The sequence below is a fragment of the Delphinus delphis genome, chromosome 3 (genome assembly GCF_949987515.2).
Source record: "Delphinus delphis chromosome 3, mDelDel1.2, whole genome shotgun sequence".
Taxonomy (NCBI): Eukaryota; Metazoa; Chordata; class Mammalia; order Artiodactyla; family Delphinidae; genus Delphinus; species Delphinus delphis.
Genome location: NC_082685.1, coordinates 68,766,231 through 68,898,372, shown reverse-complemented (window position 1 = coordinate 68,898,372; position 132,142 = coordinate 68,766,231). Strand labels below are relative to the sequence as shown.

Genomic DNA, 132,142 nt, shown 5'->3' with positions numbered 1-132,142 from the left:
TTTTAAATTATTCCTCAAATTTGGTCACAGTGCCATCTGAATATTCTATCCTCTAGTGACTAAATTGTAAAGTTAGCCTCAAACAAAACTTGAGTAGAATATTAAAGGGAAGGAGGGACTTCCCTGGTGGCACAGTGGTTAAGAATCCGCCTGCCAATGCAGGGGACACGGGTTCGAGCCCTGGTCTGGGAAGGTCCCACATTCCGCAGAGCAACTAAGCCCGAGTACCACCACTACTGAGCCTGCGGTCTAGAGTCCACAAGCCATAACTAATGAGCACGCGTGCCACAACTACTGAAGCCTGTGCGCCTAGAGACCGTGCTCCACAACAAGAGAAGCCACCGCAGTGAGAAGCCCGCGCACCTCAATAAAGAGTAGCCCCTTGGGCTTCCCTGGTGGCGCAGTGGTTGAGAGTCCGCCTGTCAATGCAGGGGACATGGGTTCGTGCCCCGGTCCGGGAAGATCCCACATGCCGCGGAGCGGCTGGGCCTGTGAGCCATGGCCGCTGAGCCTGCGCGTCCAGAGCCTGTGCTCTGCAACGGGAGAGGCCACAACAGTGAGGGGCCCGCGTACCACAAAAAAAAAAGAGTAGCCCCCGCTCGCCACAACTAGAGAAAGCCCACACGCAGCCATGAAGACCCAACGTAGCCATAAATAAATAAATAAATAAATAAATTTTTTAAAAATAATAAAAAGGAAAAGAGAAAATTGTTACTATAAACAAATCTATAATACATATCATACAAATGCATACACATATATACACAAAGGAAGAAAATATGCATAGCTGCTCTAGTCTTCATTCCTGTAACTAATCACAAAGATATAATCTTCTTCCATCTTCCACTACCCATTTCATCTTTCCTTTGCCCTCAGAAAGAACCTCAGCTGGTCACAATTCTTTACCTGGTGAGGTGACCCAAATCTTTATTCCTGAAGGGTCTGAATTCCCAGAGCCTTTCTCTCTCTCTCTTCTTCCTCCCCACTCCCCTTTGTTGTTATTTGTGGTGGTGGTAGTGGTGGTGGTTGCATGTTGGTTCAATGGCTTTAATAAACCAAAAGAAATAGTTGGCAGTCTTAGCTTCCAATTCAATTAAAACATTTGTCCATTAGGAACCAACACCTCCAAACCAGCAGAGCTCAAAATGGCAGGGATGGGAAGCAAGACTCCCATAAGTAGATTATTAGCCATAATAGTGTAAGGAGCTACTCTTAACTCCAACCTCGACTCTTGGACCCATGCCTATAGGAGAGGCACACATGTGTTGGTTTCTTCATCCTGTAAAATAAAACCCCATGCTTTCAGGGTGTCTCTCCTAACTGGTAGCCTAACAGGGCCTTCATGAGGCCATGTCACTGTCTTATTAAGCCAGCAGCTGCTAAGCAATGGAGTATGTGGTAAAAACCAGTGGATTCTGTGGGCACTAGCCCTCTACTGAAATTCTTGTGCTGTGAAATGAGCTTCTTGATCAGAAGCAATGCGGTGCATAGTGAAGTCACCATGATGGTAAAAAGGCAGAAACATTATGGACAAGGAAGGCAGATCAATATCTAGGACACAAATCTATTCCAAAGAGAAATCTTTCCCCTCCATGCTACAAGAGGTCCCAAGCAATAGTCTTGCCACCAAGTGGATGGCCACAGAGGAATGACACTCTATGGAAGGCTGTTGCCAGGTTATGCACTCAGCTGGGGCATCCTTGGTGAGCGGAAGTTTGTGAGGTTGAACCCAGAACAAAACTTCATGATAATATTTATTCTCTACTTAAAGATTAAAATCTGAATGGGCTCTTTTAGATTGAACAAGGACTCTAGTTCTTAGAGTTGCCCTTTGAAAAAATAGAGATATTCACAGTTTCTGGTCTGCCTCCCCATCAGCACTGGACTTGCTGTTTATTAAGTGGATGCCCAGTTAGGAAGTCAGTCCAAGCCAGTCAGCTGTCAGGGGGGTGTGACGAAATTTCCTAGATTGCTTGGCATTGAATGGTTCTGCTGACCACTTTAGGGGACAACAGTGGTGAGTGAGCAATGTGCATCCTTCCACTGCACATTCCCTCCTTTTTAAGGCTGTGGCAATTTCCATTCAAGGGTTAAAGCCGCCCATGGGGAAATTAAGCCATTTCTTGGTAAACAAAGAAATAAGAACAGCAGTCACATGATGATGCTGGGGCTCTGACACGGTTGATCTCTGTAACGTTGCGTGAAGGATGTGATATGCTGTCAGCTTTACAGATAAGCATTTGTGACCCAGGTTTTTTGCTCCAGAGGTAGTTTACTGACAGAAGAAAAATGAAGGCAGAGTACTGATTGCACAATCAAATCCGAGTGGCTGCTGAACAGAATAAAATGCTGTGTAAATCCAGAAGCCACCCTGGAGTAAAGAAAACTAAATAACAAGGAGGAAGAGGGATTCACTAGAAATGAAATACTGGGTGATTTCTACTTACATCTCCCCATAAATTTTTTTAAACTTTGGTAACTAAAATAGGTATGGGCTCTATCTTGTTAGTACTACTTAAGGTATATATTTAATTATCTTAAATGCTCTTTAATTTTATGGTTTTGATTTTAGGTTGCAAACATTTAAAACCTGCAGCAGTAAGTTCTGAGTTTTGCCAGTTCTTTCACTGTCATGTAATCATATAATCATGCCAATTGTATGACTGGTAGTCATATGAAGCAACTCTAAACCTTTCTGAGCAATTGATTCATTTCTACATTTGAGAGGCAGAGTATTAAATTGGGTGGTAATCCAACTATGTCAAGTTGTAGTCCCCAGAAGAAGAATCTCTATATCAAATTGTACACTCCAGAAGAAGGATTTATCCAGGGAAGGAAAGAACATGACTGGCTCCAATCAGAACTAGATCTTCCATTTCTGCATGGAGCCTAAATGAAGGTTAAAAGTTTGCTAGCTTCAGATGAAATGGCAGAGTAGGAAGACCCTGAGCTCACTTCCTCCCATGGGTGCACCAAAATTACAACTATTTACAGAGCAACTATTGATGAAAACAACCTGAAGACTAGCAGAAAATATTTTCCACAACCAAAGATATAAAGAAGGAACCACAATGATATTGGTAGGAGGGGTGGAGATGCAGTATAGTCAAGGTCCACATCCCTAGATAGGCAATCCACAAACAGAAGGACAATCACAATTGCAGAGGTTTTCCCAAAGGAGTAAGGGTCTTGAGCTCCCGCATTGGGCTCCCCAACCCAGCGTCCTGCGCCAGGAAGACAAGTCCCCAGAACCACTGGCTCTGAAGGCCAGATGGGCTTACTTTTGGGAGAGCCAGAGGGCTATAGGAAACAAACTCCACTTTTAAAGGGCTCATGCAAAATCTCACATGCTCAGAGGCCCAACACAGAGGCAGTAATCTGAAAGGAGCCTGATCAGACCCACTTGCTCATCTTGGAGAGCTTCCTAGAGCAGCGGGAGGCAAATGGGACTCCCCTTAGGGACATAAATACTGACAGCAGCCATTTTGACAAGCCTGTTCTATGACAAGGACACTGGTCCTGGAAAGTGCCTTTTGGAGTCCTCTCCAGCCTATTAGCATCAGGGCTTATCTGCCCACCAGCTGGTCAGCACCTGTCCTGGAAACCCACTTGCCCCTGGACCCAGCCCTGTCCACCAATAGGCCAGCACCAACCCCAGGGCTCCCTGAGATGTGCAGCCAGCAATGCCATGACCCTGCCCCACCAGCAGGCCAGCAGCTTTTGTATGAGGCAGGGCCTGGCAGCCAACCAGACCAGGCGCCAGCCCTGCCTACCAGGGCACTAACAGTAGTCAGCCACACCATAACAGATGGGCCCATGCAGCCAACATAGGGGGCAACCCTAGAGCACATTAATCTGGTGACCTGAAGGGAGTGTGCTGCTGGGCCCCATAGGATGTCTCCTACATAAGGACATTGGTCTAGGGTCAGGAAATGTAACTGATCCACCGAACACATAGAAATAAAAACAGAGAAATAGGCAAAATGTGGTGACAGGGGCTTCCCTGGTGGCGTGGTGGTTAAGAATCCGCCTGCCAATGCAGGGGACGTGGGTTAGAGCCCTGGTCCGGGAACTAGATCCCACATGCCGCGGAGCAACTAAGCCCGTGCGCCACAACTACTGAGCCTGCGCTCTAGAGCCCACAAGCCACAACTACTGAAGCCCACACTCCTTAAAACCTGTGCTCCGCAACAAGAGAAGCCACCGCAATGAGAAACCCACACACCGCAACAAAGAGTAGCCCCCGCTCGCCACAACTAGAGAAAGCCCATGCACAGCAACAACGACCCAAGGCAGCCATAAATAAATAAATGAATGAATGAATGAATGAATGGTGATAGAGGAGTGTGTTCCAAAAAAAAAGGAACAAGAAAAAGCCCCAGAAAAAGAACTAAGCAAAGTAATCTACCCAATAAAGAGATCAAGGTAATGATCATAAAGATGTTCAACAAACTCAGGAAAAGAAAGAATGAATACAGTGAGAAGTTTAACTAAGAGTTTGAAACTAAAAAGAAAAACTAAACAGAGCTTAAGAACACAGTAACTAAAATTAAAAATATACCAGAAAGAAAAACAGATTCAGTAGATTGGATGATTCAGAGGAACAGATCAGTGAACTGGAAGACAGAGTAGTGGAATCACTCAAGGTGAACAGAAAAAAGAAAAAATAATTTTTAAAAATGAGGATAGGGCTTCCCTGGTGGCACAGTAGTTAAGAATCCACCTGCCAATGCATGGGACATGGGTTCAAGCCCTGGTCTGGGAAGATCCCACATGCTGCAGAGCAACTAAGTCCATGCGCCACAACTACAGAGCCTGTGCTCTACAGCCCGCGAGCCACAGCTACTGAAGCCTGGGTGCTTAGACCCCATGCTCTGCAACTAGAGAAGCCACCACAATGAGAAGCCCGCACACAGCAACAAAGAATAGCCCCCTCTCACTGCAACTAGAGAAAAGCCTGCGCACAGCAACGAAGACCCAATGCAACCAGAAATAAATTAATTTATTTTAAAAAAATGAGGATAGTTGAAGAGACCGCTGGGACAACATCAAGTGTACTAACATATGCATTATAGGGATCCCAGAAGGAAAAAAGAGAGAGAGAGGGGCAGAAAAGTTATTTAAACAAATAACAGGTGAAAACTTCCCTAACCTGGGAAAGGAAACAGAAGTCCAGATCCAGGAAGCACAGACAGTCCCAAATAAGCTGAACTCAAAGATATCCACACCAAGATACATTGCAATTAAAATGGCAAAAATTAAAGGTAAAGAACCTTAAAAGCAGCAAGGGAAAAGCAACTAGTTACATATAAAGGAACTCCCATAAGACTACCAGGTGACTTTTCAGCAGAAACTTAGCAGGCGTGAAGGGAGTGGCACAATACATTTAAAGTGATGAGAAGAAAAAACGTAAAACCAAGAATGCTCTACCTGGCAATCTACTCAGATTGTAAGGAGTGATAGAGTTTTATAGACAAGCAAAAGCTAAAAGAGTTCAGCACCACTAAATCAGCTTTACCAAAAAAGTTAAAGGGAGTTCTCTAACTGGAAAAGAAAAGACCACAACTAGAAATATGAAAATTATGAAAAGAAAAATCTCATTGATAAAGGCTAACATGCAGTAAAGGTAGTAGGTCAACCACTTATAAAGCTGGTAGGAAGGTTAAAAGACAAAAGTAGTAAAATCACCTCTATCCACAATAAGTAGTTAAGAGATATGCAGAACAAAAGGATGTAAAGAATGATGTCAAAAATATTAAGCATGGGAGACAGATACAATTGCAATGTTGTTAGAATGTGTTTGAACTTAAGAGATCATCAACTCAGTTTCCATTTCATTACTTGTGATTGGTCTGTTCATATTTTCTATTTCTTCCTGGTTCAGTCTTGGAAGGTTATACCTTTCTAAGAATTTGTCCATTTCTTCCAGGTTGTCCATTTAATTGGCATAGAGTTGCTTGTAGTAGTCTCTTAGGATGCTTTGTATTTCTGCAGTGTCTGTTGTAACTTCTCCTTTTTCATATCTAATTTTATTGATTTGAGTCCTCTCCCTCTTTTTCATGATGAATCTGGCTAAAGGTTTATTAATTTTGTTTATCTTCTCAAAGAACCAGCTTTTAGTTTTATTGATCTTTGCTATTGCTTTCTTTGTTTCTATTTCATTTATTTCTGCTCTGATCTTTATGATTTCTTTCCTTCTTCTAACTTTGGGTTTTGTTTTTTCTTCTTTCTCTAGTTCCTTTAGGTGTAAGTTTAGATTGCTTATTTGAGATTTCTTGTCTCTTGAGGTAGGATTGTACTGCTATAAACTTCCCACTTAGAACAGCTCTTGCTGCATCCCGTAGGTTTTGGATGATCATGTTTTCATTGTCATTTGTCTCTAGGTTTTTTATTTTATAAATTTATTTATTTATTTATTTACGGTTGCACTGGGTCTTCATTGCTATGCACTGGCTATCTCTAGTTGTGGCGAGCAGGAGCTGCTCTTCATTGCGGTGCATGGACATCTCACTGCAGTGGCTTCTGCTGTTGCGGAGCAAGGGCTCTAGGCATGTGGGCTTCAGTAGTTGTGGCTTGCAGGCTCTAGAGCACAGGCACAGTAACTGTGGTGCACGGGCTTAGTTGCTCCATGGCATGTGGGATCTTCCCAGACCAGGGCTTGAACCCATGTCCCCTGCATTGGAAGGCAGATTCTTAACCACTGAGCCACCAGGGAAGTCCCTCTAGGTATTTTTTGATTTCCTCTTTGATTTCTTCAGTGATCTCTTGGTTATTTAGTAATGTATCGTTTAGTCTCCATGTATCTGTGTTTTTTATGTTTTTTTCCCTGTAATTTATTTCTAATCTCATAGCACTGTGGTCAGAAAAGATTAAAAAAATTCCAACAACAGAAGTCCAGGACCAGATGGCTTCACAGGTGAATTCTATCAAACATTTAGAGAATAGCTAACACTAATCCTTCTCAAACTCTTCCAAAAAATTGCAGAGGAAGGAACACTCCCAAACTCATTCTACGAGGCCACCATCACCCTGATACCAAAACCAGACAAGGATACTACAAAAAAAGAAAATTACAGACCAATATCACTGATGAATATAGATGCAAAAATCCTCAACAAAATACTGGCAAACAGAATCCAACAATACATTAAAAGGATCATACACCATGATCAAGTGGGATTTATCCCAGGGATGCAAGGATCCTTCAATATATGCAAATCAATCAATGTGATACAAAATACTAACAAACTGAAGAATAAAAACCATATGATCATCTCAATAGATACAGAAAAAGCTTTTGACAAAATTCAACACCCATTTAGGACAAAAATTCTCTAGAAAGTAGGCATGGAGGGAACCTACCTCAACATAATAAAGGCCATATGCAACAAACCCACAGCAAACATCATTCTCAATGGCAAAAAACTGAAAGCATTTCCTCTAAGATCAGGAACAAGACAAGGATGTCCACTCTCACCACTATTATTCAACATAGTTTTGGAAGTCCGAGCCACGGCAATCAGAGAAGAACAAGAAATAAAAGGAATACAAATTGGAAAAGAAGAAGTAAAACTGTCACTGTTTGCAGATGACATGATACCATACATAGAAAATCCTAAAGACGCCACCAGAAAATTACTAGAGCTAATCAGTGAATTTGGTATAAAGTTGCAGGATACAAAATTAATGCACAGAAATCTCTCGCATTCCTATACACTAACAACGAATGATCAGAAAGAGAAATTAGGGAAACAATCCCATTCACCACTGCAAAATAAAAACCTAGGAATAAACCTACCTAAGGAGGTAAAAGACCTGTACTCAGAAAACGATAAGACACTGATGGAAGAAATCAAAGGTGACACAAACAGATGGAGAGATATACCATGTTCTTGGATTGGAAGAATCAATATTGTCAAAATGACTATACCACCCAAAGCAATCCACAGATTCAGTGCAATCCCTATCAAATTACCAATGGCATTTTTTTACAGAAGTAGAACAAAAAATCTTAAAATTTGTATGGAGACCCAAAAGACCCCAAATAGCCAAAGCAATCTTGAGGGAAAAAAGTGGAGCCAGAAGAATCAGACTTCCAGACTTAAGACTGCAATACAAAGCTACAGTAATCAAGACAATGTGGTACTGGCACAACAAAAGAAATAGATCAATGAAACAGGATAGAAAGCCCAGAGATAAACCCACGCACCTATGATCAACTAATCTATGACAAAGGAGGCAACAGTATACAATGGAGAAAAGACAGCCTCTTCAATAAGTGGTGCTGGGAAAACTGGACAGCTACATATAAGAGAATGAAATTAGAACACTCCCTAACACCATACACAAAAATAAACTCAAACTGGATTAGAGACCTAAATGTAAAACTGGACACTATAAAACTCTTAGAGGAAAACACAGGAAGAACACTCTTTGACATAAATCACAACAAGATCTTTTTTAACCCACCTCCTAGAGTAATGGAAATAAAAACAAAAATAAACAAATGGGACCTAACGAAACTTAATAGCTTTTGCACAGCAAAGGAAACTATAAACAAGATGAAAAGACAACCCTCAGAATGGGAGAAAATATTTGCAAATGTATCAACAGACAAAAGATTAATCTCCAAAATACATAAACAGCTCATACAGCTCAATATTAAAAAAAACAAACAATCCAATCAAAAAATGGGCAGAAGACCTAAATAGACATTTCTCCAAAGAAGACATACAGATGGCCAAGAGGCACACGAATGTCACTAATCATATCACTAATTATCAGAGAAATGTAAATCAAAACTACAGTGAGGTATCACCTCACACCAGTCAGAATGGCCATCATCAGAAAATCTACAAACAACAAATGCTGGAGAGGGTGTGGAGAAAAGGGTACCCTCTTGCACTGTTGGTGGGAATGTAAATTGATACAGCCATTATGGAGAACAGTATGGAGGTTCCTTAAAAAACTAAAAATAGACTTACCATATGACCCAGCAATCCCACTACTGGGAATATACCCAGAGAAAACCATAATTCAAAAAGACACATGCACCCCAGTGTTTATTGCAGCACTATTTACAATAGCCAGGTCATGGAAGCAACCTAAATGCCCATTAATAGATGAATGGATAAAGAAGATGTGGCACATATATACAGTGGAATATTAGCCATGAAAAGGCATGAAATTGGGTCATTTGTAGAGACATGGGTGGACCTAGAGACTGTCATACAGAGTGAAGTAAGTCAGAAAAATAAATATCATATATTAACGCATATATGTGAAATCTAGAAAAATAGTACAGATGAACCAGTTTGCAAGGCAGAAATAGAGACAGAGATGTAGAGAACAAACGTATGGACACCAAGGGGGGACAGTCAGGGGGTGGGTGGGAAGAATTGGGAGATTGGGATTGACATATATACACTAATATGTATAAAATAGATAATAAGAACCTGCTATATAAAAAATAAATTAAATTTAAAAAAAGAAAAAAAATGCTTCACAATTCACCTTTTTTTTCTTTTTACAATTGATAAGCCAGTATTGATACATTATTTTTAACTAAAGTTCATAGTTTACATTAGAGTTCATTCTTTGTGTTGTACAGTCTATTAGCTTTGAAAAATGCATCATGTTGTATATTCACCATTATAATACCATAAAAAATAATTTCACTGCCCTGAAAAATCCCCGTGCTTCATCTATTTGTCCTTTCCTCCCTCCCTCCCTCCCTCCCCAGCCCTTGGCTACCAATGATCTTTTTACTGTCTCCAGTTTTGCCTTTTCCAGAATGTCATATGGTTGGAATCATATAGTATTGTAGCTTTTTCAGACTGGTTTCTTTCACATAACAATATGTATTTAAGATTCCCTCAAGTCTTTTCATGGCTTGAAGACTCATTAGATTTTATTGCTGAATAGTATTTCATTGTATATATGTACCACAATGTGTTTATCCATTCACTTATTGAAGGATGTCTTAGTTGTTTCCAATTTTTTTGTAATGATGAATAAAGCTGCTATAAACAACAAAAAAGAGATCATCGGGCTTCCCTGGTGGCGCAGTGGTTGAGAGTCCGCCTGCCGATGCAGGGGACACGGGTTCGTGCCCCGGTCCGGGAAGATCCCACATGCCGCGGAGCGGCTGGGCCCATGAGCCATGGCCGCTGAGCCTGCACGTCCAGAGCCTGTGCTCTGCAACGGGAGAGGCCACAACAGTGAGAGGCCCGTGTACCGCAAAAAAAAAAAAAAAAAAGAGATCATCAACTTAAAATAATCACGTATATATGTGTATATTCCTATACATAAGCCTCATGGTAACCAAAACCAAACATCTGTAATAGAAACACACACAAAAAAGAGAAAGGAATCCAAACATAACACTAAAGATAGTCATCAAATTACTAGGGAAGAGAACAAAAGAAGAAGAAAGGAAAAATAACTACAAAAACAATCAGAAAACAATTAACGAAATGGCAATAAATACATACCTACCAATAATTACTTTAAATGTAAATGGACTAAATTCTCCAATCAAAAGACACAGAGTGGCTGAATGGCTACAAAAACAAGACCCATATATATGCTGCCTACAGGAGGCTCACTTCAGATCTAAAGACACACACAGACTGAAAGTGAGGGGAGGAAAAAGGGATTCCATGCAAATGAAAACAAAAAGAAAGCTGGGTAGCAATACTTATATCAGACAAAATAGACTTTAAAACAAAGACTGTAACAAGAGACAAAGAAGGACATTATATAATGACAAAAGGATCAATCCAACAAGAAGATATAATAATTGTACATATATAGGCAACAACATAAGAGCACCTAAATATATAAAGCAAATATTATCCAACATAAAGGGAGAAAGTGACAGTAACACAATAACCTTAGGGGACTTTAATATCCCAACTACATCAGTGGACAAATCATCCAGAAAGAAAATCAATAAGGAAACACTGGTCTTAAATGATACATTAGACCAAAAGACTTAATAGCTATATATAGAATATTCCATCCAAAAGTAGCAGAATACATTCTTTCCAAGTGCACACGTAACATTCTCCAGGATAGGTTGCATGCTAAGCAACAAAACAAGTCTCAATAAATTTAAAAATACTAAAATCATATCAAATGTAGTTTCCACCAACAACAGTATGAGACTAGAAATGAACTACAAGGAAAAAACTGCAAAAAACACAAACACGTGGAAGCTAAACAATATGCTACTAAACAACCAATGTGTCACTGAAGAAAACAAAGAGGAAATCAAAAAAATATCTGGAAACAAATGAAAACAGAAACACACAATCCAAAAATATATGGGATGCAGCAAAAGCAATTCTAAGAGGGAGGTTTATTGTGATACAAGCCTACCTCAGGAAACAAGAAAAATCTCAAGTAAAAAAATCTAACCTTGGGCTTCCCTGGTGGCGCAGTGGTTGAGAGTCCGCCTGCTGATGCAGGGGACATGGGTTTGTGCCTCAGTCCGGGAGGATCCCACATGCCACGGAGTGGCTGGGCCCGTGAGCCATGGCCACTGAGCCTGCGCGTCCGGAGCCTGTGCTCCGCAACGGGAGAGGCCACAACAGTGAGAGGCCCACGTACTGCAAAAAAAAAAAAAAAAAAAAACTAACCTGAAACCTAAAAGAACTAGAAAAAGGAGGATAAACAAAACCCAAAGTTAGTAGAAGAAATCATAAAGATCAGAGCAGAAATAAATGAAATAGAGACTAAAGAACAATAGAAAAGATTAATGAAATGCAGAGCTGATTCTTTGAAAAGATAAACAAAATTGATAAACCTTTATCCAGACTCATTAAAAAAAAGAGAGAGAGAGAGAGGGCCCAGGTAATAAAATCAGAAATGAAAGAGAAGTAACAACCAACACCACAGAAATACAAAGGATTATAAGACATTACTATGAACAATTACACACCATTAAAATGGACAATCTACAAGAAATGGATAAATTCCTAGAAATCTACAATGTCCCATGACTAAATCAGGAAGAAATAGAAAATATGAACAAACTGATTATCAGTAACAAAATTAAATCAGTACTAAAACTCCCAAGGAACAAAGTCCAGAATCAGACAGCCTCACAGTTGAATTCTACCAAATGTTTTAAGAAGAGTTAACACCTATCCTTCTCAAACTATCCCAAACAAATGAAGAATAAATGCTTCTGAACTCATTGTACGAGGCCAGCATCACCCTGATACCAAAACCAGACAAAGACACCACAAAAAAAGAAAATCACAGGCCAATATCACTGATGAACATAAATGCAAAAATCTTAAGCAAAATATTAAAAACTAAATTCAACAGTACATTAAAAGAATCATACACCATGATCAAGTGGGATTCATCCCAGGGATGCAAGGATGGATCAATACCCACAAATCAATCAATGGGATACACCACATTTACAAACTGAAGAATAATGTTCATATGACTATCCCAATAGATGCAGGAAAAGCTTTTTTTTAATTTTTTAACATTTTATTTATTTATTTTTGGCTGTGTTGGGTCTTTGTTTCTACACTCAGGTTTTCTCTAGCTGTGGTGAGCGGGATCTACTCTTCATTGTGGTGTGTGGGTTTCTCACTGCAATGGCTTCTCTTGCTGCGGAGCACGAGCTCTAGGCATGCGGGCTTCAGCAGTTGCAGCAAACGGGCTCAATAGTTGTGGCTCGCAAGCTCTAGGGCACAGGCTCAGTAGTTGTGGCACATGGACTTAGTTGCTCCATGGCATGTGGGATCTTCCCGAACCAGGGCTCAAACCCATGTCCCCTGCATTGGCAGGCGGATTCTAAATCACTGCACCACCAGGGAAGTCCAGGAAAAGCTTCTGACAAAACTCAACATACATTTTTAAAAAATTTTTATTCGAGTATAGTTGATTTACAATGTTGTGTTAGTTTCATGTGTACAGCAAAGTGAATAGGTTATACATATACATATATCCACTTTTTTTTTAAGATTCTTTTCCCATACAGGCCATTACAGAGTCAACATCCATTTAAAATAAAAATTCTCCACAAAGTGGTCATAGAGGGAACATACCTCAACATAGTAAAGGCCATATGGGATAAGCTCACAGCTAACATCATATTCAATAGTGAAAAGCTGAAAGCATTTCCTCTAAGATCAGGAACAAGACAAGAATGCCCACTCTTGCCACTTTTACTCAACATAATATTGAAAGTCCTAGCCACAGAAATCAGACAAGAAAAATAAATAAAAGGAATCCAAATGGGAAAGGAAGATGTAAAACTGTCACTGTTTGCAGATGACATGATACTATGTATAGAAAATCCTAAAGACACCACAAAAAAATTTGCGGAATTTTCTAACAGCAGGCCGATTCTAGTGTCCAGACACCTATGACAGTTCTGGCCTTCCTGCACCTCAGAAGTTTAGGTCAACCTGACTTCAGCCATGAGGGTTCCTATCTGTAACTGCCTCACCTCTCATGTCACTCAGTTCCAAATATTTCTTAATTTGGGCTTCTTTTTAAATTTATGAGTTTTTTTAAAGCTAAGATTTCTTTAATAATATTTGGTTTCCAACATATGAGATGTTTAAGCTATTCTTCTGTTACTGGTTTCTGAGTTATTGACAATTATGGTCAGATAACATAGTCTGGATGATACTGTTCCTTTTGTAATCTATTAAGGTATATTATATGGCCTACTGCATTTTATTAGTCAGAGTTTTCCAGAGAAACAGAACCAATAGGATATATGCAGATATAAGAGATTTACTTTGTGGTCCTAGAGGTTAAGAAATCCCATCATATGCTGTCTGCAAACAGGAGAACCAGAAAAGCCAGTGATATAATTCAGTCTAAGTCCAAAGGCCTGAGAACCAAGAGCTCCAATGTCCAAGGGCAGGAGAGGAAGGATGTCACAGCTCAAAAACAGAGAGCAAATTTGCCTTTCCTCTGCCTTGTTATTCTATTGGGCCCCAAGGATTGGCTGCCCACCCACCCACACTGGTGAGGGTGATCTACTTCACTCAGTCTACTGATTCAAATGCTCATCTCTTCCCAAGACTACCTCACAGACACACCCAGAAATAACGTTTTAGCAAGTAGCAGGGTATCCCTTAGTCCAGTCAAGCTGACACACAAAATGAACCAACACATGAGTGGTTTATTATTTTTTTTTAATATTTAGTTTTTGCTCAAAAGGATGTATTTTTCTGTTTGACATGTTTACTGCCCCCATTTTTTACTTCCTCTTGGTACCTGTATTGCCAATTCTCTGATTGTGGGTGCTGGTAACCTGGATACCACTGTCTTCATTGGTTTCCTCAAAAGATCCAGTACAAGTTTCTGGGCATATAAATGTACTGATATAAACGTGGTAATTTGAGGGGTCCCAGGGAAAGCATTCATCATGCACTGTCCAGACTTGTGGTATTGCACAGGTTTTCCTCCTCTCCCCTGATCTCTCAGAGTCTGCCCTTTGCAGAGGTCCTTGCTCACACCATCTGACCTTCCCAAGCACACACCACAGGCAGCAGGGCCTCCAGCCAGCCAGCCTCTCCAGCCTGGAGGCCAATCTTCTGTCCCCAAGGGTGCTTCATGCATTGCCTCCACAAAGATGAAGTCCCCCCACAAGGAATTTGCTTAGCAGCTACAAAGTGAATAAGATCGTCTTCATAGATTGCACCAAATGATAATAACTCTAAATATCACTTTATTAGGTAACTTAAGAACTTCATTCTCAGTCAAACATACTAAAAGGGATCACAATATACCATCCCATTTGGGCATAAAAATTATTTTGCACTGAAGGCTTTTGAGTCCCTGAAATCCCTTATCTACCAAAAAGCAGAGCCTCCCAAAAGAACTCAATTGTCATAAATCCCCTCTCTGAGAAGAACTCTAATCTAATCACACCCAAACAGACATTGTTGCAAGACTAGCATACCTCCATCTAGTCTCCTAAGGGTCCCTTTATCTTTCCAAAACTTCATTTGTTTTCCCCTGAATGCCTTTTCTCTCCCTCCCTTTCTCCTACTAAGCTAGGTATATAAGACTCCAAGTCTAACTGCTTCTTTGGGGTTTTCACTTTTTTTCTGTGAAGTTCCTCATACATGTAAAATTATTTACATCAGTAAAATCTGTATAGCTTTTCTCCTGTGAAGCTGCTGTTTATCAATTTAATTCGCAGGTCTCATAGACTAAACCTAAGAGGGTAGAGGAAAAGTTTTTCCCTCCTCTACAATGTCGAGTAAAGTCCACAGAAATTCATGCCATTCACCCAGTAGAACAACAGCAAGAAGAATTTTGCATTTTTAGAGCAGAACTGGCCCAGCCAAAGGGCACTGAGCTTCTTGATATTCCCAGGAGTTCTTGGAAAAGAGAGATACCCATGATGACAATATTCCTAAACCCAGTGACTTGTGATCTCAAAGGCAGTTATAAGTGTTAAGAGCATAGATTCTGGAACTCAAATCTCTACATTCAAATTTTTCTTCTGTGACTTACTAATAATGAGGTTTGGCAAAGTTCCCTATCTTTTTGGCATTAGTTACATTGCCTGCAATCGAGATAATGACTCACAATTCTGCAGGTTTGTTGGCAGCAGTCAGTGAGATAATGAGCACAATGTTTCAGTAACAGGGTCACCGAGTGCTTGGCATTGCTGCTGTTGATGGCATCATGGGAAGAGAGGCTGAGCCTCACCTACCAGGAATATAATATGCATAAGTCCCCCTTTATGATTTTTTTTTCCTTGATTAAGGATCACTTGTAAGAGCAGAATGACTGATGTGCCCTACCCTCCCCAAAAAAGATCAACTTCTGTTGGAATTGAGCACCTCATAATTGAATGTAATTAAAAACAAACCCGAGGTTTCTCCTTATGAGTGACAAATTATATGAACATTGTCTTCCTCACGCAAATAGTAACAGGAACTTGTTACAAAGCTCTTTTTTATATAATATGCCTTCAAGCCACAGAAAAATCTGGCCAAAAAAATTCATTCCCATATAGTATTAAAATTTTACAGATGAGGAATCTAAATTCTGAGAAGCTAGATGACTTTCCCAAGGGACTAAATGGCAGGGAAACACACTTGAATCCAGGTGTTCTGATTCAAAATCCCAGCCTCTGCCTCTACCATATGCCATGCCTCATGAGTTTATCCTAAATCCAGACTGTAAAGCCTTTTTTTAAAAAATAAATGTATTTGTATTTTTGGCTGCATTGGGTCTTCGTTGCTGAGCGTCGGCTTTCCTCTAGTTGCGGCGAGCGGGGGCTACTCTTCCTTGCGGTGCACGGGCTTGTTATTGCAGCGGCTTCTCGTTGCAGAGCACGGGCTCTAGCACATGGGCTTCAGTAGTTGTGGCTCGCGGGCTCTAGAGCGCATGCTCAGTAGTTGTAGTGCACGGGCTTAGTTGCTCCGTGGCATGTGGGATCTTCCCGGTCTGGGGATCGAACCCGTGTCCCCTGCATTGGCAGGCGGATTCTTAACCACTGTGCCACCAGGGAACCCCCAGACTGCAAAGCTTTGAAAAATCTCATAACCACTAGGGAAAATAAAACTAATTCCAAAAGACTCTCAAAATTAAAATTACTGTAGACTTCATGTTATATCATATCTCATTAAGCATCAAATATGTCACAAACCAACCATTACATGGACAAGATTAATATGACCACTCTTTAAATAACTCAGTTTGCATTTTTTGTTAAATAAGAATTTACATTTGCGTCAAGTTATGCAAACATCTTCCAGAAATTTTGAAATAAGTTTGATTTTGATCTTATTGGGACAACTTGCCTTTGCAAAGTGTTGGGTCCAATAATCTTTCAAAATTCATTTAGTGCAATGATCCTATGATTTTACTGAGACCTGAAGTTTAAGCTCAATTGTATAAGCAGTATTTGTGATTATAGTGTTGCCACTGGTAACTTGCATCAGTATTATGAAGTTTAATGCACATAGAAGGCTGCTATTTTAAGGGGGGAGCAAATTCATTACAAAGTTATCTTTCATAAGAACTAACTGATGTCCACATAGTAATTTGAAATTATTATTTTCTGGATTTTAGGGAAATGTAAATCAATTCATGTATTACTGGTATCAAAAATCTCATATGAATCTGGTCCTAACACATAAGATTTAAATATCCAGATTCTATTCCAAGCATCCAGGACATTTTGTTTTGAGCTTAAAAGATTCTCTGCATCTCCCAGATAACAATGAAATTGTTCATTTGCTCCATTAGTTTCTACTCTTACATAATTCACTCATATCACCTCAGTCAGTTATCCGGATTTCAACCCTCCAGAATTCAAGCAACAAGACTATCGCAGACCCTGATAATTCAAAGAAAGCAAGCAGTAGTGATAAAGAGGCGAAAATAAACCAAACAATTAAAAAAGAGAAACAGCCCAGGGTGGGGGGAGGGGAAAGGGAGGAGGGATAAATTAGGATTTGGGGATTAAAATACACACACTACTATATATAAAATAGATAGCCAACAAGGATCTACTGTATAGCAGAGGGAATTATGTGCAATAGCCAGTAATACCTGATAATGCAAGAGAATGTAAAAAAAAGAATATATATAGGGCTTCCCTGGTGGCGCAGTGGTTGAGAGTCCACCTGCCGATGCAGGGGACACGGGTTCATGCCCCGGTCCAGGAAGATCCCACATGCCGCGGAGTGGCTGGGCCCGTGAGCCATGGCCGCTGAGCCTGCGCATCCGGAACGTGTGCTCCGCAACGGGAGAGGCCACAACAGTGAGAGGCCCGCGTACCACACACACAAATATATATATATATATGTATAACTGAATCACCTTGCTGTACACCTGAAACACAACATTGTAAATCAACTATATTTCAATAAAAATTTTTAAAAATATATATAGATCAAAATCCAAAAAAAAAAAAGAGAGAGAGAGAAACAGCCTGAAGAATAACTAGAAATACAACTTTTGGAGGTTTATCAGAAGAGAAAGAGCATTCTGGTTTTCTGATGACCAGGCCTGGCTCTCTGTATAAAGGCCATAAAGCAGTGGGGAAACAGAAGATGATTAGACAAAAAGAGCAAAGGAAGTGAGAAACGGTGTTGCTGGAGAGGAAACAGTGAGGGCTGGGGAGCCAGGCAGTGTCCACTCAGCAGAAAAGAGAGCAGAGGCACCCCACTGAGAAGGTCCCCCTTTCTGGATCACCCAGGCTTCTACCAGCCCTGTGGGTGCCAACACCAGAGCAGGGAGGTGCCCTGAACTTGGCACATAGCTTGGAGGCCAACCAGTCCCCACCTCACTTTGGGAGGAAGGCTGGGAGCCAGGCCAGGCCGGGAGAGACCTCAGACCACAATGTAAGTCTGAGCCCAGAGAGGAAACGCAGAGAACATTGGCTGGAACCATCACAAAGGGTGGGTTAGGCAAAGCCATCAAAGAGACCTTAGTTCAAAGTGGCAAACAAAGGAGCTCCATGTGGCCCAGGATTGGGTCTGCCCCATATCCCTGCCACGCTCAGTAGGCTAGGAGCAGCCGTGGGCCCCTGGCCTCAGGGAACCTCGGTGACGGATGTCAGAGCACAGTGGCTGGGGCCCGTGGTCCGTTATGCTTTCTGCAGCTGGAGGTTTGCAAAGCACTTCCTAGTGGCCACCACGTCCCCCACCCCATTTGATAGGTAGTGAAACTGAGTCACAGAGAAATTAAGTAACTTCTCAAAGGTCAGGGCTAGTTAGTTAGAGGAGCCAGGGATTTGACGCTCTGGTTCCAGAAGCCATGCTGCTGACCACTATGCTAGGCTGTCTCCTGTCTAAACTCACATTTTCTGCACCTTCAGAAACTCTCCAAAGTTCACAACATTGTCTTTAACAGACAACTACACATGCTTCACTGGGAAAACAGCATTCAAGGAAAAGAAGTTATAATAGTTTAAACAGATGTCCAGCAAAGCACAGTTAATAAGTTTACAAACGAACAAATTAGGAGATTATTTCCCAAGCCTAGATAGAGCAATCTAAAAAATTACACATCCAGAATGACTCCTGGGCCCATAATATGGGATAATTGAAATTACCACTCTCTTTTTTTTTTTCCATCCCACCCTCTCTCCCCTGGCAACCACAAGTCTGTTCTCTGTCTGGTCACTATTCCTTTTTAAGAGCACAAAAACATTAGTAAACTCTACTATTTCATTAGGTTCCTCAAATCTTAGAATATCTGAAATACATTTTCATTATCTAAGACCAAATGAGACCAAACTCTGAATGACAAACCAGGTAAATAGTCCTGTATCACTGGACGAGGCTTTTCTTTGTAGGCTTGGAAACATGTCTCACCACCCTAAGTTTACTTCCTAAAAGTAAACATTTCTAGAAAAGGTTTCTTTTTCAGAGAAGGGACTACAGAATTGAAAGCCCTGGCAACAAATGCTGTACAAGGGCTGCCCGGGGCCTTCCATCTCATCTCGGGTTGAACTGTGTCCGCCTGCCACTTGCTGTCCGGCCCCAGCTCTGGAGGTCAGTGCGGGCACCCTTGGCTCCTGCAGCAGCACAGGGACCCTCATCTAATTCCCTCTGAGGCCGGGATTGCACAGCCAGCACCCAGTGCCCTGGAACCAAAGACGTAAGGAACCAAAGCTGCTCCTCATTTCAGCCTCACACACGAGTTCCAGGGGCCCAAACTTCCCATTCCTTTAGAGTCTCCTGGGAGTATAAATCCATTAAATTGTTCAAGAATCCATTAGAGTGTTCAAGTGAAAACTCCCTGGATTTTTCTAGTGGTGAGTTTCCTGTTAGTGGGCGTTGCTTCTAAGTTATCCCAGCTAAGCAGAGTCTCCTGCATTTTTGGAAGCCGTTCAGTGGAGAAAATCCACACTCTGCCTTCCATCCATCCATTCAGATTCTGCACCCAAGAGCGCCCACTTGGGAATTACCGCTTCCCGAGATTCTGAATCTTACAAATGGCAGGTTTCTTGTCTTCTTTCTGGGCCTCAGATTGCTTTAATAAAATATATTTCAAATGTCTTACTCCTTCCACATGGGACAGACAACCAGGAAGCTTAGGTTTTATATAAAGAAAATGCACTAAAAGCAAAAACCTCTTTGTATTGATTTGATGGGTTTTTTTCCTTATGATAACTCAGGAAAATACCTGCCAAGAATACTGCTCCCAAATCCTCTAAATCGCAACCTGGGCTGAATCTGCAGTGCATGTGGCCACGCCCCGCCTGCCCCAACAAGTCCACACCAATCACAGAACGTACTGGGCTCCTGAGACTACAGCTGGAAACAGCTGTCCCATCTCAGATCTCAGGTTTCACCAAAAAGTGGATCAAGTGGGGAATTCCAGCTGGGTGGGGATTGTGAGTGGTTTTTCCCCTCAGACTGTGTGTGTGAGAATGTGGAGGTGTCTTTTTCTCACTATCAACCAAGCAAAGCTTTCCAACGCACAAACACACCTGAAAAGAATTTCTCTTCTCTGACACCTGTGAAAACCCTGGGAAATCACCCACCTATTAAAAAGCATCCCTGGCTTATTTTGTTTGTTTGCTTTGTCTTGGGTAAACCTGCCATCAAATACCACCCAAAATACGCCAGTCATTTTTGCTGTACTTGCCTCTCAAAACATTGTCTTTTTCACTTGAGGCTATGAAGTTTGACTAGTCAGGACTGGATATTGAGATTCTCAGTGCTGAAACTCTGAAAGCAACTCATGTCCCAGGCTGGCACATGCCATAATCCCTGTGTCCCTTTTGGTGATTATCAACTGACAATAGTGACAATGACAAAAAAAAGAGCCTAGTGATGCAAGGCAAACAGACTATCTCCCCAAATGCCCCACTGATATACCAGCTGAAGGGCAGAGGGGCATATTAATTTCTCAGAGAAATCAGAGTATCACTCTGACTAAATACCGAGTTACGTGTGATTCTGAAGAAAATAAGAGCAGATAGATAATGTTATTTTAAGGTGTTACAATTTAACTAACGGTATTAATACTGTGTACAGGACTTCCCTGGTGGTGCAGTGGTTAAGAATCCGCCTGCCAATTCAGGGAACATGGGTTCGAGCCCTGGTCCGGGAAGATCCCACATGCACAGAGCAACTAAGCCCGTGCGCCACAACTACTGAGCCTGCTCTCTAGAGCCCGCAAGCCACAACTACTGAGCCTGCAAGCCACAACTACTGAAGAGTAGCCCCCGCTCGCCACAACTAGAGAAAGCCAGCACGCAGCAACAAAGACCCAACGTAGTCAAAAGTAAAAATTAAAAACAATATACTGTGTACAAATTCAATTTTATCCTCTGTCTGGGCTTCAAAGAAGGCAGGAGACAGGCCAGTAACAAAAAAAGAATCTTTTCCTATCAGGAAAATGCCCATTTGTGGGTTTTTACTCAGTTCCAGGGGAACTACTTTCACAGATGCATACACAGGAAAGTGGCAGCTTTTCTTTTTCCTAATTTGTTTTATATTGGTAGGAAAAGCTAGACTAGTTCTCTCTCTTACAAAGGCAGTAAGGGAGCAGGAAACAGGCTAGGGCTACCTAGGTAAGGACACTCGTGCATCAGAAAGACTATGGACCCAAAACACAGGTATAGATAATTTCAAAGAATAAGTCACAAATGATTATGGGTACAGAATTATTCCATTTTTGCTTTTAAAACTACATATATAATTAAAGTGCCATGGGACAGAATTCCAGCTCTCTTCCAAGTCCATGAAAGTGTGCACCACGGGTCTCAGTCCACACCCCCTGCCTCACTCCAGACCAACCACACTGGCCTCGCCTCCCTCCTCCTGGAAAGTCTGTCACATGTGCCAACCTCCTTCCTGCTGGAAGGGAGGAGGGCCTGGCTCCTCCACCGTCTCAGCTTCTGTAGCTGGGTGTATGAACTGAACAGACAAAAGAGAGATTAACCATAACAATTCCCAAAACGGCCAACCTGATGACCCAATCTGCTTTTGGGGCAGGGGCATGCAGAGGTAAAAGTTCTTATTTTAATGTTTCATGACTCCAATTAGATTGAGAAAGTTCCTAACTTCATGATTGTCTGAGCTTAATGGGGGGAAAAAACATATTACTCACTTAAAACTGAAGGGAAAGCATTTTCTCGTAGAGCCATGGCTCACAAACCTGTTCATCTAGAGGTATAGCTCACAGACTGCCCCCTCCACACTGTCTGCACGTCACCATAGCCACCACTCCTTGAAAAACAACAGAATTTCCTTGTTCCTTTATGGTTAAGGTAAGTGAAACATAGTTTAGACAACCAGTCTATATAGGAAACAACTAGTTCACAACATAAGGAAACCTAGCATTGTCAAGAAATTCTTATTCATATGAGCTAAATTAGACTAGGCAGTAAAGAAATTCAAATCCTGTTAAGGACACCAGGAAACAGAAAATGCTTCCGATGACATAAATATAAAAGGGGAAAACCTTAAAAAAAAAAAAAGGAATTGCTTGCTCTTTTCTTATGCCTAAGAGTGAAAAATACTAAGATGGGTATATCAGACTTCTTTGCTGCCAGTTGTCAGTGCACAGCTATTTTCAGCCTAATAGGACACATCAATATGTCAACACTTAATATACTAATTTGTTATTAATATTTCTAATCCAAAGGCTAAGAAGGAAAGAGGGGACATGATCCACATTGGTAAGTGGATAAATATGAAATAAATTACCAAAGAAAATAACCTCAGCTGAGGCTGTCATAAGATTCAGAACACCTCTAACTGGCATGGTTTTCTGTGATCATCCCAGCTAGATTTAGGTTTCTACTCTCAATCTTTCCCTCGGAAATGCAAATGTTAAACCAACATACCTGTTACAATTAGTTGTGGCTGCAAGTAATAAAATGCCAAAAATACAACAGCATAAACAAGATAGAAGATTATCTCTCTGTTTCAGAAGAGCCTAGGGGTTGGCAGTCCAGAGCTGCACCTAAAAGTCCTCAGGAACCCAAGCTATTTTCACACACGGCCACACCTTTTTGCAAGAGACTAGAAGATGCTGTCTGTCTTTATTCTAGGCAATCGTGCCACCACAAGAGGGAGAGGAGAGGACGGATGTTGGATTAGGAAATGAGCCATCTCTACTACATCCAAATTCTACCAAAAACATGAAAGGGATCACAATATGCCACCCCAAAATATGCCACTTTGGCAGAAGGATTCTTTTGAGCTGAAGGCAGTTGAGAAAAAGCAGACACAGGAAAAGCTCTCTGTCCATCCCCCATCTGCCTAAAAGCTTAACTTGACTTGTGAAGGTGTCCTCCTCTCTCATACCCAGAAGGAAAGAACAACCTTTATCACCAGAGGTAGAGACAGCACCCAGATGAGTCTGCATAAACTAAACCTTACTAGATAACCCTTGTCTTCCATGTTTCCCTCGTATACTTAGCATCCCACAATTTACGCCTAGAAGCCCAAACCCTTTTCCTTCATCTTGTCACTTCTCCACAATGTATTGCCCTTGGTTAAAATGGAATGTAGGGACTTCCCTACTTCCCTGGTGGCACAGTGGTTGAGAATCCGCCCGCCACTGCAGGGGACACGAGTTCGAGCCCTGGTCCGGGAAGATCCCACATGCCGCGGAGCAACTAAGCCCTCGAGCCACAACCACTGAGCCCACGTGCCACAGCTACTGAAGCCCGTATGCCTAGAGACCATGCTCCACAATGAAGAGTAGCCCCCACTCGCCACAACCAGAGAAAGACCACGTGCAGCAACGAAGACCCAATGCAGCCAAAAGAATAAACAAACAAATAAATAAAAATTACAGGTACATCATAACCATGGGGGTGCAAAAAGAGGGAGCAGTCAATTTCACATTGGGATGAGGATGATCATATAAAGTTTTCTGTAACCTTCCTTATGGTTGTTAAGGAACACAGAAGGAAAAGAAATAACAAACCAGAAGTAGACCTTATAAGTCCAATAATAACCCGGAAGCGAATTTCCTGTAGTGATTCTTTGACTATGAGCCACAGAGCGGCGGCCCTATGTTGCTTAATAGTAAACAAAGGCCAGCCAGTGAGATTTCGCTGGAGGAAATGGTCTGTCCAGTTAAAAAGCCCTTTTTGTTTCTGGAAGCTACTAAAAATCCAAGCCCTTCAAGTCATTTAGGCAGCTTAGAGGGAACAATTGGGCTTTTCCCTTCTTCAGAGGATGTACTTTACAGAGATGAATGCTGCTGGGGGAGAAAGAGGACAACACACTGACTAGGTTCTTTATAAAGACCCAGGACTGAGGGGCTGTCGTGACTCCAGTCACTCAGCCTGAGCAGCACATAGGCTGTGACATCTTGATGGGGGTGGGGACCCTCTGTGGTGGGGAAGCCCTGGGAGGCCAGGCGGAGAGTGCTGCCGGGAAGGCCATAGCAGCCGCAGCCAGCGTGGCTCTGAGCTTTTGTGAGAAAGAATAAAACGAAATCCCTCAAGGAGGAAGGTAGGCAGTGTGGTCACGAGAAAGTCCTTGGTAAACGTGTAGAGGTCAAACAATACAAATGGGGAATGCGGGCTCAGCTTACCGGTATTCACAGGAGATACTGGAATGAGTTGCCACTTACTTGGCAACTAAGGCCGACGGCAGAGGTAGGCAGAGGTGAGAAGACGTCTTCTCTTTGACTCCTTGCTCAGCGCAAACTGCGGGAATAAAAATTCACTGGGTCGTTCCCACAGGGTCTACGGCCCAGAAGCTGTAGAAAGCCTGGTACTTTTTCCTTAGAGGTTCTTTTCCATTTCAAGAGGTTAAAATCATTTGATCACTCTGTTTTGCGTAGACAGAGTCTGGATTTAAAACACCACGAAATATTGCAATGATTATGCATGATTTTTTTTTAAGTTGGGGCAGATCATTACTTCAAGGCAAGAAAGAAAAACCTTCAATGAATTGTCTTGGTTATTCTTAACACAGTTTGTTATATTTTTTTAATGAAAGCTGTTAATTCTGAGGGAAGTAGTATAAAACTAACATCTGATTCTCCAAGTTGCAATTTGAAATAAGACAAGATGTATCCCTAAGACACTGGCCCCTCATGTTATCCCCAGAAAAGATAAGGCAATGTGTCATCTCCTCCCCAAAAAAGGACACGGGCAAAGCCTCTCACAGAACATGAGGCTCACAGCCTCTGTTTGAGATCAGGAGTGAAGCGCATTTCCTGGCTCACAGCTGAATGCCCTCATGTTAATTGCATACTTAAATGATCCCTAAACTGGAGAAAATGTCTCCTCTTTCCACTCAGAAGATTTTCGCAGCTGAAAGCGGAACAATTTGAATATGAGTTCACCAGCTCAAATCAGGTCAAAAGGAGAGAAATTCAGTGGTATGGTATTTGGCTCACTGCAATCCAAGATCAAACCAGTTCCAGTCATGGTTCTTGGGTTTCTCTCAAAAGTCCTGGGCTAAGACTTCCTTAAAGAGACTCTGAGCTCATCAGAGAAAGCACTGGAGATCACACCACAGCTACAGGAGCCCAGCCTAACATGCTTCTCTCTGACCATACACCTGGGACATGCCCATCTCCCCCTCCTCCTTTCCAGATAGGTGTCTACTCTAATAGCCCAGGTCCTGGACCTGCCAAATAGGGGCTAATCCCCCAGACTATGTCATCTCCCCCAGACCCTATTTGCCAAAGGAATGACCTCTGAATCAGGGCTGCCCCCATCAGGCCCCCATCGGTCCAGACCACTAAGCCTCTCTTAATTAAATCAGAGCCCTGGGGCTGGCCCAGGCCTAGAAGAGCTCCACACAGAACACAGGGAGCTCCATCATTTCAACCAATAATACCAGGTGTCTATTACACTTTACCCAGAAAGTTCTTGTATCCGATATTGCATTTGTATTTTACAATAGTTCTGGGAAAAGAAGTATGGTAGGAAGAGTATGCCCATTTTACAGAGGAAGATGGGGGCCTTAGAAGAGATGTGGTTTTCCCAGTGTTACACGGTCCAGAGTTGGGAATCGAATCCAGCTCTTCTGACAGCCCCAATGTGGTAGATTAAGAATCCACTGAGTCAGAGTAGAAAAATGGAGCAAAGAGGTAATGCAGAGGAAGCTCACATCTGGTTCCCACCCAGCCCCTCTCCCATTTCCCACTTCTCTTTTACCAGCACTGACTTTTCTAGGTCCCACTCTTTCCATTTGGCCTCTTGGCTCCCTACAGGATTGCCAATCTTTGCCAACCCTTCCTCCAACTGTCTCATTTGTCCAAACGTATCTCTTCCACCTCCCACTCTGTCCTAATTTTGAAATTTCCCTGACTGGTTGCTTCTGGAAGCTGATTACTTCTATTTTTTTTACCAAAGGGATGAATAACGGATAGCCCTGGGAAATGATAGCAGAATCTAAATGAATTTTTAACTGGCTGATCATCAGATAGCATAAGGAAGTAAAAGGACATGTGACAGAGGATATTCCAGACAGTGGGAGGAGGAGAATATTTTTAACAAATACTGTGGTGGAAGCTGCTAATTTTCCCCCAGTATCCATTCTGTCCTCTCTCCCTCTCTCAACATAATAGAACACCCCAGTTTTGTCTGAGTACACGGCTCCCCAAAACAAAGGTTTGCTTCTCAACCTCCCATTTGGCTATATAGTATGTGCTATGTGACTAAGTTCTGCCAATGTGATGTGAGTGGAAATGAGGTATGCAACTTCTGGGTCACACCTGTAAGTGGAAGAGGGCCCTCCCCTAATTATGTAGGTGGTAGCAGTGAGCCATCTTCACCAAGCAGAACAGCAACCAGAAGAAGCTTAAGGCCCAGACACCATGGGGTCACCAGTCCACCCTGGACTACTTACACCTGGACTGTTAAATAGGAGAGACAAACTACCTTGTTGAGCCTTCATTCTCTGTAGTCTGTTAGAGGAGATAAAATCATATCCTAAATAATAGCAGGGCCCTTATTGGAAGTCTATAGGCTGTTTCGCTCTTCGTGGTAGAAACACTGTCATTAGCCAAGAAGGGTTAGAGTTGGGCAAGCCTGATTCATCAGAGCCTAAAGAATAAAGCCATAGAATCCTGGGGCTGGAAGGAGATGTGTGAAACTGGAAAAGATCATCCAAGCTGTGGCCCACCTGTAGCTAACTGGCGTGCACAGCCGCCATCTGAAGAAATTTCAATTTGATTTTTTCTGAAAGCTAACTCCCAAGGATGACTCAACCACTTAACCGATTGTGGCCCATGGACACCAATTTTTGTACTTCAGATTTGGTCCAGACTATTCATTTTGCAGACAAGAGAGCTAGGGCACGGAGAGGTCAGATTACTCCTCTAAGAGCATCCAGCCCCTTAGAAGCAGAGCTGTGCCTAGAACTCAGGTGTTCCACCTCCCAGACCCGTGCCACCCATTTATCCGGCTGAACCCCTGGGCAGCTCAGCTCCCGGACAAACAAGCAAGGTGGGGGAGAGTCAAGTAACATTTTAATTCTGACTAAAAAAATCTACATTTAAGGAAAGGCCAGTTCCTCTTTCTCTACCTCATTTCTTCCAGAACAGTTCAGGCCTAAAGCCATTAGGTGGGTGAGGAGGACATCCATGCAGGAGATGAGACCAGCACCCTCAGAACCAGGAGGTGAGGGAGGCGTCCTCAGAAGGGGGGGAAACAGGTTATTCCAATGAGAAAGTACATCAAGGGTAATGAGAGGCAGTTTCTTACTATCAGAGATAAGAGCTGCAAATATTGAAAGGGATAAAACCAAAATGAACCCTGTAATGTTGGGCTGGATGTGGAAGTTTTGATGTGAACTCCTGGCTCTCAGTATAAGCAGACAGATTCAGAAGTAAATATAGACATACTTGTGTGTACAGTTGACCCTTGAACAACACGGGCATTAGGGGTGCTGACCTTCTGCAGAGTGGAAAATCCACGCATAAACTTATAGTTGGCCCTCTGTAAACGAGGTTCCAATTCTGCAAGTTCAACCAACCATGGATTTTGCAGTACTGTCGTAATGACATTGAAAACAATCCCAGTGTAAGTGGCCCAGTGCAGTTCAAACCTCTGTTGTTCAAGATTCAACTGTAGGGGGGCTTCCCTGGTAGCAAAGGGGTTAAGAATCTGCCTGCCAATGCAGGGAACACGGGTTAGAGCCCTGGTCCAGGAAGATCCCACATGCCGTGGAGCAACTAAGCCCATGTGCCACAACTACTGAGCCTGCGTTCTAGAGCCCGCAAGCCACAACTACTGAGCCCATGCGCCACAACCACTGAAGCCCGAGTGCCTAGAGCCCGTGCTCCACAACAAGAGAAGCCACCGCAACGAGAAGCCCGCGCACAACAAAGAGTAGCCCCCAGTCGCCGCAACTAGAGAAAGCCCACAGGCAGCAACAAAGACCCAACACAGCCAAAAATAAATAAAATAAAAAATAAATTTATTTAAAAAAAAAAGTCAACTGTACATGTATTTCCCAGCTCTGTCCTCTGTGAGGACCTGGGAGCAGTGACATCTTCACGTCAATAGGCATACGTACACCAGATCTTGGCTCCTAAATACGGTTCTTGACTAAATGGAATCAGGGCTCCTGGGAGAAATGGCTGATTCCAGGGCTGGAGAAGGAAAAGTACAAGAACCACCTGAGACATCTTGTTTCAAATAGCAAAGAAGCGCCCAAAGAATGGGGACACATCCAAAGAACACAGAAGCCAGCTTGAAGGGAGTCCTGCTGGCCAAATCAGGGACATCGAAGTGCATTCTGAGCATCCAAATAAGGAATGAAATAAATGGATTACGACTTACTGGATAAAATAGGAAAACAGAGACAAATAAGTGGATAAATGGAAAGTTTGAGGGAGAACTGAACATATAGTTTCAAAGTGCCTCCTTACAAGACATATTAACTTACAAAGGAGAAACACTTTACAATGAAAAAAGCTGGTGGACACCACTCTAGTCAAGATAGCAATGGTAACATGAATAATAGACAAAACGGAATCATGCACCACCTGATGGGACTCAGGGGAATACGGCACCATTTCTGCAATCGTACCGCTAAAGGTGCGCAACCTGAACCTAATCATGAGGAAACACCAAGTTGAGGGTCATCCTACCAAGTCAGTGGTCTGTAACTTCCAAAGTATCAAGGCCATAAAACTTTAGGAGAGACTAAAGGAAACTAAGGAGATATGACAGCATGGCTCCTTTTGCTATAAAGGACTCTACTGGCTCAAACGGCAGGTGAATGGATCTAAGAATTAGAATGTTAGTAACATCAATTTCCTGCTTTTGATGCTTGCACATGGCTATGTAGGAAAATGTAGTTTGTGGGGAATATACACTAAAGTATTTGGAGTTGTTGCGGAATCAGGTCAACAACATATTCTCAGTTTAGGGGGGAAAAGTTCCATTTTTAAGTTCGTGATTATGTCAAAAATAAAGAACAATACAAAAGGAAAAAGGAAATATCAGCGATTGAGAAACAGGCAGGCAGGGAAGGAGGGCACTGTAAGAGCTCCACAGTTTCAGGGACTGCAGTTCCTATCACCAGAGCGCTAACCTGGAGCCAGACTGCTTGGGTGCCAATTTCAGTGCCCATCGTTTATCAGCGGTAAGACCTGGGGAACGTTGCTTACCCTCTCTGTACCTGTCTCATTAGTAAGATGAGGATCATAATACCTACTTTGTAGAATTGTTATGAGAATTAAATGGGTTTATATTTAAGTGTGTTGAAAAGTGCCTGGACCATGGTTAAGTAAAACACAATCTCCCCTGGAGTTGTTAAAAAACGGAGTAACCTCACATACATGCTTACTGTGGGGAGGGGCGGAGTGGATAGAAAAGAAAGCTTATTTAATATTTTAAATTTAAAAGACACTACTCTGATTACAGCCATCGTTTTTCCTCTGATATCTCGGGGCTCATGGTTTACTTGAGCATAGTAATCAACTGCAGCAGAAATGATCCACGTAATCAGACGGGAGAAGGGAAGGCAGGTAACCAGTGGTGCTGGAATGGAAAGCAGCTCAGAAGAGTGGGACACTAGGGCTTCCCTGATGGTGCAGTGGTTAAGAATCCGCCTGCCAATGCAGGGGACACGGATTCGAGCCCTGGTCTGGGAAGATCCCACATGCCGCAGAGCAGCTAGGTCTGTGAACGACTACTGAGCCTGAGCTCTAGAGCCCTCGAGCCACAACTACTGAGCCTGCACGCCACAACTACTGAAGCCCGCACACCTAGAGCCCGAGGTCCGCAACAAGAGAAGCTACCGCAATGAGAAACCTGCGCACCACAAGGAAGAGTAGTCCCAGCTCGCCACAACTAGAGAAAGCCCGCACACAGCAACGAAGACCCAACACAGCCAAAAATAAATAAATTTTTTTTTTTTAAAAAAAGGAGACTCAGTTTAAAAAAAAAAAAAGAATGGGGCACTGAGTTTAGCACATCTGCCTGCTGAACGCAAAACCTTTTCCACGATGACTTCCTGGAGAGCAGAGTCCACACAACTCTCGGCCCTGCCCAACTGAGGCGCTTGCTCTGACCAACAGCACCACCTACAGGTCAACACCATGAAGACAATTTGATAGTATCTGATTCCTGGCCAGATTTCTAGAACCCTGGAATTGCCAGTGAAAAAGCCTTCAACCAGCAAACAGCAAACACTGAGGAATTATTGGATCTGTGTTCCTATTTTCATAGCTAATCTACCTTGGAAAATAAATGGCCTCTGCGATAATTTACACATGAGAGAAATCCAATTGACAATGACTAAAATTATAAACCATATAGGAATAAACTTAAAATAATTTTGCTAAGCATCTTAAGTATTTGAATTCAACGTACATACCATATACCTAGATTTTAAAAAACATGAGTATTGTAAATTGATTCTTTCCTATTTATAAATCTGTGATCCCGATAAAAATCTCAAAGAACTTCGCTTTTCAGAAACCTGAAAAATGCTTCTGAATTTCACTTAGGAAAATAGACAATATTTAAAAGTGCAAAATACCCCAATAACAACACTTATTGAGCTCTTACCACTGCCAGGCACTATATTACTTTTGTAATTTTTTCCTTTAATCTTTACAGTTGTTTGGGATGGGCGTTATTACCATCCCATACAGTGGGAACGCTAATCACAGCCACTCAGGTCCACTGTGGGAGCTGGGAACTCTGGCAGTATGGCTGTAACACCGGATGCAGGCAGGGCGGGGCAGACAGTCACAAGGGGCTCAGTGTAACCAGTAACCAGCAGTACAGGACTCCCAGCACCTTAAATCACATGGCCAGCAATAACACACACAAATGTAAATTTTAACTTCTGTGGTTAAAAATACTAATAAGTAACTTTCATTAAGTCAGTAAGAAACAGAGGGACATGTAAGGCCAAAATTTTTTAATAAACATCATGACAAAAAATGTCCTTGTTGCTAGAAACATTTGTAGAAAACTTGTGAATTAGTTTCAATGAAAGCTTTCAGAATCAGTTTAACTTGACTTCCATACCTAAGATTAGAGTTGCCGGTCCCCCTCTCACCAGTGTACTAGAGATTATTCCATATTGGCCACCATGGCATGGCTTTAGCAAATACACAGGAGGATGGAGAGCCTCCTCATTGGAGAGAATACATACCTGATTGGAGAGAAATTGTAAATGTAAAAATTGAAAAAACACCAACACAGCTCGTGTTTCGAAATACTTGTTAAAAAATAATATGCTTGGAAAAAACAGGATACAAAAAATATTTCAATCGAAATTAATCTCAATTTCACAAAATGAAAATAGCCAATTACTACATGGTTTCTAAAAACGTTTTAAATAGTGCTTTACTATTTTCTTCAGACATTATTACAGACACTAAAGAAAGGGCTACAATACCTAACATTGTGACTTACAAAGAAAAACCACAGCAAGGTTTTTTTAAACAAATGACCAAACTGCGTAATTTTCTGAGGCAACTGCTTGTATTAACCTTGTATTGATACACATATACTTTTAATCTATTTTGTACTTCAACACATGGAAGGAAACTTGGCTTTCAGCACAATCCTTTCATGAGATATTTAAAGAGTCCCCAGTTGAATAAGGCGAAGCTCACAAGTGTGCAGTTTGTGTGTGCTGGGGAGAGCGGTGGTGGAAAGGGGGTTAGGAAGCCTAGGATTCCAAGCACCTGATTCTCCGACATCATTTTTTTGTTGGTTTGAATTTTTAATCAAAGTTATACATTCTCTTGATTTAAAGAGTCAAATAGCTCTATAAGACTTGTTATGGAAGATAATCCCTCCTGTCTCCATGCCCCACCCCCCATTTGCCCTCTCCTGAAGCAATGATATTTTCAGAATTTAGCTCCCTATCTCTTATAAGCCTATGTTTCTATTTCTTGCTTTTGTAATTTTAGGCATTATTGATTTTCCACTACAGAACATAAACTGCCTGCCTCTCTGACCTACCTCAAACCCTGAACTTTTCCTGCCAACATGCTCTCAGAAGGCCTATCGTCCATGATTGGCTTAATATTCAAGGTTGACAACAGCATACCTGGGTGAACACTAGTCACAGCTGGGCCATGGAACATGTTATACCTTTCCTTCCCTGATAAATTTATAATTGCTTGGTTTTTTTCATTTGCTTGCTTCTCTGCCATAACTCAACCCCAAATTCTTTGCCAGGTGTCTACATCTCTCCATATATCTTGACACATCAGGTCATCTACAGATGTCATCTTCTTGCAAGTCTTCTGTCCCAGTCCAGTCTGGCAGGAGTTGACAGGGTGGTGGCTGCTACCCATCAGGGGAGTGAAGGCTGCCAGGAAGACAGAACTGCAGGAGCCAGCGTGAGCTCGACAGGGCCCCGGGCTGAATCACTCCAGTAGCTCCCGGGCAGCTTCTGAAGAGAAGGAAGTGGACTCCCAGGAAAGAAAAAGTGAACTATGCCGAGTCCACTGCGAACACATGCTGCTACACACTTGGTTATTCTGATAACAAACCTAAGGGCAACTAAGGAAGCCTAACAGCTAAAGAAGACGGTCTGAGGTTGCATAAGAAATCCAGATGTGCTCTGCATAGAATTCCACACAGTGGTCCGCAGGTGCAGGTTCTAGGTAGGGCAGGAGCAAAATCTCCATCCACCCCCCAAATTTCTTCTGTGGTGACACAAGCCATCCTGAGCGAGAGAAGCTGTGATAATGATGAATGCCCTCAGACATCTTAAACAGCAAGTCGTTCCACAGGGATACTGTGCTACGCTCCTCCATAAACAAGGGACACTCCCTTCAATCACACCCTTTCCAACACCTGCTGAGGAGGGTGACATGAATCAATACTTGCTACCGATTTCTTTACTTGCTCAGGAGACGTTCCTGCACCTCCTGACAAGGCTTCTATTTTTCCCCCTATTATGTTCTGTACTTTTCAAATTCCTACCATGGCATGCATTATATTTTTCTAAATTATAAAAGTAATGCTAAAGTTTAAAAAAATCAGTAACTACTAGTAACATAAAAATCCATCGAATCTATCTTTTATTACTTAAGGCTATGTCATGAAAATTTTTATTTTTTAAAAAAGTCTCTTGATTTAGGCTTCAGAAGCATAAGGGATTAACCACTGTCAAATTCAAAATGATCCATTGATTCAAGGCAAATAGTAATTTTCTTCGTCTTCTTCAGAAGAAAGAGATGCAACAATGCCTGAAACACTTGAAATGTCAATTGAAAGCAACTTTACTGAAACTTGATTCCTTGGGCCAAAGGCAGGTCCTTACTGTAGTTGATGGTACTAAGGGGGGGGAAAAATGAACAAAATTAAATGGATAGTATACACGTAATAGAGGAAATTTTATGCCATTAAAAAAATGTGTCTGATCTGCATATATTAACAAGGTCAAATATTCAAGTTATAAGTTAATGAAGAAAAAAATTAGGATACAAAAAAACATTAGTATAGATCCAGTTTTATAAAAGGAAAAATACGAGAAATACAAAATTCTGGAAAGACACACAGCATATGTGTTAGTAACGGTTTTCAGGGCACAAGAATATGGGGATTATAACTTCATCTTCTTTATGTCTCTCAATAACTTGTACTGAATTAGGAGGAAAAATACAGATATTCCCATTCTGATAGAAATAAAATAAAACTATAATAATTTGGAAAATAAAAGATTCCCTCTTAGTCAGTCATCTGGCTTTTCTCCTGAGAGGAAGTGTCTCCGTCTGATGGATACCAAAAAGGCTGCAGCTACATGCTTGGTCCCCTAGATCTCAAGTACACAAGAAAAGTAAAAGGAACATAACTGACTTCAACAAATGGGAATCAGACAAAGAGCATGCATGTGTCTGAGAGTAAGCAAGCCACAGCCAAAGCAACTCAGAAACTCCTGATACATACTTGAAATTTGCTAAGAGTAGATCTTAAGCTCGCTCGCTCTCTCTCGCTCTCTCGCTCTCACTCTGACTCACACACACACACACACACACACACACACACACACTGTTGTGAGGTAAAGGATGTGCTAACTTGATTGTGGGAATCTTTTCACAATGTATGTGTATGTCAAATCATCATGCTGCACACTTTAAGTATATTACGATTTAATTTGTCAATTATACCTCAATAAAGCTGGAGGGGGAAAAAAAATTCCTAACAGACATGAAGTTGCTGAGGAGACAATGAGCGAAGGTGTAGGAAACCCCCCTCCCCGAGAGGTTCCAGAGCCAGTGAGAAGCAGTAAATGAGACAGACGGTGTCCTGGGTTCCTCACCCTGTGCTCTTTCTACAACCTAACACGACATGGGCCTGACCCCACACACCATTTTACTGCTCTTGGATAAAGTGATTTCTACCCAAGAGGGAGGGAAAACAGAAAACAAATAAAAAGCAGCTCCTAGCCAGAACGTCCCAGCAACAGGTTCCCTTGCCAGCTACCCTTGGGCTGGGTGAACGTGCTAATCCACTTTCAAAGCTTGTGCTCACTATTCCCAGAGCTGTATCCCCCAGCTCGCTAGCCAGGCCCGCAGCCCACCTGCCCACTTCCATGTCCTACTGCCCTGGCAGCCTGCAGGGGTGGTAACTGTACCCAAGGAAAAAAACTGAAAGGACAGCCTCTTCCACGTTCTCCTGCTGGTTGACCCCAATTGTCCTGCTCCTGTGCTGTCTCTAGACAGGAACCACTACCGAGACGGTTTCACAGTCAGGCGCTGGGCACTAGCTGAAGCTGGAAAGATGGGTAGGAAAATAATAGCACCAAATAGATGCTCTGGGAGGGGAGAGCTGTGGAATGTTAGAAACATAAAATCAAGAGAAACTGCACGAACAGAACAGACAGTAGGAGACTGTGGAAGCACATTCCAGAGGCTGTAAAGCCAAACCATTTTCCCAAAGCCTTTCCTTACCAAGTAGATCTTCTCATGTACTGTTTCCAGGCATCACTACCAGACTCCCTGCCACCGCCAGTGTGCTTCTCTCCTCCTAGAGAAATACACAAGCAGCTCATGAATCTTGCGCAGTGCCTCTGTGTGGGCTCCTACTCAGGATCACAGAAATGAAGACACCAGGAGACCAGAGCCACCTGACCAACAGGTAGCCAGAGTATCCCCTCTGCAAACAAATAGATAAAAGACAGAGACCAAAAAAAAATGGGAAAAAGGGAACTAGGTTGGAAAATAAAGTAAAAGGAATTAACCGAAAAAACAGAAATGTCAGGAAGCACCTTAAAAAAAAAACTTACCATTAGACCAAGGTGTTAAGAGTGGAAACCTCTGAATAGTGGAAATGTAATTTTATTTTCCCATTTATGCTTATCTGTATATTATTTTCTACGTTATACATAAACTGATTTTATAATAAAAATGTTTAAATGTCATATTATTTTTAAAGGTTACAAAAAGGATAATGATTCCATAAAACAAGAAAAGGGTACTGTTTAAAAGCGTGCCTTCAAAGCACACTTAGTATCGTTTTTAGTAAGAGCAGAGGAGAAAAAAACAATAGAAGTGTTTTGAAGAAAAGTTTGAGGAAATCTCCCCAAAAGACTAACGAGATGGAAAATAAGAGGGGAAAAAATAACACAATTAGATAATTCTTCAACAGATAACATTCAAATACTAGTTCTAGAAATTAAAATACAGAAAAATCAAAGGGAAAAAATTGTCAAAGAAACACTATCAAAACAAAATAAAACTATCAAAAACTTCCCAGAACTAAAAACTGTGAGTCCCAATGCTAAGGCCAATTACTGGCCCATTGACTGTCCAACAAAAATGTTTACCAAGATCTCCATTGAGGCATATTACTGAAGAATTTCAGAACATCAGACATAAATAACAGACCCCAAATTTTTTGAAATGGGGGAAAAAAAACCAGAAATCAAAGTGGATTGGGCTTTTCAACCACAGTAATGGAAACCAGAAGACAAGTTATAGCTTCCAAAGGCTGAGAAAAACTTACAATCTGTGCAGAAAAGACATAGCAGGTCTGCTTACAATGTTGCTGGCATCTGGAAACTTGTAGGCTAAACAGTCCCCTACACTGTCTCATTGAGCAAACAATGTGGTTTATGTTAAATACCTGCTTTCCTTCAGGGAGTCTGGAATTTGGGTGCTTAGGCAGAGGTTGCCTGTGTGACCGACCCCCAATAAAAGCCTTGGGTACTGAGTCTCTATGCTTTGCTGGTAGACAATGTTTCACATATGTTGTCACAATCCGATGCGGGAAGAATTAAGCACATCTTCTGTGACTACACTGGGAGAAGACTTAGGAGCCACTTAGTATCTCATTTTCTCTAGACCTCACCCTGTGCAATAACGGCTCACAGGAAAAGAGAGGGAGGGTTCAAGAAAGTTAATCTATGATAACAAAGGGTCAGTACATAATGTCTAAAGTTGTGAAAGAGCAGTTAAAGCACATTACTTAGAAAAACTGAAGTAAATTCAAAGGTCAATTTCCTTTTTCCTTCAGTAAGAATCTCAAAGTAGCTGCCTCCGGGAAAGGAGGAGGAAAAGCAAAGTATGGGGCAGAACTGCTTTTTCCATTAATGAGACTTTTTAAAAACTTTAGAAATGAACTGTAAAGGCTGAAATAAAAGAATCAATTGGAGAGAGAAGGCATGGGCGGCAAACAGGGATTGAGGGCCTACAGAAGGAGCAGACACTCACTTAATAGTGGAGCACAGAGATAAACGGCTAAGCTGAAATCAGGAACGTTTATCAATGTCTGTACGCTGGATAGTAATTGCCCTCTGCTTTAAAATGCATAAAAGAATGCTTCAAAAAAAATGCTTCTAATTATTTAAATTTTACAGGTATTAATGTATGTTTGTTTTACTTCTCTGTGTGTGTATATATATATATATAAATAATGCAATCTGTTTTTACTATATTTTGGATAATTTTTAATAAGTTAATATATGATTGTTGGGAAGGCCTCTTTTAAAAAAAAAAAACAAAAAAACTTTTACTATTAGTACTAAGTTTAAGCATCAAGAGCCCCAGGCTCATTAAGAGAAAAGAGGAGCTGGGCCTAATGAAAAGAAACAACTCAATATTTTATCTAAGATAAAAGATAATGTATAATATTTACTATGCCCACTTTGCAAATAAAACCCAGAAATTTTCATGTGAAATTTTCTGGCTTTGAAGCAGAGGTTCTTAATCTTTTTGGGGTCTTCAAGCGTCTCCCAAGAAAACAGATGCCATTTCAGGAGTTCACATAATTCAGCTGAAGGGCCCCTGTTCTAACATGATGCTGCATCTGAGAATAAAATGTAGGACCTTGGACAATAACGCTGAATATAGAGCATAAGCTCTCTCGAGCATATCAGACCAGATAAGACTATTATTTCAGTGTCTTGGTCAAACTTTTCTAAAAGAGTAGTGCTTTTTCTTTGCCACCTGTTATGGACTAAATTGTGTTCCCCTGCCCCAATTTCATAGGTTGAAGCCCCAACCTCCAATTCCTTAGAACGTGGCTAGCTGTATTTGGCAACAGGGCCCTTAAGGAGGCAATTAAGGTTAAATGAAGTCATAAAGGTGGGGTTTTAAGCCAATAAGACTAATGTCCTTATAAGAAGATAAAGAGACACCAGGGATGTACGTGCACAGAGAACAGGCCATGCAAGGACACAGGAGGAAGACGGCCATCTACAAGCCAGAAGAGAGGCCTCAGGAAAAACCAAACCTGCCAACACCTTGATTTTGGACTTCCAGCCTCCAAGAATGTGAGAAAACACATTTCTATTGTTTGAGCCACCCAGTCTGGTATTTTGTTATGGCAGCCCCGGCAGGCTAATAAACTGGCCAACATGAAAAAGGAGAAAGGATTCTCTACGTACCAAATGCACCTCCAATCTCAGCCCCACTCGTTGGAATGTTGACGTTTACAATGCCACAGTCTGATCCTTTGGGGCTGTGTGTAAAAAGGGAGGCAAAGTGAAAGCAAAATATGTGAACGTTAAAAATAAATAAATAAATAAAAAGGAAAAACACACACACACACACAAAACAAATATACAGAAATGAATAAATAATCCAAACAAAACCTCTAAGACTCTCAATGCTAAACAATAAATAAATAAATAAAATAGGGGACTTCCCTGGTGGCGCAGTGGTTAAGAATCCGCCTGCCAATGCAGGGGACATGGGTTCGATCCTTGGTCCAGGAAGATCCCACATGCCACGGAGCAACTAAGCCCGTGCACCACAACTACTGAGGCTACGCTCTAGAGTCCACGAGCCACAACTACTGAGCCCACGTGCGCCTAGAGCCCATGCTCCGCAACAAGAGAAGCCACCGCAATGAAAAGCCCATGCACCACAACCGCTATGAAGGGTAGCCCCCGCGCACTGCAACCAGAGAAAGCCCACGTGCAGCAACGAAGACCCAACGCAGCCAAAATTTAAAAATATAAATAAATAAATTTATTTAAAAAAATATTTTCACCTATGATGGTTTCATTTTCTTTTTTTATAGTCCATTCACCACATAAATCAGACTTACGTAAGTTTTCAAAATAGACAAAGTTATACCCAAGCCAGCGAAAGATTCTGCCCAAATCCTTGGTAAAGATGCTACTTGAAAGTCCCTGTTTTACTTCATTATTCCATGCAAAGACCTCGTCTTCATTCTAAAAGGACAGGCATTGGAAGCTGTTAGATGATACACACTGTTCTGGTCCAAACTGACTAATAGTAAACTCATTTCTGGTAAATTTCACTCATTTCGTGAAATTTACCAGTATAATTTTAGTGCACAAAAGGAAACTAAGGAGTCAACATCTTCCTAATTCTGTTTATCTTGTACAGTGCTTTGTGGGATTTTCCCCTTACCTGAACTTTGAGAAAAACATGAGTACATTCTTCCATTCAAGCCACTACGTATAAGAGCTGTTATTTACTGAGCTCTTACTATGTGCAACACACTGACCTAGGCACTGAGCATGCATTTATACATTTAATCCTCACCCAATGACACAGGCTCTGTATTATCCCTAATGTACAGATTAGGCAAGAGAGGCTAAATGATTTGCTCAGGAACTCACAGTCAAACACATAGACACAAGACAAAACATGAAATTACACTCTGTAGTCACATTATGTGAAACAATAATAGACAACTTAAAGCAAGATTTTAATTAGTGCAATCATATAATTGCAACAAAGTATAAATCTCATCATCCTTCAACTGTTAATCATGGCACAGCCAAGCCTTGATTCAATCTCTAGACATCTGCTGGCATGGTAGGGCCTGTCACGGGCTGGGAAGGAGACCCTCTAGTTACCTTTATCTGTTAAAACCTCCACAGCCTGTCCTCTGATACAAGTTGTAATTGTATGTCTACAAATTGCCCTTGTATCTTCTCATTTTGTCCACTGATACTTAGCACTCAGACTATCAAACTACCTCGTCCCTTTGGTGCAGAAGCTGACTTCATAGTCTATCAACACAGCTGATACAGGTGATGAGGGCAATGTTCTCCATAAATTTCAATGTTGGCCCTCTACTTGTCTTAATTCCCCTGGCAGCTAGCTTATGCTCTATTGTTGAAAGTGTTCGTCTCATCATAGTTTGTCCTTAACCTTCAAATCTTTACTAATCGGAGTGACTTTCTAAAACCTCCCTAAAGGCCGACTGAAATTTAATATACCTTTATTTTCTCCTAGTCTTCTCACTTGTTTCAATGTTGAACTAGAGAAAAGAGAGAAGGAATCCAGTTTTTTACCTTGAATTTAAAGACATAAAGAATTGGGGCAAAAGTCTCTGTGTGTACAATGGACGCGTTGTGGTCAAGGCCTGTCACAATTGTCGGTTCTACATAATTTCCAGGGCGATCCATAACCTGCAGTAGAGAAAGGAAATAAAAACAAGAGCATTTTGTTTTCTGGTTCCTGAAGTCAGAGGATAAAATCTTTGTTTATAATTTTGAGAAAAAAAAAATAAACACCATTTATAAGTGAATTATTTCTCCAAAATAACCTCCCATCGTGAATGAAATTTTTCTCTGCCCCTTATTGGTTCTAACTTAGTTGGTTAGAAAAAAAATAGAATAAAGGAGTCAAGGATAGAGAGCTGTGCCGTGCATCATGACCAAGTTACAGGGAAAAAACGCTGGTGGTTATTTTTAACTTCACATAATTTTAAAAGAGGTAATCTATACCTGTTCTGTTACAAACTGTATTGTGCCCATACCCACACCCCCAAATTCTTATGTTGAAGCCTTAAACCCACCCCACTCCCATTACGACTAAATTTGGAGACAGAACCTTTAAGGAGGTAAAGTTAAATGAGGTCATGTGGGTGAGGCCCTAATCAGATAGAAATAATTCCTCATAAGAAGAGGAAGAGACACCAGGGACCTCCTCTCTCCAGGCAGGGAGGAAAGGCCATGTGAGGACATGGAGAGAAGGTGGCCGTCTGCAGGCCAGGGACAGAGGCCTCACCAGGAAGGATCAACCCGGCCAGCACCGTGATTTGGGACTCAGCTTCCAAAACTGTGAGACAAATTTGTTGTTTAAGCCACCCAGTCTGTGATATTTTGCTATGGCAGCCCTAGCAAACTAACATATTAATACAGAAATCAAAAGCTCTAAAAGGGTATACTATAGACACTCTCCTAACTAACCTCCACATAACCAAATTACTAGTTCATCTCCACTTAACTTCTATAAAATATTCTGATGCCTGCAGCAAGCTGCTTGGCTGGCGGTCAGCTCTCCAGGGTGACTGTGTAATTCTGCTCTCACCCTCTGAGCTGTACGCTTACCAAGAGTCACATCTGTATTTACTCCCAACCCTGTATGTGGCAGCTGTATTTGTTATTACAATACCATATTGCATTATGTAACTTAAGTAAATATTACACAAAGGGGAAAAAAGAGCTACTTCTAAAGATTAAGTTAAAATGCTTCAAAAAACTCAAGGTAAGTAACAAAAAGTACAAACACACATACACATCTCTATCCAATGAGATGTGGGTATGTCAACGTTGAGAGACTAGGGAGAAGGATTCTGCTTCTCAGAGAGCTTTGCCAAGACACTCAGTTTTCAGTGGTTTTTAAAGAAGTGAAAATAAATTGTAGATAATAAATTACATGTATAGCTTATTCAAGGATGAAGACGAATTCCTATCATACACGAAGAAAACGCCTTGAATCTACATCTCAAGAATCAAACAAATATGGTGTGAAATGAAAATTCATATTTTATGGGAAGGCAAGAAAAATTTAAACATCAAAAACTTTCTCTGCCCTATGGCCTCCTCTCTCCCCTCAACTGTGCACTGTGTATCTGTATCATGCATCAACCAAACCTCCCCATTGGCAGAAATACCTGCTCAACCATAAACAGCAACATTCTCCTAGCACCACCAAGACAACTCCTTAAAAGATAACATTCCTTATATTGTAAGGGGCCATGATGACGCTTAGATGCTTAGATCTAGATTGTGTAAACTGTCAAAGATACGTCATTCAATGTACAGCCCTCTGTCTAAAAAACCTATATAACTGCCTTGACTTCTAACAGGTAGAACGGTTCTCGGAGCTTTCTGAGGTGCTGTTCCCAGGTTATAATCCTCGATTTGGCTCAAATAAAAATTTCCATTTCTTTCTTAAATCAACTAATTTTTCATCGACAATAGTAATATGTGTTAAAAATGCTTTTGGTATTTTTTTTTTTTTTGATTCTCTGCCTTAAATGACTTAATAATCACTACTAAATGTGGATTTTTTTTTTTTTTTTTTGCAGTACGCGGGCCTCTCACCGCTGCGGCCTCTCCCATCGCGGAGCACAGGCTCAGCGGCCATGGCCCATGGTGTGGGATCCTCCTGGACCGGGGCACGAACCCATGTCCCATGCATCGGCAGGCAGACCCTCAACCACTGCACCACCAGGGAAGCCCTAAATGCGGATTTTAAATTGCACTAAATACAGTCTTCCATACCATGAAAAAGAGGTCTCCCTTCCATACAAATTCCCAGGGACTCAATTCATAGGCAACCCTGGCTCTGAGTTGTGTCTTTCCAGAAATTTTCCATTCATGTTACATTGTCATTCTTTAAAATATGTATTTCCCCGTTATAAAAGGGATGGAGAAAAGAAAAGTGGCAGTCAGGCACCCTTCATCAATTTACCCAGAGCCCTGCTTGTGCGAAAGGAAAAGAAAGAACCTGTCACTCCTGATCTCAAGAAGTCATTACCTTGCCACCATAGACCACGGTGCCACCTTCTTTCTTTGCTTCCTCCACTGCTCCAAGAAACATGCTCACTGCCTGTTTGGTGTGGAGTGGCCCATAGAGAACATTAGCTGGAAAGAAAAAGGAATGCTCTTCATTTCACCCTAACTGGCATCATTTTATAATTAAAAAGCTTTCCCAATGAACAGACCAATCCCTTCATATATCCCCTCAGTTGAGAGCAGGAGTCAGCAACCTTTCTCTGCAAAGAGCCAGACAGTAACTATTTAATACTTTGCATGTCATGTGGTCTCTGCCACGACTACTCAATTCCACCAATGTAGTGCAAAAGCAGCCACAGAAGATATGCACAAAAGAAGGTATGGCTGGGTCCTCATAAGCTTTCTATACAGAAGCACGGAGGGCCAAATCTAGGGAAAGAGCTATCAATTCATCAGAGTCCTGCAGTAAAAATATAGGCTCTGCTTATTACAGGGTGATCATTCTCTAAGAACTTCACAGAACCAGCAGTCGGTGAACAATTTAAGGGGAAGAGGCTGATGCTCCCTCTGTATGGCTGTCAGAAACCAGAGCATTAAAGGTGACCGTGAGACAGAGTAAGAAGGAAGATATAGGTAGGCCTCAGTGAGGAGGTGGGAAGGACTGGGCAAAGAGCAGTTCCAGCAGGGCAGAGCCTGGAATGTCCAGAGCACTGAAAGAAGGTTGGAGAAGCTGGAGCTCCGGGAGCAACGGGGCAAATGGCGCACAGCGGGTCCAGAAGGGGACGCAGCCGGGGTCAGATCACAAAAGACTGTGAGCTTGCAAAAAGGGTCTCAAAAGGCATCCAAGTTTTAGTCAAACAGTGATGAGTGTTTTTAGCAAGAGAGTGAATTATTTAATTACATGTTTAAAAATTACTTTGGTTATGGTGGAAGACAGAAGTGGAAGCAGAAAAGTCAGGCAGGTGACTCTTGCAACCTTGCATGAGGGAGGATGGTGGTATCTGGGAGGAGGGAAGTGAAGAGGGAAAAGCTTCTCCAACTCATCCCATCTCAATACCATCTCCCAAGCTCACCCACCGGCCCACGTCAAGCACTGAGATCCTAAACTAGGAGCAGACGTGTCACCCCAAATGCAAAATACACTGCTTTGTATTCCCTCGGGCCTCTCAGGAAAGGGAAAAAAATAAAAGTAGAAAATCAGAAACTCTTATAACACCATCTGTCAAAAAGGAACATCTTTGGAATCAACCAGATACTCACAGTCCCATGGGTTCCCAACACGGATCTGTGCATAGGCCTTTTTAAGTCTATTAACAACTTCATCATGAATGCTTTCATGTAAAAACTAAAAGAAAAAAGAAACATTCAAGGGATTAGTACATATAAATGAACTATTAAATAGCACAAATAAATGTACGAAATTATTAAAAATGCACAAATTTTTTCCCCCCAGCTTTTTTTTTTTTTTTTTTTTGGCCGTGGTACACAGCTTGTAGGTCTTAGTTCCCCAACCAGGAATTGAACCTGCACTCTCAGCAGTGAAAGCGCGGAGTCCTAACCACTGGACAAGCAGGGAATTCCCTCAATTTTTCTTAACGGTACTGATTTATACAGTTGACCCTTGAACAACATGGGTTTGAACTGCAAGGGTCCACCTGTATAAAAATATTTTTCGACAGTAAATGTTACAGGACTACATGGGTCCCAATTGGTTGGATCTGCAGATTTGGAAGAACCATGGATACAGAGGGCCAACGATAAATCACAGAGAGGTCCATAGTACTGGAATGGATTTTCCTGTACAGCACTACAGTCCCTACAAAAATTGATTTGGGTTATGACTAACAGGATCCTCCAATATTTGACACTGAATATAAAGCCTGGCTATGTATATTTGCTCCAGAACACAAAGGAAAAATAAAGGTTGACCAAATAAAGAAATGCTTGACTTTAATGTCATTTCATAGTTTACCATGTAATTAAGATTATAATCTTTTGGAGTACCCCTGTTTCCTTCTTAGCCTTAAGGTAATAAATGTTTAAGGTGAACAAATTCAATAAATTGTAAATACTTTACAAACATCGTAGCTTAGATATTCTATCGTAGTAGGCAGACAAGGTACTTTATTAACTGGTATAAGATGATGCCTTTAGAAAGTGCAGGCTCTGGGTCTCTGCCGGTTAAATCCGCAGAGCAACATTTAAATAAACAAATAAATAGAAAAAAGAAAAAAGTGCAGTAAGAGAACGTTAGAACTATCCCTGTAAAACAAGCAAGTTCATACCGCAATTCATACCACGTCAACTGAGTAATATAAAAACAAAGGAAAGATACTCATTCATTGTAAAATACAGGAAAAAGTGAATATGAAAAGTTATGGCAAAGGTAAAGGCTTAATTTCCCTATATTTTTTATCTATTCTAATTAATTTAGATTATGTCAACCTTATAAAGAATTTGTTCATACTCATTGTGGGTAAGAGAAAAAACCCAAAGCCAATTCCTCCATAATTCAATTGTAAACTGTTTATTATTTTTTTTTAATTACAGGAGGAAAACTCAACAATAATAATTTAAAAAGGCAATTGTAGCCAAATTTTCTACCTAATCAAAACTGGTTTGGCCCAGTTTTTCAATAGTATGAGTCATGAAAATCAAGGTTGTACCTCATACAAAAACATTTTAAAATCCAGCTCAAATCTAGGTGTGGAGATTAAACTTCCCAAACCCCGAACACTGAAGCGAAACCACTCTCCTCACATGCACTTAATATTAATGTGTCCTATATATATGCATGCAGACTTATACACTTACATACAGAACACACATATATTTACTTTCCAATAAACTACGTCACATCAAGTCAAATCTAAGACTTGACCTATAAGCCAAAATTTTTAAATTTTTTAAAATATTTTACTACTTAAAATGTTTTTACATGACAGCTAAGACTGTCTACCTTTTAGCAAATAGTTGTGAATTTTTCAAATGTTTATCTTGTTTTATTCTCTAAGTGACAAGGGACTTTGTCCACATTGTTCTAGGTGTAGGACTGAAAGCAGGTCTCATCACCCACGTCCAACTCCAGTCAATGAGGACTGGACCACGTTCAGCTTGGGGAGGTAAGGCAGAGTCCCTCGCTGACCAGCAGCATCTGCCAGGAGCACAGAACAGAGCAGCAGGGCCACGTGCTTGCCAACCACATCCAGGGAATACACATTTCTAGCAGTGTTTCTACTACACCTCCTTAACAGTACAATGTGTTGAAAAGCAGCACTGGAAGAGGAGGACACTGTCATGTGCCCACGCAGAAACACTCACCAGGCGCCTCGCAGTGGTACACCTCTGGCCGGCTGTCCCCACGGCTGCAAAGAGAGCTGAGGGAACGACTAAGCTGAGGTCCGAATCCTCAAAAGCTTAGGGAAGCAGAAACACATCCATCAGAGTTGTGAGGTAGGCAGACAAGGTACTTTACTAACTGGTATAAGATGATGCCTTTAGAAAGTGCAGTGAGAGAACGCCAGAACTATCCTTGTAAAATAAGCAAGTTCATACCGCAGAGGCAACTTTTCTCCCAAAGAAAATGATATGAGAAGAGAGCAATGAGCTCCCCCTCCTCTGACCTCTTCATCTTTCACCTCTCTGAAGTTTCTGGTGCTGACTGAGCCTTCTCTGCACCTTCATGTGGTCTCTTCTCTGAAAGCACCACTGTCTTTGTCAGTCTTACTTGCCTCCAGTCTCAACCCCCCACCCATTTAGATGGCAGCTTCCCTGGGCCCATAGAGAAGTCAGTGGGATCCTTCTGATTTATTACCGCCATCAAACCAAGCTCTCCAACAACCTCTGCACCCTCATCTGCATCAGTTCATTCCCTAAAATGCCTCTTGTTCTCCCCGCTACAGAAGCTTTTTCAAATGTCTCAAACCCCTCCAGCCCTTTAGTCCTGCTCCAGACGACTTCACCTTTACTTCAAGGAAAATCTCAAAGTGATCACACACAAGGCCCTTTCCTGCTTCCTCTGCATCTCTGAAGAGATCAGTGCAAAATCACTTTCAGACTGCTCTCTACTTTTGTCTATTCCTTCCTGCTCCTCTTCTGCCCTCCGAAGAAAAAACTAGCATAGTCTTTACAAGGTTACCCGTCCATCGATCCATTGTATTACTTATAATTCCTTCCTTTCTATCCCTTCCAGAAACTTACAGTCCCAATTCCCTCTTACATCTTCAATTTTCCCCTGCCCAGTCTAAGAGCATTCTCAGACTAGCATGATGGTTAAGAAGGTGGATTACACAACCAAACAGACCGAAGCTCTTATCCATCACCACCACTTTTTCATTGTGTTATTTTAACTTTTTAAGCCTCAGTTTCCTCATCCATAAAATGGGATAACATTATCTGGGGTACTAACGGACGATAGTAAGGAGTTTTAGGAAGAAAGTTATGCTCTGGGGTCTGATTGCGAGGATACAAATGCTGGCTCTGTCACTTCAGGCACATAATCATTTTAAGCCTCAGGGTGTAACCTTCAAATGAGATTAATCAAGGCATCTGCCTCATGGGATTACTGTGGGGATTAAATGACATATTGCACATGAAAAAACTGAGCACAGTGCCTGACACACACCCACTGATCAATAAACGCTAACTATATTTTCTAATCAACTCTCTCTTTTACAAAATCAGAAGTTCATCCAAAACAAACCCCTCACCATATAATTTTTATATTTCTGGTGTACCCCACAAACACATAAGCACTTAAACATGATGATAATGATGGCAATATACAATTAGCAAGTTTTTAGCATAAAATTCATGATTCTATGAAGTCTCAACCAACTGATGTTCATTATATTATCCAGAAGTTAGGCTGGTAGACTATTTCCTTTTGTGTCAAACCAGTGAAAAAGAGAATTAAATGATCTCCAAGACTATAGGTAAATGATAAAATGCCTTAAGGAAGTGTTCCTTCCCAATGTAAAAGCACTCAGTACCCCACTGAAGACGAACTAATGTTTTTGGAAACAGCAGGTCACATAGAGTTACTTACTTATTTATTCTAGAGAAACATGTGGCCAGTTTTCAAAAAACAGAAGGAAAACAAGAAACAATGACACATTAGAAACTCTCATACACAGATTCTAAGCCCCAGGTAACATTTTCCAAACATGAACGCCTTTCCCTCCTAGTTATCTCTGCCTGCAAACCATGTGTCCTGTCTCACAAGGAAAGTTCCTAAGCATGGGACACACAACATAAAAGGGATGAGTTCTTACACAAGTTCTATACATACAGGATGGCTACTGAAGATATTCTAAACAGAAATCACGCAAACAAAGAAGAAAAGGCAGCCTTACCTATAATTGCATTGTTTCCTCCAAGTTCTAATAAACTTCTCCCTTTAACATATATAAACACAAATTAATTCCTATTTCATTGTTTAATGCACACAGCTACACGGCCTCAAATCATAGCCTATCCCAATTGTTTTAATTTATTTTCTGATTTAAAACAGCATGACAAAAAAAAAAAAAAAAAACGAACAGCATGACAATAAATAAACTGTAACTCTTAAAAAATTTTCAAGGGAAAAAAAAAGCATGAGCATCGCATCAATGTCTAGATTCCTGATTTTAATAATTGTATCATGGTTATATGATCGAATGTCCTTGTTCTTAGGAAGTACACAAAACACATTTAGTGGTAAAGGAATACAATGTCTTCAATTTTCTCAAAAGGTTCAAAAATATGCTCTCACAATGTGTGTGTGTGTGTGTGTGTGTGTGTTGGTAGAGAGAAAGTGATTTTAAAAATGGTACAATTGGTAAAACTCATTAAAGGGAATATGGGAATTCCTTGAGTTAGTCTTGGAATTTCTCTAAGTTTAAAATTATATCCCCCAAAACTCCAGTTAGTATAAAATGGTGCAGTCACTTTGGAAAATTGTATGACAATTTCCCAATACAGTATAACCATAAGATCTGACAATTCCATCTGTACCTTCCATATCCTTCCAATTCTCTATGTGCTCCCTAACCATGTTCAAAACCACCAACCCCCTCCAGGAAAAGCACCTACAACTTAAGACAGGCAGATGCATCATTTAAAAATTGTAATCCTACTAATGGTACTACTTATAAGAGAACTACAAACTACCACTTTGAGTTAAAAGGAGGCATAGGGAGGAGGACAGTATCTTCTAGTGGGAGAAGCAGGATTAACGATCTTAAGCACCACTGCACATACTTACTGGACATTTGTTTATCTTTGAAGAAATCATCTAATCAAATGCTTGCCCATTTTTTAATTGGGTTGTCTTTTATATTACTGAATTGTAAGAATTCTTTATATATTCTAGACATAAATCCCTTATCAGATAAAGGATTTCTAAATATTTTCTCCCATTCTATAGGTTGTTCTTTTCACCTTTTTTTTTTTTTTTGGGGGGGTACGCGGGCCTCTCACCGCTGCGGCCCCTCCCGCCGTGGAGCACAGGCTCCCGACGCGCAGGCCCAGCGGCCATGGCTCATGGGCCCAGCCGCTCTGTGGCATGTGGGATCCTCCCAGACCGGGGCACGAACCTGCGTCCCCTGCATCGGCAGGCGGACTGTCAACCACTGCGCCACCAGGGAAGCCCTCTTTTCACTTTTTTGATGGTGTGCCCTTTTTAAGTTTTTGTTTTTTTTTTTTTAATGCGGACCATTTTTAAAGTCTTTATTGAATTTGTTACAATATTGCTTCTGTTTTATGTTTTGGTTTTTTGGCTGCGACGCATGTGGGATCTCAGCTCCCCGACCAGGGATCAAACCCGTGCCCCCTGCATTGGAAGGCGAAGTCTCAACCGCTGGACCGCCAGTGAAGTCCTGATCTTTTGAAACAGCTCGTCATTTCTACAAAGAAGCCAAGTGACATTTTGAAAGGGATTGCATTCAATCTGCAAATCACTTGGACAGTACTGATCTTGGGCAGTAATAATATTAAATTGTTTCCAAACAGTGAAAATGGGAGGTATTTACATTTATTTAGGTCTTTTAAAGTTTCTTGCAATGATGCTTTGTGGTACTCTGTGTGAAAGGCTTATACTTCTTTTGTTAAATTTATTCCTAAGAATTTTATTCTTTCTGATGCTACTGTAAATGAAAGTTTTATGAATTTCATTTTCAGATTGCTCGCTGTTAATGTATAGAAATACAGTTGATTTTTGTATCCTGCAACCTTGCCAACCATGTTTATTAGCTCTAATAGTTTGTAAACTTCCTTTATAAAAGCAATGCCCATATAGCAAAATAGCTGACAGATTAACTATTCGAATCTCACCTTATGCTAGGGTTAGTCTAAATCAGCAAAATAGGCAAAAATTGACCATAAATATTATCCCAGAAAACCTCTTTAATGAGCCATAAAGTAGAGCATACAAAGCTATGTCTTACAGCCCTTTTCAGTCATATATGCATGAAACAGAAATGAGAGAAGAACAGATGTAAGTCTTCTACACAACATTCATTCCAGGTCCTGTACTCTCACTGGTCCTGTTTAAATGTCAGTTTTCTTTTTTATTTGCCAAACCAGTCTGATAGAAATTGATAAGTACATTTGATATGATTCTACTATGGTCATTTAGGGAGGGAATGACATCCTTTTCCAAATTATGCTATTAAATCTGCTATCTCCCTAATATTAAGCCACTATTAACTGTACCCTTCCTTTCACTTGGACATTCAAATAAACACAGCTGGTGCCTCCATGGAAAGAGACAAGGAAAAAAACCCAACCTTTATTTCATATCCATACCTGAGGGAATTAAAAGCTCGATATAAAGCCAACACTTACCAAACCTCTCCTGCACCATAAGAGCCACTTGTTTTCCCACCCGAGTGCTCCCAGTGAAGGACAGCAGGTTCATTCGCTCATCTTTGGCCATGGCTGTGCTGCAAGGGGAAGAGACACGGTCACCCAAGCAGAGAAACCCAGCAATGGTGGCACTCGACGGTGCCAAGCCAGAAAATTCTGAAACCCCTGTCATGGAAAGACGTCAGTGAAAGACACAAGGATCGAAGCAGAAACTAACACACCATTGTAAGGCAATTATACTCCAATAAAGATGTTAAAAAAAAAAAAAGACACAAGGATCTATCCCAAGGGAGCAAGGGAAGGTCTTCATGAAAATGATTTTCACAAGGAGAACCATACAGCAGAACAGACTAACCCGTTCTGGGAGCTCTCCGTAAACAGAAAGCACCACAAGGATGTTGTTAAGGAAGATATTCCTTCTTGTACTGATGGGTGACTGGACAATACAACCGTAGCAGTTCCTTGACGAGCACCCCAGTTATTTTGCAGTCTCTTAAAACTGATTCCTTTAAGAACTAAAAGTTTAGGGACTTCCCCAGTGGTCCAGTAGTAAAGAAGCCGCCTTCCAATGCAGGGGATGTATGTGGGTTCAATCCTTGGTTGGGGAACTAAGATCCCACATGCCGCGGGGCAACTAAGCCCACGTGCCACAACTACTAAGCTCGTGTGCCTCAACGAGAAAGCCCATGTGCCACAACTACAGAGCCCACACGCTACAACTAGAGAGAGAACACTGCACGCCACAACTAGAGAGAATCCATGTGCCGCGATGAACAGCCTGCATGCCGTGACGAAGACCCAATGCGGCCAAAGATAAAAAATAAATTTTTAAAAAATATGCAAAAAAAGAAGACAATTTTAAAGACTGTAGGGAAATATCCTAAGTATCCTTCTTGGAAGCTGACTCAGAAAGGCTGTGCTATTTCCAGTTTCTAAGGAATGCAGACCAGACACTACTGATCTGAACCTTCTTGCTCATAGTGCAGGGTTTCAAAGGGCTTGGTGTGGGCCAAGCAAGGCAGCCACAGCATCAGACCAATGCAGGGCTGGAACTGTGTGATCAGACAGTGCATGTGGGCTTCCCAGGTCAGCCCAGCACATGTGAGCACTGACACTCAAGGGGGTTGCTGTGTAAAGCCCTTCTGCACACATTATTGTTATTATCTGAGCTATTCCAAGGCCAACGTGAAGGACTGCATGCCCAAAGTACAAGAAAAGAGCGGGTCAAAGGATAGACTATTTGTTTTAAATGACAATTTAGATAACACTTCACTATGCACTCTTTATGTGGGAGTTGTATTTTCTAAATAAAATTTTCTCACTTACCTAAAAAAAAGGAGTCATGTATTACAACTTTTTGAGACTGCCCATGAAATACAATAGTGTGGTCAAAGTGCTAGAGGGGGACTAACACATTCATCACACCTGTAAGGGTTCTAAGACCTGACTCCTATGAAACGCCATCTAATCAAAGTCAAGGCTACTAGAACCAGCTTCACCGTGGTTCAGAGACAGTACAGTCCGTTCCAGCTGAAAAGATGCTATAACATTCTGCCAAGTGAAAGCAGCCGGATATAAAGGCCACATGATTCCATTTACCTGAAGCACCCCGAAGAGGCAAACCAACAGGCGTGAAGTCGATGAGGGGCTGCCAGGGGAAGGGGAGGGGGAAATGACTGCTAATGGGTACCAGGTCCCTTTGGGGGTAACAAAAATGTCTGGAATGAGGTAATGGGGATGGTTGCACAACACTGTGACTTACTATTCTAAAAACCACTGAATTGTACATTTTTAAGGAGAGAACTTTATGGTATGTGAATTACATGATGATTTTTAAAAAACAATAAATTAGAAGCTGTGTCTCCAGGGTTCCCTTTTTTGGTCAGCTGAAGAACCCAGAGAAGAGGCTAGGTCCTTGGTGGGGAGTGAGAAACCAGAGCACAATTCCACAGCTTTGCTTTGTAAGTGAGCACGTTGATAAATCAAGCGTTAGGAAGCCATGGGCTGCACAGTGGTACGGCAGGGTGTTATTTTAGGATATAAACACCTTACAGTAGTAGCTCTGGGCAATGAAAAAGACAGTTCTCACTCATCCTCCAACAGACGCTACACAGTAATGAAGTAAAGCCCAATGAGATCCGTAACAATAATGATTCCAAAAAACCACTCACCTCCTGAGCTATACCGAGTTTCGAAATTCTAGTAAAGATGATTCTAGTTGATCAACCCAAGCCCTTCAGCAGAAAGACACTCCGGGCCTACTATTGACCTACCCAATATCCGCTCCACCACAAGTCAAGGAACAAATCGCACCAGGCAGCTTGTTGTCCTCCAGAACCTTGGCTATTATCCTAGGGGAAAAAAGCAATTACTAAGGAAGGGAGTGATTTAATTTCTTACCATTTTTTGAAAAATGACAATAAATTCCAACTACGTGACTACTTTCTTTTTTCAACTTTCTCTCCCATCCCTCAAATATCTAGGCCTAGATTTCTCCTCACATACTACAAATGAGGTTTTCAAACACTTAAAAAGCAGGACTCTTGGGCTTCCCTGGTGGCGCAGTGGTTGGGAGTCCGCCTGCCGATGCATGGGACACGGGTTCGTGCCCCAGTCCGGGAAGATCCCACATGCCGCGGAGCGGCTGGGCCCGTGAGCCATGGTCGCTGAGCCTGCGCATCCGGAGCCTGTGCTCCGCAATGGGAGAGGCCACAACAGTGAGAGGCCCGCGTACCGCAAAAAAAAAAAGAAGACATGAGAAATAAACAAAACACCTAAAGCACTGGTCAGGAAGTTCAAGTGATCACTGTTCTCAAGTATTTTCTGCCAAACTATGAAGACATATCTGGTTCAAGATGGTAGCCTGATTGCAGGGCTTGTTTTGGCTTCTCACCACAAATCCACTAAAATGATGTTAAAGAAATAAAAAGGGAAATATGAAATAAAACCCACAAAGATGAAGAAAATGAAAGATAGCTCCCATTAGCAAATGAGAGGTTTTGACGCATCTCTCCCAAGCAGAGCCAGCCAAATAAGTGGTAAAGGGTGAAAAGTGAAAGAGGTTCGCCAAATCTAGACAGTATGCTGAGAAGACAGAGCAGAAGGCACTGGACCTGCCTGCAGAACCCCAGAGACTAGTTTCCACTGGCTTCGCGCCAACCTCTTAGTCAGGAAATTGTGCCCTCCAGGCTAAAGTAAGGTGGACAAGCACAGCTTTTTCTCAATTAGTCTGCTTACAACTTAGGTTGTTAGAGTCAAAATGAGAAACACAGTTCAATGCTACTTAAATCTAATGCTACTTAAATCTAATTTTAAGTTGTAAAAAATGGCTCCAGTAATTCTGATTTCTCTGGAACAGGGTTCTTTCATTGATTTTGAGCTTCCTGAGGAGCATGGGCCTAAATAGAGCAAAAGTTCTTTCGATCAATCATCCCAAGCTACTGGCTACTTCCTAATTTGCTTAACTTAAATTTCAAAAGGATCCAAATTCTGTACCCACTTCCATAAAAAAGATACCATTGTCATACCTAAGTAAATTCTCCAATTGTCCCCAAAAATGTCCTTTACAGCAGTTTTCTTTCCTCCACCCAATCAAGGACCACATACTGCAGTTGTCATGTCTGAGAGCAGGTGTCAGGCTGTACAATTCTCTCCAGGGACTCAGGGTGTATCTACTATCTGTACAAGTAGCTGACTGCTCCTGAAGGGCAGGTATTTTGCTTTGGCCTGTGGGTAAAGGTTAACCAAAACCTATTCCTCTAATGCATGAGAATCTGACCTTGGGTTAACTCTTTAGTTTTGCTCCTCAAGTTACCTGATAAATGCCAGAGTATCAACAATGCTACCTAGACAATATGGCTCATGGTAAAGATGACCCCTGACTGGTCAACTCAATCTAAACTGGAATAACGACCTGAGAACTACAACTGGAAACCTCATGCTTTTGCCCTTCTCTGAGCGCAGTGACTCCTATAACTGTATGTCCCTGGTGGGTGGTTGAAAGCCACGTGGATAGAATTGTTACAAGACATTTTAGCTCCTGTGGGGCATTAGGCTTTTAAGCCAGGGCAACCTCCACACCTGTCCAGTATAGATCTCATCTCCTTTGCCCTGAATAAACTGCTACAAAGACACTGAATCAAGAGGAATACCTGATGCTATCCTCCTAGCAAACTATGTTCCTGTCCTATATCCTTGTGAACATATAGAGGTACAATATGTGGTCATTTTATGAGTCTGAATATTAGCTGAATTTTAAAAAATTCCCAGTGGACGTTGCAGCACCCTTGGTTAATTCCAGCACAATTTAGCATCATTTTACTTATTGTCTTACATTACAAAATCAGATAATATTCTCAATTACCTAAAAAAAATCATCCATGTTCCTATGAACACCTCAAACCCTTCAAAGGTTTAATAAAGCAAATATTTAAAAGCACAAGGCAAAAATAACTTAGAACGAATATCAAAATTAATAATAATTTAACCAGCTACTAATAACAATTGGCAAGTCAGTTCACTATGTCTACATTAATTTTTTTTTTTTTTTTTTTGCGGTACGCGGGCCTCTCACTGTTGTGGCCTCTCCCATTGCGGAGCACAGGCTCTGGACGTGCAGGCTCAGCGGCCATGGCTCACGGGCCCAGCCGCTCCGCGGCATGTGGGATCTTCCTGGACCGGGGCACGAACCCGTGTCCCCTGCACTGGCAGGCGGACTCTCAACCACTGCGCCACCAGGGAAGCCCAAGCATTATTTTTAAAAATTGCCTGGGGAATCTCATCATTTTTATGTGCTTTGTATGTCAGTGTTCTTAATATTTAATTTGAACAACATTGCCTTGAAAGATATTGTTTTCTCAATATCACATATTCCTTTCAAGTAAACACTTAATACACGCTACTCTTTTTTTAGCCGACTTTTCACTTCCTAAGCCAGTGTTCCTAAAATGACCTTCCAACATTAAGGACCCTCTTATGTATAGAATCCATCACAAACTCTCTACCAGCAATTCTTTAAATCAGAGAATGTAGACCACACAAACGATGGAACATCAAGGGCCCACCGTCACCCTACATGGGAAGGCACTCTCTTCTATACATTCTCTAAATTCTGGAATGATAAATTAGTAACACTGATTTCATGACCTAATCAGAGTTGTCATGTTTCCAAATAGGAATAAATAAAACAGTAATTTTTTTAACCGAAAGAAGAATCAGTGGAATAATATAATAACCCTTTCTTTCTGCTTTGCTAACTGTCTATTAAACAAAAGCAGTAAAAGTATCAGGTGAGTAGAAATCAAGACCATTAACATGCTGAATAGTTGTAGCATAAAGCCCCTAAATTGCAAGGCTATTTCCTCTCTACTGGATTTGTTTTTATTTTGCAAGTGACAAAAAAAAAATGTTTTAAGAGTTCAAGTTCAGGCTTCCCTGGTGGCGCAGTGGTTGAGAGTCCGCCTGCCGATGCAGGGGACACGGGTTCGTGCCCCGGTCCGGGAAGATCCCACATGCCGCAGAGCGGCTGGGCCCGTGAGCCATGGACGCTGGGCCTGTGCATCCGGAGCCTGTGCTCCGTAGCGGGAGAGGCCACAACAGTGAGAGGCCCATGTACCGCAAAAAAAAAAAAAAAAAAAAAGAGTTCAAGTTCAACATTTATATCAGTATCTGGCATGTTTCCCAAGACTTAAATGTATGGCTCTGAAAAAGCTCTGTAAACCGCCTAACGATACAAAAATGTTATTACAACCAAAGAAGAAAGAGTTTATCCAAACTCCATGCTAAAATAAATATGACACTTTCATGTCATATTAAAAATTCAGTGCCTATCAATCACCCTTTTAAGATTCTTCCATACCCAGAAAGAATACAGTCATACATACTTACTTTGTGACAGCTACACTAATGAGGGAAGTTGTTGGAGCTCCTTTCCTTATAAGGGTAAAAAAACAAAACAAAAAAAAGGCAGTTTAATTTGGTGGAAATCATAAATACCTTTTATTTTCAAGCAGAAGTCTTTGTGAGAAAAAGTTCTCTCCAATTAAGCAACTAAGCCTAGTAACTAAAAGAGAAATCTATCCTTCAGCTTGGTGCCTCTGGGACCTAAAGAACTATAAAACTTTTATAAATAGAAAAATGGCACCAAGCAATTCTGGACCTGCCTGCTGCACTGATCACAGGAACTGTTACATTAACCTCTGCCAATTAAGGAAACTGAGTAAAACAGAAAATCAATCAACATGAACTTCCATTGGAAGGCTCAGAGGGCTGAGGAAGACTATACAACTAGCCTTTGGTAACATGGTGCCAGATCATTAATCCTCCCAACTATGCCCTTGCTTTCATAGTCTTTGAATACCTTCAACTGAAAACAACACTAAGATCAGTACATATTAGCGGGACAGACTTGGGGGCGTCTGTCACAGGGAGAGAGCAGGGAAGCTCTGAGTCTAGGACCCTTCTAGACCATGCCCTATATGTATCCTTTAAAATAAAACTGCAATCATTAAATATTGCGCTCTCTTGAGTTTTGTAGGCCATTCTAATGTATTACTGAAACCAATGGTTCACAGGAACCTCCAGATTTGTAGATGGCTGGTCAGAACTACAGATGTCCCGGGGACTGGGAACATCTGCAGCTTGCATCTTAAGTAGGGGCAGTATTGTGGAAGACTGAGTCCTTAAACAGGTGGAGCCTGACACTGAGTACAGATAGTGTCAGAATTGAATTACAGTACACCTGCTTGGGGTGGAAATAACTGGAAGGAACAGGGGACAAGGCTGTGTCAAAAAAAAGGAGGTCAAAAAAAATAAATTTTACCAATGGTAAAATTTGTAATAATTAAAAATCAGCATTTCACAACTACCAGGTGTGACTTAGCTATGTTACTTGAAAGAGTAGTAGAAAACATTTCAATACATTTGCAATACTTTCAGTAGTACTTGAAAATAGCTAATTTTACTATCTAACTACTGGATAAGAAAATGAGCCGTTCTTACCAAAGGCAGGCATTCCCACAGATCATGGCGATGGCGTTGTTCCAGCCATACACCGCCACAGGGAAGTTGAACGCAGTTATGATTCCAACCAGGCCTACAGGATTCCACTGTTCAATGAGCGCATGGCCAGGTCCTGAGGAGAGGGAAAGCATGCAACATGCTTAAGCATGTTAATTTCATGCCTGTCAAGGTAATAAGAACAAAGTCTGCAATCTTTCATTTTCAGAACAAAGGTGCACCACACCAGGTGGCGACTCCAGATGCCGTGCAGCGGATCACTTTACACAGCTGTGGGATGTTGGTACATTAATGAGCATACAACAAAAGCTGTTATTACTACCACATTATCTTATAAACCATGAGGATATCCATTACGCCTCTGCTCATACGAACTCGGTGTAGATCAGGGCAGTTTCAGTCCCATCTGGGAGACAAGGAAACTTCAGAGAGTAGATGAGACGCGTCCTAGGTGATGTGATTGCCAAGGGCAGGGCATGACCACAACACAGGAGTCATGACTCTCAGGGCCGTGTTCTTGATGTTCCGATGAAGCCCTCAGCTAACCTCTCTAAATTCAAAACAAAGTGGCTCATGTACAGGGAAAAAAGTTATAATAATTATAAAAATGCTGAACGAATGAAGTGCACAAATAAAGCTTTACATACATACAGGAAAACTGAAAATACAAATTGAACCATTTGCATTTTATAGACAAACTTTAAAGACACCATAATCCCACAAGGGCCTTATTTTAATCAAAGGCAGCTGGAGCAGTGAAGAAGCAGAGCAAGGAGCATGAAGGTTCACAAAACCTGGTTAAAAGCACTAGGAAGGTCACGCTCCCAGCCATCCACCTTTCTGGCCATGCTCACGCTGCTAGCAAAAACAGGGAACCCACCACTTGCTGCACCTCATTCCCAGGCCCTTCCTTAGTCTAGGAACCCTAATCTCCCTGGAGATGATGTGCTGGTACAGCCTCACAGGGCCTCTTCCTGCAGGGCCTGCCTCCTCTTCTCTGCCCCTCCCGTCTTTATCCTCCCCTCAAGCAGGCCAGGGGAGCTCTTATAACAGCCCTCCGTAGCTTGCCACACTTAGGTGTCTGGATCAGTACTGCAGCTGCCCTCAGGGTAAAGTCCAAACTCCATGAAAAGTCCCTACCCAAGGTTCCCTCTCCACCCATCTCTCTCCTTCACACTGTGCCCTCCAGCAGTGCTGAAGTTAACACAGTTACTAATGGCTAAAGGCAATCGCTATTATGTATCTAATTAAAGACAGTAACTGTACATTTGAAAAGAATCCCCTAACTTCCTACAAGCAGGGAATTTGCCCGATATTCTAAGAAAATATAGGAAAATACGATTTTTTTTTTTTTCCCCCAGTACGCAGGCCTCTCACCGTTTTGGCCTCTCCCATTGCGGATCACAGCCTCCGGACACACAGGCTCAGCGGCCGTGGCTCACAGGCCCAGTCACTCCGCCGCATGTGGGACCTTCCCGGACCGGGGCATGATCCCGTGTCCCCTGCATCGGCAGGCGGACTCTCAACCACTACACCACCAGGGAAGCCCAGGAAAACACGATTTTTTAAAAAATTTCTTTTCCTGATTATAAATGTAACACAATTCCCATTGTGGAAACTTTGGAAAATATAGAAAAATATAAAGAAGACAATAACAACCATCAATAATTCTGCCGTGACTACTTTGGCAGACTTCCACCCTGGTACTTTTCCTTGTTCTCATCATTAAGTACAAGGTTGGTCCCCGCAGCACAGTTTAACAACCAAAGACTGAAAATACCCTAAATATCCATCTTTTAGGAACTGGCCATCCTTACAACAAACAGACAATCATAAAAAAAAGATGAAGGAAGTACCTTATTGGAATAATATGAAACAATTTCTAAGACACATTAAGTAGTAAAAAAGTAAAAAAAAACCAAAAAAACAAAAAAAAGTAGAGAACAGAACATACAGTTTGCTAACGTTTATGTTCCTAAAAGACATGTATTTGCCTGCACGTGAATAAAAGCTCTAAAAAGATACACAAGAAACCAGAAACATTCGATACTTCCATGGAAATACTATGGAGTATCCCGTGGAGAGGACAAAAACTTTTCATCCTTTACCCTTTTATTCCTTTTTAATTTTGTGATATGAATATATTACCTCTTCAAAAAAAATAAAAATAATTCAAAAATAAGTAAATACAACTTTCCTATAAAATTTGGGGTTGGGGAAAGCAAACTTCATGATTTTTTTAATGCCTGCTAATAGACTACCAAAATTATTTACTCAACTTTTGTCATATGATTTGACATGTAGGCCATTTCTAATGTTTCCTATGAATAGGACAATGAACATCTTCACACATGAACCTCAGTCACATTTCAGATTATTTACTTCAATTAGATTCTGGAAACTGGTATTAAGTATTTAAGGCTCTTTGGAGAGATATTTTTCCAAATTGTTCCCCAGACAGACTGGTGATCCACATTGCCAAAAGTCCCCATAAAAGAGTGTCTGTCTCACCCATGGACTTGCCAATTTAAAAAAATTTTTTTTAAAGTTTAAGCATTTTAATCTGATGTCTTCATCTGTTTTAATTTGCCTTTCTTAGTAAAGAGATTAAAGTTATTATCATATCTATGTATTACCTGAAATTCCTTTTTTGCAAACTGTTCACAGCCAGAGAAATTTTTGGAGCTCTCTGTATTAGAGTATGAAACTCTTAAAAATAAATAAAATAAAATAAAAAATCTCTTAGCTGAACTGACTTCATTGCTTACTTTCAGAAGGCAGGATGGGTCCCCCAATCATCCGAGATAAGCCAACAGCATAATCACAAATATCCACGTACTCTTGAACTTCTCCCACACCTTCCACTAAGATCTTCCCCATCTCCAAAGACACCTAAAAATACAAAAGACCAAGCCGTATTTTTCCAAGGGAATTCATACTTTAAAGATTAAATCTATGGTGGGGAAATCAAAACATATTTTGTTTGTTTTGTGATGCTCATAAACTTCATCAAGTGTGTTCTTATTTTTCTGAAGAATTTTAAAACCCAAGAATTGTCTTCACTTTTTCCTGTCCATTTTGTTAATCTTCCCTCTAAAGAAAAGATTTTTGAAATATATAAATTACTCTTCTTAAAAATCACAATCTAAAAAAAAAAAAAAAAAAAAATCACAATCCTATACACAGGAGGACAAGATAGCCTTATTCCTCACTCGAAGGATTGTATATTTACTACAAAAATACTTTACCAAGCTTCCTAGTACTTGGATCTTCTCCCGCAAGGCATCACCAATCTGTCTCACTACTTCTCCTCGCTTTGGAGCAGGAATCTAAAAAAACAGTGGAATTTTAGTGTCTGATTCAAAGTGTAAGCTTGTGTCTATAACACAGTAAGTATTAGATAAATGTGCAATAAGAGAACAAAGTACAAGCACATCAAAGACAACTGTTTTGATCCCATCAAGACTGTGACATGGCAGGCCCCAAAACCCATACCACAGACCAAAAAAACATCCAGATGATACGTTCTTGGTGAGGCAAGGACTGTGCTAAGTACATAGAGAAATTCAGATTGAACACAACTTTTGGGGATGGCTCCAGAAAGCTCAGAATGCCTTACATACCTGTAACCCTTTATGATTCCCAGAAGTATTTTCATATGGGTCAAACTGACTGCATGCCCAGACCCTGAATTCAGCTTACTTACAAAGCTGGTATTCCATAATCCATTCAAATAGTACCACTCACTCACCAAATACTTCTAAGCACCTACATACTATGTGACAACAGCAGTACTAGGCACCGGGGCTAAAATAAGTGAGGCACTCATGGAGCTAATAATTATTATCTAGCAGCAGTCATGGTACTAATAACAGGCGGGGGGAGGCAACAAATAAATACGAAGTGCCACAAGGGCTATAAAGACCAAGGAAATAAAGAGGGTTCTAAGACAGAGAAAACAGCAGGCTTGGAGGATAAACGGGTACATTACTTTACCTAAAAGGCTGTCAACCCAAATCTCCAAGGTGAGACTTAAGCTGAAACCTAAGGTTGGGAAAAGTCAACCATAGGAATATTCTTCCCAAGGAAAAGAAAAACGTGTAAGAGACCCATGGAAAATAAAAGCCTATCATATATGAGGGGCTGACTGAGGAGGACACTACGCCTACAGCTAGAAGGAGCTTTAAGGAGTCTGAATTTTACTCCAGGTGCAATGGGAAGTCTTTAATGGTTTTTAAGAGGCAGAATAAGATGATTCGCTTGAACTTTTCTAAGATCAGTGCCTTGATGGGTGTAGAATAAGTTGGAGGGGAAAAGAGTAGAAGCAGGGAGACCAACTAAGAACATGTTCTACTAGCCTAGGCAAAAAATACTGGTGACTGAGCCTTAAGATAGAAGCAAGGGAGACAAAAAGTGGATTCAGAATCTATTTTGGAAGTAGAATGGACAGAACGCACTAATGGAACAGGTATGGGAAATGAAAGCACTAAGGATGACTCCCAGGTCTCTGGCTTGAATAGCTAGGTAGATGGAAGTAGAATTACAGGGATGAAGATAACTCAGAAGAAGCATCAGGATTTTCTTTTGGAGGTGGAGTACAGGTTGGGCCATATTAAGTTTGAGATGTGATGCATGAATGGAGACATACTTTCGCCACCTACGATGTCACCCCTTCTCTCCCTTCCAGCTCTTCCTGATTTATTCCAACTCTCCCTTGAAAGGCAACTAACAGGACCATTCCCATCCCCCCAGGCTGCTGCCAGTCCCCCCATGCCCTCCTCACAGAGAGGCCTCCCAGAGCTTGACCATGAGCTCAGGGCTCTTCTTCACTCTCTCTCCTTCCCAGATGTACTCCATATGTCTTAGTATAACTTTTCTCAAGGGTAGCTTGGTATTCTATTAACATTTAAAATGTCCCCTGCTTTGAATAGGCAGTTCTACTTCTGGCAATTGAGTATATACATAAGTGTGCAAAAGTAGAGGTACAACAGCATTTACTGCAGTGCTGTTTCCAGTAGAGAAAACAGAAACCAGCTAAATGTCCATCGGCATACGATTGGTTTATTATGGAATAGCCATAAAATGGAATGCTTGACACTCTCTAAGAAGAATAGATTTATAAGGAAAAACTTTTAAAAGCCATAAAAATAGCAAGATAAGCAAAAGTTTACTTACCATATGCATTAAGTTTGAGGAATATAAAAGATATTAACAGTTGTAATTTCTGGGAAATGGAATCATAAGAGACTTTCATTCTCCACATTTTGTATGCGGATATTTGCCATTTTTACGATACCTGCACACTTTCAGAAACAGTAAACAAAAATTATAACATTAAATGAAGTAGCACAGATCCTTTGTATTTTCTAAGGCATGGAATGGGTTTAATAATGTTTTGATCGAATTTAGCCCACACATTTATAAACTTAGCAAATTGGTTAATTTCAACTCAGAATGGCCAACTCAGTACACATAGCTATTCTAAGCACATCTATTCTATCAGTCTTTCGACCACCACTTACTGCACACGTTCTATGTGCCAGATATTGTGCTAACCCCCGGGATACTAGGGAAACAAGTCAGCTACGATTCATGCCCCCTAGAGCCAATGGTCGAGTGAGGGTGGTAGAAACAAAACAGGAGATTACAATTTCATGTGGTAAGCACCGTGATGGAGCTAGACTGCACAACTGGACCACCTATGAGTGTTAGCCTAGCATTACTTGCGGGCAAGGAGGTGGGGAGGAAGGAGGCTTTTTAAAGAAGTTTAGAGGGCTTCCCTGGTGGCGCAGTGGTTGAGAGTCTGCCTGCCGATGCAGGGGACGCGGGTTCATGCCCTGGTCCGGGAAGATCCCACATGCCGCGGAGCGGCTGGGCCCGTGAGCCATGGCCGCTGGACCTGCGCATCCAGAGCCTGTGCTCCGCAACAGGAGAGGCCACAACAGTGAGAGGCCCGTGTACCGCAAAAAAAAAAAAAAGAATAAGTTTAGAGTTGAGACCTAAGACCTAAAGCATGACTGGTGTTCACCAGCTGAAGAGGCAGAGAAAGTATGGGGGACAGGGAGCATAACATACGCAAAGGCTAAAAGACAAGAGAACACGGTGATTCTGGAAAACTATAAAGACTTCAAAGAGGTAGGAGAGGAATGTAGGGGCCACACTGCCAAGGACTATGTAAAGGATCCAAAGAGCAGTGGGGAAATCACTAGAGGGTTTTATATGGTGGGGAGAAAAATCACAGTGCTTTTTAAAATACCACTCTAAATGTGGTATAGAAAATGGATTGGAGGGAGAAAAGACTCAGGCAGGAAATGAGGCCAGACAAGAGATGGTGGCTGTCTGGACCACAAAAATAGCAATAGAGAGAAATAGAATTCCAAGTGTTTAAGGCTTGGTAATTGATCAAGTCTCAACCCTGGCTACATATTAGAACCACCACCCACGCTTTAAACTACATTCCATCCCAGACCACTCAAACCTGGCTTTTTTTTTTTTCTTTTTCCTCCAGCTTCCAAGATGATTAGTAGGAGCAGCAAGAGATGAGAAGAAAGGCAGGATTAGGTGTGAGGTGAGGGATGTGAGGCGGGAGTGGGAAACCAGGAATACAGCCATATTCCCCGTGTGGGCTTGATCAGTCCCAGCGTGACGGGGCATCAATAACCTCAGACCCTCTTGAGATGGCAAGCGAGAGCCCTTGTCCCTACACACCTCACCGTGAAGTTAGATTTAGAATGAGCGTCAAAGGCAGCCATAGGAGACAACTATGACCACTGAGGAAGTACCAGCTGAGCCCCTGGGGAAGTACTACAAAGACACCCACCCATGTTAAAGAGTTACCAAGTATCTGGTATCCTTTTATTCAGCTAGAGGAGCCCCATTCACAGTTCCTGTCATCTCTGGCACCTCCTCACCAGAAATGGAGAAAATGATGACACACACAGCGGATGGAGAGAGGCAGAAACAGGTGGCATTCAGACTAAACAGCTCATGAAAGAAAGCAAGAGTGAGAAGTCCCAACCAGGTTCCCTGTAGTTAGTTTTAGTTAAGAGAAAGAAATGTTTTTATAACTACTTTTTCATATTTTCATACTTTTTTTTTTTTTTTAAGGAAAAAGGAGACAAAGTTCCCTTTGAAAAATTCCAGGTTTAACACAAATGAACTAAACGAAACCGTGGTTTGTCCTCACAGGCAAGGCCATCCAGAAAGGTCAGGACCAAGCAGAAGTAGCCCCACATGAGTGAGCATCCAAGAGGAAAATTGTATATACCAGGAGGGGATCAAGCTTTGGTCTGTTCTTGTTTGAGAACCAGCAGCCCTGCTGGCAGGAGTCCAGAGGCACAGTTAGGAAAGGCTCTGCTTCTTCCCTAAACTTTGGACTCAATTGCTTAACTCAAATTCTAACAAGTGGGATTCCCAACTGATTTTACCATCACCCAGGAAAGCCACCTGTTCCCACTTTGCACCCCGACTCTACTGAGAGGTCTAACAAGTAAAAGCAGAAATAGTTAAGAATGTTAGGTGCAGAGGCTGGCCCTGTTGAGTAAAGGGCAGGCACCAAGTAAGAACCTGAATTCAAAAAGTAGCAACAACAACAAAGTACAGCACGATTTTAAAGAAAGAATCACAATGCCAGCTGCCACCCCCTCGGGCAAAGCCAAGACTAACCTAAAAGCCAGTTCAGGGAAAGAAAAGACCCTGAATTCACACAAATCTTTTTTCAAACAAGATTGTATTTACTGTGGGTAAAGACACACATATAATGGAAGTTTCTGGTCAAAAGTTTCACTAGCATTCAAAATAGTACATGCAAAGAGTGAATCCTAATGTGAATTATGGACTTGTTAATACTAATGTGTCCATATTGGCTCACCAATTAACACGTACCACACTAATGCAGGGTATTAATACAGGAAACTTGCAGAAGTGATGGAGAGTAAGGAACTCTACACTTACTGATCATCCTTCCGTTGAAGGGGTTCAAGCCACCCCACAATGGGCCCGTCTGGCATGTTCTTTGGCATTATTTTGAGCTAAAGGCAGTCAAAGCACAGTAGACTCGGAAAAGATTTCCAACACCTCCTTAACCGCCTACAAGAACTTAGAAAGCGGACCTATACCAGGAGCCATCGCCAGAGGTAACTTTTTATATCTGACTTATCTGCATGAGGGAAAACATTTGTTACCAAACACTTGCTCTTCTCACGTTCCTGAGATTTGTCCTCCTCTTCTTTGAAGCCCCAGGGCCCCCACCCCTTTCCTTAGATCAGGATGGTATATAAGCCTCAACTGCCTGACTGCCTTTGGGTCTCATATCTTTGTGTCTCCCCCTCACACAAAATTAAAATTTGTTTTTCTCCTGTCAATCTGCTGTATGCTGATTTAATTATTAGAACAGCCAAAGAACCTAACAGAGAATAAAAAATTTTCCTCCCCTATAGTTTCACCCTAAAACTGCTCTAAAATATAAAGTCTATTAAAAAAAAAAAAAGTACAATTGTCCTTCAGTATCCACAGGAGATTGGTTCCAGGACTCCCACGGATTCCAAAACTTGTGGATGCTCAAATCCCTTACATAGAGTGGCTGAGAACAGTCAGCACTCCGTATCTGCAGATGTGAGGCCCGCAGAGGTGGAACCGGCTGACTTAAAATAATTTGACACAGCTTTGGTCACAATTCTCTAACCTGCTAAGGCGAACTTTACTCAGCACACTGCTTACTTCTGGAAGTGGTATTTTCTTTGTTGAAGGATATTTTTGATTATATATAATGGAACCCTGAGCATAACTTAGCCAGAATTAAAGAGATGTTCTTCCTGCTTTGCACAGAGGTGGTCTCTTGGCTGACAATAACCCTGCAACCAACCCAGGACTCTCCTGGAGAGTCTGCCCTTCCCCAACTCCCCACAGCAATCACGGATTCAGGAGAAAAACAAAAAACCACTGAGGCTCAGCAGTCACAAACCCAGCAGCACATGGTTCTAGAAATCAAGCTCACGGGTACGGAGGTTCGCCCCTATCTGCAAGCACTTTAAATGATTAATTCATTTAACCCTCACAATAACTCAAGAGGTAAGCACACCTGGTCTCCCCTTTTTACAAGACAAAGCACACTAAGGTGAAGTAACATACCCAGGGGCAGAGCTGGGTTAACCGACCGGATATTCCTGCTGCTTCGGGCCTTCAGCTGAAGACCAAAAGGGATATTCAGGGTGGGGGAGGTGAGGGAGGCCTGAGAGATCCAGACTAGGCCAGTTCTTTACTCTCCCCTCCTCCAGACCTAGGCCCTTATCTAGTGATGGCTCACTGTGGCCCAGCCCAGCTCCAGTCAAAATCCCTACACCAGCTCACAGAACTCCTGGTGGAGACAGACAAAGAAGGCAGAACCGGCCTCAAAGCCTCATCAGACTGTTGAGGAACTGGAGCCTAGGCCCGGTAAGAGGGGCCACTGCCATTTGAGCCAGGAATGTCGACCTATTGCTAAGATACCCTCACACCCGAAAAAACTGGCAGGGAGAAGGAGCATACAGGTATTTTTAGGATAGATATTCCTTTCTCTTTGCTTAATTATAAATTCAAGTAACTTCAGTTGGAGAGTAAAGTGTTCATAGATCAAATTTATGCTACATTAGTAGAGTTCTATTCCCTTTAAAATCACCAAATTACTGAAGGCAGAGGAGATAGGTGCAGCCCCCAGGAGCTCCTGTTTCAGCAAGGGGGCACTGGCCTGCTCATCAGATGTCTCTTATCTCACCGTCATTACAGTAGGTAATCGTGCCATGGCCTCCATACTTACATCTGCCCAGATTCTCCATGCTTCTCTTGCTTTCTTTACAGTTTCTTCATAGTCAGCCATGCTGGCCTAAATAAAGATTTGGAGGGAGACAAAGGGTAAAGGAAAGGGCAGTGATGATCTTCTAAGAACACAGATTTTTGGAAAAGAATTGTAAAATCTCTGGTTGACCCTAAGATTTGTGGTTTAAAATGATTTTCACAGCCTACACTTCCAAAAACTTGCTGGAATTCAGTAAGTTAAAATCTGTGCTTTTTAAAACCTTGCTTCTCAAAGCGAGGTCCAGGAGCCTCATCTGTGAGCAACACCTGACGTGTATTAGAAATTCAGAACCTCAGGCTCCAACCCAGATTTAAGAGGTCAAAACATTCATTCTAACAAAAGTACCCAGGTGATCCAGAAGCATGGCCTTCAATGGACCCCCTCCCGAGTCCTCTCTAGGGTTCACCTTTTCTGGGGCACACACAACCCCATCGACAGTCTCCCTCAGATATTCTTAAATGTTACATTAAAAAGAAACATTATTCTTTGACTTTGAAAAGTTGTATTGCTCGTCATCACTGGCACAAACTCCCAGTGGGCATTCTGCATTTAAAAAAAAAAACAAACCCACTTACCTGTCGGACTCTCGCTATCGGCTCATTGTTAGCAGGACAATAGGTGGTGATAACCTTAAAACAAAAAGACGACCACCATAAATAGAAAATGTAATCCCAAACTGGGGGAGCAGATCAAATGGGGGAAGAAAAAAAGGGGAAAAAAGAGACTAAGACACAATATTCAAACTCAGAACCTTTACATTAACTTGTTACAAATAAGCGACTCTACAGAGCTTTCATTTCTGACCTGAACATTCAGAACAACCTTTTCTGCAAAACCCACCTTCACCATTCTAAATACTAGGTATTTAAACAAAAGCCTAAATGTAATCCATTATTTTGCCTCTATTTCCATTAACAACAGAGCAAAGTTACAAGTTTAACTTATTCCCTCTCTCCCTTACTCTGCCCACCCTCTGGTAAGGGGTGAAATGGCCAAAGCTAGACAACCATGGGAAAGGCCTGTGTCCACACAAACTGGAGAGGTCAATTATAAAGAAAGAACCCAGGTGTAGCTTTTAAAAAAGGCTTTCAGGAGAGGGTATTTATCCATGAATCTAATGATTGGATACCACAGGAAAAACAGGCTGAAACCACCAATGGGGGAGGGGGGATTTGGGGAACAATTAAAACCGCCTGCATCTCCTACAGTCACAGATAACTAAAAGATGTGTTTCCTCTAACAAAGCAGGTTCATTCAACAAACTATCAGAATGTTACATAACATTTTCTTATAAAAGCCTTCTTTTGTATGCAGCTCTCAAAAAAATCTAGGTGATAATAACCTAACCTTTCCATACTACTCTATAAAACATTTTATTGAACATTAACTGGGTGTCAAGCACGGTGTCAGGCTCTGGAAATAGAGAAACGCTGAAAACACAGCCCTCAAGGAAGCTCAGAGCCCAATGAAAACATGATAGGATTTCAGCAAGTCCGAGCTTGCATTCCAAAGGATTTCAGAAAAGACAAGACAAAACTATACTGTAAAACAGTACCTGTGGCGCACCTCACATGTGAGGAGCCACAGTCAAGCACAAAATTCCGATAATTTCCACCGCTAAGCGTGTGGCAGTTCTCACTAGAGTGCCGAACTCTGCCGGCACGGTTTCAAGTATGCGGGGGAACTTCAACCCCAACCAGCTCCAAAATGAACTCGATTCTCCATAACACACGGGACCTAAAATCTAACGGTATTTTTAAGACATTCTACGTGAGGAAACTTTTACTGTGGACTTCAAAACTTCCCACCCAGTACAACCGCCGACAGCGTCCGTGGGGACTCGAGCTGGGCAGTGCGTGTCCGGCCTCCCGGGGCGAAGTGAGGCCGCAGAGATTGCCCGGGACACCCGCATACCTCTCCCCGGCCTCCCCAGCTTCCATTATACACGCCCTCGTTGTCCTCGCGGAGCCCCAGCTCCTTCAGCCAAGCATACTGGGGCTGATTGATGAGCAGAGTGGACATGAAGGCGGCAGGCCTGTTCAAAGGTCCCGTGAGCTTGCTCTTCCTTGCAACGTACACGCAGAGCAGACGGGGAACACGCCACATACTGAACCAGGGAAGCGCACTGCGCCTGCGTTCCAAGGAGCAGCTGAAATAGGGCCCCGCCCCCCACCCGGAGGAACCCATTGGGCAGGTCCAGTCCCGCCCACAGGGTCCGCCCCCTCCCTCGGCGTCCCCCTGCCTATTTGGATCTTCCTCAAGAGCCCGGAGCTGTAACCCGGAGCTTAACACCGGCCTGAAACAGTGGGGCTGGGAGGAAGTGAACGGGCTACTGCCATCTGGTGAAAGAGACTGGGAACAGCGGCAGCAGCTAGAATTTTTTTTCAGCAAAATATTGGCTCTACAATACAGTAGGTTAGAGCAGGCCTTGTCAGACTGAAATGTGCGAGTAATCACCTGGCCATCGTGTTAAATGAACATTTTGATCTGGTGGGTCCAGACTAGGGTCTGAGAGTCGGTATTTCTTTTTTTTTTTTTCCTGCTGTATTTTTTTTATCTTTATTGGAGTATAATTGCTTTACAATAGTGTGTTAGTTTCTGCTTTATAACAAACGGAATCAGCTATACATATACATACATATACATACATATACATGCACCGAGCTGATCTCCCTGTGCTATGCGGCTGCATCCCACTAGCTATCTGTTTTACATTTGGTAGTGTATACATGTCCATGCCACTCTCTCACTTTGTCCCAGCGTACCCTTCCCCCTCCCCGTGTCCTCAAGTCCATTCTCTAGTCTGTGTCTTTATTCCTGTCCTGCCCCTAGGTTCTTCAGAACCTTTTTTTTTTTTTTAGATTCCATATATATGTGTTAGCATACGGTATTTGTTTTTCTCTTTCTGACTTACTTCACTCTGTATGACAGACTCTAGGTCCATCCGCCTCACTACAAATAACTCGATTTCATTTCTTTTTATGGATGAGTAATATTCCATTGTATATATGTGCCACATCTTCTTTTTTTTGTGGTATGCGGGCTTCCCACTGTTGTGGCCTCTCCCGTTGCGGAGCACAGGCTCCAGACGCGCAGGCTCAGTGGCCATGGCTTACGGGCCCAGCTGCTCCGCGGCATGTGAGATCTTCCGGGACCAGGGCACGAACCCGTGTCTCCTACATCGGCAGGCGGACTCTCAACCACTGCGCCACCAGGGAAGCCCCACATCTTCTTTATCCATTCACATGTCCATGGACATTTAGGTTGTTTCCATTGTCCTGGCTATTGTAAATAGAGCTACAATGAACATTATGGTACATGACTCTTTTTGAATTATGGTTTTCTCAGGGTATATGCCCAGTAGTGGGATTGCTGAGTCGTATGATAGTTCTATTTTTAGTTTTTGAAGGTACCTCCATACTGTTCTCCATAGTGGTTGTATCAATTTACATTCGCACCAACAGTGCAAGAGGTTTCCCTTTTTTCCATACCCTCTCCAGCATTTATTGTTTGTAAATTTTTGATGATGGCCATTCTGACTGGTGTGAGGTGATAACTCATTGTAGTTTTGACTTGCATTGCTCTAATGATTAGTGATGTTGAGCATTCTTTCATGTGTTTGTTGGCAATCTGTATATCTTCTTTAGAGAAATGTCTATTTAGGTCTTCTGCCCATGTTTGGATTGGGTTGTTTATTTTTTTGATATTGAGCTGCATGAGTTGCTTATATATTTTGGAGGTTAATCCTTTGTCAGTTGCTTCATTTGCAAATATTTTCTCCCATTCTGAGGGCTGTCTTTTCGTCTTGTTCATGGTTTCCTTTGCTGTGCAAAAGCTTTTAAGTTTCGACGTGACCAGATTGGGCGGGGCGTTGGCGTTGAGATCTCAGTGTCCTTTATACCTACTTCCTTTTTGTCCCTTTCCGGCGTTCAAGATGTCGAAGTGAGGACGTGGTGGGTCCTCTGGTGCGAAATTCCGGATTTCCTTGGGTCTTCCAGTTGGAGCCATGATCAACTGTGCTGACAACACAGGAGCCAAAAATCTGTATATCATCTCTGTGAAGGGGATCAAGGAACAACTGAATAGACTTCCTGCTGTTGGTGTGGGTGACATGGTGATGGCCACAGTCAAGAAAGGCAAACCAGAGCTCAGAAAGAAGGTACATCCTGCAGTGGTAATTCGACAACGAAAGTCATACCAGAGAATAGATGGTGTGTTTCTTTATTTTGAAGATAACGCAGGGCTCATAGTAAACAATAAAGGCGAGATGAAAGGTTCTGCCATCACAGGACCAGTTGCAAAGGAATGTGCAGACTTGTGGCCCAGGATTGCATCCAATGCTGACAGCATTGCATGACTCTTCGGTGTATTTGTAAAAGAAAAAAATGATAATAAAAATTATTTTCTCCAAAAAAAAAAAAAAGCTTTTAAGTTTCATTAGGTCCCATTTGTTTATTTTTATTTCAATTTCTCTAGGAGGTGGGTCAGGAAGGATTCTGCTGTGAATCTCAACCACCGCAGTGCTCTCAACCACTGCGCCACCAGGGAAGCCCCCTCCCTGCTGTGATTTATGTCATAGAGTGTTCTGCCTATGTTTTCCTCTAAGAGTTTTATAGTGTCTGGACTTACATTTAGGTCTTTAATCCATTTGGGGTTTATTTTTGTGTATGGTGTTAGGAAGCGTTCTAATTTCATTTTTTTTTTTTTTAAGGGAATTCCTTTTATTTTTATTATTTATTTTTGGCTGTGTTGGGTCTTTGTTTCTGTGCAAGGGCTTTCCCTAGTTGCAGCAAGTGGGGGCCACTCTTCATCACGGTGCGCGGGCCTCTCACTATCGCAGCCTCTCTTGTTGCAGAGCACAGGCTCCAGACGCGCAGGCTCAGTAGTTGTGGCTCACGGGCCTAGTTGCTCCGTGGCATGTGGGATCTTCCCAGACCAGGGCTCGAACCCGTGTCCCCTGCATTGGCAGGCAGATACTCAACCACTGCACCACCAGGGTAGCCCCTAATTTCATTCTTTTACATGTAGCTTTCCAGTTTTCCTAGCACCACTTATTGAAGAGGATGTCTTTTCTCCACTGTATATTCTTGCCTCCTTTATAAAAAATAAGGTGACCATATGTGTGTGGGTTTACCTCTGGGCTTTCTATCCTGTTCCATTGATCTACATTTCTGTTTGCATACCAGTACCATACTGTCTAGATTACTGTAGCTTTGTAGTATAGTCTGAAGTCTGGGAGCCTGATTCCTCCAGCTCCATTTTTCTTCCTCAAGATTGCTTTAGCTGGGCTTCCCTGGTGGCGCAGTTGTTGAGAGTCTGCCTGCTGATGCAGGGGACATGGGTTTGTGCCCTTGTCCAGGAGGATCCCACATGCCGCGGAGCGGCTAGGCCCGTGAGTCATGGCTGCTGAGCCTGCGCGTGTCCAGAGCCTGTGCTCCGCAACGGGAGAGGCTACAACAGTGAGAGGCCCGCGTACCGCAAAAAACAAAAAAAATTGCTTTGGCTATTTGGGGTCTTTTGTGTTTCCAAACAAATTGTGAAATTTTTTTGTTCTAGCTCTGTGAAAAATGCCATTGGTAGTTTGATAGGGATTGCATTGAATCTGTAGATTGCTTTGGGTACTTTAGTCATTTTCACAATATTGATTCTTCCAATCCAAGAACATCTGTTTGTATCATCTTTAATTTCTTCCATCAGTGTCTTATAGTTTTCTGCATACAGGTCTTTTGTCTCCTTTGGTAGGTTTATTCCCAGGTATTTTATTCTTTTTGTTGCAATGGTAAATGGGAGAGTTTCCTTAATTTCTCTTTCAGATTTTTCATCATTAGTGTATAGGAATGCAAGAGATTTCTGTGCATTAATTTTGTATCCTGCTACTTTACCAAATTGATTGATTAGCTCTAGTAGTTTTCTGGTAGCATCTTTAGGATTCTCTATGTATAGTATCATGTCATCTGCAAACAGTGACAGCTTTACTTCTTTTCTGATTTGGATTCATTTCTTTTTCTTCTCTGATTGCTGTGGCTAAAACTTCCAGAAGTATGTTGAATAATAGTGGTGAGAGTGGGCAACTTTTTCTTGTTCCTGATCTTAGTGGAAATGGTTTCAGTTTTTCACCATTGAGAACGATGTTGGCTGTGGGTTTGTCATATATGGCCTTTATTATGTTGAGGTAAGTTGAGAGTCGGTATTTCTAACCAGTTCCCAAAGTGATGGTGACTGCTGTTTCCTGGAGTAGCCAAAGGAGGAGGGTTTTTGGTGGAGGAGAGAGGATTTTTTGTTTTCGCCACTTTGTTAAATTATAAATTAGAGTTTTCTAAAGAATGAAAAATATTAAATTGTGGCATTTCCCTTTAAATATCCTGCCTGGGCATATTCTTGCTTTTGAAGAACAAAGACAGTTTTGATCAATTTCCTTTATTCTCCATTTCTTCTATCTTCCTGCAATTTCTTTTTTGGGGGGGGGTTACTTTTTTTTTTTTTAACAGCAGGTTCTTATTAGCTATCCATTTTATATATATTAGTGTATATATGTCAATCCCAATCTCCCAATTCATCCCACCTCTTCCTGCAATATTCTTTCCACCCCACCCCCACCCCTCCACCATCCCATCTTCCATCTAATTCCACAATAACTGTGCTTACTCTATATAAGGGAAATAGCACCATCTCAGTCAGCATGATTTAGGCATGAGTTAAAAATATACACACACTCTCAAATCAATTGAATTAATAAGGTGTCTCAGTGATTCCAAGTGGACTTGCCTTGTGGCCTTCCACACTGCAACCAGACAGTCATTGTATGTTTCTATACAAAGCCTGTGTTTTCCTCTCAGTGTCTTTGCCCTTGCTGTTCTCTCTACCTGTAAAACCCTTCCTTCCATCTCTGCATTCATGCTTGAGCTTTATCTGTTCCATCCTTATGACACAAATGATTTCAACAAACCATGTTGAAATCGGCATGTATCAAGCACCTATCAGAAACTGTAGTTAAGTGCTGGAGATACCTGAATGATGCTTCCATTTGAAAATGTTATATTTTTCCCCATTAAGGCAAGGACCATCTCTGACTCATCCTTGCATGGCTCCACAATTCCCAGCATCCTACCAGGCTCACATACATTTACATCAACGAAAAAATGAAACTATAAACACACCTCTGTGGTACAAAGCAAGGATACCCTGTCCAGCATTGGTAACCTCTATCAACAACCCAGCTACTGTTTTCCATCCACCCCTAGGACTGAAGAACTAATTTCCTTCATTTTAATTCCCAAACATTTTAATGGAGAATTTAATTCTCCTCACTTTCTGGGCTGCCAGTAAGATTCTTTGTACACGTATCCTAACACCACATCCTTCCATTCTCTTCCCCTCCATTTGATTCAAAAAATGAAAAGGCATTTACAGATGCACTAAATTTTAGAAGTAACACATAAATGCTCTCAAGGAATGTTAACTTCCTTCTCTTCACTAAGAAGAGAGGTTCATGGCTGTCTCTCTAAACCAGTTCTGGGATGATAGACACCAGCAACTGCCTATATGGAAAATAGGGATTGCATCTCTCTTCTACCTTCTTTTTTCAAAACTCACTTAGCCTGCCAATAAGAGGTCAGGAAAAATCACCATCGATGAATTTTGATGGGGCAAAGCACGAAGAGATAGAATTAAATGAATCATATGAAAGCATATTTCCTACTTGAAAAAGAATTAAATGGATCGTACATGAAAGTATATGTAAAAACTGCAAAGCCCTATAGAAATTTAAATGTACTGACTAAACTCAGGACACCTTGATCCAATTCTCTATGGAAAGTGGAGAAGTTAGCAAATGGCCAATTCTGCTTTTCAAATGACTTATCAAAGGCATCATAGGGTGGTTATAACAAAGACTTTGGAGTCACAGCATAAGTACAAATGACCTGTGCTTGGGAAGTCTTCATGAATACTAGCTGTCTTTGTTCTTCAACAATAGCTGGCCAGAAGGCGGAGGGATTTGATCTGATAATGCATGTTTGCCCCAAGGCAGCAGTAAAGTGGAGAAATCACATAAAATTTCATTATTGTAAACTCAGAATCTGATTTAACAGAGCATGAGTGAATGACACTAACTATTGCTCTGGGCAGGCTCATATTAATCAAGCTAACCAAAAAATGATGCTGCAACTAAAATGCTGGCTTATTACTTGATGGGGAAAATTATTCTCAGAAAGGACCAACCATTCACATCCTCTAATCACTGCATTCTCTCCCAGGGTATATACTACCTATCTAGTGGTTTAGGAGCCCAGAATTTAGAAGAAGAAGAGTTATTGATTAGCAGTATATGATTCCTGCATTCAATGGCATCAGGCTAAGATAGTCTCCCCAATGTCCAAATTAAACTGTAGATTCAATGCAATTCCAACCAAGATACCAGAATTGGCAAGCAGAGTCTAAAGTTTAAATGGAAGGGCAAAGGATCTAGAATAGCCAAAACAGTTCTGGAAAAAAAAAGAACAAATTTACATTACCTAATTTTAACAATTATTGTGGGACTCGAGGGACATTGTTCCAGCTAATGATTAAGAACTCTCCAGACAATAGGGGCTTCTTAGACAATGGGTGAACTTCCAGGATGTCCGGCCCCCTTCCGAGAAGGAGGGAGATAAACAAAATAGGTGTCTGTCAAAGACCAATCAGGCAGCTGGGGAGAAGGAGGGAGATAAACAAAATAGGTGTCTGTCAAAGACCAATCAGACAGCTGGGGATAAGTTCCCTCTCTGGTCCGAGCCTAAGCCAGGACCAATCAGCAGGAGAACACAACCAAATCTATAATTTACATACGGGGAAGTGGGAACCTATAAAACTGACATATTCGCGCCCGAAAGGGGTTCCTTCTTCGACCTCCTGCGTGAGGACCAAGGAACCTCGGTGCACCGGCCTTCAATAAACCTCTTGCGTTTTGCATCGACTTCCGACTCTTGTTGTTTCCTGGGCGAGTCGAAACTCCTAGGAGACCGCGCAGGTCTAACATTTGGGGGCTCGTCCGGGATTCCACTCGCCCCGGACCACAAGAACATCGGGAGTTGGAGGTACCAGGTAAGCTCGAGCTTGATTGTCTGTTTGTCCCTTGTTCTTTGTGGGCCATTATCGGAGGAAAGCCGTAAGAATCGGCTTATTATGGAATCTGTATCGGACCTCTGGCTAGGCAGACGTGCTAATAGCCGGCGTCCATGAGCCCTAGGGGACGCCCTGGTGGCTCATCTGGAAGGAGAGGCAAACTCTGTCTCCCCTTCACTCGGTTTCGGCAGTTCCCTTGGTGGTAACTGCCATCTGAAGAAGTTTCGGTTTTGAAGCGAGCTCGCGGTGGCCCATACGTATATGTGTTTCGTGGAGTTTTAACTGTTTCTGTATTGTGGTCTATTCTTCTTCTCTGACGGACGACAATGGGACAAACTATGACGACTCCTCTTTCCCTTACCCTAAGCTATTGGACCGAAGTTCGGGCCAGAGCCCATAATTTTTCGGTAGAGGTAAAGAAAGGAAAGTGGCAGACTTTGTGTGCCTCTGAATGGCCAACATTTCAGATAGGATGGCCCCCCGAAGGATCCTTTTTATTAGACAAGATTAAGCTGCTGAAGTCTAAGATATTTAATATAGATCCCCACGGACATCCAGACCAAGTACCATATGTCTTGGTCTGGGAAGATTTAATTCTCTCCCCACCTCCGTGGGTCCGGCCCTTTGTTTCCTCAACAGGTACGTCCGCGCATACATCAGCAGCGTCGGAGATATTAGCCTTAAAGAAAAACCCCAACACGGAGAAACTACCCGACGCCCCGGATCTGCCGAAGGCGATTTATCCTGACCCGCAGTCCGATTTGCTTCTTTTGGATTCCCCACCCCCTTATCCTCCGGCCCCGAATCCCCTACCACCTAGAGGACCCCCAGCTCCACTGCCCTCGGCACCAAGGGAACCATCCATGATGGAAGAAGAAATGGGTCCCTCAGTGGGCACTAGGAGCCGGAGGGCTATCTCCCCGGACTCCACTGACCTACCTCTTAGAGAATATGGCCCCCCCGATGGCCAAGGGAATAGACCTCTCCAATATTGGCCCTTTTCCTCTGCAGATCTTTATAATTGGAAAATGCATAACCCAACTTTTTCCGAAAATCCACAGGCCCTTACCGCTTTAATAGAATCTCTTGTTTTCTCCCACCAGCCCACATGGGATGATTGTCAGCAGCTGCTCCAGACTCTCCTAACGACTGAGGAGAGGCAACGGGTTCTTTTGGAAGCCAGAAAAAATGTATTAGGCGCCAATGGGCAACCTACCCAGCTGCCTAACGAGATTGATGCTGGTTTCCCACTCGTCAGGCCAAACTGGGATTTCAATGCCCCGGAAGGTAGGGAGCGCCTGAAAATGTATCGCCAGGCTCTGGTGGCGGGTCTCCATGGAGCGGCCAGACGGCCCACTAATTTGGCTAAGGTAAGGGAAGTAACTCAGGGGCCCCAGGAATCGCCAACTGTGTTCCTGGAACGTTTAATGGAAGCCTTTAGACGCTTTACCCCTTATGATCCAACTTCGGAGGGACATAGGGCTACTATAGCAATGGCTTTCATAGATCAAGCGGCCCCTGATATTAAGAAGAAATTACAGAGGCTAGATGGCTTGCAGGGATTTTCGCTTCAGGAGTTAGTAAAAGAGGCAGATAAAGTATATAACAAAAGAGAAACAGAGGAAGAGAAGGAAGAAAGAAAGCAGAAAGAGCAGGAAGCCCGTGAAATAAGACGGGATAAGAGACAGGAGAGGAATTTAAGTAAGATACTGGCCACTGTGGTTGGAGGAAGAAATATAGGGGATAGAAATAGGCAGGAAGGGCGAACGGCAGACAGAAGGCAGCCATTAGACAAGGACCAATGTGCCTACTGTAAAGAAAAAGGACATTGGGCGAGAGAATGCCCTAAGAAAAAGAATGGAGGAAGGCCAACCAAAAACAAAATCTTAACATTGAAAGAAGAAGACTAGGAAAGTCAGGGCTCGAACCCTCTCCCCGAGCCCCGGGTAACTCTTAAAGTGGAGGGGGAACCTGTTCAATTTTTGGTAGATACCGGAGCCCAGCACTCCGTCCATCTCCACTCAAAAGGTCCTATCTCAGCTAAAAGGTCATGGGTACAAGGAGCCACTGGGAATAAACAATATTCATGGACCACATGAAGGACAGTAGATCTTGGGATTGGACGAGTAACCCATTCATTTTTGATTATTCCGGAATGCCCCTATCCTTTGCTGGGAAGAGATTTACTCTCCAAAGTAGGGGCTCAAATCCACTTTCAGCCAGAAGGTCCCACCATAACTGATAATAAGGGAAGGTTACTTCAAATATTGACTATGAAATTAGAAGATGAATATAAATTATACGAGCAGCCTTCATCCTCACGAGTTAATGTTACTAATTGGATAACTCGGTTCCCTCAAGCCTGGGCAGAAACTGCCAGAATGGGGATGGCCAAAAATCGGCCCCCGGTGCTAGTGGAACTCAAGGCAACTGCCACCCCAATAACGGTCCGTCAATACCCCATGAGTAGAGAAGCCAAAGACGGTATCCGTCCCCATATACAGAGGCTACTAGACTTGGGCATCTTAATAAGATGTCAATCAGCATGGAACACCCCTCTCCTGCCGGTAAAGAAACCAGGAACAAATGATTATCGGCCGGTGCAGGATCTACGAGAGGTAAACAAACGGGTGGCAGACCTCCACCCCACAGTTCCAAACCCTTACAACCTCCTGAGCACTCTTCCACCGCAACATACGTGGTATACTGTTTTGGACCTTAAAGATGTTTTTTTTTTCTGTTTAAGACTCTCTCCCCTGAGCCAACCCTACTTTGCCTTTGAATGGAAAGATCCAACATCGGGAATGTCTGGTCAGCTGACATGGACACGGCTACCTCAGGGATTTAAGAACTCCCCGACCATCTTTGATGAAGCCCTCCATCAGGATTTGGCATTATATAGAGAATCAAATCCCCAGGTAACATTACTCCAATACGTTGATGATATTTTATTAGCTGCTGAGACCCAAGAAGATTGTATCAAGGGTACTGAAAAACTGTTAACGGAACTTGGAACCCTGGGATATAGAGCCTCAGCCAAGAAAGCACAAATATGCCAACAACAGGTCAGTTACCTGGGGTATCTATTAAAAGGGGGGCAAAGATGGCTCACGGAGAGCAGAAAGGATACGGTGGCCCAAATTCCGGCTCCCAAAAACGCCAGGCAGGTTAGAGAATTTTTGGGGACGGCCGGATTCTGTAGACTATGGATTCCAGGGTTTGCTGAGCTGGCAGCCCCATTGTACCCCCTAACCAAAAACAGCACTCCTTTCGTTTGGGGCGATAAGGAACAACGGGCTTTTGACCAAATCAAACGAGCTTTACTTTCAGCTCCAGCCCTAGGACTGCCAGATGTAACCAAACCTTTTCATTTATATGTGGCCGAAAATAAGGGCATTGCAAAAGGAGTATTGACTCAGAAATTGGGTCCCTGGAATCGCCCAGTTGCTTATTTGTCAAAAAAATTGGACCCTGTGGCATCAGGATGGCCCACCTGTTTAAAGATAATCGCTGCAGTGGCCGTTCTAGTCAAAGATGCTGACAAACTAACTTTAGGACAAAATCTAACGATAACAGCTCCTCATGCCCTGGAAAATGTAGTCCGTCAACCACCGGATAGGTGGCTAACTAATGCCAGGATGACCCATTACCAAACCCTGTTGCTAAACTCAGATCGCATCAAGTTTGCTCCAGCCACAGGACTCAATCCAGCCACCTTGCTACCTGATCCTGACTTGGAAGGCTCCACCATCATACATGATTGTCAGGAAGTACTAGCCGCAGCACACGGCAGTAGGCCGGATCTGATGGACCTGCCCCTCCCTGATGCTGATTTCACCTGGTTCACGGATGGGAGCAGTTTCCTGGAGGAAGGTAAGCGTCGAACTGGGGCAGCCGTGGTAGACGGAAAACAAGTCATATGGGCAGCGGCACTACCACAAGGGACCTCAGCCCAACGAGCTGAATTAATTGCCCTGACGAGGGCATTAGAGATGGCAGAGAATAAAAAAGTAAACATCTACACAGACAGTAGATATGCGTTTGCTACCGCTCATATCCACGGTGCCATTTACCAACAGAGAGGGCTACTAACTTCAGGTGGCAAAGAAATTAAAAACAAAGACGAAATCGTGGCTTTGTTGACTGCACTCATGCTTCCTACTAAAGTCAGTATCATCCACTGCCCTGGACATGAAAAAGGAAATACCCCAATAATTAGGGGAAATAATATGGCTGACCAAGTGGCCCGAGAAATAGCATCGGGAGAAGTCATTTTAGGACTGTCAGATAAAGTTCCTGAAAAAACCAGGCCGCGATGAAGAAATCATCCCGGCCACAACAAAAGGAACTTTGTCCCCTCAGCAAGCAGAATCCATGTTACAACAGATGCACAGATGGACACATTTGGGGACTAAAAAGATGGTAGCCTTGTTACAAAAAGCCGGGTACGAAACCCCTGGAATGACAAAATTAGCTGAACAAATTGTGCAGGAATGCGTCCCATGTCAACAGGTAAATGCTCACAAAGGGAAACTTGAAACTGGAAAGAGACTCAGGGGGGACCGCCCAGGAACTTACTGGGAAGTGGACTTTACCGAAGTGCGTCCTGGAAGGTACGGTAATAAATACCTTTTAGTTTTTGTAGACACTTTTTCAGGATGGATAGAGGCTTTCCCAACAAAGAAAGAAACAGCTGCTGTAGTAGCCAAGAAGATTTTAGAAGAAATTTTTCCTCGATTTGGAGCATCAAAGGTAATAGGGTCTGATAATGGTCCAGCCTTCGTCGCCCAGGTAAGTCAGGATGTGGCCAGATATTTGGGGACTGATTGGAAATTACATTGTGCCTATAGACCCCAAAGTTTAGGTCAAGTAGAAAGAATGAATAGGACTCTAAAAGAGACCCTAACTAATTTGTCCTTGGAGACTGGCGGTACCGATTGGACGGTGCTCCTTCCTTTGGCCCTATTCCGGGTTAGAAATACACCTTCCCGATACCATCTTACTCCTTTTGAAATATTATATGGTGCCCCGCCTCCCCTCCTCACTTTAGGAAAAGAAATAAAACCTGATTGTCAAAATAACACTGACTTATATGCTAGGCTACTGGGACTCCAATTGGTCCAGAAAGAAATATGGTCCCAACTCGCCAAGGCCTACCAACCGGGAACACCGGGAGAAACTCATCCTTTCCAAGTCGGAGACTCCGTATACGTCCATCGGCATCGAACCCAGATGTTGAAACCTCGATGGAAAGGACCATACACCGTCCTCCTCACCACCCCAACGGCCATAAAAGTGGACGGCATCGCTGCCTGGATCCATGCTTCACATGTGAAGGCTGCACCAGCGACGGCATCATCAGGATGGCGGGCCCAAAGAACCGACAACCCGCTCAAACTCAAGCTTCTACGAACCTAAGACTTATAATTTTGGTTTTACTGCCTTTACTGACTGACTAGGAATATCTGCCGGGATAGGAACAGGAACCACAGCCCTCATACAACAACCCCAGTATTAATGCAAGTTTAAGACAGGCTGTAGACATCGACCTTCGAGCATTAGAAAGTTCCATAACTCAACTAAAGGAATCACTCACCTCACTTTCAGAAATGGTGTTGCAGCCTAGATTTGCTGTTTCTTAAGGAAGGGGGATTATGCGCCGCTCTAGAAGAAGAATGTTGCTTTTATATTGATCATTCAGGAACCATTACCAAAACCATGGATAAACTAAGGGAACGCTTAGATAAAAGGCAAAGGGAGAGAGAGAACGAAAAAGGATGGTTTCAATCATGGTTTGATAAGTCCCCCTGGTTTACCACCTTAATCTCCACTCTGTTGGGACCTCTTATTGTTTTATTGTTGATTTTAACTTTTGGACCGTGTGTTCTAAATCGCTTGATAGCATTTATTAGAGAACGTATCAGTACTGTACAAGTTCTAATGTTAAGACAGCAGTACCAAAGTTTACGAACAGAAGGTTGAGATTCCATGATTGGAATCAATAGTCACAAGAAAAAGGGGGGAATGTGGGACTCGAGGGACATTGTTCCAGCTAATGATTAAGAACTCTCCAGACAATAGGGGCTTCTTAGACAATGGGTGAACTTCCAGGATGTCCGGCCCCCTTCCGAGAAGGAGGGAGATAAACAAAATAGGTGTCTGTCAAAGACCAATCAGGCAGCTGGGGAGAAGGAGGGAGATAAACAAAATAGGTGTCTGTCAAAGACCAATCAGACAGCTGGGGATAAGTTCCCTCTCTGGTCCGAGCCTAAGCCAGGACCAATCAGCAGGAGAACACAACCAAATCTATAATTTACATACGGGGAAGTGGGAACCTATAAAACTGACATATTCGCGCCCGAAAGGGGTTCCTTCTTCGACCTCCTGCGTGAGGACCAAGGAACCCCGGTGCACCGGCCTTCAATAAACCTCTTGCGTTTTGCATCGACTTCCGACTCTTGTTGTTTCCTGGGCGAGTCGAAACTCCTAGGAGACCGCGCAGGTCTAACATTATTATAACAATTTTACAATTGTTATAAAGCTACAGTAATCAAGAAAGTGTCACATTGGTGTAAAGATAGACATAAAGATCAATGGAACAGAATAGGGTACTCAAAAATAAACCTTCATATATATAGTCGATTTTCAATGAAGGTGTCAAAGAAATTCAAGGGAGAAAGAATAGTCTTTTCAACAAATAGTGCTATATTATTTGGATATTCAGGCACACACACAAAACAAGGATACTTGACTTTTACTTCCCGCTAGATAATAAGAATTAAGTCAAAATGGACCATAGGCCTAAAGGTAAGAACTAAAACTCTTCTGGTGGAAAACACTGGAGAAAGTCTCTAGTGTGAGGGGCTGGCTATTGTATGCATTCTACGGTATTTAGCTGCCTCCCATACCACATAGTAAAATGTTAATAATAACATGAAAATGTACTCCTACCTCACACCACGCACAAAAATCAGTTGTAGGGGGATTGTAATTCTATGCAGAAAAGGTAAAATAATAAAGTTGTCTAAGAATTAGGAGACCTGGAATCAAGACGCAGGTCTTCACTAGCTTAGCTGTGTAAACTCTCTTCAGTTGTCAAAATAAATTGGACCAGGTGACTTCCAAATTCCTTTATAGGTATTAAATTCACATTTCAAAAATCTAAATTCATTTTTTTCCATACAGTCTAGAGACATATCCTAAGGAAATAATAAAACAAGTTTGTAAAAAGACACGTTCATTGCAAAACACAACCATCAGAGACTAAAAAATGAGGCTACCTTCATGCAATGGAAAACTAGGGAGTCATTAAAAAGAAGGAGCTAGATCTTTATATTCTGGTATAGAAAGGTGTCCAAATAAACTTCTATATTGTTTTTTTTGGCCGCGCCTCGCGACTTGCAGGATTTTATCTCCAGACCAGGGATCGAACCCAGCCTCCAGCAGTGGAAGTGCGGAGTCCCAACCTCTGGACCCCAATATTGTTTCTTTTTTAAAGTAGATAGCAGAATAGGAAAAGGTACAAATAACAAGATCCCCTTTACGCAAAAAAAAAAAAAAAATCAAATATTTCTTGACCATCTTTACATACAAGAAGTCATGTATGTTCGCAGGTAGAAACAACAGCGAATAAAACTGACATTTTAGTGGGGAGCTCAGACAAAAAATTTTTAAAATACACATATGACTATTGATGCCATGAGGGAAAAAAAAGAGTTTGAGAGTGACAGGAGAGACCCTGTTTTAGTGAGGGTGGTTGAAGAAGACCTCTCTGAGAAGGTGGCATTTAATCAGAATCCTGAATCATGAGACAGCATAACCTGTGCAACAACGGGGTGTCGGGTGTTGGAGAGTCAGCCAGGCAGAGGGAACAGCAACTGCAAAGCCCTTGGGCCGGGAAAGGACAAAGGGTGCCAGAGGAACAACGTGAGCAGCGCCAGCGTGGCTGGAGAGCCGGCGGGGGGACACCAGACAGGCACACACCCGCAGCTCTGCTGGCAGTGCTGAGAACTCAAGCCTTATCGTGCGGAGGAAAGCCCTGGAAAGTCTGAGCAGGGCGGTGACCTCACGTCCCGTCTGGAAGGTTCCCCGGGAAGCTACATGCACGGTGGATCACAGAGGAGAAAGAATGGAAGCAGGAAGGCCTGCCCAGAGCATCCAGGCGAGGGTTGTGAGGCCAGGGGAAAAATCCCTCATGGCTGCCATCCATGCGCATCTTTAAGTTTGCCGGAAACAGGTCGGTAAGGAACGCGCCAGAGTGCCGCAGCAGCAGAGGACTCATTCTCCCAGAATAGCGTTAAGCGAGCGGGTTGCAATGATGACGCAACATCTGCGAGCCTCGACCCAGTCGTCTGGGTCCACCGGCCGCCGGGGCGGGAGCAGCCCCCCTCGCGGGGGCGCCCGACCAGTCAGAGCCAGCCGGACCAGCCCGCCGCCCCGCCGGAAGTGCCCTCTCGGCCCGCTGCACCGCGCCGCGGGAAGATGGCGCAGGAGGCGCAGGAGGCAGGCGACATGGAAGATGGGCAACTTTCTGACTCGGATTCCGACATGACGGTGGCACCCAGCGACAGGCCGCTGCAGGTGCCGGTGAGTGCGGAGGGGGGTGCGGGTGACTCTGGGCCGGGAGCGCGGAGCGCGGAGCCCGGGCTGCGATGAGGGGTGGTCGTCCCCGGGCCCGGCGCGCGAGCCGGTGCGGCGGGGAGGGTGAGGGGCGGGCGGGCGTCCCGCGGCCCGGCGCGCGGAGCGAGGGAGGTTGCGGGGATAGGAGGCCGTACGAACCTAGCCCGGCGTCTCGCTGCGAAGCGGGTTCCGCGAGGCGGGCTGTGTCCCGGAGGCGGGCTTGCGGCTGCCTCTTCCCCGCCTCCAGTGCTCCGCTCCTCGTTTTCTAAACCTACGGGCTTCCCCACTTCGGCGCCGCTAGGTTGTCTCGGAAGGGCATTTTTTTGCCGAAAATGTAGAACCTGGGGACCTCTGCCCGCAAACAGCCTGTGGCGCTCATGTGCACGCTGAGCAGAAAGGGAGTGAGGACCAGGGATGAAGTTCATCACTTGCTCAGAGGCCTGGTCTTCCATATTCCCCTGGAACCTAGCTTCGTCATGCCATAATGTGGCACTGGGTTTTGTGTTAGCTTCCCAGGTTTCGAAGCAGGCGTTTGTCTTGGCCGCCCTACTGAGTAGCAAGCTCTTTTGAGAAGGCTTTAGTGCCAGTCTACCCGCGTTCGAATCCTGGCGCCGCCACTGTGTGACCTCTGACAGGTCATTTAGCCTGGTGTCCCCATCTTAGAATAGGAATGATAATAGTACAACAGTAATAGGGTGGCTGTCAGGATTCAGTGGAGCCTGAGTAATGGCTGACAAGTGTTAGTGCCATTATTATTTCAAAATAGGAAGACTTACCTTCTAGACTTAAAATACCCCACCCCCATTTCTAGCACATATTAGGAACTTAACAAATACTTTGTTTAATGTTTAGTTGAAAAAGCAAAGGTGATTCCTTTTGCATAGAAATTTCTTAGGAAATCGGTACCAAAATATTTTGTTTTTCAGTCTCTTTCAGTTTGTTTTACATAGATTGACCCATGACTTGTAAACTTAATGCCACGGACTCTGCAGTTTTAAAAGTAATTTGTCGGAGATTCTTACACATAGGAGTTTACTGTCTAGTCTAAAAGGAACATAGTCACAAAACCATATAAAGACAGTTGATGTAATCAAATGCATGGCAGGCATCTTTGGAAAGGAAGAAAACAAGTTCTGTTTTAACTGCTAGTAACGTCGTGTATGTCATTTTCAAACATTCTGACAATAACTTAAAAGACTGAAAATCTTCTAAAGGTGAGAATTAAAAGCTTTGGAAATTTTTTAAAAGGGGTCTTAGAACTAAGTGCTGTATTAGCTATATAGAAATATGAATTTGTGGCTTTTAAAATGGAAATTCCAGGGAGTTCCCTGGTGGTCTAGTGGTTAGAATTTGGCGCTTTCACTGCCCGCCCGGGTTCGATCCCTGGTCAGGGAACAGGGATCCTGTAAGACGCACGGCGCAGGCAAAAAAAAAAGGAAATTCCATGTAGACCTTTAGAAATGCAGGGCCTCAGTTGGTTTCAGAGATCTTTGAAGATCATTTCTCCTTCAAAATGGTCCAGCTGAATCCCTAAATAACTTTTTAAAAAGCACATGGTGGGGCTTCCCTGGTGGCGCAGTGGTTGAGAGTCCGCCTGTCGATGCAGGGGACACGGGTTCGTGCCCCGGTTCGGGAAGATCCCATGTGCCGCGGAGCGGCTAGACCCGTCAGCCATGGCTGCTGAGCCTGCGCGTCCGTAGCCTGTGCTCCGCAACGGGAGAGGCCACAACAGTGTGAGGCCGGCGTACCGAAAAAAAAAAAAAGCACATGGTGTGTGGAATTAATGTGTTTTATGGAATTGATTGTATTTTCTTTCACTTGCAGAAAGCACTAGGTGGGGACTGTGCAGTGAGGCCCTTCCAGAGTACTGCAACAGTGTGTGCTCCGGTATCACATTATCGGACTGTTAAAAGTGTGGATTCAAGTGAGGAGAGTTTTTCGGATTCAGATGATGACAGCTCTCTCTGGAAGCGCAAACGACAAAAATGTTTTAACACTCCTTCCAAACCAGAGCCTTTTCAGTTTGGCCAGAGCAGCCAGAAACCGCCTATTGCTGGAGGGAAGAAGGTTAACAACATATGGGGTGCTGTGCTGCAGGAACAGAATCAAGATGCAGTGGCCACTGAACTTGGTATCTTGGGAATGGAGGGCACTATTGACAGAAGCAGAGAATCCGAGACATACAATTATTTGCTTGCTAAGAAACTTAAGAGGGAATCCCAAGAGCATACAAAAGAATTAGACAAAGAGCTAGATGAATATATGCATGGTGGCAAAAAAACGGGATCAAAGGAGGAGGAAAATGGGCAAGGTCATCTCAAAAGGAAACGACCTGTCAAAGACAGACTAGGAGACAGACTAGAAATGAACTATAAAGGCCGATATGAGATCACAGAGGATGATTCTCAAGAGAAAGTGGCTGATGAAATTTCTTTTAGGTGAGTATTTAAATTTGTCTACAAGTGAGCACTTGACCAATTGTCTTCCATTTATGAGAAATAACACAGATTCCAAATACACTGACAATGGTGTTCCTTTTTGAAATTTTTAAATTCAAGGCATGAACTCTAGGCTTATGTGGTTATATGAATATAGCTGAGTGTTCTTAAATTTGGGCCGACCTGGTAGAATAATTTTGCAGATTTTTATGAACTTTTGAGCAACTCTTTCCATTTAGTGCTATAGAACTCTTTAGGTAAAAACATATCCTTTTAAATCATGTAGGTTTTTTGGAGTGCTTTCAAGTATTCATGAATTTTTTTTTTTTTACAATTTTATTGAGGCATGGTGTACATGTGGTAAAATTCATCCATTTCAAGTGTTGATTTTTTTAGTAAGTTTATCAGTTGTACAACGATTACCATAAAGCACTTTTAAAACATTTCCATCACCCTATAAGATCCCTCATACCATGTGCCCATTTAAAGTTAGTTCCTGTTCCTATTCCCACGTAACTGCTAATCTACTTTCTGTTGCTATCAATTTGCATTTTTGGAAATTTCATGTTAATGGAATCACAGTATGGGGTCTCTTGTGCCTGGCTATTTTCACTTACTGCAGTGTTTTTCAGATTCGTCCATGTTGTAGCAGGAATCAACAGTTTGTTTATTTACACGCACACGCATATGCACGCACACATCCATATCAGCTGTTACCCTTTTGGGAAATTATGAATAATGCTGTTATGAACTTTCACGTGCACATCTTTGGACACAGATTTTCATTTCTTTTGGGTAAATAGGAGTAGAGTTGCTTGATGTATGGTAAATTTACATTTCATGTATTATTTATTTATTTATTTATTTTTGGCGGTACACGGGCCTCTCACTGCTGTGGCCTCTCCCGCTGCGGAGCACAGGCTCCGGACGCGCAGGCTCAGCGGCCATGGCTCACGGGCCCAGCTGCTCCGCGGCACGTGGGATTTTCCTGGACCGGGGCACGAACCCGTGTCCCCTGCATCGGTAGACGGACTCTCAACCACTGCGCTACCAGGGAAGCCCATTTCATGTATTTTTAACAAGAAATACTAAAAGTTAAAATTTTGGGAATTCCCTGGCAGTACAGTGGTTAGGACTTGGCACTTTCATTGCCATGGGCCCGGGTTTGATCCCTGGTCGGCGAACTAAGATCCTGCAAGCCGCCCGGGGAGGTCAATAAATAAATAAAAAGTTGAAATTTTGCTTACCTTTTTATTAGCTCTAAATCACTAGTGAACAGTGTCACAAATCTGAAAACAGGTAAGGTTCAAGAGTAATATAGCTAGTAGGAAAACAAGTATTTACTTTCCAGGCAAGCCTGTCAATACTCATACTGGATTTTTTTAAAATACTGAGGGAGTTTGGAATTTGAGTTCTGGAAAGGAACTTCGAGATTTTGTAAACCAAAGCCTTTACTTTACAAATAGGAAACTGAGGCCCGGTAGTTGTGTGGCTTGCTCAAAGTCACAAATTTAATAAGTGTCAGACCTAGAACTAAAGTCTAGCCCCTTTGTTCCTAGTCTACTGCTCTTTCCACAGCAGAAGAAACAAAAGAAGCCAGGGCTGGTTAGGGAACTGGTAAGACTTCTGTAATATTAATGCTCCTTCATCTCTATGGAGTATGGGCTCTGATGTCAGAAGTGCTACCTACTTAGGCTCCCTGAGTTTTTACCTCTCAGTGGTAAAATGAAAATAATAATATCTGCTTCATAAGGTTGTTGAGAGAGTTAACTGAGATATAATGCATGTATAGTTCTTAGGATTGTGCTTATCCCATAATAAGCCTTTGGTAAATATTAGCTATTTCCTTGTTCTGAGGCAGGGAGCCCATGAGGGAAAAATCCAATCCATTTTAAAGCTTTTAGACATCTCTAGAGTTAGGAGAGCTAACTTTTAGAAAGCATGGTATATGTTTGCTATTTGTTTTGATGAGAGTAGACTGGTTGTATCTTCTTTTGCTTTTAGGCTTGCATTCCCCTTGCTATGTGTGCATGTTTCTTTTGAAATATGCCATAATCCAATAAGGCAAAGTGAAGATGCCAGTTATGAGACTTGAGGTGGATCCTGGAGGTTATGATCTCCTTGGGTGACCCAAGATAGGAATGTTTCCATGTCAGTGATTCCAAGGTTAAATATTGGGGATTTTGGAAAGCAAATGTTATTAGAATGAGAAGTTAATTCTAGCTAGGAACTAAATTGATTCCTAGCTAAATCAACTAAAAAAGTTGATTTCCTCAACTTTTTGCAACAAATAAAAAGTTTAATATTACTTCATTTGTTCCTCATCAGGTTGCAGGAACCAAAGAAAGATTTGATAGCCCGAGTAGTGAGGATAATTGGGAACAAAAAGGCAATTGAACTTCTGATGGAAACTGCTGAAGTTGAACAAAATGGTGGCCTTTTTATAATGGTAAGACTAACTGCTTCATTCTTTCTGCTTTTGTATTATTTCATGTGATTTTTTAATAAAATGCCCTTGTCTCTGATTGTTGGTTCTCTTATTTATAAATTATTACAGTGTGTTTCAGACTTTAAAAAACCTTCATTAATAATTTAAAAATTCAGGGCTTCCCTGGTGGCGCAGTGGTTAAGGATCCACCTGCCAATGCAGGGGGCAAGGGTTCGAGCCCTGGTCGGGGAAGATCTCACATGCTGCAGAGCAACTAAGGCTGTGCGCCACAACTACTGAAGCCCGCGTGCCTAGAGCCTGTGCTCCGCAGCAAGAGAAGCCACCACAATGAGAAGCCTGTGCACCACAGCAAAGAGTAGCCCCCGCTCACTGCAACTAGAGAAAGCCCGCACACAGCAGCAAAGACCCAACACAGCCAAAAATAAAAATAAATAAAAAACAAATAAATGTATAAAAAAAATTTAAAAATTCAGTATGGTCAGTTTTTGCAATTAATACTTTACTTATAAAAAATATACCTAAATTGTAGCCTGTTAGTGTGCAGTCAACAACAGATCTCTTATAGGATTCATTAAGGCTGAAATTTTAAGAAAGGTCTGGAGGGGGGAACTGGAAGCTCAGATTTTGAGAATATGGGTTTTGGAATTTGGGGTACCTGGTTTTGAATTTTGGGTGTGCAGCTTACTAGATGTGACATTTGGCTAAATTATCGATACTTCTCAGACCTCAGTCTCAGCTATAAAATGGGATTAATCCTCTATTATAAGGATTAAATGAGATAATGCGTATACTTACCACAGTGCCCAGAATTTAGTTAGTGGTGGTGAGCAGAAATGTTACTTTTGGGGCTTCCCTGGTGGCTCAGTGGTTAAGAATCTGCCTGGTAATGCAAGGGACACGGGTTCGAGCCCTGGTCCGGGAAGATCCCACATGCTGCAGAGCAACTAAGCCCATGCACCACAACTACTGAAGCCCACGTGCCCTAGAGCCCGTGCTTTGCAACAAGAGAAGCCACCACAATGAGAAGCCTGCGCACCACCACAAAGAGTAGCCCCCGCTTGCCACAACTAGAGAAAGCCCGCACGCAGGAACGAAGACCCAATGCAGCCATAAATAAATAAATTTATTTTGTTTTTTTAAAAAGAAATGTTACTTTTGGCTCATTTAATTCATGCTTTTTTTTTTTTTTAATTTATGGCTGTGTTGGGTCTTCGTTTCTGTGTGAGGGCTTTCTCTAGTTGCAGCAAGTGTGGGCCACTCTTCTTTGCAGTGCGTGGGCCTCTCACCATCGCAGCCTCTCTTGTTGCAGAGCACAGGCTCCAGACGCGCAGGCTCAGTAATTGTGGCTCAGGGGCCTAGTTGCTCCGCGGCATGGGGGATCTTCCCAGACCAGGGCTCAAACCCATGTCCCCTGCATTGGCAGGCAGATTCTCAACCACTGCACCACCAGTGAAGCCCAATTCATGCATTCTTGGAAACTGGTTCTTGGGGGTAAAAAAACCAAAAATCTTGTTATGTAAAAAGGACAGATAAATATAAAGTATATCTGTGAGTATTAAAATCTCATGGGTGGTAGGAGTGAATAGGAAACAAAATGTCTAAAGAGGCTTCTGGGGTTGAGGAAGCAAAAATGAAAAAACAGTTAAAAAATACTTCATTGCTCCAGAATGGCATAAAGAGCACTTCTCTGGTTGGGGCCAGATCACAAGCAGTAGCAGTTTATCCCATAGAATGAATGGTTTTGCAGATCTCATTTAATTGAGCTTTCAGCACAGGGTGAGGATGAAGATTGAATGGCTTCCTTCTTATTTGTTTCTCATGAATTTGAATAATAACATCACAAGAGACTAAATATTATGCTGTGGAAATGGAGAGAAAAGAAACCAGTTAGAAGTGATAGCACTGGGTGAGGAAACAGCCTGTGAACATAGGTTCCAGAAGTTAACAACAAAACAAATTATAATAATCATGAATGTACTGGCATCCCTGTTTGTGTCACTGTTTAAGGTACCTAGATTTTCATTCAGTTGAGCACGAAGTTATAGATTATATCAATATTTTACTTTAAAAAAATTTTTTTTTTAATTTCTTGCTGTGCCACACAGCTTGTGGAATACTAGTTCACCAACCAGGGATCAAATCCAGGCCCCCTGCAGTGAACCCACCAAGTCCTAACAACTGGACTGCCAGGGAATTCCCTATATCAAAATTTTAATACTGTAGTAATAATACAGTAGTAATAAAACCAGTGAGCTAATGGAAATCTGCTGAATGTTGGGAAGATGCAAGTCCAAATTCACTTTCTTTTGGTGCATGCATTCTTTCCTTGTACAGTTCTCTATTGCTGTGTGCCAGGCACTGTTCTAGACACAGGAAGCTTATGTTGTAGTAGGGGGTGGGAGGGAAACAGTCTGTAAAGAATAAATGTAGTATCTTCAAGTATGCCAAGAAGTGATACATGCCATGGGAAAAGAAATAGAGCAAATGGAAGTCTGGAGAGGAGAGAAGGACACTGCAGTTAAACTGGAGTGGTACTGTAGACCTTAATATCTCCTTAGGAATGTCTCTAAAAGTTGCTTTGACCATTCATTGGAAGAGTCTTCACAGGATCATTTTTCTGTTCCTTTTTGTAGAATGGTAGTCGAAGAAGAACACCAGGTGGAGTTTTCCTGAATCTCCTGAAGAACACTCCTAGTATCAGTGAGGAACAAATTAAGGTAGAAACAATAATGTCCTTGACTTTTGAGATCCATCATAATTTAAGTCCCACTCAGCCTCTAGCTTCATTTTCTACTGATCTCTGTTACCTTCTCTGCCTTGTACTGACCAATTTTTCATTGTCTCTTTTCAAGTAAACCTTGTGCCTTTGGTAAAGCTCTGCCTCCTCATTTTCTTCCCTTTCAGAGCCAAGGTCAAGATTTCTTTTATGGCAATTTTTCCTGGTCTCTTAGCATGTAATTTTTTTTTCTACTCCTACAACTTTTTATTAATGAAAAATTTCAAACGTGGAATAGATGAAAAAGCAACAGGATGAATACCTATATATCCTTCACCTAGGTTCAGGGGTGGTTAACATGTTGACATTCTTACTTTACCTATACAATTTTTTTTCTGTACCATTGGGAAATAAGGAGCAAACATCATGACATTCAGCCCTAATTACTTCAACAAGCATCTCCCAATATCCTACAGAGCCACACCTAAGAAAAATAAGAACAGTTTCATAGCATCATCCCAGTATCTATCTAGCCCTTATTCCAATTTCCTGAATTGTCCCAAGAATGTATTTTCTAGCTTTTTTCCTCCCCAAATCAGGATCCTATCTAGATTTCCACATCCCATTTGTTACATGTCTTTTGATCTGTTTAATCCTACATTTTTCTCCATGATTTAGACCTTTTGATGAGTCCATTATGGCTTTCTTATAGAATATACTACATTCTGTTGTCTGCTCACACATTTGTTTTGTTCATTCCTCACAAACTGGAAGCCAGGCATTTTAGTATCATTTTTGTATTACCAGAATGTCATATGGGAAATCTTATACACTGTGGGTTTTTCACAGCTCAGAATTCAGTTACCTTTTAATTTATTAATTAAGGAACATGACTCGCATTTAGCACATGTGATCAAAATTGAGAACTGTCTTCTTGCATAGGAAGGAGATGGTACACATGTGCAACACAGCTACAATATTTGAGAAATTTTGTATTCTCTTTATTATAACAGTGGGTGATAAAGGTCATAGGAATGTGCTTTAGCCGTACTAATGTAATGCTGATGATGACAGAAAAATAAAAACCTTTTCTCTTGAGCTGATGCTACATGTGAGCATATTTTGCATCTACTCAATGTTTTTTTCTTTTTTCTGGCTATTCACTTTTAGTCATTTTTTTAAAAATCTGTTACTGAAATTCCTACAGGAAATGTTACTGTTGCACATTTGAAATCTCTACTCTGTAACTACTTTTTTCCTCATTGGAACAGTTATTTTGATAATAAATTTATAACAATGTGAATTTCCTTGGGAACACAACTTTTGAGTGGTAGAACAGAGCTTATACCTTAATGATGTTCTCCCTCCTCCCCCAGTATAACCCCTGATCAGAGTGTGTACTTAGAAGGAACATTCTTCTTGGGTCTTTGTTAGATAGCAAAATGTGACTCTTTTCAAAGATATAGCATGATGTGATGAAAAGAATTCTCTAAGATTCAAAATCTAGGTTTTAATCTTAATTTTGCCATTTAGTGATTATATGACTATGAGCAGATTGCTTATTCTCCCTCAGCCTTGATTTTCTCATCTATAAAGTGAGGACTTTAATATGTGTCCTGCCTATTTAATATTCCTATAAAGGAGTTAAATAAAGTGATGTCTAGAAAAGCTGTTTGTCAACTAAACTTGGACAATTTCCAGAAGCGGGAGAGAAGAAAATAACATTTATTCACCATCAGCCTGGCACTGTCTATCATTGGGTATTACCCTGATATGCAAATGCAGGGCAATAAAAAGGATAGGTCTGAGATCACACAGGAAGGACTCTGACTTCAAACCCATGCTGTTTTCATTGAATCACCTATCTTTTTTTTTTTTTTTTTTTTTTTTTTTTTGTGGTACGCGGGCCTCTCACTGCTGTGGCCTCTCCCTGTTGCGGAGCACAGGCTCCGGACGCGCAGGCTTAGCGGCCATGGCTCACAGGCCCAGCCGCTCCGCGGCATGTGGGATCCTCCCGGACTGGGCACGAACCCCTGTCCCCTGCATCGGCAGGCAGACCCTCAACCACGGCGCCACCAGGGAAGACCTGAATCACCTATCTTTGAAATTCATTTCTTCTAACACATTGTGGAGAAGGAGATTTAATGTTAGTAGATTTTTATCTTGAACAACCAGAAACATTCCATTATAATAAACAGAAACGTTTGTAGTATCTAATAATAGGGGAATGTTGACTAATAGGGACATTCATAAAACAACTATCCTGTAGCCTCTATTTTTGTGAAACAATTTTAAGAAAATTAGAAAATGCAATAATAACTGAATTTTTTAAAACGACAAGGTACAAATTTATAGAGAAAAAGAGGCATGGGACAATAGACTGGCAGTCAAAGCACCAAAATATTACCAATGATTTGGTCTGTTGTGAGGGATTATAAATGTTTTGTCTTTTAAGATTTTTCTGGGTTTTTTTTAACCAAATTTTCTGTATGTGCGTGGATTGACTATCTTTGTTACTAGAGGGAAAAGCCTAAGACAGATATAATTTTATTATAGGTAATTTCATGTGCCATCCAAATAATGGTGTTATAATTATTCTTTTAGTCACTGTATTGCTAACAATCACAGTCTGTAGAACTTGGAAGCCAAAACTGAACTGAGTGGGCTTGTTTTCAACTTGTTCTCATTTGATTTTGTTTCGGTATATGGCCTTATAATTTGTTTTAGACAATACAAAGTTGGTGAAGAAAGAAAAAGTAAGAATAGTTAGAAGTTAATTTGCGAAGCGGGGACCCCTGGGGTGCCTGGCCAAGGCCCCCTCGCCCACGCCCACCCCATCACCGACCCCCTGGGAAGACCTCAGCCCCCAGACGAGCACCTCTCCGGGACGCTTGTCCCCAGATTTTGCTGAGGAGCTGAGGTCCTCAGAGCCATCTCTGAGCCCCGGTCTTCTGGAGGAGGATGGAGAGGTGGCCGTGGTGCTTCTGGGCAGGCCCTCTGCCGGCGCCGCGGACCCTGAGGAGGTGGTGCTGTGCAGCAGCTGCTGCGCCGTGCGGCTGCGGCACCGGGGCCTGGCCCAGTGCCCTCCTAGAGGGTCGGGGTGCTTCCCCCGACTTGGTGTGGGGGCCCCGCCACCTGGCTGTCAGCATTTTAAAGAGGTCCCCCCCCTCAGGAGTTCTGGCTGCCAGCTAACTGCCCCCTCCCCAGCCAGGACGTCCTGGCAAGACTGTAGCTAGTGGTGTTTTTACAACCAAAGACTCTATTTTGTGGTTTAAGGAGAATAAAATTGACTATGTTTAAAAGAAAAAAAAAAAGTTAATAAGTCCACCTATAACGTTCTCCCTCTGAAAATAGTATGCACTTCAGGTTCTTAACTTGCAGAGTTAATTATACAAAGAGATGGATGGGAGAAAAAAGTTGCTCTCAGATTATCTGTTGTCTGCATTTGTTGTAACAACATTAATAATATGCTACAAAGACATTTCTTTGGGTCATCCCAGTTCTGTTTAAATTCGTAACCCATGAGAATGACATTCCTTTTTAATAAGGATTGCCATATTTGGAGGGAAAAGGGGAACTTCGTAATTTTATTTAGTGTTGCCAAGCATTGTACTAGTTAGAATTGTTTTTATCAAGATGTTTGGATGTGCTTCCATATAAAATGAAAATACTTCTACTATTGCTCCACTTGAAGGTAAGTAGACTCTTGAAAAAATTGTGAATTATCACACTCTTGCGAAGGTTTAAGGTTTAAGAATATGGATTTGAAGAAATCATTTATGAGTTTAGACTTTATACCTTTACCTGTTGGCTCTAATCTTGAGCCTCACTTTCCTCATCTGAAAACAAGTATAATCCCCACCTCATAAGGTTCTTGTGTGAATGAAAAGAGTTCACACCTGTGTCAAGTTCTCAGCGTAATGCCTGGCACATAAAAGTGCTCATTCAGGAATTGGTAGCTGGCCTCATTTTCCTCTGAATTCACCCTTTTTGTCCTTCCTGCGCTTTTTTCTCACATATGTACCCTCCTTCTCCACCCCCATCCTCATTTCTTTAGCAAACACGTTCATTCCTTCTCTTCATCAAAGCTCTCATATTCTGACGCTTTCCCTTATTGCATTCATTTCGGGGTTCCTTACTCTTTCCTCTGCTAATTCCATGTGCTGCTTTTACTATTTAGCGAAGCAGAGGGCCCCCTTTATCTCACCATCCTCCATAATGTTTTTTATAAACAAGAAGGGATTTACACTTTATGCACTTTAAGAATGTAATAGGAACTGACTTGGCTACAGCTTCTTTTTTTTACGGTACGCAGGCCTCTCACTGTTGTGGCCTCTTCTGTTGCGGAGCACAGGCTCTGGACGCGCAGGCTCAGCGGCCATGGCTCACAGGCCCAGCCGCTCCGCGGCATGTGGGACCTTCCCGGACCGGGGCATGAACCCGTGTCCCCTGCATCGGCAGGCGGACTCTCAACCACTGCGCCACCAGGGAAGCCCTTGGCTACAGCTTTTAAGAGTCACTTCCTAGAATATAATAGGATGTCGAAAAGTGTGTCCTGCCTGTACTAGCTTCTCTTTTAAATCTTTGAATCTTTTTTGTATTAGCATCATCATTTTTGCCTTCTCTTTAGATCCCTGACCTTTTTTTTTTGTACCCTCTAAAATTATATTTATCTATCTGTATCAAGGTTCCCAGAAGTTATTTTGTTTTTCCATGTAGTGTTTTAATGGAAATGTATTTTCTACTTGAACCGTTCTCATTCACTGGCAGTTTTGCCTCTCAGAGGATATTTGGCAATGTCTAGGGGTATTTTTGGTTGTCACCGTTTGGCGGTGGGGTGGGTGTGCTAGCGGGTAGAGGCCAGGTAGGCTGCTGAACATCCTGCAATGCCCACAGCAGACTGCTACACAAAGAATTCCTTGGTTTGCAGTTTTAGTAGTGCCATACTTGAAAAACCCTGTAGTAGAAGATTCTCATATTTTCATACTATAAAATCCTTTTTCTGGCACCCTGGAATCCAAGTGCTGACTATATCATTTTTATGCCTTGTGATAAAAGTTTTTGGCAGAGAGTTACAGTCTCACATGTTAATTACAGCAGTGTTTAAGGGCTGGAATTTTTCTTGCGTTGTGTAGGTTACATGATCATATTTAGTCACACAGTTCGGGCCTGGCCAGTTTCTTAGCATATAACGTGGTTATGATGACATTTCAGAGTTAGTAAATTATTATACCAAAGACTTTGTTTTGTTGTGATAAAATATATTTTATTTAAATCCTAAACAATATGATTTTTCTACTGTATATTTCTATTTAGAAAACCTTTATAGATTGATGTATATGGTATAATAAGCATGGACCCTAGACCTAACACTAGGCTGAGTTTGAATCATAGCTTCATCCTCTCAACTTGCAATGAGGATTTATTAAATATCTTGGACTCTGTGTTCAATTATGAATCTAATATTTTTTGTGTGTGGAAAATGGAGATAATATAAAGAGTCTGCCTTACAACAGGCTTTCAATAAATGGTAGTTCTTGTTTACTAAAGTTGTTCCTTTATTGTAGGACATTTTCTACATTGAAAATCAAAAGGAATATGAAAATAAAAAAGCTGCTAAGAAGAGAAGAACACAAGTGTTGGGAAAAAAGATGAAACAAGCTATTAAAAGCCTAAATTTTCTAGAAGATGATGATACATCACGAGAGACTTTTGCAAGTGACACAAATGAGGCCCTGGCCTCTCTTGATGAATCACAGGAAGGACACGGAGAAACAAAGTTGGATGCAGAGGAAGCCATTGAGGTTGATCATTCTCATGATTTGGACATCTTTTAGGACATTTTGAGAAATAAGCCTTTCTAAGATAACATTGTAATAAACCATTTCTACTGAGATTGCTTTATTTTACTTTGCACTGATAAACCCAAAAATCTGGAGAGAACTGTTGTCTTAAATAAAATTGAGTATGTGGGAGATGAATGCAATAAGAACATTTAAAACTTTCTCATGTCTGACAAAAGTATATAGCAGAGGATTTAATTTCTCAGTCTATTGCATGTGCTAATCATTACTAGTTGATAATCAGTTTTGTCCAGGTCATTATAACATAGCATTCAAAAGTTTGTTTTCTTTTTCTGATTTATCTTTGCAGTGAATTATGATTGGTTTCAAACATTCCATTAAAAGATCCTAAGACCTAAATTGTTAAGCTATTACAAATGCATTCAAATTTAGTTTTTCTGTGTTCTAAGAACTCTTAAGCAGTTTTAATAATAGAGACTAAAAATAGGTTTATACTAGTGGCTCTTCCCACTTAAGTTGTTTGTGCAGAAGTAAATAAACATCAGAAGCTTTTCAAAGAAGTATCTGTGCTTAACTTTAACTTTGTTTTTGACCTCTTATTAGTTACCTTGGTCATATGTTAAATACTGAATATGATCCATACCTGCATAATTATCATGACATTTAAAAAATTCCAAGTGACAGCCTGCCTAAGACTGTTTTACCTTATGTTAAGGAAGTTAGGTATTAAAAATGTTTCATCTGCATGATGTTTAAAATTATTCATTTTTATTTAAGGAAATAAAGGTAGTTTACTTAAGATGTTCCAGGAGTTGACTACAGTTTACAAAATAGACTAAGCAAAAATATGTAGGGAGCAATTATTAGCTATTCTTTGCAGCAGTGTACTTGAAGTCTTTCAGTAGTTTCTGAAATACATGATCATTGATGTTGAAGCTAAGTAAGCAGGGAAAGAAAAGGAAATGGTAATTGGTTACGTTTTTTTCGTAAAGAATGCAAAAATAAAAGTGGAGTTCTGGCAGTCCTTAATGAGTTTCAAGTGATTTTATTTTTTAATCTCAAATGTTCTTTCATAAAATTGCTATAACCTAGGAAAGAAACATTTTAAATAGGTAAGTATTTAAACATTATCCCTGAGATTTTTTAACCATTTATTTATTTATTTAAAGAATTTTTTTAAATTGAAGTATAATTGATTTACAATATTACATTAGTTTCAGGTATACAACATAGTGATTCAGTATTTTTATGCCTTGTAAAATGATCACCACAGTCCCTGAGATTATTTTATGTAAGGTGATTTTAAAGGTATAGTAGGGCTTCCCTGATGGCCCAGTGGTTGGGAGTCTGCCTGCCAATTCAGGAGACGCGGGTTCGTGCCCCGGTCCGGGAAGATCCCACATGCCCATGCCGCGGAGCAGCTGGTCCCGTGAACCATGGCCGCTGAGCCTGCGCGTCCAGAGCCTGTGCTCCGCAGCAGGAGAGGCCAAAACAGTGAGAGGCCCGCGTACCGCAAAAAAAAAAAAAAAAAAAAAAGGTATAGTAGGGCTTCCCTGGTGGCGCAGTGGTTGAGAATCCGCCTGCCAATGCAGGGGACACGGGTTCGAGCCCTGGTCTGGGAGGATCCCACATGCCGTGGAGCAACTAGGCCCGTGAGCCACAATTACTGAGCCTGCGCATCTGGAGCCTGTGCTCCGCAACAAGAGACGCCGCGATAGTGAGAGGCCCGCGCACCGCGATGAAGAGTGGCCCCCGCTTGCCACAACTAGAGAAAGCCCTCGCACAGAAACGAAGACCCAGCACAGCCATAAATAAATAAATAAATAAAGCGAACTGTCAACAAGTAAAAATAAATAAACACTACTTAAAAAATAAATAAAAAATTAAAAAAAAAAGGTATAGTATATCAGGAAAGATAATCAACATTCAGAAATCTAAATGCCACTTACTCATGTAAATACTGCTATTTTTTCTAGTGAAAGTTACAGTTTTTGAGGGACATTAATGCCTCAGGCTACTTCATCTTCAATGGATTGCTCCTCCCTCATTCCCCGCTTCCCGGATTGTTTTCATCAATTGTTATTTCCTTAACATTTGCAAACCAGATTTCTGGATTGTAGTACATCCTAATGTTATATATAGAAACCAGTGCTTCAGTTTTTAAGGTTCTGTAAAGTTTTGTGTATTAACATTACTCTTCTCTAAACCTTTCTGACTATCCAGATCTAGAAAGTTCTCTCCAGACTGTTGCCGGATGTGTATTCAGTTAATACTCTCACCAAGGCAGTGTACATTGCAGTCATTCTTCCTGCTCAGCCTAACATTTTTCCTCCTTCTGGCTAGGAGTATTAGCAGTAATAACCCTCCATGTCTCTGGCCTAGTAATTTAGGTGCTCATCCTCACTCATAACCTTTCTTTATTAAAATGAGTTTTGTTACCTAAAATACTCTGCGATATAACTCAAATCTTAGGAGATAAAATGGGTTGGATTGGTTTGGGTTTAGGCAAGTTTGATTTACACCTTGAAGTGTGTCTAAGTAATGGTGAAACAAATGGGACACATATCAACCACGTGCAGTATGTAAAGAGGAAAATCAGCTAAGGGTAAATAGTGTTAATTTGAAGTGATTATTTGTGAATAATAATTCTTTAGTCCAGTATATTTTCTAGTATCTGTCAAATTTGTAATATATCTGCAAGCATCCTTATTTTTTAAGTGTTCGTGATAAGAATGATGGTGTACTCAAGGTGTACTAAAACACCGAAAATAGCTCTAAGTGCCACACTCTTAACTTCTAAAGTAACTGCGATGGGTTGCTATGAAATTAGCAAAACATTGTTAGATCTGAGGCAGCAATGACATCATAATTAGACTAGTAGACTAGTGAAGTTCTAGATGAGAATTCCTGTCACTACTGGCAGTGATGGCTTCAGGCAAAGACACTTGTCCTATCTTACCTAAACTCACCAACAACTGTTCTAATGAGAATTCATCTAAGCCTGCTAATAAGTGAGGATTTAAGGGTTCTGGGTTTTGGGGTGGTTTCTTTGTTTGTTTTTTGTTTCTTTGTCTTCAATCTGGGAGCTACATAGATGAGGACGCTAATTCTGTGCTTCCCCTTGGCATCTATATAGAAAGCTTTATGTTCCAGAACAAAACAATGTGTGTGCAGAGAAAGCAAGTCTGACCTGAGTGTAGGGCATGTACTAAATTCAGAAGCTAAATTCGTTACTGGTTTTTGTGAGTGGCCAGTGATTCCTTTAGGTAATGAGTAGGCCTGAGGTAGGTCATGGTGTGCTGTCTTCCCCCATAAAGTCAGGCCAAAATGAACATCATGAGCAAATTGTAAAGGACAGCGTGCAGTTAGAGCTACAGATACCCAGGCCAGACTCTTGATCTTGGTGATACTCGGGGATTTAATGGCTTGGTTATCTACTAGGTGAGCCTCAAACAGTGACACAGCTCTGTGCTGCATCTGCGAGGGTCCAAACCTCACAGACACAGCTGCTTCCATTCCGTAAAATGAAGCTAAAATAATTGAATTTAGCTCACAATATATCCTTTCTTCTTGCTTTTTCCTAATCTTCAGGTGTGGTGAGATTCATTTGCCACGGTTTTCATTAAAGCATGGGATGATCCCAAGACGTTATGTAATGCCTTGGAAACAGAACATGAAATTCAGGAATGTGAATCTGAAGGTATTTTCCTATAGGTATTTATAATAAAAAACCTATACTATTTAATATATCTGTGAATAGACATATATAACTCTACAAAAGCTGCTTTGAAATTTATTTTTCATTTTTTCAGCTTTATTGAGGAATAATAGACAAATATGATTGTGTACCTTTAAAGTATACAACGTGATGCTTTGCTATACATTGTGGAGTGATTACCAAGATCAAGATAACACATTCATCACTTTACATTGTTGACTCTTTTTTTCTTGCAGTGAGAATGCTTCAGGTCTACTCTCAGCAGCTTTCAAGTATATAATACCGTATTATTAACTATAGTCACTGTGCTGAACATTAGACCGTTAGAACTTATTCTTCTTAAAACTGAAAATTTGTACCCTTTGTCTCATTTCTTCCTTCTCCCAGGCCCCGACAACCACCATTCTGTTCTGACAAAAACTATTTGATGCGCCTTCACATAAACTTGCAAACAAAAGTTAAATAGCAATATCTATTCAAATAACCCAATTACAAACTTAAAATAGATAAACCAAAAGATTTCATAAATATGTGTCTACCTTTTTCTCTACATAATGGCAACTCACAGCTGTTAAATTCATCAGAAGTAGGCGCCATTAACATTAAAGCTACCGTACAGAGCATGTATTTTTTTTTAATTGAAGTATAGTTGATTTACAGTGTGTTAATTTCTGCTGTACAGCAAAGTGATTCAGTTATACATATATATATGTATATTTTATATTCTTTTCCATTGTGGTTTATCACAGGATATTGAATATAGTTCCCTGTGCTATAACGGTAGGACCGTGTTTATCAATTCTATATATAATAGTTTGTATCTGCTAACCCCAAACTCCCAATCCAACTCTCCCCCATCCACCCTCCCCCTTGACAACCACAAGTCTGTTCTTTACAGAGCGTGTATTTTTACAGTTGTACTGCACACTGAGGTTGAGAGCTATGGGAACAGTTTGGCTAGATTTACAGATAAGACTCCTTGCTCATTCAATGCTCTGATTCGGTAGTCAATAGTTTCAAAACATTTTCCAAATTCAGATTGATTGACCATTCACTTGTGAAAAGGTAAGTTGTTTCTTTAAAGGAGATTATAATATTTTGTAAGAATCAGACAGTAAGAGGAGATTTCATGTTAGGATTCCTAGGAAGAAATGTGTTTATATAACTAATTTCCAAATTTCTAAAGGATAAGCAATTAATGTTGAATAAGAATGTACTTTGTGAAGACAGAGATATTACAAAATATGAATATTATATACAAAATATAAAAATATGGCTCAATTATTTTCTTATAAAATGCATACATACAATGTAATAAATGAGGCTGCCATTTACCTTGAGATGATTATTTTATATGTATTTTTATCTGATATTTTGAAAACACATATGAAACTAAGGAAATCATGATTCAAATACCAGACTTAAACATCAAATTTGTATGGTTATTAAGACTTTCTAATATCTTAATATTGGGCTGTATTTCATGTAACTTAGTGGCTTATCAAGTCATTTTCAATGTCCTAAGTAGCTTTAGCATGGTGACAATACTAGTACTGACTTTATATTTTTCATTTACTAGAACTATAGGGTATAAACTTTGAGTTGAAGTCAATAATCAAGAACTGTTTTGAATGCATCAAAACATTTCTGTTAGTCTTGCCCTTACTCTTTAGAGCTGTAAGTCAGCATAATTCTTTCATTGTTATTTCACTTCTCCAATTTAGTTAACAGTGTTCCTAACAACTTAAAAAATATAATTAGCAACTGGTGTATGGAATATTCTACCATACAGAGTAAAAGTGAAAATTAAATGAGAATTACAGTGAAGTGAATGTGCACTGAATAAATGCTAGCTATGCTTTCTTTTCATTTTACCATTTTTCCTGATGATATAGCTCTTTAACAACATAAAAACAAGAACACAGCATAGGAGAGAGGGAGCGGCACCCCAAGACCAGGCCAGACTGCTGTTCAGCAGTATCAAAGAATCAGAAATAGATGTACAACTAAGAGAATCTTAAGTAGCTGTTATCTATCCAGCAGCAGGGTGCAGCAGCAGCTGCATACTGTGTAGCTCTTTTACGTAGTAGTTGGCGAAAGTTTTTTCATTCACATAGAATGTTTTATTCAACACTCAAAGAATCCTTTAATAATTCCCATTTTATGTTTGAGGAAACTGAGTCTCACAGTAGGTAAATGACTTGTACAAGAACACAAAACTAGTGAAGTTAAAAGTCAGTGATCTGACTCCAAGTTTATAGTCTGCAGCCCACACCACTGGCTCTTCCTGTTGATCGGAAGACACAAGTGAGAGAGCACTGCTTTTGAAAAAGGGATATTGCTCTGCCCACTAGACCTTCCTTCTCAACAGGAACAGTTAGAAAAACTATTGGGCAACTTCCATCTCAATCTAATAAAGTGGGTTTTTTAAAAATTAATTAATTTATTTTTCTCTGTGTTGGGTCCTCATCGTCGCACGAGGGTCCTCTCCATTTGCAGCAAGTGAATGGGGGCCACTCTTTGCTGTGGTGCGCGGGCTTCTCATTGCGGTGGCTTCTCTTGTTGCGGAGCGCGGGCCTCAGCAGTTGTGGCACGCGGGCTCTAGAGCGCAGGCTCAGTAGTTGTGGTGCACAGGGCCAGTTGCTCCGCGGCATGTGGGATCTTCCTGGACCAGGAATTGAACCCGTGTCCCCTGCATTGGCAGGCGGATTCTTAACCACTGCACCACCAGGGAAGTCCCTAACAAAGTGATTTTTGATGTGATATACAGCATATTTTTTTTTCTTTTAGCATGCAGAAGCATGTGGGATCCATGCTGGCCCTTTGGAAGACTCTCTGTTTTTGAATCACAGTGAAAGGCTTTGCCATGGGGAAGATCGTAAAGTTGTCTTGAAGAAAATCCCACCAGAAATAAAAATTGCAGATATGCCTCTGCATTCACCTCTCTCCAAGTACCAAAGCACTGTGATTTCCCATGGCTTCAGGAGGCGACTGATCTGATGAAAGAAGAATAAAATGATAAAGTATTTCAGTCTCTCCCTCTCTCTCTCTCCCATAATGTTTAAGTCCTTGTACATTTGTATTTTGCCTATAGGTTCAATTTGTTCAAAGGCTATAAGTCAACTGCATACTCTTTAAATTATACTAGCTTAGAAAGGAAATAGGCTGTGAGAATATCTGAGATGACGTGGGGGAACAAGGAAAACTGTCTCACTGAAATTAATTTCACACCAAGTAGTTAAGAAACAGCAGACGGATCCAGTCCTACCATCTAACCTTACCACACTCCTCTACCTTTCTCTCCTTCTTATTCCACCCTTATTATTCATTCCCTCCAAAACTCAGTGTCAAGAAAGCCAAACTGAAATAGAGTTGCAGGATGTGGAATTATTTTTGCTTCTTTTCTGACTGCTCCAACACCCTTCCTTCCGCTCCACTACACCACACACACACCCCTAAGGCTATAGAGACCGGCAGCTAATCAGCATGGTTATTAGAAGTGTTAGTAGACAACTCTGTGATACATCATACAATTTTAGCTGAGACATATGTTTCCATATTGGTTCAGTGTATCCAAGTATCAATTTCCTATAGTGAAGGATTGATTCACATAACTTAAGACATAATAATCACTGTATGCAAAAATGATGCACCACTGTGGAAGACAGTATGGTGGTTTCTCAAAGAATTACACTCAGAATTACCTTATGATCCAGCAATTTCACTTCTAGGCATATGCCCAGAAGAATTGAAAGCAGGGATTTGAACAGATATTTGTACACCAATGTTCATAGCAGCATTATTTATAATATCCAAATGGTGGAAACAAGTCAAATGTCCATCAACAGATGAATGGATTGTTGGGGAGGAAGAAATTTTCCTCTACCCTTCTAGGTTCTTCTGACTGGCTTAAGAATTGAATTGACATGAGACAGATTAACAGGAGAAAGTCAAACAAAAGTTAAATAACATGTATACATGGGAGAGGCCCAGGAAAACTGAGTAACTCACCCAAATGACTGAAACCCTCACTTTGTTTTTAAATTGTATTTATTTATTTATGGCTGCGTTGGGTCTTCCTTGCTGCGTGCGGGCTTTTCTCTGGTTGTGTGGTGAGTGGGGGCTACTGTTTGTTGCGGTGTGTGGGCTTCTCATTGCAATGGCTTCTCTTATTGCAGAGCAAGGGCTCTAGGAGCACGGGCTCAGTAGTTGTGACACACAGGCTCAGTAGTTGTGGAGCACGGGCTTAGTTGCTCTGCAGCACGTGGGATCTTCCTGGACCAAGGCTCGAACCTGTCTCCCCTGCATTGGCAGGTGGATTCCCAACCACTGAGCCATCAGGGAAGTCCCTGAAACCCTCACTTTAAATACCACCTTCAGCTAAAGACAGAAGAGGATTTGGGAATAGTGATTTGGGACTTCAAAGGGAGGAAGGCAATTGACATGGAGATGGAAAAGTAAACGTTTGGTAAATGTTTTCTGAGCCTGCAGAGACAGTGGGACACAGGGTGGCCTGTGATCTCTAAGAGTTTCCCCCACCACATCTAGCTCATGTTCTTTGCAGACATCTCTGGTGATAGCTCTATTCCAGTAATCGGCCCTCTATCTAAATTCCTTTAGGCACTTAGGGGGAAGGTCAAAAGTTCTTCCTGAGTCTTCTGGGCCTTGATTGTTTTCAGCTTGAAATAATCCACATGCCAGAGACATTTTAGGGTGGCAAATTTTGTTTCCCTACAGATAAACAAAATATGGTATATGAATGTAATGGAGTGGATTATTAGTCAGCCATAAAATGAAGTTCTGTTACATGTTCTAACATGGGGAACCTTGACAACAGGCTAAGTGAATAAATAAGACATAAAAAGACAAATATTATGTGATTTCACTTATATGAGATACCTAGAGTAGTCAAATTCTTAGAGATAGAAAATAGAATGGTAGTTAGTTACCAAGGGCTACAGAAGAGGGGAGAATGGGGAGTTATCATTTAAAGGGTAAAGAGTTTCAGTTTGACATGAAAAGTTCTGTAGATGGATGGTTACACGACAGGGTGAATGTATTTAACGCCACTGAATTGTACACTCAAAAAGGGTAAAAATCATTAATTTTATGTCATATATATTTTACCAGAATTTCTTTTTTTAAAAAGACCATAGTGGGTCTAAGCTATGCTTCATTCAGCCAAGTGTTCATATCTGATAACAGCACCGAGGAAACTATTACAGAAAAAGATAGAGCTGTCCATCTAATAACAACTTAAAAATCAGCAAAGAAAGCATCAATACATTATTAAGGAAGATAATTTAAGTGATACTGAACTGAAGCAGGGTCCACTTGACAATTTACTGACACTGGGTTGTGGTGAAGGAAAATACAGCGTTTATTGTAGGCACCAAGCAAGGAGAATGGGCAGCTCATGCTCAAAAGAACCAAACTCCCCGATAGCTTTCAGGGAAAGGTTTTTAAAGGCAACATTCAGGGTGAGGGTTGCAGTGGGTATGACTTTCTTCTGATTGGTTGGTGGTTGTTAACAGGGTGGTGTTTCAGGAATCTTACTCACCAACCTGGTTCCAACCAGTATGGGGTCTCTATGCTTGTGGTCAGCATGTAGTCACCATCCTCAGCCTGGGTGGGAGTCTTTGTCCCTGCAGAACAACTCAAAGATATGTGTCAGATTGTTGTATATATCCCTTGAGGAGGAAGTAGACCTCTGTTTTACTGCTGAACTATTGTTTCTTGACTGCTTTTCCTGTGTTTCTGCATTCCCTCACTTCCCTAATTAATAACTGCTTGTGCCTGCTCTTTGGAACTTTGGGAAGGCCTAGGAGACCAAAGCCTTTTTCTACAAACAAGAAATGGGAGACACAGATGGGCTTTTGTACCTAGGAAGGCTCTGCAGGGTCCTGCTTGGTTTCAGCTTCAGGTCTTCTCAGCTTGTCTCTCCCAGTGTGGAACCACCACCTTATGATCTGGGACAAGGAGAATTAGGGCCCCAGTATTCTCAGAGCCTCTATGCCCAAGGCAGAGCTTCCATCCCATGAATTGGGGCTGAGCAGAAAAAAAAAGGAGTCCCCCACCTTTTGGCCACACTTGCATAGAACTTAGCTTCAGAATCAGGTAGCCGGGGTCAGGATGAGAAATGCTGATATCCTGCCCTGCCTAGGAAGACAGCCCTCTACCTGGGATCTGTGGGGAGAGGAACCCTGTGCTCTTGGCTGCACCAGTCTGCAGTAGAGTTTCCACTATGGTGAGCTGGGAGGGGAGAGGGGAGAAGTGGGTCCTGGATCAAACACCTCAGGGTTCACTGAGCTTTAGGAGATTTCATTAAATAAATATTTCTTCATTTGCTGTATGCACCCAGGACCACGTCCAGAGACTTTAAATGGCTGTCCTTTTGTAATTATTACTGATTTTTTTTTGGTAGTCAGTCTGAAGAGCTCCTCACATTGTCATGCTGGAAATGAAACTCTAGCCTTTTAAAAATTGTTCTAAGGAATCCCGTAGTCCTTTAGATCCAAGTTCTCAATAGAACATAAAGCCCAGTCCGAAGAACTAGAAGAGATACTAGAATATATCTGTCTTGGACTTCCCTGGTACACAGTGCTTAAGAATTCGCCTGCCAATGCAGGGGACACAGGTTCGATCTCTGGTCCGGGAAGATCCCACATGCCGTGGAGCAACTAAGCCTGGGTGCCATAAGTACCGAGCTTGCGCAATAGAGCCCATGAGCCATAACTACTGAGCCTGCATGCCACAACTACTGAAATCCACGTACTAGAGCCCATGCTCTGCAACAAGAGAAGCCATCGCAATGAGAAGCCCGTGCGCCACAACGGAGAGTAGCCCCCACTCACCGCAACTAGAGAAAGCCTGCAGGCAGCAACGAAGACCCAACACAGCCAAAAATAAATAAGCAAATAAATTGAAAACAAAAACAAAACAAAAAGAATATATCTGTCTCCTCAACTGACAAGTACTAGAGCCTAAATAAAGGTATGTGAGGAAGAAAACTGTGAAATATAATTTATATAATTATGTCATTCTACCCACACTTCAGTCCAAACTTGAGAAATTGCCAGGAGGACAATTTATACAACTAATTTAAGAAAAAAAGAAAAAAGCAGTTCTGAATTTTAAAAGCTATTTAGGATAAATTGAAGATTTTTGCTTCCTGTAATTCCCTACTTTGCCTCTAAAATAGACCTGAGCCAACTAACCCACTTCTTCTCAAGAGTAAGCATTGACAGGACTATGTTCCTGTCAAGTATTTCTCCATTATTTTCTCTTCCATTGAAAACAAAAGAAAATTTGGCTGGTGGTGGGATAATTATCAGCAAGATCTTTAAGTTAAAATTCGAGATACTTCTCTGTGTTTATACCACTCAACTAGAATTTAAAATCCAAGGTGACACCTGAGGCTCAATTTCACAGCAATGAGGAATAGGAATGCTGCAGGACATCCTGAAGAGGTTCACCTCTCTATGAAGGGGTGCCTAGAACTGCAGAAGCTCATTTGAGTAGGGTCTTTGTACATCTCTAGGAATAAACTGAAAAAAAAACCCTTCAACAAAAGAGTTGCACTGAGCAATGTACAGTGCTTGGTTCTTGCCTCATGAAAACACCTGAGTATATTGTTCTCATCCAATTGTGCTAATTGTGAGGTCTGGCCCAGTGACAGTCTCCTCACCCTATGGTATCAATTATTCTGTCCTACTTAATTTTCTCTAATTTTGTGTGACCCCTAAGTTATGTCCCAGGAAGTGATTCTCTTTCAGATTATTCCTCATCTAATGTCACTCTCTTAAATGTAAATTCTAATTTGTACCTTTGGCTTCCTCCTTTCAAAACTCCCCATTCCACTGTGGTTTAGTTTAAAACTGTAAATTTCCTTGCAAGAGAGCAGATTATGATGCTGCATCTTGGCCCAGGTGGGTTAGTCCCAGTGACTGGGAAATCTCTGGGATTTCCAGGGTCAAAAATGCCAATGGATATATTTTTCACATACTGAGAATATAGGTGATCATATTTGGCCTTTACTGATTAGCTTCCGTCAGCCTGAGGGGCCACCAAGAGCAGGTGAATAGGTGTACCCCACACAGGGGCGTCTGGCAGAGAAGGTGAGCAGCGGCTAGAATGGAGCCAGCACTACACTCCCCAAGCTGTGTGCATCTCAGTGCATAACTGGGACCCCAGCAACATGGGGACCAGTACAAAAGTCTTCACTGAAACTTCTCTGGCTTTTATGCGATTTACCAATAAAAGCCTTGCTGTCAGAAAACATCTTTCTTCTTTTAAGAATGTGACCAAAACAGTGACCATTGCTGAAGTACCAGCAGCCAAGATGAAGTTCAATCCCTTTGTGGCTTCTGATCAAAGCAAGAACCAGAAAAGGCACATCAATGTACCTTCCCACATTCACAGGAAGATTATGTCTTCCCCCTCTTTCCAAAGAGCTGAGACAGAAGTACAGTATTCGATCCATGCGTATCCAAAAGGATGAGGAAGTTCAGATTACGCGAGGGCACTGCAAAGGGCAGCAAATTGGCAATGTAGCCCAGGCTTACGGGAAGAAGTATGTCACCTATACTGACTGAGTGCAGCGAGAGGAGGCTAATGGCACTGTCCATGTGGGCATTCACCCCAGCAAGGTGCTTGTCACTAGACTAAAACTGGACAAAGACCACAAAAAAGATCCTTGAACGTAAAGTCAAATCTCTCCAGGTAGGAAAGGAAAAGGGCAGACATAAGAAAGAAACAATTGAGAAGATGCAAGAATAAAGTAATCTATATAACTTTCATTAAAAACTGTTAAAATGAAAAAAAGGAGAATGTGGCAAAATGTGTGTGATAGAACACTAGATGAAAAGTCAAGGTGTACCCAGTGTGAATAAAAAGAATGCATATGACCAGAAAACAATGCTGGAAGCCAGTGCATCAAAATGTTTACAATATTAGTTTTGGATCGTGGAGTTATAAATGATTCTTAATTACATCCTCGTATCTTTGTAAATTACAGCAAACATGTATTTTTCTCCACATGTGTGGAAAGCACTCCTCTCTGTTCTGCTGTCAGAGTTTTATATCCAACATAACTATCAACTCTTCTATGAAACCTATCTCATATCCTATTTTCTCCTGTACCAGTTCTCTCCACCTTAACGTTTTCCAAGTTGGTTCTCTGCCTAAGACTTCTCCTTCTTGACCAGAAGAGGTCTCTGCTGCGTCACTCAAAAAAAAGACAAAGCTTTCTTTCTTTTTTTTTCTTTTTTTAAAATGTTTTGTTGGTTTGCGCTTTTTTAAAAAGGTAAAAATTCTTCAGTGCCTCTGAAACTACAAAATTTTCGAAGAGAGCATTTTATCAACGAAGGGGAGCTTAAACCCTTTGGGTACCGTCATCAGTGCCTTGCATTTTACTGAGCCACAGAGCAATTTCATCTGATATGTAAAAATTTGAAAACTAAAAAAGAGAAAACAAGGGAGAACACATTTAAACAGGAAAACATATCTTTTCTAGGGACAAATTAAAAGCCATCAGTAAAGCACTTCCGAGAGCATGGACTTCAGTTAGCCTGACCTGGCTTTGAATTCTGACTTCACTACTAACTGTGTGGCTTCAAGCAGCTCCACACACCATATTCCTCTCTCTCGGTTTGTCATCTGGAAAATGGGGCTACAGGTAGCTCATTCATAGAGTTGTAAATAGTCTGTTAGGGAACAGAAAAGCGCTTAGCGTAACACTCAATAATGATGTTTAGATTCTTATTAGGCCTGTGGATAGACATATGGATTGGGTTGGGAGTTAAATTTTAGCCATACCATGGCTAACTCAGTTGCAAAGTAGCTTTTTCCCGAGAGGAAGAATATAGGAATAGCAGGAAATAGGAGATCCCCTCAAATGGGAAGAGGAACGCTTTTCATCAACCATCTTTGCTTCAAATATCACCACTAAGAAAAAAACCCAAAAATTCATATCTCTAATTTCTTTTAGGGGCTAGGCTAGAATTTCTGTTCCAAGCTGCATCTTTCAAATAATTGTCTCACCAGGAGCCTCACATTCATCAGATGAGCTCCTCATCTTCCCCACTCTTCTTTTCAGGCCTACTGTTTTCTCCTGACTTAACTATTTGTACAAGTTGTCTAACATTGGTAAATACCATCACCTAATAGCGTCCTATGTTCTGGGTGCTCTGGGTCTCAGAAATCACATTAGATCCCGTCTGCTCCCCTTTCCCCTTCCCCACAAAGCCATTCAATCATACCTGTTCCTTGTAGGTAGATGGTAGTATCTTTAAGAGCTGTCTCCTCTTTCATTGCCCGTGAAGAGCTACTCTCCTCCTTGAACCACATTTCTTACGGTTCTGAGATGGGGCCCCCAGATTTGCATTTTTAACAAGCTTCCAGGTGAGGCTTATGTGTGGACCACACTCTAAGTACTGTCAACATGTCTAGGAAGTGCCGCTATGCAAGAAGCATATATAGAACTTCCTTAAACATTGTAGTTTGTCCAAAGGTAATCAAAGCCACAGCCCATGTAGCTGATACAGATTAAAGAATTTGGATCACAGGTAAATGGTTTTCACCACCTATAAGCCGCTTTGGTACTGCTGCTATTTCATCAATTCAGGCTGTTCCTTTTTATTGCTGAATATTATTTCATTGTATGAATGTACCACAATTTATTTATTTATTTATTTATTTATTGGCTGCATTGGGTTTTCGTTGCTGCGCAGGGGCTTTCTCTAGTTGCGGTGAGCGGGGGTTACTCTTGGTTGAGGTGAGCGGGCTTCTCATTGTGGTGGCTTCTCTTGTTGCGGAGCACGGGCTCTAGGCACGTGGGCTTCAGTAGTTGTGGCTCACGGGCTCAGTAGTTGTGGCTCACAGGCTCTACAGCGCAGGTTCAATAGTTGTGACACACAGGCTTAGTTGCTCCACGGCATGTGGGATCTTCCTGGACCAGGGATCGAACCTGTGTCCCCTGCGTTGGCAGGTGGATTCTTAACCACTTCACCACCAGGGAAGTCCCCACAATTTGTTTATTCATTCACTCATTGAAGCTCATTTGCCTTTTGTGTTAGAGGTCCCCAAGACCACTTCCAGTTTCAATAATTCACTAGGAGGACACGCAAGACTCAGCACGTAGTCATACTCATGGCTATGATTTATTACAACAAATGGATATGTTACCAGATCAAACTTGGATCCACTTGCTGGCCAATCTACTGACAGGCCAATCTACTGACACTGGGTTGTGGTGAAGGAAAGTGCAGCGTTTACTGCAGGCCAACCAAAGAGTTCAGGCAGCTGGTGTTTAAAAGTCCCAAACTCCTTGAAGGCTTTCAGGGAAAGGTTTTTAAAGGCAGGGTGAGGGCCAGGGTCGTGGGGTGTGTGATCAGTTTGCTGACATTCTTCTGATTGTTTCATGGTGAGGCAACAGGGAGTCAACATCATCAACATTCTGGTTCCAACAAGTCTGGGGTCTACATGCTTGTGGGCAGCACACAGTTAACTTCTTCCACCTGGTGGAGGTTTCAGGCTCTGCAAAACAGCTCAAAGGACATGGCTCAGAATATTATCTATAGCCCTTGCCCTTGGTTTAATGGCTAAAATATTATTGTTTTTTCTTGCTTGACTCTTTTCCTTTCTTTCTGCATTTTCTCACTTCTCTGGTTAAATTTACTCTTTAGAATTTGGGGAAGGCCTAAGAGGCTAAAGTTTTTCTACAGACAAGAGGAAGGCAGGGGACATGTCGGGGTGGGCGGGTTCTGTTCTGGAAGGGCTCCCTAGGGTTCTTCTCCGTTACAGATACAGAGCAAAATCAGCAAAGGAAAAAGGCACATGAAGTCCAAGGGACAGAGAGCACTAATTTCCAAGAGTCCTCTCTCAGTGGGAGTCGAACAGGGCAGACAGACTTAATTCCCCCAACAATGAGCTGTGACAACTCTGTTTTTAATTTGATCAGGAAACGTAACTTGTTCATCCTTTGGTCTTTCTGGAGATTTAAGAGAATACTTTGCAGATACAGCAAGGTTCATTGTCATCCAGGTATTGCAAGACAAAAGTCATGTTTGCATTACAGTTTTCTCAAGCAATCGCAGGTGCATTTTATCCTAAGTGATTATTAGAAGATCAGTCCTCGACTGATGCTACCTTCCAGAAGAGAGCTAAGCTTTAGAGAGTCAACGAAGTCACGGTGGTTTCCAGGAGGATGCAGATCTGAGCGACGGGTACGATGTGAGCCAATGAGAGCTAGAAAGGACTTTCTACACACGGGAAAAGCATAAATAGAGGAGATGAGGAAGGGAAAAGCCACTGCATTTACAGAATGGTGAGAACATCCTGGGCAGAGAAAAGTTTCCTGGTGGGAAATAAAAGAAGGTAATCTTAGGAAAAGGGATCCAGCTTATCGAGGACTTTCAATCCCCAAATTAGTGATCGAAATAGATTACTATATAGAGAGTTATGTTAATGATCATGACAGAGTTTGAGAAAAATTAATCTGGCAACACTTCAAAGGATGGATTGGAGATTAAGCGATGAATAAACTTGTTTGAAAATAAACCCAGGTGAGAAGCCCCGATTAGGATCAAAGATATGTGGATGGGGAACAGAGGGCTCCCTCGAGACAGTTTATATTGGGGTGAATGAAGCACACGAGCAAGGCTTGAGCACATGGAAATAAGGTCAGCCTATCCTGGAGAGGAGTTTAGTTGCACTTGGTAAGTTACCTTTATAAATGAGGTCAGTAAGGCACTATAGAGCCTTTTTTTTTTTTTTTTTGCTGAGGCTGCTTGTGGGATCTTAGTTCCCTGACCAGGGATTGAACCCCGGCCCTCGGCAGTGAAAGCACAGAGTCCTAACCACTGGACAGCCAGGGAATTACCTATTAGAGCCATTTTAACCTCCAAGAAAAGGTATAAAACACTTTCTACTAGAAAGACAGATGATAATGCAGAGGGGGAAAAAATCAATGTGTGGTATAGAAGTAGCAAGAGGTGCAGTGTTTTTTTTATCGTGAAGTATTTTAAGAAAGCCATTTAGTGCGACTAATCTGTTTTCCCTTTCAAAGGTAGTTCATTTCAGTATAGCCTAATTAGGAAGGAATAAATAAGGCACCCGAGGTCAAGATTGGACCTGCTTTGTTAACTTATAAAAATTCAAGAAAGCAGTAATATCTAAGAGCTCATACATTCATATCTGAGATCTGATACATTTGGAATGAGCTATGAGCTGATGTGGGACTGTATATATATATATTTTTTTTTGTGGTACGTGGGCCTCTCACCGTTGCGGTCTCTCCCGTTGCGGAGCACAGGCTCCAGACGCACAGGCTCAGCGGCCATGGCTCACGGGCCCAGCCGCTCCGCTGCACCGTGGGATCCTCCCGGACCGGGTCACAAACCCGCGTCCCCTGCATCAGCAGGCGGACTCCCAACCACTGCGCCACCAGGGAAGCCCAGGCTGTATATTTTTAACAAAAGCTGAAATTACATTTTTAAAAAATTTTATTTTATTGAAGTATAGTTGATTTACAATGTTGTGTTAATTTCTGCTATATAGCAAAGTGATTCAGTTATACATACATACACATCCTTTTTCATGTTCTTTTCCATTATGGTTTATCACAGGATATTGAATACAGTTCCCTGTGTTATACAGTAGAGCCTTGTTGTTTATCCATCCTCTATACAATAGTTTGCATCTGCTAACCCCAAGTTCCCAATCCATCCCACTCCCTCCCCGCTCCTCCTTGGCAACCACAAGTCTGTTCACTATGTCTGTGAGTCTGTTTCTGTTTTGTAAATAAGTTCATTTGTGTCATACTTTAGATTCCACATATAAGTGATATCATATGGTATTTGTCTTTCTTTTCCTGACTTTGCTTAGTATGATAATCTCTAGGTCCATCCATATTGCTGAAAATGGCATTTCATTCTTTTTTATGACTAAGTAGTAAGGAATAACATTTCTAATCATGCCACCAACTCAAATTTTCTCAGTGCAAAAACAACATTAACATGCTTTGAAGATGTACAGTGTCTTGAAGAAGTGGTAGAGTAAAAGCTAGCTGCTGCCTGTGTCATGCTGCTCTGTCAGATTCACAAGCTCAGTTTCTCCCTTCCTCTCCTCCTTCACCCCATTCCCCTGGCAATGGCCTTCCTTCTGCACTTCAAACATGCTAAGTTAGTCCCCATCTCAGAACTACCTGCAGTGTTCCTCCCAAGATTTTCCCGTGGCTGCCTCCTTCTCATCGTTCAGTTTTGTTTGTTTTTTTAAATACATTTATTTATTTTTGGCTGCGTTGGGTCTTCGTTGCTGCGCGTGGGCTTCTCCCTAGTTGCGGAGAGCGGGGGCTACTCTTGGTTGCAGTGCATGGGCTTCTCATTGCGGTGGCTTCTCTTGTTGCGGGGCACAGGCTCTAGGCGCGTGGGCTCAGTAGTTGTGGGTCGTGGGCTCAGTAGTTGTGGCTCACAGGCTCTAGAGCGCAGGCTCAGTAGTTGTGGCACATGGGTTTAGCTGCTCCGCGGCATGTGGGATCTTCCCAGACCAGGGCTCGAAGCCGTGTCCCCTGCATTGGCAGGCAGATTCTTAACCACTACGCCACCAGGGAAGCCCCATCATTCAGTTTTTAAACGGTATCCTCTCCTCAGGGAGGGATAGCAGATGCTGTTGGGAGCCCTGCCCATAGGCTCTTCACAGGCTGTGCATTCATCCCCCAGATGCTGTGGGTATTGGCTGCTCATGACTCAGGCCTTTGTCCTTTTATGGGGAATTGCTCTTGGCCGGCAGGAGCCTCCTCACCTGGCAGTGGTCCCGGAGATAATGGCGGTAAGTTACCTCCCCCACCCAGGGGAGGGCGGTGGACAAAGGCTAAGTGATGAAAGGATGTAGCAGCCTCCTCACCTCTGGGTGGCACAACTTCTGTGGTGCAATTCACGATTCAGGGCTTCCCATGGGATCAGGCTGAGACTAGACTCTTCCTAAAGCCATATCTTTGCTGAACTTCATCCCCTGCTGTCCCCTACTTTTTTTACCTAATAGGTTTCTCTTTAAGATCATTTAAGCAGGAATTCCTATCTTAGGTTCTGTTCACAAGAAAGACAGCTGGTGAGAGAAGTGGTCCTAGGAAGCCAACTGGATCTAGATTTGGCGTTGGATAACTCATCCACTAGATGGCAATGAGAACTCTGTCATTGGTAGTGAGTGAACTATTGTTAGTGCTTGACTTGCTGTAGGGGTGCAGTTGCTAAGATTTTCACCTGCAGAGAACTAGGACAAAATATAGGTAGAAGAAGCTGCATTAAATTGTGCAATGGCTCTGGTATTTAACATGTATCAGGAAAACAGGGGAAAGCTTGGTACACAGGAATGCTTGGACTATTTTTGCCACTTCTTGGGAGTCTGTAGTTATTTCAAAACAAAAAGTTAAAAATGAAAACCAACAAACAGCAATAATGTAAAAATAATATTATATCCTAGGTGGAATGGTAAACATTAGTACCATCATTAAGGACTTCAGGGATACACAAACAATGGTTCCCATATACCCCCATTTGATTCAATAGCTTGACCTCTTCAAAAACCAAATTAATTGTGGCAGATGACATGGACTACCTGAAACTCAACCAAATAACCCCAATTGATGCCACTTCATTGAATGTGGTACCTTTATTAGAATAGATTAACATAGACTTTGGTATGTGGTGTAAAGCCCTAACTGACATCTATATCCTTTTCTATACCCATCAGAAAGGTGAATCAGTAAAAGTTTGCATTCACAAGGAATGGATAATAGTATATACAGTCACAGCTTTGCCTTAGGGCTACTTTAACTCTCCTACTCTCTGTCATAATGTAGTCCAAAGGGATCTGGATCATGTGGACATTCCACAGAATTTTACATTGGTCAACTATATTGATAGCATGATGTTAAGTGAACCTGATAAGAAGGAAATGGCAAGTGCTCTGGGATGCTGAAGTACACTTCAGAAGGTGGAAAAAAAAATCCTAAAAAAAATAAAGGAGACTACCACATTGGCAAGGTTTCTAAGGGCACAGTGTTCTGGTACATCCTAGGACATCTCCTCTCTGGTAAAGGACAAGTCACTGCACCTTGCGACTCCTGCCACCAAGAGAAAAGCACAGAGCATGGTAGGCATTTTGGAGACAGTATTTATGACATTTGGGAACACTGCTCCAAGCTATTTAGTGGGTGATGAGGAAGTTTACCAGTTTAAGTGGGACTCAGAGTAGAAAAGGGCTCTGTAGTGGATCTAGGTTATGGTATAAGAAACACTGCCTCTTGGGCCATGTGACCCCAAAGATTCTAGGGTACTCGATGTATCTCTGGTAGATAAAGATGCTGTGTGGAATACTTGGGAAGCCCAAATATGAGAATTGCAGGGCAGATGTCTAGGGTTCTTGGGCAAGGCCTTGTTACTTGTAGGAGAGAACTATACACCATTCACAAAACAGCTTCTGACACACTATTGGGACCTGGAAGAGACTATCTGATTACGAGACATCAAATGACTACGAAACTAGAGTTGCTCGCCACAAGCTGGGTTTGGTCAAACCTACCAAGTCATAAGATTGGGTACACCAGCAACATCCATCATAAGCTGGAAACAGTATATCTGAAACTGGGCTCAAGCAGATCCCCAAAGCATAATAAAGCTGTGCAAACAAGTAGATCAGAACAGCTACTACTTTCGTTACTCTTACATAAACACTTTTCCTTCAGCTCATAGCTGTAGCCTCTTAAAGTTTTCCTAGGACCAGCTGATAGAGGAGGAAAAGTCTTCTTCTTGGTATATGAATACATGTTGAAAATAGACTACTCGTATGCTACAGCCCACTCGTGCTGAAAGACGGTGGTGGAGGAAAATTATCTCAGTGGGTAGAGTTTCAGATGGTTCTCCTGGTTATCTACTTCGTGTGGAGAGAAAACGGGCCCCCAGAAAAGTTATTCACAGATTCATGGGCACTAGCAAATGGCCTGGCTGGTCAGTCAGTGGCTGGGAAAGAGCAAGACTGGAAAATCGTAGAGCAAGTGTGGAGAGAACTTGTGAGTGGATCAGTGGGAGTGAGCAAGAAGCCCTGGTTAATGTCCACCAGGGAGTGTCGGCTGCAGGTGAGGCACTAGCCAACCAAGGCACAGGAAGAGTCACCCAGCAGACGTCAGCCAGCTTCTATCCTCAGCCCCACCCGTCCTTTCACAGTTGGCTTATGAACAGAACAGGCATCGATGTGGGTTATGCATGAGTTCACCAGCATGGGCTCTTGCTCCACAAAGCTGATCTAGCTACTGCTGCTGCTGCATATCCAACCACCAGTAACGAAGAGCAATGCCGAGTCCCCCAGACAGCCCAACCTCTTGAGAAAGCCAACTAGCTATATCAGACACCCTTCATGCTGGGAAAGAACAACAATTCATGGTGGTATTATCATACCCTGAGGACCACCTGCAACAGTCAGAGTTGTAATTTGTTCCAGTAACCCTTCTCTTATAAATACCAGAATTTGCACCAACCAGAATGTTGGAGGACCTGCGACCAGATGGAGTGACATTACCATGAAAAACAAGTGGCTCTGAGTGGTACAAAGTGTAGACTGTAGCAGATGCAGCTGGTGCCCTCCTAAATCCCCCCCTTACAGGCTGGTGTGCCAGTGTTGGCTGCTAATGGCTCACACCTGCGCTCTGCCCCAGGGGCTTGCATTTGGCTGAAGGGAGGTGCCTAAGTCAGAGATGACTCTTCCTTCCACAGTGTACAGAGACATCTGTCTAGCCATGACTACATTTCCCAGCTTCTCTTGCAACTAGATGGGGACATGTGAATAGTTCTCACTGAGAACTATTGAGGTGAATTCTCTCAAGGCCAAGATTGAGAAGCTTTCTCCATTTGTTCTTTCCCCTTCCTCCTCCTGCATGCAAAGGGCATGAAAACCCTGGCAAGAGGAGGCCACAAGATAAAAGGAGCCTGGGTTCCTGAGTCACCATGTGGAAGCTGCCACCAATCAGGAACACATGTATTGTTAAATGACTGTGGGTTCTTTTGTTACAGCAGCTGCATTACTCTAATATCCTCTACCTGTGAACTCTAACGGGATTCCTGACATACTATGAAGTGGGACTGGATGCTTCTGAAGGCCCCTTCTGATACAGATTCTCTGATACATTTCTTCTGAAATTTATGAATTATTGTACTTGAAGGTTATGTTGTTAAATAGTATCATTTAATTATCCTATAGTAAACATAGTAAAGTTTAAAACCACTGAGTCAGAAGAACTGGATTCCAGCTCTGGCTCCTCTACCAGCCTGTTATAGAGTCTGGAAAATATAACCTTACCTCTCTGAGCCTCAGTTTCATCAACTGTAAAATGCAAATAAAATGCAATGTGAAAGGGACAATATGACCTCTAAGGTCCTTTCTAGCTCTTGTAGTCCTTGCTTCTCTGTATAGTATTAAAATAAATCTCTTCAAAGAATGTACAGCAAGAGCTCTTTATAACCTGGGAGAAGTGGGAGCACAGCACTTTAGGGCATTATATATTGCACTAAACTTAACCTATAATAAACCCTTTAATCACAGAGTTATCTTTTATTATTGGACTTCAAAATTTGGAGGTGAGTCAAAGACACTGGGTTCTTTGCTTTTGGCTCTAGGTATAGTCAAATTGTCTCGAACAGCTCAAATACTCCATTCAATTGAGGCAGTAATTGGGGATGATTTGTATCAGAAGTAGGAAATAGGGCCAAGTGAGTCCAGTGGGAAATGGCTGTTTGGCAATGCCAAGGAAACACTCCAGGGCACTGGGCCATGACCATGTCAGTGACACAGCCCACACTGACAATGAATCCAACAGTAAACCGTAAGCTGATTGAAGTTTTGTTTCCTTTATAAATAAATAGGCGTGGCTGTGTTCCAATAAAACATTGTTTACTGGTTTCGGTTATTATTATTTTTTAATTAACAAACATAAAGAAGTCATTTAGAACAGGGGTCCCCAACCCCCGGGGGGCGGACCGGTACCAGTCCGCAGCCTGTTAGGCACTGGGCTGCACACACAGCAGGAGGTGAGCGGCAGGCGAGCAAGTAAAGCTTCATCTGCCGCTCCCCATCCCTCTCCATCACTGGCATTACCGCCTGAACCATCTGCCCCCCAACCCCCATCCGTGGAAAAATTGCCTTCCACGAAACTGGTCCCTGGTGCCAAAAAGGTTGGGGACCACTGATTTATTTATTTAAATTAAAAAAATTTTTTTAATTTGTTTTTTTTAATTTATTTATTTTAATTTTTAAAAAATTTTTTAAAAATTTATTTATTTTACTTCTGGCTGCGTTGGGTCTTCATTGCTGCACGTGGGCTTTCTCTAGTTGCAGAGAGCGGGGGCTACCCTTCATTGCGGTGTGCAGGCTTCTCATTGCAGTGGCTTCTCTTGTTGCAGAGCACAGGCTCTAAGCACACGGGCTTCAGTAGTTGTGGCTCGCGGGCTCTAGAGCGCAGACTCAGTAGTTGTGGCACACAGGTTTAGTTACTCCATGGCATGTGGGATCTTCCCGGACCAGGGCTCAAACCCGTGTCCCCTGCATTGGCGGGTGGATTCTTAACCACTGCTCCACCAGGGAAGTCCCAGGACCACTGATTTAGAAGGCACAAAATTATTAAAGAAAAAGTTCTGGAAGCTACTACAGATAAATCTGTTTCCTTAGTAACTATCAAGTCTTCTGACATTCTGTGTCTCTGAACCACATAGTTTTGTTTTGTTTGTACTGGACGGAGCATTTAACTAATCTCCTGGTGTTTGCGTAAGGAGCCTGGGCCAACTGTAGATAAAGAAGGGATTGGAAAATATCTGGGGCTTTCTCTGACCTTTTTCTGGGCTGCCTTGCGTCTTACCCACTGTAGAATATGCTGATTTCCTCACACGTGAGGATGATGAGCAATTCTCAGAGGTTGAAAGAGCTGCTGCATTTAATCTAGGTTGTTGGATTATATCTCCCTGAATGGCCATGCACATTTTTGTCAACTTCTAGGGGTAAGATGCAGCTCCAGCAGTGATATCTGGTAAAGCACCTCAAGGGACAGAAAAGGCAGATGATCTCCTCAGCCGCTTCACCAAGCATCTGGCTCTGTTCAGCTCTGCCACAAGCCTGGCTCCCAGTGTTGGGCTGTCCTTGCACTTCTAATATTAGTGTAAAGAGGATGGCTATTTCCTTAAGCACTGAGAGCTGAGGCATTGCTGGCTTTCACTGCTGAGGATCTGTGGACAAGTTTGATGTCTCCTTACATACAAATACATCAGACCACGAGAGGACATATTGAAGGATCCATAAGGTGTCTCGGACATGCTGTGAGGACCACCCAGACTTAAAATCTGAGCACCGTCAGTCCCCACCCCGTGACTGCCTTTTACCTTCTATAGCTAATCATTTGCCAATTTATGTTTATTCAACATACACAAGGTCTTTCGTTCCTTTCTAGGGCTACTCTCACTTACTTCAGGCCCTCTCACTGACACTGTAATATTAAATTCTAAACTGCATTTCCAGCCCCAATACATCTTAGACATGCTAGCGGACTAAGCATTTGAAACCCGATTCCCATCATGTTAATTTCTGCTCAATCTTTCTCAGTGGTTTCCTGTTGTATATATAATTATGGGTAACCTCAGCCCGGCATCTCTTAAAATTAAGCTCAAATTTGCATTTTCCAGCCTTTATTTCCTAGTACCTATTTCACACATCCAACTCTAACGTAACTACCCGGAAAAGCTGAAACTTTCTTACATATGCACCATTTTTCATATTATGCCTCAGTTCTCCTTTGAAACTTTCTCCATGTGAGTAGGAGCTGGTTTTGTTTTCCTTCACAACCTCCACTACTCCAAGTGCAGAGCCATTTACATAGCTAGTTTTCAGTATACTTTTGTGGAACTGAATTAGAAAATGAAGTTCTTCAGATACAATCCAAGATCCATTCTCTCATAGTTATGTGTCAGGTACTGTTCTAGGGCTAGGGATAAAAAAACTGAACACAACAACGGGAGTAAATTTATGCACTCATGAAGCTCAAATGGGGGAAGCAGGGGTAGGAAATGAAAACATTAAACAAATAAATAAGCAACATGCTTAAAATGTCATATGAAATGTGAGCTATAGAGAAAAGTGGAGTTGGGAGGGCGATGGGAAGTACCAGAAGTGGCTGGGTTGGGGGGAGAAATTTTAAATGATGGTGATCACAGAGGGTCTTTCTGAGAAAGTGACATTTGAACAAAATACTTAAAGGGTAGGAACTCGTGGCTACTGAGGGAAAAAAGCATTCTAAAGATAGACACAAGACAGGCAGAGGCCCTGAGGCAGGAACTTTTGGTGTTCTAGTAATAGGTAGCAAGGAGAGCGGAGTGAGCCCGGAAGCGTGTGGTAGATGAGGGTGAGGGTCTCAGTGGACCGTAAGTTATTATGAAGACTTTGACTTTTACCCTAAGTCAAATGCAGAGACTTTGCTGGGCACTGAGCAGAGGAGTTCCCTGATCTAAACTGATAGGCCAGGGTAGAAGCAGAAAAACCACTTAGGAGCATCTATGATAAGCTAAGATGGTGGCTTGGACTAGGGTGGTGGTGAAGGGTTTGAAAGGAGGTCAGATTCTAGAGGTATTTTTAAAATAGAGCTGATAAGAACTGCTGATGGTTTGAATGTGGGATGTGAGAGAAAGAGAGAACCAAGGATAATTCCAACATTATCCCTGAGTAAGTAGAAGGAAGTTGGCATTATCGATATGGAATAAACTATGAAAGGAACAAATTTTAGAGTAGGATGGAGGGCAGATCAAGATTTTTCTTAGTTTATCAGTGATAATTTAAGGTAGTTCTGGTCTTCTCCAAAGTTTTAATTAGAATGTTCCTTTCTAGCACACCCTGAATTTTATCTCAAAACCTTTTTTTCCTAGTACTCTTATAACACAAATTCCAAAAACCATAGTTGACTGACAAATTAAATTACGTTTTAAAAGTTAGTATGGCAAAAACTACCAAAAGCAAAGTCTACATAAAAATGACAAACCATGAAACAATATTTGTAGCTCATATTATAATCCTAGGTTTCCTAATATATAAAGAACTCCTACAAGTATATAAGAAACAACAATAACAACCCCAAAGGAAAAATGGACAATGGATATGAACAGATCGTTCATGGAAAAAAATGCCTTTTAAGCATAAGACACTCAATGTCACTCATTTAAAGCTATAATAAGATAACTTCTTCCCTATAAGATTGATAAAGATCAAAAAGGTTAATAACTCAAGATATTGGTTAGTGTATGAGCAAATAAGCGTTCTCGTATATCAGCTTCTATGGAGGACAATTTGGCAACAGCTGTCAATTTTTTAAGTGCATATACTCCGACTAAGCAATCTGACTTCTAGCTAGGCATGATAGAGGTGTAGTCACATATTTCTGAAAATACACACACACGAGGTTATGAATTACAACATGGTATGTAATTTTAAAAGATTCAACACAACTTACATATACAATAATAATAGAGTAATGGTTAAATAAACTGTGATATATCCATTGTAAACATCCATTAAAAATAATAAGGCAGCTTTGCAAAACATATTATTAAGAGATAAATGTACAATTAAAAGAAAAGAGCAGGGCTTCCCTGGTGGCGCAGTGGTTGAGAGTCCGCCTGCCGATGCAGGGGACACGGGTTCGTGCCCTGGTCTGGGAGGATCCCACGTGCTGCGGAGCGGCTGGGCCCGTGAGCCATGGCCGCTGAGCCTGCGCGTCCGGAGCCTGTGCTCCGCGATGGAGGAGGCCGCAGCAGTGAGAGGCCCGCATGCCGCAAAAAAAAAAAGAAAAAGAAAAAGAAAAGAGCAAAGTGAAGAATGGTTTGTGTAGTAAGCTACCATAGGTTTTCAAAAATATGAGCGGGACAGAATGTACACACGTATGTTTATAACGGCATGGAATATCTCTGCACGTATATATGGCAAACTGATAAATATGATTGCTCCTGGAAAGCAACTGGGGGGCTGGACAATGAAGGTGGGAAGAAAGTTACTTTTTTAACCAGCTGTTTTAGATCAAGTTTTTTGGAAACAGACATAGACAACAATGAGCAGAGAAGGTTTATTGGGGAGTGAGCTCAAGAGTTACACCGGCAAGGGAGACATTGACCCACAATGCAGTTGCAGCGGGGATCTCCGCCCGTCCTACAGTCTTGTGGTGAACTCTGGAGCCGGATGGTCCTTACTCATTGTCCCAAACCGAAGCAAGGAAACCAGGACTTTGCACCCCTGCCTCAGCCAGTCGTTGGCCTAGGGCTGCCCTCTGGGAGGGATGGAGTCTTGGGAGAGCAGCTCCCAGCAGCTTGTGCCAGTTCCCACCAATATTGCCAGCAGCAGAACCATGGGTTCCTGAGCCTTGACGACAGGATTGGGGTAAAGTATATTTGAATTTCTTCCAAAATAACTAGATAGAATGGCTTGGGTGGGGCAAGCAAGGAACCAGTACTCTACTCTGAAATTATAGGAGGCTAGCACTGCAAGTCCCCCACTGAAACTGTCTTTGGAGGCTGGCAGCACTCTTTTTATTTTTTATTTATTTATTTTTATTTTATTTATTTATTTTTTTGCGGTACGCGGGCCTCTCACTGTTGTGGCCTCTCCCGTTGCGGAGCACAGGTTCCGGACGCGCAGGCTCAGCGGCCGTGGCTCACGGGCCCAGCCGCTCCGCGGCATGTGGGATCTTCCCAGACCGGGACACAAACCCGTGTCCCCTGCATCGGCAGGTGGACTCTCAACCACTGCGCCACCAGGGAAGTCCGGCAGCACTCTTTTTAAATTGATGACTCTGACATCTGTTTGACCTCCTAATCCTCCCATCTCATCCAAGAGGGTCCTTATGTTCCTTTAGTGCACGCATCCTCCTTCAGGTGACAGCGGAGGAAAGAGAAATAAGCAAAGTAATCGTGACTTGAGAAAGTAATTTTAAATGAAAAATGCCATATTTTATTTCCCTGTCTAATTTTAGACAGAGATTCTTAGCTACATCTAATTTGAAACCATTACATTTTAAAATAGGTTTGGCATCGGACTTCCCTGGTGGTCCAGTGGTTAAGATTCCACACTTCCCATGCAAAGGGGCACAGGTTCGATGCCTGGTCGGGGAACTAAGATCCTACATGCCCTGTGGCATGGCCAGAAAATTAAAAGTAGGTTTGGCATCCTTATCTTTTTCTTGTGCCTCTTTATTATGAAATTAAAATATTCATATATTACCTAAGTTTGTCAAAAAAAAAAAAAAAGAGATTGAAAGAGACTTAAGAGATAAAATCAGTGGAACTTATTTCAATCTTGAGGGGGATAAAAAAAGACCAGTGCAAATGAATAGTTTTGAGACAATCAGGGCAAGTTGTACATGGACTGGATATTAGATTATACCAAGAAATTATTGACAATTGGATATAATTTTAAGAGTCTTTATTATCAATTCATGTTGAATTATTTGTGAGTGAAATAATGTCTGGGATTTGTTTTAAATACTGCAGCTAAAAAGAAGGGCAGAAAGGTGATAGGATAGATGAAAAAATATTGGTAAAACATTAGTAATTGTTGAAACCAAGCATGGGCACCTGGGGTTTAATGTGCTACACTTTTTACTTTTGTTTTATTTGACGATTTCCATAATGAAAATGACAAAAATTCATGTATCTAAATACACATATGAACTGTGTCATCTCCCTAAACTGTATCATTTAAAAAAAGAAAACCAACACCTATAAAAATGATAATTCTCCTTTGGTTTGACGTAATTGGTGGGATCATCAGGCCTTTAATTGTTCACACGTCACTGGCTGCATTAGGCTATAACCTGACCATTCCACCATTGTAATTTCCTGCACACAAGCATTACATAGATGACAGTCTAGTCTAATGACTGTAGCTGTGAAAAACAAGACAAAAGATAGGTTAGTGTTTCCCAGTACTTGTCAGAGTGAAGCCACATCATATGCTTTTTATTCTATGGCAGAGTCCCATGTACTGACATATAAATTTGTCCCACTGAATTAATTTATTAATTAATTTGGGCAAGTTTCAGCTGCAGGAATGTGTGCCCACTCTCTACTGGTTTGTATATTCCATGAACAAAACAAAACATTGCTTGAAGCTCATTGCTAAATTATTTCTAACAATAAATATGTTCAGGTATTAAGTCCTCTGTGGTTTCTGACTTCAGGTCAGTTATACTATTAAATGGTGCTTCTCAAACTGTTTGTCTTTTGGAACCCTTTACATTCTTAAAAATTATTTTTTAATTTTATTTTAAAATTTATTTTATTTTTTAGTTTATTATTATATATATTTTTTGGCTGCATTTGGTCTTTGTTGCTGCACGTGGGCTTCTCCCTAGTTGCGGCAAGTGGGGGCTATTCTTCATTGCGGTGCAGGCTTCTCATTGCAGTGGCTTCTCTTGTTGCAGAGCTCGGGCTCTAGGCACGCGGGTTTCAGTAGTTGTGGCTCACAGGCTCAGTAGTTGTGGCTCGCAGGATCTAGAGTGCAGGCTCAGTAGTTGTGGCACATGGGCTTAGTTGCTCCGCGGCATGTGGGATCTTCCCAGACCAGGGATCGAACCTGTGTCCCCTGCATTGGCAGGCGGATTCTTAACCACTGCACCACCAGGGAAGTCCCTTAAAAATTATTGAGGACCTCAAAAGAGTTTTTGTGTATGTGGGTTTTATCTATTGATATTTACTATGTTAGACATTGGAACCAAAATGAAAAATTAATTAAATAATAATAAACTCATATGTTAACATAATGTTTTTAAGAAAAATAACTATTTTTCTTAAATATGAGATAGGGACCAAATCTGCACATCTTGTTAATGTCTTGTTTAATTGAAGGCAGCTGGAGTCTCATTACTTCTGCATTGACACTGTTACCATATCTCCTAACACGCAGCCTTCAGAAAACTCCATGGTACACTAGTGCAAGAATGAGAAGGAAAAAGTCAAAGAACGTCTTCTTATTATGCAGATAGATTTGACTTCCTACATCCTCCCCAAAAGGTCTTAGGGAGCCTCAGGTGGCCCAGGATCCCACTTTGAGAATGGCTGCCAGATAATGTGTGTGTATTTGGGAAAGCTTGCCCACATGTGAAAGTGAGAGAGTGGACCCACCTGACTCAGAAGCATGGAGACGCAGCGACCTCAGGCGACTGGCCAGTACTACAATCCACAAAGTTTACAACTACCCCAGAAAGGGTTCCTCAGAAACTGATCTAAAGAGAAAAATTTTACCCTTGCCATCTTAGTCTGTTCAGGCTGCTCTAACAGAATTCCATTGATTGGGTGAGTTAGAAACAAGAGAAATTTATTTCCCACAGTTCTGGAGGCTGAGAAGACCAAGATCAAGGCACCGGCAGATTTGGTATCTGGTGAGAGCCTGCTTCCTGTTTCACGTCAGAAGTCTTTTCCCTGTGTCCTCACACTGAGAAAGGGGTAGGGAGCTCTCTGGCGCCTCTTTTATAAAGGCACTAATCTCACTCATGAGGGCTCCCCCCCAAGGCCTAATCACCTCCCCAAACCGGCCCCCCCCCCCCACCCGGCCAAATGCCTTCCACATTGGTTAATTCACATTTAGCACATCCATTGGGGCTGGGGGGACACAAACATTCAGTCTATAGACCTTACCTAAAAAAATATTCTGCCTGAAGTTTTAAAAGGTTTTAAAAGAGAGATTTAATGTGATCTCATGACACAGAGTCTTTTGGAAATTTAAACAATATTTAATAGTAAAGTTTTTGTTTAAGGCTCCATTTATGACTTTTTTTTTTTTTTTGCGGTACGCAGGCCTCTCACTGCTGTGGCCTCCCCACTGCAGAGCACAGGCTCTGGACGCGCAGGCTCAGCGGCCATGGCTCACGGGCCCAGCCGCTCTGCGGCATGTGGGATTTTCCCGGACCGGGACACGAACCCGTGTCCCCTGCATCAGCAGGCGGACTCTCAACCACTGCGCCACCAGGGAAGTCCCCATTTATGACTTTTATTGTCATATATTTTATTTGTTCAACATCTAAAACTTTTATTTTCCCAGGTAATGCTTGGCATAGTTTGTGGTATTAATCTTTCCAATGCATTATTTTTTCTGCACTTCTTATTATGGGGTGGTATTTGTTTCCATTCAGTAAGACATGTTTAAACAAGCAGCTCTGGTCAACATTCCACTACTAATGCATTATATTTTTAAAGTAACTTTTATTTATTTATTTCTAATTATAAAAGTAAAACATACTCATTGAAAAAAATTTAGAAAAAGAAAAAAAACAGAAAAATATAAAGTGTAAAATAAAGATCACATATAATCCCAGCTTCTAGAGACAACTACTGACAATATTTTGTGGTCTAGCCCTCCAGATTTTATTCTATACGTCACATCAATTTGTCATCACAGTACATAGGTAGATGTCTGAAAATCAGATGTAGCAAATAATTAAAATGTGGCCCATTTGCTTTAATATTTGGCGTAAATTGAACAATGATGGTGACAGACTGCAAAAATACAGGGCTTTCGTTTATACTAAAAGAGCGTCTTGTGAATCTAGGCACTTAGTCCCGCTGCGGAGCACAGGCTCCGGACACGCAGGCTCAGCGGCCATGGCTCACGGGCCCAGCCGCTACCGCGGCATGTGGTATCCTCCCAGACCAGGGCACGAACCCGTGTCCCCTGCATCGGCAGGCGGACTCTCAACCACTGCGCCACCAGGGAAGCCCCTGAATCTAGGCACTTAGTGCCGGAATATATTTTTCGTAATTTACTAAGGCTAGGAAGAGTTCATTTATTGATGTTACTAATCTATCTAGATTTTGGTCTCAAGATCATATTCTTCCTTATGGACAGATAAGCCAGAGTTTAGCAATTTGTTGGCAAGACTGTACTTTTGTAAATTATGGGGCCTGATAGAACATCACATAATTTTACACAGATGCTTCAGTAAAAGAAGCATCTGATGAGACCTTCCGAATTAACCAAATATGTTCTTGTATGTCTCACTGTTGTTTCGCTTACCACGTTAATTACCCTTTTCATATATTTACTCTGAGGTGTTCATCCAGTTATTTTCTGAACAGATGGTCCCCAGAAGTTACCTCATTCAGAATAGGGTAATTAAGCATGAAAATTATGATACGAAGTATAGTCCCGTTTTCCACAGAAAATGCTACAAAATCCTGCAGACGGGGTGGATTTAAACAAAGCATCTTCAGGTGTTGTGCTTAGAACAGAGAGCAAAGAAGGCCCATACTTGGGTAAAACAGGTTACAAGAAGAATAGAAGCTGTTGTTCAGGTATTTCCAGTTAGTAAGGGAAGAACTTTCAGAGCTCACTGGCTATCCAACTACCTGAGGTTTTTAGTGGTAAATCCCAGGTGAATATGTCAGGTTTTTCTGGGGCTTGATCTTTCTGCATGAAACTTTTGAATTACAGGACAGTTATCAAGTATTTTTTGCTTTGGTATATTAAATGTCTGGTTTTAATTCAGACATTTGGAAATTGTATGAAATCTTCAAGATGTAAAGTTTAGTCCAGTCTAGTGGATGATCTATACAGTGATGGTTAACAGGTCTAAACCCCTATCCTAAAGTATGTTTTGGAAATTTGTGGGGCTATTTTTATCCCTCACAATGATTGGAGGATGCAACACTAGCATTTAAAGAGTGGGGACCAGGAATGCTAAACCACCTGCAGTGTGGGAGTATCTCCCACAACAAAGAATTATCCTTGTTTTGCACAACTGTCCAGTGTCCCACCAGACTAAACCCACTACAAGTATAAATCAATGGTAATTTGGTAGATTTTAATAATGAAGAGCTTGTTGCTGTTATTGTTGTTGTTACTTTTACAAGAAGTTACAAAAAATACCCTGTAATTCAGGGGAAGTTGGTGTGAAGAAGGAAACATGAACGGATGAAAGACATAGTCTTTGAATAATTTACCAACTCTGATCTTCCTTTCTACGTGATGCATGATTATAGTTCTAAAAAGAATTGACAGTAAATAAACTGGAAAGGGAGCTGCTAGTACTGATTGAATAATTTCCATTTTTAAAGACATTTTGAAAACTTGGTAGGCATCCCAATGTGTCGCTTGTAGTAGTGTTGAAATTATGTAATGGCATGAAAAGCTGTTTAGCAAATCTGTAAATTTAAAAGTCTGATAGCCCTGGTGGGGTGTGACTATTAATACCATTTGTGGGAGTAACCAACCTCCTCATTTTCTCCACTAAGATTGTATGTTGTGTTGGCACATGATCCTTAAATTTCCTTCTCTGATCATCTACAAATATAGACCCCATTTGTTCCCCTGCTCTTTCATTTTCGACTTTTATGGAATATCTTCTGATCCTCTTCCTTCTCTTAAATGCAGTCCTATCGATTACAAGGAGTTGCAAGGATCTGACTATTTCATGTCTTTCAGTGCTTCACCACTACTCAAAAGTACGGTCCAAGGACAAGCAGCATCAGCCTCACCTGGGAGCTTGCTGGAATTGCAGAATCTCAGGTCCTTCCAGAACTACTGAATCAGGATCTGTGTTTTTTTTACAAGATCTCCAGGGCAATCGTATGCATGACTAAAGTTTGAGAAGCACCGTGAGAGTGTAGCCACGCCCGATGGTTCATTTATTGAAATAGCGAAAAATTGCATAATATTTTATTATAAATTATGTTATAGGCTGAATTGTGTCCCCTTAAAATTCCCCCTCAGAATGTGACTGTATTTGGAGACAGAGCCTTTACAGAGGTGATTAAGTTAGAATGAGGCCCTTAGCATGGGACTTAATTCAATCTGAATGAGATCAAAACAGTATGGTACTGGCATAAAAACAGACACATTGATCAGTGGAGCAGAAAGAAGGCCTAGAAGTAAACTCACGCATATATGGTAAATTAATTTATGACAAAGGAGCCAAGAATATACAAAGGGGAA

The 132,142-nt window shown here is 41.9% G+C and overlaps 3 protein-coding genes and 2 pseudogenes across 3 annotated transcripts; 4 read left to right on the top strand and 1 right to left on the bottom strand.

The window, feature by feature from the left end:
* Positions 1–31,616: 31,616 nt before the first annotated feature.
* Positions 31,617–69,425, bottom strand: ALDH7A1 (aldehyde dehydrogenase 7 family member A1). Its single transcript, XM_060008931.1, has 18 exons — positions 69,214–69,425; positions 67,875–67,928; positions 67,261–67,326; positions 60,716–60,796; positions 60,236–60,359; positions 57,450–57,582; positions 56,337–56,381; positions 52,724–52,801; positions 50,430–50,527; positions 47,957–47,998; positions 45,924–46,018; positions 43,863–43,947; positions 42,625–42,731; positions 40,149–40,265; positions 38,956–39,053; positions 38,262–38,335; positions 35,326–35,401; positions 31,617–33,709 (listed from the first exon to the last, which is right to left on the bottom strand). The coding sequence occupies exons 1-18, from the start codon at positions 69,403–69,405 to the stop codon at positions 33,655–33,657; spliced, it is 1,620 nt and encodes a 539-aa protein (XP_059864914.1). The 5' UTR covers positions 69,406–69,425; the 3' UTR covers positions 31,617–33,654.
* A 1,880-nt stretch (positions 69,426–71,305) lies between these two features.
* LOC132422121 (large ribosomal subunit protein uL14 pseudogene) lies at positions 71,306–71,656 on the top strand (annotated as a pseudogene).
* A 12,866-nt stretch (positions 71,657–84,522) lies between these two features.
* Positions 84,523–99,448, top strand: PHAX (phosphorylated adaptor for RNA export). The gene is made up of 5 exons (XM_060008929.1): positions 84,523–84,987; positions 86,845–87,458; positions 89,787–89,907; positions 92,541–92,624; positions 98,191–99,448. Exons 1-5 carry the CDS (start codon positions 84,883–84,885, stop codon positions 98,458–98,460), a joined length of 1,194 nt encoding a protein of 397 aa, XP_059864912.1. The 5' UTR covers positions 84,523–84,882; the 3' UTR covers positions 98,461–99,448.
* A 1,904-nt stretch (positions 99,449–101,352) lies between these two features.
* On the top strand, positions 101,353–105,145 carry SPMIP10 (sperm microtubule inner protein 10). Its single transcript, XM_060006964.1, has 3 exons — positions 101,353–101,438; positions 102,019–102,127; positions 104,936–105,145. The coding sequence occupies exons 1-3, from the start codon at positions 101,353–101,355 to the stop codon at positions 105,143–105,145; spliced, it is 405 nt and encodes a 134-aa protein (XP_059862947.1).
* Positions 105,146–110,486: 5,341 nt separating this feature from the next.
* Positions 110,487–110,923, top strand: LOC132422119 (large ribosomal subunit protein uL24-like; annotated as a pseudogene).
* The last annotated feature ends 21,219 nt before the right edge of the window (positions 110,924–132,142 follow it).

Coding starts and splice junctions, on each gene's coding strand:
- ALDH7A1 (XM_060008931.1), bottom strand. CDS start 69,405: ATGTGGCGTGTTCCCCGTCTGCTCTGCGTGTACGTTGCAAGGAAGAGC. Junction 60,360..60,715: donor TCCAAGTACTAGGAAGCTTG/GTAAAGTATTTT, acceptor TTGTATTTTTAG/GTGTCTTTGGAGATGGGGAA. Junction 39,054..40,148: donor TTTATGTCTTTAAATTCAAG/GTAAAAAACTGG, acceptor CTGTCCTTTTAG/AATGAAGACGAGGTCTTTGC.
- PHAX (XM_060008929.1), top strand. CDS start 84,883: ATGGCGCAGGAGGCGCAGGAGGCAGGCGACATGGAAGATGGGCAACTT. Junction 84,988..86,844: donor ACAGGCCGCTGCAGGTGCCG/GTGAGTGCGGAG, acceptor TTTCACTTGCAG/AAAGCACTAGGTGGGGACTG. Junction 92,625..98,190: donor TCAGTGAGGAACAAATTAAG/GTAGAAACAATA, acceptor CCTTTATTGTAG/GACATTTTCTACATTGAAAA.
- SPMIP10 (XM_060006964.1), top strand. CDS start 101,353: ATGGCTTCAGGCAAAGACACTTGTCCTATCTTACCTAAACTCACCAAC. Junction 101,439..102,018: donor TCATCTAAGCCTGCTAATAA/GTGAGGATTTAA, acceptor CCTAATCTTCAG/GTGTGGTGAGATTCATTTGC. Junction 102,128..104,935: donor TCAGGAATGTGAATCTGAAG/GTATTTTCCTAT, acceptor TTTTTCTTTTAG/CATGCAGAAGCATGTGGGAT.